Here is a 144,179-nt window from a genome sequence, read left to right on the forward strand (position 1 = left end):
AAGTGAAAATGACATTATAACTGTAAATGAATATAGTATACCTGAACATTTAAGGGAGCATTACGATGCTGTATTTAATGTCGAAGGAATAATTAAACCCATGCCCGCTGCTGAAATGAGTAAAGGTAAATTAGAAAAATGCTTAAAACGTCTAAAGAAAGGTAAAGCAGCTGGCCCAGATGGACTAAAGCCAGACTACTACAAAGCAATGATGATGAGTGATATATGCAAGAATACACTAGTGAACTGCTACAAAGAGGAACTAGCCAGCAAAGAAAAACCCAAAAGCTGGAAAGAATCCAGAACAAAAATGTTAAAAAAGAAAAACAAGCCAACAGCAAAGGAATTGAGACCTATAGCTCTCACAAATGTATCATATAAAATATACATGGCTTTTATCAAGGATGAAATAGAAGGGCATCTAAAAAGTAATAATGCCATAGAGGATAGTCAAGCGGGATTTACAGAAGGAGGAAGGATTGAGGATAATATTTTCATCTTACAATACATGGTCGAAGAAACTTTCAAAAATAAGAAAAAACTCATAGTGGCCTCTTTAGATTTCAAAAAAGCTTTCGATTCCATAAAAAGGGAAGCACTGATAGAAACATTAAAGCAATATAAAGTACATACTAGTATAATTAACTCTATAGCTGAAGTATATATGGGAGACTCGACTACGTTAGACATAGGGGAAAGAGTAGAACAAAAATTGAGCGTAAGTAGTGGAATAAAGCAAGGCTGTACTGCCTCTACAACATTATTCAAATTAATTACTTATCAGATAATAAAACAAGTAGAAAAGGAAGGTAATGGTTTTAAAAATGATATTATAAAGCTAGTAGTATTATTTTTTGCTGATGATGTCCTAGTGCTTGCTGAGAATATAGAGGATGCTGAATTAAACATAAGGAAAGTGATAGATATAGGAAAGCAGTGTGGTTTAGACATAAACAGAGACAAAAGTAGCGTACTTATATATAATATGAAGGAGAAACCAGATAATATAGAGGGAATAAGAGTAGTAAGCAATATTAAATACCTAGGTATCAAGGTAGATGATAGTAGGAATATGTTCAAAACACAGAAAAGTGAAATGATAGTTAAGGCGCAAAAGCTAGCTAATCTTACATATTCGATCATAGAAAAAAGTTGTAATAAGATACTGATAGGGAAAACATACTGGAAAAGTGTAGCACTACCTTCTATATTATATGGAACAAATGTGATTAACTTAACGGAAACGGAAATAGAAAAGTTGCAGAGAATAGAGAATGGAGTGTATAGAAGGATGTTAGGGGGTGTAAAGAATACAGCAATTGTAGCCTTGAGAGGGGATGTAGGAGCATCTGCTATGAAAACAAGGGTAATGGATGGTAAGCTGAGGTACCTTAATAGCATTTTTAAGGGAGAAAATGACCTACTAACAGCAATAGTCAATGATATGGAAGAAAAAGAGAGGAAGTGGTGGATGCATGTGAAGAAGTATGCTGAAGAATGTGGGATGGCGATGAGAGAAGTCAAGAGATGTACGAAAGAGGACATAAAGAAGAGAACAAGAGAATGGGACACAAGCAAATGGAAGAGTGAAATGGAGTGTAAGGAGAGTTTAATTTTGTATAAAAACTGGAAAAGTGAAATCAAGGAGGAGGAAGTGTATGACAATACATTTTCGTCAATTTTATTATTTAGAGCAAGGACAAACTCATTGGGCTTGAATATAAGAAACAGACACCAAGATGGAAATATAAACTGTGTATTCTGTGATGTAGAAGAAAATGCTAACCACTTTATATTATATTGTCCACAGTTTAGTGATATAAGAATAAAAGCAATCGAGCTTCAACAACCATACGAAGAAGATAGTGCACAAACAGTTGGAAAATTCCTTTTTTGTGAAGAGAATATTGAAAATAAGAAAAGTATACTACAACAAATGTGGATGAAAAGAGAAAAACTAGTGAAAATAAGGAACACACAAAACTAAAAGAGACAGAGGCGCCGTTGTAAAGGCTATGCCTCACCCTAGAACCTGAACCTGAACCAGGAACCTAGAGTGACCGCAAACTTATTTTGGGGAGTAAACATTAATCACCACGAAGACCGAAGACGTTCATAGTTACAAAAGAAAGCTCAATTATAATACTGTGTAAGCATAGATGCTTTAAACCTATCTATTATTTAATATATTATGTAATAGTGACCAAAAAGTTATTTTGCCGAGTGAACACATCATTAGGAACGAGGAAACCGCTTATTGCATCACGTTACCCTATGGTAAGCTTTCCAAGCCAAAGGAATATATTCATTTGATTATATTTTTTGCATCACGGTAATTGCCATGATTAGAATATCCTGACTGATGAAAATACCCGTATTACATTTATGTTAGATGATGTCATCATGATGACACGCCATACTGTAGGTCTCTGGGGGTGGGTAGCTAGTAAGGGCTGCAATATGGGTATTATTGTCCTGTATTACAAGGTAATGTAACCTAGGGAAAAAACTGTTATTCTATAGAATAAGGTCCGTTCTCTTCGAAAATGACACTCGTTCCTGTCGGAAATGAATAGTTTCAGAAATATATATATATATCTATATCCAACATTACCTTTTTGGATGTATAATAAACCGAAGAAAATATATGCTAATGTAAAACTTTATCGTAATATGTACCGTAATAATAGCTTTCGGGGAATTAAATAGTCTGTAGTTGAATGGTAGTTTAATTAGTAATTATATGATACCTCATTTCTCGCCAAATACACGAACCATTAATTTTTTGGTTTCATTGTAGTGAATTACATGGCAATGTAACCTAGGAAAAAAACTACTGTTTCTTATAGAAAAAATGACGCTCTCTTAAAAAATGACACTCGTTCCCGTCGCAAATTAATAGTTTCAGAAATATATATACATCTATATCCTCCAATAATGGGGGACCCCCAGTGGGAACTCGGGGTTTTGGGTGGGGAAAACATACTGGGGAAACGATATATAAACGTAAAACAAGCATTTTCTTCTCTATACATTACCTTCTTGAAATTATAATAACCGGAGGAAAATACAAAACAGTATATCTGGATAAACTTTGGAGGCACCGTTACAAAGATTGTGTCATGAAAAAATACAGTAACCAGTGCTGCCAGTGTCCGATGTAGATCAAATGTTATTTTGTGACCTGTCATACTACTAGGCTAGGTTAGGTGGGTTTGTTAGGTTCTGTGCCCTTTTTGTACTTTTTATATTTTAAGTAAAACTTATATGGAGAAATTATTTAAAATACATATGGATATATCTATCATTACTATCTTTAGTAATGTCAGCGTGCCGTTGGTAACTCTGTGTACCATACGTCGACATTGGTAACACTGTGTATTATTGGTAACGTTTCTAATGTTATCGTTCGTTCGTAAGAGAAGTGACACCGTGCAACTCATAGTTATCCGAATTGGTTGATCTGTTTGTTTCCGATTGAAATGAACATCAAATTCGGTTAATTCACGTTATTTACTATAGGAAAACAATTATATATCGTTTCCCCAGTATGTTTTCCCCACCCAAAACCCCGAGTTCCCACTGGGGGTCCCCCATTATCGTAGGATATAGATGTATATATATTTCTGAAACTATTCATTTGCGACGGAAACGATTGTCATTTTTGAAGAGAGCGTCATTTTTTCTATAAGAAACAGTAGTTTTTTTCCTAGGTTACATTGCCATGTAATTCACTACAAAAATACCAATTTTTCTAATCAGATTTTACAGTCAACATCTGCCGGTATAACTTGCTGCAGCAACTTGTTTCCAATATGATTTACTTTGTAAACCAATTATCCATTTCTTAACTAACCAGCGCTAATGACTTTTAAGTGAAACTGTATGTTTACTGTATACCATTAAGGTGATATGTCATAGCATAACCACACACCCCAACCTAACCTATTACACAGTATTTTAAAAGTTTTATTCCAACTATGACCAAGTTGTGGAATGATCTTCCTAATCGGGTAGTTGAATCGGTAGAACTTCTAAAGTTCAAACTTGCAGCAAATGTGTTTATGTTGATCAGGCTGACATAAACCTTTTTATAGTTTATATATGAAATATATTTTTTTGATGTTGCTATTTTTAAAATGTTTTATTTAATTGTTCATTATTAATCCTATCGTTTATTTATTTCCTTATTCACCTTCCTCACTGGGCTATATTTCCCTGTTAGAGCCCTTGGACTTATAGCATCTTGCTGTTACAACTAGGGTTGTAGCTTAGGTAGTAATAATAATAATAATAAGAGGGGCTGGGACTCCATTCTATCCTTTTATTTTGCCTCCAATCCCACTTCCTTTCATCCTATTGAAAAGGACTATTTTCCATGGGTTAATATTTATTTGTTCCTAAACGTAATATAAATTATAGGAGTGGGACGTTAGCAAAGTGGAAACGGCCGTTAGACTTTCAAGAAGGTAAACATATATGGTGGTCTGTAAGCCCCTCCCACACAATAGGTAGAGCACCGCTCACTTTGACATCATCTGTAGCTGTGTACACATGTACTTGCTGTGTTTCTGTCTTAGCTGTTTAGTTTTCTTTTTCTCTTTTCAGAGTGATTGTTAACTGCCTCAATGCCCACCCCTAAGCCAGGGTTACTGTTACATGAAAAAGCTAGAGTTGGACCCCATCAATTTTATAGTTTTTGCAGGGGGCCTTTTATAGTTCAGACTGGCAGTTTTCCTGGTTTTCAATTCTGTCACAAAGTGATACATAATAAAAGTTGTTCATCGTACCATGGAATCTCTAAGATAGACTTACAGTACCTGCTTTATTATTCCCAATTTAGTAATTATTTATGAGACATGATATTCGGGTCCCATTCCTCCAAGCACTTACCCTTGCCATCTGGTTGAAGACTTCTATCTATTCTTTTTGCCTGTATTTATATTTATTCTTATCCCTGTCTGTTTGCTGCCATAGAGAAATTTCTGAAAAACCCCAAGTTTTGCTACAGTATCTATTAAATATGGTACAGTAAATATTTACTGCTTGCCATTCAGGGATACTTCAATGTTTGATGAGTAAGTATATGGTAATCCTGATCAGTCTATGTTAGTAATGTTGCAGGGGCAAAGTCTCCCCCAATGAGGAAGGAAACTACATCCTAGGTTAGGTTAGGGGGAACTTGTGGGTTTTTGGGTTACTAATGAGTAACAATTTACCATAACTACAATACTTTATGACAACTTGCCACTCACATTCCTGAGTACAATACTTTAAAAAGAACATCTTAACGGTTGGTGTTATTGAATCTGGTACTATGAATAGGTTAGCACTGTATGTAAAATATATTTGTTCCGTAACCAAAGTACAAACCACGCTATTTACATTAGGTTTACCTTTCGGCGTAGCTGAAATGGCGAGCCATAAGAATTTAACGAGGATGTATTACCCCCGGGGAGTGGTAGCTAGCTACCCCTCCCCCCCTCACACACCGGTGAACTGCTTCACTTCACTTTTGGCTCGGCCAATAGACAGACGTTTCTGTCTTTGTCCTCGCTTGGCAGCCATTGTTTGTTTTGTCTTTACTTAATCACTTACTTTTCTTTTACTCAATATATATGTAAAATTTTTTTCGTGTTTATGTATATATTTGAGTATAGAAATCATTAAGTTTCCTTTTCATAGTTTGTGCTTGTGTGTGTAGTGTACGATATCTCCGTGGAGCCCTCGGCAGTTAGGCCACCATGGTGTAATTTCATGGGTCGCGATCGAGTTTGACTACGGTCTTTCTCTCTCTCTCTCTTTGAGGTCGTTCACCCTTTTACTACGTTACTTTTACTACGTCTGAGTAGCTTCCTTCCCGTGTGGGTGGGGTTGCTACGCCATACATTTTGTCTCAATTAGTTTATGAATCTAATTGTATTTGTTGATTTTTCAGCTTTGTAGAACGATTCCTTTCGGGGTTTTCGTTCTTTCTTTAGTGTTCATTTTTAAATTACATAGTTATAATTGTTATAATTCTGTGTTGGTTACAGCTCTCCTTCCGTGAGTGTAAGTGGTTGTGAGGGCACGTGCCTGTTGTTTAATTCTTGTGTTCCTTTCCCTCGGGATTCCTTTTCGGAGCCTTCCCGGGGGAATGAATGTTAACTAATGATTTTTGTTTTTATTTTTCACAGTTACCGATCTAGTTCATTTCTGTAATGTGACAACGGCGTGAGCTGTCTTGTTGAGGCCTGGGGATTCAGCTGTTGCTGCCTCCCCTATAGATCTTCGTCAGGGGCGTGTCTCCTTCTCCTGGAAGTACTCCCGTGACGATTGACAGCTCTCCAGTTCATTTTAGAAGACTCAGGAGGCTCGCCTCCTTGGGTGGGTAACTTTTCTTCCGAGGGAAGTTTTCCTGTCCAGGCTTGAGTTTTTCTCCTTTGGGGGGTTCTTCTCTTGCCTTTTTTTCATGCGACTATGCTCTTGGTGCTGAGCGGTCGCACCTGCAGTTACGCTCAAGGGGGCTGGGCAACTGCAGGAGCCCCTCTTCGGAGGATTGCTCTTTTTAGGTCACTGGCTGACCCGTTTCTTCTACGAAGTGTTTCTCTTTCTTTCGTGAGAGAGTACACTCATAGAGACTCCTCTTCGGAGGACTCTTTTGCTGTTGGCTGCCTTCGCCGTAAGGCTCACCGTCCGCTACGTCGTAAGGGCCTCCCATCTCCCTATAAGGCGCCTTTTTGAATCTCCGTATGCAGCCTGCAGCTCCTTCCTCTTTAGATCTCTCCGGGGATCGATCTCCAACGCCTTCTTGACCTTCCGCCCCTAGTGCAGATGGAAAGCAGTCTGACCTCGTCTTCCGACGGACAACGGTCCCTTCGGAGCAAAGGGTTGCCTCCCAACGGTCCCTTCGGAGCAAAGGGTTGCCTCCCACGGGGGTGCCTCCCTTGCGTGTCAGGGTTCCCCTGCGCGCCCTTCTGCAGTGTTCTCTCCTGCTCAGTGTTAGCACACAGGCGCTCTCCGGCTCATCAGCGTTTTCCTGATCGCTAGCGCTCTCCTGTTCGCCAGCGCTCTCCTGTTCGTCAGCGCTCTCCTGATTATCGTCGCTGCTGTTCCTGTTGGTTCCTGATACGCGCCCTGTGCGCCCACGTTCGCCCGCGCAATCTAGAACTTCGGTTCAGATCTTGGACAAGGACTCTTCTTCTACGCACAGGATTCCACGCGTTGCCTTCTGCTCGCCAGCGACCACAGACGCGTCAACGTTCGCCTGCTCGTCAGCGATCTCCTGCGCGTCAACGATCGCCATCGATCTGCCACGCGTGTCAGGTCCCCTGGACACCATCAGTAGCGATCTAGCGCTCGCCTGCTGTGGACGATCTCCGGTAGCTGAGTCTTGCCTTAGATCTTCCTCCTCCTCGCCAGCGCTCACCTTTACTTCTGTCCTTCTGTGTGCCAGTTTTCTTCAAGCGCCAGCGCACATCTGCGCGCCCTTTCCTGCCACGCACCAATGGGCGCTAACGGTTTTTCCTGACCGTCCAGAATCGCCTGATTGACAGCTCGCTTCAGCGCTCACCTTCCTGATGCACCTGCGCGCCTTCTGTTTAGTGCGATGCGCGCTAACCATCCCTAGTCTCTTATGTGTTAGCGATCGCCTACGCGCCCGCGCGTTTCTTCGCCTGCGCGCTAGCGTTTTGTTAACGCACCACCGCTCGCCAACGCGCCATCGCTTGCCGACGCGCCATCGTATGCCAACGCACCTTCACTCGCCTACGGGCCATCGCTCGCCAAGACGCGCCATCGCTCGTCAATGCGCCATCGGTCTCCCGACCGCCTGCGACCACACGCCCATGTGCCCGCGCGACCGCACGCCCGCGTGACCGCACGCCCACGTGCCCGCGCGACCGCACGCCCACGTGCCCGCGCGACCGCACGCCCACACGCCCACGTGCCCGTGCGACTGCACCCCCACGTGCCCGCGCACATGCGCTCCAATGTTCGCCCGCGCGCGAACCAACGGTATTCCATCGCGTGGACGGACGGTGTTCCATCGCGCGAACCAACCGTGTTCCGTCGCGCGAACCGACGGTGTTCCATCGCGCGAACCGACGGTGTTCCATCGTGCGAACGGCGGCTCGATTCCTGCAGTATCCATTGCTCGCCTACGGGTCATCGCTCGCCTGTGAACTTTCGGATTCCGACCACCAGCTCTCGCCCTTCCTACCACGCTCGCCCTCTTTCTGCGCTCCCTCGCGCACTTTCGTCTGCGCTCTTGCGTGCCCGCTCATGGGCGCTTCCACGTTCGGCCACGCGCAAACCATTGATTTACCATCGCGCGAGCGCCAGGGCGATTGCGACCGCGATTCCCGTCGGGGTTTCGCAACATGGCCAGCCTGGCGAGTCTTCTGGAGCGTATTTCCAGAACACGGTCTTCACCCCGTAAACGCAGAGCATGGCACATGCAAGAGCAGGAAGAATCTTCAGGGAGGTCTGAGCAACATTCTTCTTTCCAGAACCTGAGTTAGCCCTTCCTCGTCATTCCCTGGAAGGGTCTTGCCAGGGAGCTTTCCGTTCAAGATTTCTCCGTCGGGCAAGGGGTGACTGGTTTAGCCCTTCCTCTTCTCCATCTCGTGGAAGGGGCTTACCAGGTCCTTTCCCTCCTCGGTTGTGACCTGAGGTTTTGTACAAGGAAGCTCCAGGAAGATCATGGGTACTTTCCTCCTCTCGGGCTCAAGCACCTTGGCGTTTCGTCACCAAGTTTCGAACTTGCGGGCAAGCTCGATGTTGGACCATCTAGAGCAGTGACCGAGGGCTTCCTCTCGGGTGTCTCATCCGTGGATGTCGACAAGCTCAGACACTCTTCCATCCTTGGGAAGAGCTTGTTTGTGCCCAAGGACAGAGACATGGACAGCGGTTGTGCGGAGGAAGTCGACTTCCGTTTTCACTCCTCCAAGGCGCTTTCTTCCAGACCCTGCAGGCCTCCAGCGCCTCTTTTTTCAGCCTCGTCGGCCTAAGTTATCGGACCGGCTACGGCAGCTAAGACAAGGTGTCCAATAGCAGTCCCCTCCTGTCAGGGACAGGTAGTATGGGAGGCTCTCCCGGGGGGGCATAATCCTAGAGGGAGCGGCAGAGTTCACAAACTCTAGGATTGGCAACCCCCCCTTGCAGGTCTCACGCTGGGAGGATGCCTAAGGTTACTCATCCGGATAACAGCTTCCCGATGCCGATTCCTGCACGATCTCCGTGATCAGCCAAGGATATCGCGCCTCGCTCTTACCATATCTCCGTCTCTGTCAGCGAATTCAGTGTCACTGAACCTCTATGCCATGGGGTCGGTAAGAGTTTTGCCCGTTAGGGCAGAATGATCCGTGCTTTAGGAGAAGGTCCTCCATAGGGTCGTCGACGGCTTCACCCCCCCGGCTTCTTCAGTTGATCCTTTCTTGTAGGAAAGCATCTGAGACGGGAATTCCGTCGTCGACCTCTCAGCTCTGATCAAGTTTGTCGAACAAACTTCGTCCAGCGTGGAACAGCAGAATCGATCAGACTGGTAACGAGGCGGCATGACTCCTTAGGCCCTGGATCGGAAGGACGGGTACTTCCAGTTTCCATTCCATCCATCTTCCAGGAAGCTCTTGGAATTCAGCTTGGACCTAAGATGCGGTGTGGCGATCCCGCCGTGGCATCGCAGGTTTTTCCCCAGAGAACTCTGCTTTCCTCATGGCCGCTCAGGAGCAGGCTTCCGCCTCCTTCGCCTCCTGGAGGTCTGGTCAACTCCGGTAGGCTCGGGTTCGACCTTCTTCAACGCCGGGACAAGCTTCCGGGTCCTTACCATGAGTGAGTGGTAGCTAGCTACCCCTCCCCCCTCACACACCGGTGAACTGCTTCACTTCACTTTTAGCTCGGACAATGAACAGACGTCTCTGTCCCGTCCTCGCATGGCAGTCATTAATGTTTTGTCTCACTTAATTACTTACTTTTCTTATACTTAATATATATGCAAATATTCTTATGTTTATGTATATATTTGAGTATAGAAATACAGTAAGTTTCCTTTTCAGTGTTTGTGCTGTGTGTGTGTAGGAAGTCCACTCTTTGTACGACAACTTCTCCGTGTGGTCCTAGGCCCCCCACGGTGACATTTCATGGGTCGCGATATCTCCCTTGGTCCTTCGGTCTCCCTTCGGCAGGTGCCGTGGGGAATCGTCATCGCTGGACTTTAGTTATTATCTGTTCCCGCTGTTCCTCCTTCTCTACGGGGAACTTGGTCTCTCAGCGTAGGGAACATGGGAGTTTAGTTGACTACTGTCTCTCTCTCTCCTTGAGGTCGTTCACCCTTTTATTTCTACTACGTATTATGGTAGCTTCCTTCCCGTTGCGGGATGAATTGCTACTCCGTTTATTTTGTCCCAATTATTTTTAATCAAATCTACAGTGATACCTCGGTACTCGACCATAATCCGTTCGAGATCCGTGTTCGACCTCCGATTTGTTCGAGTACCGAATTTTTTTTCCCCATAAGAAATAATGGTATATATTCTATTCCGTTCCCAAGCACTCGAACAGGCCCAAAATATTAATAAAACGTGTACCTAAACAACAATAATTATCTAAATGTGTATGAAATTGGTCAGAAAATCCTATAAAACAATTTTAAACCATTTACTGTACTAAAATAAAACAATTTTAAACCATTTTCTGTACTGTAGTGAACATACCTTTGAGCAGCGGTTCGATGGCATACAGGGATGGATGTGGAGAGGATGGAAGGGGGAGGTTACTGCCTAGTAACACGATGAATACCTGTTCTATTACGAAACTTTTCAAACCAACCCCTGCTCGCTTTAAATGTAAATGAATCACTTTCACTGGTACTCGGACTTTTCTTCACTAATTCTTCATAGATATGCAACGCTTTTTCACAAATGAACGCTTCACTAACACTTTCCCCGGCCAACTGTTTTTCTTTAATAAATATTAAAAGCAACTTTTCCATCTCCTCAATCACTTGTGGCCTTTGCTTAGTTACCGCCGTAACTCCCGTTGCAACATTCGCCTTCTTAATCATTTCTTTATGCTTTAAAAACGTAGAAATGGTCGACTTCGCCATTCCGTATTCTACCGCTAAATCGGACACTCGTACACCATTCTCATATTTCGCTATAATTTCCTTCTTCAACTCGATCGTTGTTCGCACTGTTTTCCTCTTCTCCTTCCCCTTAACACTCATTACTTTCTTGGGACTCATTATGAAAGCTAAAAAAGCAATTAAAAGCACTGAAAATCACTAAATCACAACGAATGCTGATCGCGCGTTGTCTGAGTGACGCTCTCGAGAGAACTGATGCTTCCCGAACAAGCGAGAGTGGCCGAGATGGCGCGATCATCACAAAGCCCATGCGGTCGTCACGTGTTCGGCTGGTCGAGTACCGAATTTTTGGTCTAGCACCGCAGCAAAAATTTCTCGAAAATTTTGGTCGAACTCCGAATTGTTCGAGTATAGAGTCGTTCGACTACCGAGGTATCACTGTAATTGTATTTGTTAACTTTTCAGCTTCTGTGTAGAACGCTTCCCTACGGGGTTCATTCGTTCTTACTATTAGTGAACATTCTTAGATGAATTACATAATTATAATGGTTATAATTCTGTTTTGTTACAGTTCTCCGCCTTCCCCCCCTTCCTGTGAGTGTCAGTGGGGGAGGAGGGTGCATTCCTGGTGCGTAATTCTTATGTTCTTTTCCCTCAGGGGTTCCTCTTCGGAGTTCCCCCGGGAGAATTAATGTTAACTAATTGTTTTATTTTCACAGTTATCTATCTAGTGTTTCGTTTGCCTATTGTGCCAACGAAGCAGAGCTGTCCTGTTGGGGCCTGGGGAGTCTGCTGTTGCCGCCTCCTCTACGACTTCATCATGGGCGTGTTCCCTTCTCCTAGAAGTTCTCCCGTCACAACTGTCAGCTCCTTAGTTCATTTAGAATGCTCAGGAGGTTCGCCTCCATGGGTGGGTAACTTCCCTTCCAAGGGAGGTTCCCTTCCCAGGTATGAGTTTTTTTTCCCCTTCGGGTCCTCGGGCGGTTATGCTCTTGGTGCTGAGCGACTGCTTTTGTAACCATGCTCAAGGGGCTGAGCGGTTGCAAGGTCGGACCATGATGTTCGTGCGATTATGCTCTTGGTGCTGAGCGGTCGCACTTGCAGCTACGCTCAAGGGGCTGAGCAGCTGCAGGAGCTCCTCTTCGGAGGTTGCTCTTTATGGTCAGCTTGCTGATCCAACGGCCCTAGGGGTGCCTTCACCTGCTGTTGTTGCTGAAGGCTCAGTTTCTCCCTCCGAACATCCTTCGAGGGGGCAGCTGAGTCCAACGGTCTCTCCTGCGAGTGTCTCTCCCCCTCGGGGGGGGGGTTCACTAACAGAGACTCCTCTTCGGAGGACTGATGATGGTGCTCCTGTCCGTGGTCGTCTTCATCTTCAGCCGCAGAGGATCCTCCTCGATGAGAACAGACCGTTGCAGCTGCCTCGCTACTCCTGTCGGCAGTTCGTTCGCGATCTCCGACACCTGCCAGATCTTCTTGTCTTCCTTCTCCGTTCCTGGATGCAGAAGCGCTGTGGGCGCCACTCCTCCCCGTTTTCGAAACGGGCACCGGTCCTTTCGGGGCAAAGGGCTTATCTCACGGTGTGAGTAAGTCCCTTATGTGCCAGGTTTTACCTGTGCAACCTCGTTCTCCTGCGCGCTCGCGCGCAATAGTTCACAAATGCTCTCCTGCTGTGGACCAGACTTCTGCTGAATCAACACTCCAGCGACCTCCTGTAGCTGAGCCTCGCCGTAGATCTCCTGATCGCCAACTCTTCTGAGACCTTCTGTGCGGCTACGCGCCATGTGTGCCTACGGTCTCCTGAACGCCCACGATCGCCTGCTCGCCAGCGCACATCTGATCGCCCTCTTCTGATGTGCGCAATGCGCACCAACGTTCGCCCTCGCGCCCACGATCTCCGGATCTGGGTGCAGGCAGGGAGATTATTTCTTCACTGAACTCCACGTTCATCTGCCCGCCAGCGCGCATCTGCGCCCCCCTTTCCTGATGTGCGCAATATGCGCCAACGTTCGCCCACGCGCCCACGATCTTCGGATCTGGGCGCAGGCAAGGAATTTTTTCCTTCGCCTCCTCGCCGACGATCTCTCTGGTTCTGCACCCTCGCCGATATCTTCTGGCCACGCAACTACGATCCTATGATCTCCTGGTTCCTGCCTCATCACGCGCAGTTCAAGAAGTTCCTACTCTAGCGCACAGACGCTCACAGGGTCTTCTGGACTCGCAGCACCCTTCTGAAGTTTCGCGCCAAACGCGCCAACGTTCGGTTCCAGTTCCAGCGCCCCAACGCGCCCACGTTCGGTTCCAGTTCCAGCGCCCCAACGCGCCAGCACGCTTCCACTTCACACCGTGCCGCCCAGAAGACACCTCACAGGCACCCCTGGGCTCTCCTTACGTGCCAGCGATCTCCTATGCGCCCGCGCGATTCTTCGCCTGCGCGCAAGCGTTTTCAACGCGCCAACGCTTCAATTGTCATAGGTTTCCTACGCGCCCACGCGTTAACTCTCCTGTACGCAATCGGTCGATACGTGCCACCGCTCGCCAATGTGCCATCGCTTGCCAACTCGCCATCGCTTGCCAACGCGCCTTCGCTTGCCAACGCGCCTTCGCTCGCTAAGACGCGCCTTCGCCTGCCTACGAGCCATCGCTCGCTAAGACGCGCCATCGCTCGCTAAGACGCGCCATCGCTCGCCAAGATGCGCCATCGCTCGCTTACGCGCCATCGCTCGCTTACGCGCCATCAGTCTCCCGGCCGCCTGCGCTCGGCCTTACGACCGAGCGCATGCGCACCTATGTTCGCCCGCACCCGAACCAACGGTTTTCCATCGCGCGAGCGCCAGCGCGTGAGCGCCAGCGCAATTCCCGCCAGTGAGCCTTCGCTCGCCAACGCGCCATCACTCGCCTACGCACCATCGCTCGCCTACGCACCATCGCTCGCCTACGCACCATCGCTCGCCTACTCACCATCGCTCGCTTACGCACCATCGCTAGCCTACGCACCATCGGTCTCCCGACTGCCAGCGCTCGGCGTTACAACCGTGCTTGCCCTCGCGCACTTTCGACTGCGCGCTCTCGCGCCTGCGCGTCGCCCACGCGTGAACCAACGTTTTATCATTGTGCGAGCGCCAGGGCGATTCCCGTCGGGTTTTCGCAACACAGGCAACCTGGCGAGTCTTCTGGAGCGCGTACTTCCAGATCACGATCTTCACCCCGTAAACGCAGAGCATGGCACGTGCAAGAGCAGGAAGAATCTTCAGAGAGGTCTGGGCAACATTCTTCTCCTTCTTTTCAGAACCTGGTTTAGTCCTTCCTCTCCACCTTTCCGTGGAAGGGACTTACCAGGGAGTTTTTCTCTCGAGAAATTCTCTGCCCGGCAGGTGACTTTCGCGTTTTCGGAGATCTTAACCCAGGAGATAGCCGCAAAGTGTGCCATGCGGGCCACTTCATGGCTGGTCGTCTGGCTTGGATCTCTGGGCATCCTGTTGCGATCTGAGAATTTGTCCAAGGAGAGCTCCAGGAAGGCCATGGAAACTTTCCTCCTCTCGAGCACGAACACCATCGCTTCCCGGCTCACCAAGTTTCGAACTTGTGGGCAAATTCGATGTTGAAGCATTGAGATGCAGTGACCGAGAGGTTCTTCTCGGAAGTCCCAACCATGGATGTCGGCAAGCTCAGTCACTCTTCCACCCTTGGACAGACCTTGGTTTGAGCCCAAGGACGGGGAACGGACAGCTGAGAGGTGGAGAAAGTCGAATCACGATTCGCTCCTCCAAGGCGCTCACATCCAGACCCTACAAGCCTCCATCGCCTCAACAACAACAGCCTCGTCAGCCTAGGACATCGAAACCGGCCCTGGCAGCTAAGACAAGGTGTCTAAACAGCAGCCCCCTCTTATCAGAGACAAGAAGGGCGGGAAGTACTCCTGGGGAGGCAATAATCCTGAGGGAGCGGCCGAGGCCGCAAACGCTAGGATTGGCAACCCCCCTAAGGTTGCGCGTTCAGGTGGCAACAACTCTGGGCCGATTCCTGCACGATCTCCGTGATCAGCCAAGGATATCGCGTCCCGTTCTTTACATCTCTACCTCCATTGACAGCGAATCCAGCGTCGCTGAGCTCCTATGCCATGGGTTCGGCAAAGGGGCTAGCCCTTCGGGCAGGAATCGATACCATGCTCTAGAAGTATGCTCTTCAAAGGGTTATCGACGGCCCCCCCCCCCGGCTTCTTCATTCAACTCTTTCTCGTAAGAAAGCGTCGAAAGGCTGGAAACCTGTCTCGACCTCTCAGCCCTGATCAAGTTTGTCAAACAAACTTCGTTCAGCGTGGAACAGCAGAGTCAATCTGGCTTGCAGTGAGACCACAAGACTTCATGTGCACACTGGTCCGTCTTCCAGGAAGTACTTGAAATTCAGCCTAGACAACAAGTTATACCAGTTCAAGGTGCTGTGTTTCGATCTCTCTACAGCACCGCAGGTGTCCACCAGAATCTTCACCCTGTTATCTTCATGGCCACACAGGAGCGGCATCCGTCTCCTTCGCTTTCTGGATGACTGACTAACCCAGGCAGTCTCGGAATCGACCCTTCTTCGACACCGAGAGGAGCTTCTGGGACTTTGCCAAGATCTAGGGATCATGGTAATTCTAGAAAAGTCTGCTCTGCTTCCATCTCAACAACTGGTATATCTAGGCATGATATTAGGCTCCAATCTCCAAGCCTTCCCATCAGATGACAGGATAGCAAGGCTGAAGAGAGTCGCAGAACCTTTCCTCAGACGAGGAGAGCTTCCAGCCCAACCTTGGTTACGCCTCCTAGGTCACCTTTCCTCCTTGGCCAGGCTAGTTCCAACGGCCGCCTCAGGATGAGATCCCTGCTTCGGTGGCCTAAGTCCCGGTGGAATCAAGACAACGATTCCCCGGACATTCTGGTCCCTTTCGGGACCTGCGGAACGAATGGACCTGCAGTGGTAGTTGACCTACGGGAACCTTTGCAAGGGAATGGATCTTCTCGTCCTTCCCCCGCATTTGATCCTGTTCTCGGACTCGTCAAAACAAGGGGGGTGGGGCGCACGTTCTGAATCAGGCCTATGGTTGGAACCAGAAGGGTTCTTCCACTTCAATCTGCTAGGAATGAAGGCCGTATTCTGGCCCTTCAACACTTCCAACAGACCCTGGCGAGTCACTCCGTGAACGACAACTTTCTCATCTTGTAGTAGAGATACTGAGATGAACCGAAGCCCACTCAATACCCTCGGTTCGCTTCATTCTGGACGAAGGAATGTGCTCTCCGTCAGTCTGAGCAGGGCCTCACAGATAGAGAGTACCGAGTGGTCTTCGGCCCTTGGTAGCCAACAAGTCCTGACCTTGTGGACCTGTTTGCGACAGCCTTGAATTTTGAAGCTGCCGCTGTACTACTCCCAGTCCCAGACCCCAAGGCACTCTGGCAAGATGCCTTCCTACACGGTGGGACAACATCGACGTCTACGTCTTCCCACCATTCTGTCTGTTGAGAAGGGGGCTCAACAAGACCAGACTATCGGTCAACCTGTCGATGACTCTTGATAGCTCTGCTGCGGCGTCATGCAGAGTGGTTTCCGGATCTTCTGCATCTCCTGACGGAACTCCTGAGAGAGCTGCCCCATGACACGAGCTACTCAAACAACCACACTGCAACATCTTCCACAAGCCGTAGCATCGCTTCGGCTTCACGCCTGGAGACCATCCAGCATCTCCTCACACAGAGAGGCGTTTCGCAGCAAGTTGCGGAGCGGATGTCTCGACACCTGCGAAAGTCATCCGCAGGGGTCTGCCAGGCGAAGTGAAGAGTCTTCTGTGGTTGGTGTCGTGGGAGCGGTACCTCTCCCCTTGATGCCACTATTCCAGCATAGCGGAGTTATTGTACATCGGCGTGAGGAAATGCACCTTTCTCTCTCGGTGGTGGAAGCCTATTGCTCAGCCTTAAGCCTGGCCTTCAGGCTGAAAGGAATAGACATTTCCTCCTCGCTGGATCTTTCTTCGCTCATACGAAACTACAAACTTACCTGCCCCCAGTCGGAAGTGAGACCTCCTTCATGGAACATGGTTCGGGCTCTTAGGGCTCTTAAGAGATCGCCTTGCGAACCATTACGCCAGGCTTCTGATCGTCACCGGTCTTGGAAGGCGGTGCTCCTGCTCGCTCTGGCCTCGGCCAAGCGTGTCAGTGAACTTCATGGTCTCTCGTACGACGTCGCCCATTCAAGAGGATAGGTGGAGGTAACGTTCAGGTTTGTCCGTGAGTTGGTTACTAGACTCAAAATCTGGGAATCCCGGACCTTCGGTCGACTCCTTCTGGATTTCGAGTCTCCGTTCTGTAACAGATGACCCAGACCTTCTCCTACTATGCCCAGTAAGGAGTCGGAGGGGTTACCTTAAAGAACAGCTGCAGTTCGTCCTCACGTGCAAACTCTGTTTGGGAGCACAGGGAGGACGGAGAGGAGGGTCATCAAGAATGCCTTTTCAGCCTGGACTCAAAGGGTCATCCATCACGCCCTGAATCCAGATCCTCCTCCGTCACGTCGCCTTAGAGCACACGATGTCAGAGGCATGGCAGCGTCCCTGGCCTTCAAGAGAAACTACTCTGTGACGCAGGTGCTACAAGCTGGAGTCTGGAAGCGTCTAACGACCTTCACAGCCCACTACCTGCAGGACGTGACCCACAGGAGCCTCGATACGTTTTCTATCGGCCCTGTGGTGGCTACACAACAGCTGGTCTAACCTCAGGCTCCTTAATGGACAGGTAGCAGAAGGTTGAGGGCATTGTTATCCGGTTTTAGACTGCATGAATGAAAGAAGTATGTCTGGCCCTTACTTCTTTCTTCATCCTCCCCTCTCTTGGGGAAAGCAGCATCCTGGGTTCTCTGCATAGCTGACCTCAAACCTCTGCAGGTAAATCATGCTTCCTTGTGTTCCTAGTAACTGTATTAAGTTAATACTGTCGCGTCCCCCATACCCTGACCAGGTGGTATTGGGAACGTCCTAGCCTAGAATTCCAGCTAAAGGACTTCAGGTCGACTTCCTAGGACAAGTCACACTTCTTGGAGTGCTGTTCACTCGGATTCTGAGTCCCCGGGTAAGCCAAAGCCAGTAAGGCTGGGGACTTTCCACCCTTCCTAAGGGTAAGTCACCCTATGTAAATAGCGTGGTTTGTATTTCGGTTACGGAACAAATGACAAATTCGGAGATAATTTGTATTTTTCCTAACCATACAAACCTTAGCTATTTACACATATTTGCCAGCCAGCCCTGTCCCCCAAGGCAAGTCATACCTCTAAGTGAAGTGAAGCAGTTCACCGGTGTGTGAGGGGGGGAGGGGTAGCTAGCTACCACTCCCCTACCCCCTTGCTAACTAGTGCGGGGGTAATACACCCTCGTTAAATTCTAATGGCTCGTCATTTCAGCTACGCCGAAAGTAAACCCTATGTAAATAGCTAAGGTTTGTATGGTTAGGAAAAATACAAATTATCTCCGAATTTGTCATTTTCACAGTTAACTATGCAGTTACTTCGTTTGACTAAAGTGTGCCAACGTAGCAGAGCTGTCCTGTTTGTGCCTGGGGAGTCTTCTGTCGCTGCCGTCTCTCTAGGACATCGTCATGGGCGTTCCCTTCTCTTAGAAGTTCTCCCGTGACAACTGTCAGCTCTTCAGTTCGTCTTTGAACGCTAGGAGGTTTGCCTCCAGGGGTAGGTAACTTCCCTTCCGAGGGGGAGGTTCCCTTCCCAGGTGTGAGTTTTTCCCCCTGCAGAGGGGGAACTTTTCATACCTTATATTTCCTGGATGGGGTTTCTTGGTCCTCGGGGGGTTATGCTCCTTATAGGTCAGCTTGCTGATCCTTCGGCTCTAAGGGGCGCCATCACCAGTGCCTTCAAGTCTCTTCTACGAAGTGTTCACCTCTCTCGTTCGCGAGAGAGGCCACTCATAGAGCCTCCTCTTCGGAGGATTGTTCCTGTTTGGTCCAGCTTGCTGTTCGGGATCTCTCCGCAGAATTGTTCGCCATCTCCTAGACCTGCTGACCTACCGTCTCCGTTCATGGCTGCTGACGCTGTGGGCGCCCACGCACCCCGTTGTCCAACGGGCACCGATCCCTTTGGGGCAAAAGGGGCTTTCTCACATTGTGCGCCAACGTTCTCCTGTGCGCAATTGCGCGCAAGCGCTCGCCTGCTGTTCCTGCTGTTCCTGAGACTGCCTTTCAGAGACATCCTGTTCAGCCTGCGAGTATCTACTAGTCTCTTCTACAAAGGGCACCTCTTCCGTTCGCGGGAGAGGTCTCTCATGGAGACACTTCCTCGGAGTATCAAGCAGATCTTCCAGTGTTGATCGTCCTGCCAGCTGACCTACCGAGTTCCTGATCGTCCTGTCAGCGGACCTTTCGTCCTAGCGCGCACGCGCATGCTCGCAAACGATCTTCATATGCGCGCTAGCGCCGACGATTTTCTTCACGCGCTAGCGCCGACGATTTTCTTCACGCGCTAGCGCTGATGATCTTCTTACATGCGCAAGCGCCGACGATCTTCTTTCGCGCGCAAGTGCCAACGATCTTCTTACGCGCGCTAGTGCCGACGAACTTCCCACGCGCGCAAGCGCCGACGATCTTCTTTCATGTGCTGGCGCTGACGATCTTCTTACGCGCGCAAGCGCCGACGAACTTCTTACGCGTGCAAGCACTGACGATCTTCGAGCGCCGATCGCGCGCAAGCGCTGACGATATTCTTACGCACGCAAGCGCCGACGAACTTCTCACGCGCGCAAGCGCCGATGATCTTCGAGCGCGCAAACGCTGGTGATCTTCTTACTCGCGCAAGCTCCGACGATCTTCGAGCGCCGACGAACTTCTTACGCGCGCAAAGTGCCGACGATCTTTCACGCGCAAGTGCTGACGATGTTCCCACGCGCGTAAGCTCCGACGATCGTCCTCGTGCAGGCACCGATGGTTTCCCGCGCCGACGATCTTCTTACGCGAGCAAGCGACGACGATTTTCAAACGCCGACAATCTTCTTACGCGCGCAAGCGCTGACGATCTTCTTGCGTGTGCAAGCGCTGTCAATCTTCAAGCGCCAACAATCTCGTTCGCGCGCGCTTCTGGTCTGCACGGGCTCTTCATTCTGTTCCTGCACATTAATCTGTTTCCTGCGCGCCCTATGAAGTCTCGCCCACGCGGGCGCGCGAGCGTTTCAACGGTGGCTCGCGCGTGACCCTGGGGTTATTTTCCATCGCGAGAGTGCCAGCGCGCTCCCTAGCACAGTCGCCTATATCTTCCCCCGCGCGAGGCTGCCACATCGCCATTGCCACATTCCCCCCCCTCCCAAGCAGAGAACAGCGCGCTTGCCAGGGGAGAGGAAGGTTCCAGAAAGGTCCAGGGACATGCCGTCCTTATCTTTTTACAGGCGACTTCCCCCTCCAGAGGGAGTGTTTGACAGCGCAACCGTCGGCCAGCAGCCTGGTTTTGGGCTCTAATCAGAGCAGTAGCACAGGCTTTCAAGCTGTCCTCTCTGAATGGAGCCACAAATCCCGTGCGTGCGGGCGCGCGAGCGTTTCAACGGTGGCTCGTGCGCGACCCCGGGGTTATTTCCCATCGCGCGAGCACTAGCGCGCTCCCTAGCGCAGTCGCCAATATCTTCCCCCGCGCGAGGCTGCCGGACAATGCGAGGTAGGGGCGCCATTGCCACATTTCCCCCCCCCCAGCACAGAACAGCACGCTTGCTGGGGGGGGAGGGGTGGAAGGTTCCAGAAAGGTCCAGGGACATGCCGTCCTTATCTTTTTACAGGCGACTTCCCCTTCCGGAGGGAGTGTCTGACAGCGCAACTGCGGCCGGCAGCCTGGTTTTGGGCTCTAATCAGAGCAGTAGCACAGGCTTTCAAGCTGTCCTCTTTGAATGGAGCCACAAATCCTTGACTGCAACCACTCCCCCGAAGAGGAAAAGAGGAGTTTCGACAAGGTAACTTCTCCGAGAACGTAGCTGTCTCCTCGTAAGTCTTCGAGGCAGGAATCCCCCTTCAGACTTTTCTCCCTCACCTTCGGACGAAGTTTCCTCGCCCTCAGGAGAGTCACGGGAGATGAGACGTTCCCCAATCACATAGGTGGAGAAGAGCCTGCCTCCGTGGTGATGGGAGTCCTGTATCCCTCCTGAGAGGGAGTCAAGGACTCCAAGGAAATACTGGGAGTCCTCTAGCACCAAAACTTCAGGCTCAGACATTCTTTCTGGGAACGAACCTGTTTGAGCCTAAGTAGGTGTAGCAGGCGGCGGAGAGGTGTAGGAAGTCACTGAGACTCCCTCCTATACAGTATTTGGCTTTGATATTCAAGCCCTATAAACCAGCGCCTCAGCAACCACGTCCTTCCAAATCAAAGGAAGCTAAGACAGTGGGGTCTAAGCCCTTTCCAGTCAAGGACTAGAAAGGCAAGAAGTCACCCAGGGGAGGGAAGAATCTTAGAAGGAGCCCATATTCGCAAGAACTTTCTTTACTCATACGAAGTTATGAACTTACCTGCCCCCAGTCGGAAGTGAGACCTCCTCCATGGAACGTGGTTCGAGTTCTCAGGTCTCTTAAGAGACCTCCCTTCGAACCTTTACCTCAGGCTCCTGATCCCCACCTGACTTGGAAGACGGTGTTCCTGCTCGCTCTGGCCTCGGCCAAGCGAGTCAGCGAACTTTATGGTCTCTCGTATGACATCGCCCATTCAAGGGGATGGGGGGAGGTAACGTTCAGATTCATCTCTGAGTTAGTAGCTAAGACTCAGAATCCAGGGATGCCGGACCCTCGGTTCGACTCCTTCCGGGTTTCGAGTCTCCGTTCTGTAACAGATGACCCAGACCATCTCCTACTGTGCCCAGTAAGGAGTCTGAGGCTCTATCTTAAGAGAACAGCTGCAATTCGTCCTCGAGTGCAATCATTGTTTGTGAGCACAGGAAGGACGAAGAGGAGGGTCACCAAGAATACAATCTCAGCTTGGATTCGCAGGGTTATCCACCATTCCCTGAATCCTGACCCTCCTCCGTCACGTCGCCCTAGGGCACATGATGTCAGGGGCATTGCTACGTCTCTGGCATTCAAGAGAAATTACTCTGTGACGCAGGTTCTTCAAGCTGGGGTCTGGAAGCGTCAAACGACCTTCACAGCCCACTACCTGCAAGATGTGACCCACAGGAGGCTCGATATGTTCTCTATCGGCCCTGTGGTGGCTGCACAACAGCTGGTTCAAACCTCAGGCTCCTTAATGGACAAGTAGCAGAAGGTTGAGGGCATTGTTACCCGGTTTTAGTATGCATGAATGAAAAGGTATGACTGGCCCTTATTCTTTTCTTCATTCTCCCCTCTCTTGGGGAAAGCATCCTGGGTTCTCTGCACAGCTGACCTCGAACCACTGCAGGTAAACCATGTTTCCTTGTGTTCCTAATATTAAGTTAATACTGTCACGTCCCCATACCCTGACGAGGTGGTATTGGGATCGTCCTAACCTAGATTTCCATCTAAAGGACTCCAGGTCAACTTCCTAGGACGAGTCACACTTCACTCCTCCACGCACTAGCTTACGTAGGCCGCGGTCCTTGCAGAACAAGGCACTTGCGAGGTGCAGGGACTCCTTATCTTAGGTGCTAACACACTCAGATACTGAGTCCCCGGGTAAAAGCCAAAGCCAGTAAGGCTGGGACTTACCGTCTAAGGGTTAAGTCGCCCTAATTAAATAGCGTGGTTTGTATTTCGGTTACGGAACAAATGACAAATTCGTAGATAATTTGTATTTATCCTAACCATACAAACCTTAGCTATTTAATCAAACTTGCTCGCCAGCCCTGTCCCCCGTGAAGTCCTACCTCTAAGCAAAGTGAGATACTCACCGGTGTGTAAGGGGGGTAAGGGTAGCTAGCTACCCCTCCCATACCCCCTCGCTAACTAGCGAGGGGGTAGTTAACCCTTGTTGAAAATCTAATGGCTCGTCATTTCAGCTACGCCGAAAGTAATACCCTAATTAAATAGCTAAGTTTTGTATGGTTAGGAAAAATACAAATTATCTATGAATTTGTCCTTTCTTATAATTGCATACCTTTGTACCATTATGAAATATTGTATTTTTTGCATTTAGTTTTTATAGTTTATTTTTTATTTTGTGTTATGCTCTCAGGATAACTGGAGCTGTAGTTGCAACTGATTTCATTGTAATAGCATGTCACAGAAGATAGCTATTTGAAATCTTTTGAGAGAATTAAACATTTACGGTATATTAACTGGTTCATTTCAGGAATATTGATTGAAGATCCTTCTATTGTTATATACTCTACTCCAATGGGGAACAAAGGCTCATATTTAGTCTCTGATGTGGCTGGTTCACCATTAGATATTCCTGAAGGTGAGTTTTTATTTGCCCATTATCTTTTATATGCTGGAATGCTTCTAGTCTGTGCACAGTTTAGTTAATGGGAATCTTTATCTTACTGCTTAATTCAAATTTTGGTTATATGTAGTGCAGTGATAGTTCATTGATTTGCTCTTCTTTATTACTTGGTTTTGACACCCTGAGACAGTATTGCCAGTGCAAATAACTTTGTTTTGCCAAGGGTAGGTGATTCCAATAGACCCCAGCAAGGACATTTGTTGTCGACTTTTAACATAATATAAAGAACTGATATTCGCAAAATCTTTTTGTTCCTACACACATACAAACCCTTTGCTATTTATCATGGATATATTGTTCTGGCATAGCTGGAAACTAGTTGTAAAGTTTTTACACGAGGTGTAACAAGCTGCTACAAATAAGCGCGTGATAAACTGGCCACCCCGCTCACACCCTCACCTAGTGTATTACACCAGTTTTGTTTTTGGCTGGATGGATCCAAAATAAAATTAGTTGTAAACAAAAGTACTTTCGGGGAAGGGTTCGATAGGTGACAGAAGTCTGAAAGAGATTCTTTTCCCTTGTGGTTTTCCCCGAAGGTAAAGAACTCTCGACTTCTTTCTCTGGTGCCTTGTTTCTTCCCGCGGACTCTGCTCGTACTGTCTTCTTCGGAGGCCAAGTAAGCAAGAATGTTGATGGCTCGTACTGTCTTCTTCGGAGGACGAATAAGCAAAAGTGTTGATTGCTTGACCCTATGAATAACACAAAGTTTTGGAGGGCTCGATGGCTTCCCATAGTGAAGCAGCAGCACCAATGACTGCAGACTCAGAAGGATAAACTTCGTTTTTCCATCCTGCCTCTGTATAGGCTTGGCCTCGGCCTTCCCCTCGATCCTCTGGAGAAGCATTCCCTCTAGAAGGTCTCATGCCCCATGCAGAGATGCCCTCTGCAACACCTCACCTTCAGAGGCATTGCTGACAGGTTCTCCTCGGAGTCCCTGCCATGTCCATGATCCCTAGGTGGTGAGCAGGCCGGCTGAGCTTGCTCAGCTATCTGGGTATGTTCACCAGGAGGGCCCCTGCCTCAGCCTTCCCCCCCCCCCCCAAAAGCTTCTGGATGGGTGTTCCCTCCAGAAGGTCTTGTGCCCTCCTCAACTTCTCACATAAAAGAGTTGGAGAGAGGTTCACCTCAGAGGCCTCGCCAGGCTGCAGCACTCTGAGGCTACTCAGCAAGAGGAACTTTGTTCTACCAACCTCTTGAGAAGATCGCCTTACCTGCCAAATTGAGAGGGCTCTGTCACTTGAGTGGGCTTCCCCCTCAATTGCTTCGTAGGCAGGTACCTGATTCATCAGTACTGGAACAAACTTTTCCAATGTCAGTATGCACCCCCTTACTATTAAAGATATATCCTAAATAAAGCACCTCATCTGTATAAAGGGAACATTTATTGTTATTAACTTTGATACCAGAATCCTGAAGAGTATTTGATACTCTCCTCAAGGTAACAGTATGCTCATCAACATTAGGAGACAAAATAAGTAGATCATCCTGGTAAATAATCACATAATGTCATTCAGTAACTGTAACATAAATGACTGGAATATACTGGGACTAGTCCAAAGTCAAATGGGAGGTAATTGTATCGATACAACCCTTCACAAGTGTTAATTGTTGTATATTTTATAGTCTCCGTCTAACGGTAACTCTAAAAATGCATGTGCCAAATAAATTTTAGAGAAAACTGTTGCAGAGCCAACTTATGCAATGACCTCGTTAATAGAGGGTAATGGAGTCTGCACTGGATTGAGGAATTTATTCGCTGTTACTGAAAAACCCCCAGACATTTGGATGTGATTCTGATCCTTCATAACATTAACTGTGGGTGAAGCCCAATCACTGGAATATACCTTAGATATCTTACCACTAGCAGTTAACCTGTCAAGCTCCTCTTTTATCTTAATTTATAAACGCGATGGAACAGGTAAAGCTCTTGCAAAAATTGGCCTGGCATATAAAGAGATAGTATGTTTGATGTCAGACAGAAATTCATAACCTGAATATATTTTGAATTCAGACAAAATTCTATTCCTGATGTCATCATATTTACTCACATTTACATTATTTAGCTTATCAGAATGTTGTGTAACATCAGGTAACACAAGTTTAATATTCATCTTTTGACATAAATCCCTACCTAACAGATTAACATACTTGGAATTTATAATTAAAATTTGTGTTTTAACATTTTGTGACCATAAGTCACATTTACATAAGTTTCTCCACATAAATTTATAGCATTTGCACTGTATCCACGAACGCGATGTTTTGTTGGAGAAATAACAACACAGGCTCTGGCTACATCACTTTAACATATTGTAGAAACTTGACTTCCACTATCAGTTTCAAAATTGACTTTCTGATTGTTAATAAAGCAGCTCAACATACTGTATATAGTGATTCAGACATAGGCACAGTTGAGTTTATCCTACAAAAGAATTTATCCTTTTTCCTTGAGACCATTCACAGCTGTCTTCTACATCACTAATATCCGTCTGGTCACAGTGCGCCATCCCCTTATGCTGCATTGCCACACCACCCTGGGTCGTAGCTGCATCGCTTGGAGCTGCTTCAGAAACTGCATGCGATGACTTTGCAGTGGATTAGCAACACCTAGCAAGGTGACCAGTTTTCTAGCAATTAATACATTTCAATTTCATGGCAAAACAATCATTAGTAAAATGTTTTGCTTGGTGACTACACCTTATGCAAACATATGAAGTAGGAACCTTTTTAATACCTTTAGGCCTATGGTCATTAACTTCATAGCTTGTGTGATGACTGCATTCTGGCTTTATATCCTGAGCATCAGCAGAAAATGATGACAGTAGTTTCACTTTCTCAACACACTCATTAGATGACTTGTTTTCCAAGTCTTGTAACAAACCACCCAGAATGCTTGCAGACCTTAAGCCACTCACAAAATCATCTCTCAGAGATCTATCCCAACAATAATCTTTATACAGTGAACCCTCGTTTATCGCGGTAGATAGGTTCCAGACGCGGCCGCGATAGGTGAAAATCCGCGAAGTAGTGACACCATATTTACCTATTTATTCAACATGTATATTCAGACTTTTAAAACCTTCCCTTGTACGTAGTACTGTTAACAAACTACCCTTTAATGTACAGGACACTTAATGCATGTACTACAGTACCCTAAACTAAAACAGGCACAAATATTAAAGGCGATTTTATATCATGCATTTCTTAAACATGCTAAAAAGCATGATAAAAAATGGCAACCAATGTATTGTTTACATTTATCTCTGATCATAATGAAGAAACAAACTGGAGGTAGAGCTTTGCTTATTACCCAGACATATTTCCCATACTTTTCCCTTAGAACTACATCACATCTTCCTACTTTAGATATATATATATATATATATATATATATATATATATATATATATATATATATATATATATATATATATATATATATATATATATATATATATATATATATACATATATATATATATATGTGTGTATATATATATATATATATATATATATATATATATATATATATATATATATATATGTATATATATATATATATATATATATATATATATATATATATATATATATATATATATATATATATATATATATATATATATATGTGTGTGTGTGTGTATGTGTGTGTGTGTGTGTGTGTATATATTTTTCAATATTTAACTTAGCCGGTGATTATAATAGCTGCAACTCTGTTGCTCGACAGAAAACTCTACGGAAAAATTCGCCAGCGATCGCTACACAGGTAGGGGGTGTACTCAACAGCGCCATCTGTCGTTCAGATACCCAGTACTCATTGTAAACAAAGAACTCAATTTTCTCTCTGTCGGGCTACCGGCAAGACCTACTAATTCGCTGTTGCTAACTGGATTTGTTTTCACAACTATTTGGTGAAGTACACTATTCTAGTTTTAAGCTTTCGCTATGCAGGTGTTTTATCTTCATCTTAAAACTTGAACTCGTTTTGGATAGATTTAATTATGGTGACAAAGAGAGTATGGACTTTCTTTCACTTTTAAATGGCCGACCCTTCCCTTAGACGGAATTGTGTTTAGGCTTTTAGTAATTATCTTATCACGTTATAGATTTTCCTCTATATATTTTATATCTCTCCGCCTTTATTAGGCCTCTTCGATTAACTTTCCATTTTTTATAAACATATAAAAATATATTTTAATGCTTTGTTTATATAGACCTTTCCTGAGAGTAGGCGGTCCTAACTTGGAAACCGAAGTTAATCAACGTTGAGCCCTTTATATCGTCTTTAGCTTTTAAAGAGCTAAGGATTTAAAACTTTTTAAATGTAATATTTTATGAAAGAATTTCTTTGATAGTCTTCGTACTATTTTCAAAGATGAACTAACGTTTAGTTTTTTATGCTACGCAGTTGTTGACGTTCAGGACGTTCAACATGCGCTCTATCGCTACGATAGAGAGAGAGTGTATCACGGTTTCACTTTGCAGTAAGAGTAAATCGATTCTGACGTTTTGTTCATTCTTTCTTAGCTTAAATGTTTTAAATTCTATTTTAAAGGAACTTTTTATTTGAAAAACCTTTCAGTTTTTTCCTTTAGTCAAATAACATGTTTTTTTGACGATATATAATTGGGCTCTTCTCTTAGGTGCGAAATCAAGAGAGAAAGAGAGAGAGAGATAGAGACGGAGGGAGAGAGAGGAGAGAAAACGTTCCGTTCAAGCGGGTAACGATGTTCTCGTGTTACTCTCGTCCCTAGTCGCTGTACGGGGAGGAAGGATAAAACGTTTTTAGGTTTTTATTCTCGTCCCCAGGCTATGTGCGGTGAGAGATTGAAAACGTAGTTATATGAACTAGTGTTTAGTCTCTTTCCCAGCCACTGATTTTTCTTTTTATCTTGAAATATGTTTTCTGTTATTTGCTGGTATTATGAGCTTGCATTATACGACTAATTTCGCAATTACTAACTTTATGAAGGGTAGAATTGCGTGTTTCAGGTAGAAATAAGTGCAAAACAGAAAATCGAAGTGATAAAGTGATATGCGCAAAGTGTTACAGTGTTGCGTCCGAGGCGCAAACTTGACTTCCACAGTGTTGCGTCCGAGGGTTCGTCTGTTCGTGCCTGTCGTTCACCTAGTCCGGGACCTCTTGCAAGCTCCCAAGCCCAGGGGAGAAGTAATGTCAAACGACTTATGGGTTCGAGAGGCCTTGACCAACGAACAGACGTTTTCCCTCTATGGTATCGGGTGTATCTTACCAAGATCTCCCCTACCATAAGACGAGAGAAACGTTGTTTCTCCTCGCCATCCGTAGGCTTTTCGCATAAGAAACCTGTCACAAGGTTTCGAAGCCCTTAAGCGAAAGTCAGTCCTTTCAGGACAGGTCCAGCATCCTGGTTACAGCCATTAGGACAGCTCTGACCCTATGCAGTCATCGGATAACTGCTCGCCGCCTAACAAAAGCGTAACACAGACTCCGAGAGTCTTTTTTTGTAGGCAAAGTGTTGCGGTCACAGACGTTACCCTCGTCTATTACCACAACCATTTCCGTTGATCCTTAATGGGTTGTATGGCAAAACATGCAGTATATGCTTGCCTCCCTTATGGAAGACTATTCTGCCGATTAGTCCGTTGAGTCTAGCCGTTTATCTCATCGATATCCTGGCTTTCAGCCAACCTAACGTTCCTTTGTGCTTACTGTTGACGTTGGCGTAGCTTAGTCACGTCAGTCAGGTTGTTTAGAACCACACTCGATGTGGTCTCGTGTGGTTTTTCAGCCGCATTTGGACGTTAGGCCACTGGCTGATGCTCCTGTTGACGTTCAAGACGTTCACTAACATTCGGAGTTGACTTGTTTTGACGCTGTGCGTCAACCTCCGCATTCTAGAGTTGTTTTGATTGCTCAGTCTAGGCAGTCAAAGCAGTCTCGAGTGGACGCTGTGCGTCCTCACGCACCTGTTGTGGTTGACAGTTCAGTTGTTGACAGTTCACAGACTGTCAAGCAGTTACATGACGTTGCGTTCTGGTCCGCTACTAATGCACCAGTGAGAGACTCAGCTTTTATCGGACAAGGTTCCTGTAGATGAGGAAGTTGCTGTTCTCCCTCCTACTGATATTCCCTTGAGGACTCTGTCAGATGGAGAGGAGCCTAAAGCTGCTTAGCCTCCTATGGACTTTAATTAAATCATGATGATTTTTTTTAAGGATCTTCGTCCGGATCTTTTTGTAACTGCTGCTCCTCGTTCGCCTAAACGTCAGAGCTTACACTAGGCCTAGCTACTTCGAAGCCGTTGTTTTTAAGCTAGTGCTCTCTCGCTCTCCTAGAGAGCGTTACGTTGGCTAGGCGACTGGTTTTTCACCAGGAGGAGTTTGGGGGATACAGCCTTTGCTTTCCCTTCTTTTAAACTGGTTTATAGAGCGAGAGTCTGATATGACACGAGAGAAGTTCTCGGCTTGGGAGTTCATGCCTCTGCCTAGATAGACTTCTCAATTCTGGTAGACTCTCCCTGGCGCCTAGCCACGAGACGCTCCAAGTTGTTTAAAGGTCAACTTCACAGCTGTTGTCGAGCCTTTGAAGTTTTGCTGTACTTTATGTCACGCATAACAAGGCTGTCAGGGATGGTAAACGGTTCCGCCTCAGTCGCTAACCCCGTCTGTTGCCACACATGCTCCCGTAGACCCTAAATGGGCTTTGCTGCAAGACATGCAGTCCAAGCTTGCGTCCTTGATAGAGGACTTAAATGCGGAGAAGAACCTTCTGGCCAACAACCTTCCAACCGGTCGGTTGTGCGCCCTGTTGACGCTGAGGTAACCTACTCGCGTCTGCCAGTTGAGGTGGTTCCTCCACCGATGCGACCCAGTGTGGGTTGCCAGCCGCACGTTGACGTTAAGCGACGCTCGGAGGTGGTTGTTGACGTTCAGGACGTTAAACAACCAGCAGAGGTGACTTGTTTTGACGCAGTGCGTCAACCTCAGCAACCCGGTAGGGTGTTGACTGCACAACCCAGACGGTCTAGACAGTCTCGGGTTGACGCTGTGCTTCCTCGCGCACCCATGGTTGTTGACAGTTCACAGACTGTGCAGCAGTTCCATGATATTGCGTCCGGCTCCGTCACGCATCCACCAGTGCGACCGGATTCAGTGAGCCAGACGTTGCCCACTCCGTTGCCGTTTCCTCATCAGTTTCGGATGAGGAACCCTCTGATGAGGACGTTGCTGAACAACAAGACGATCAGCCCCCAGCCCTGCTATCCATCCAGAAGATGCTGAAGAAGGAACGCTGCTCAGTCAGGCTGTGGATGAGTCTGGTAGGGACGCTGTCATCCGTGGATCAATTTGTGTCTCTAGGAAGACTACACCTCCGTCCTCTTCAATACCATCTAGCTTTTCACTGGAAAAAGGACAAGACGCTAGAAGCGGTTTCGATCCCGGTTTCCGAAAAGATAAAGTCTTGTCTGACTTGGTGAAAGGACAATATCAACCTAAGAGAGGGTCTTCCCCTGGCTGTTCAGACTCCCAACCACGTTCTCTTCTCGGACGCATCGGACGTAGGCTGGGGTGCGACATTAGACGGTCGGGAATGCTCGGGAATATGGAACTCGAGTCAAAGGACAATGCATTTCAACTGCAAGGAGCTACTGGCAGTACGTCTGGCCTGGAAAAGCTTCAGGTCTCTCCTTCAAGGCAAAGTGGTGGAGGTGAACTCGGACAACACCACGGCTTTGGCGTACATCTCCAAGCAAGGAGGGACCTACTCTCTGACGTTGTACGAGATCGCAAGGGACCTCCTCACCTGGTCAAAAGGTCTAAACATATCACTAGTAACGAGGTTCATCCAAGGCAACTTGAATGTCATGGCAGATTGTCTCAGTCGGAAGGGACAAATAATTCCAACAGAATGGACCCTCCACAAGGATGTATGCAAGAGACTTTGGGCCACCTGGGGCCAGCCAACCATAGATCTCTTCGCAACCTCGATGACCAAGAGGCTCCCAATATTTTGCTCACCAATCCCGGACCCAGCAGCAGTTCATATAGATGCCTTTCTCCTAGATTGGTCACATCTAGATCTATATGCATTCCCTCCGTTCAAGATTGTCAACAAGGTACTGCAGAAGTTTGCCTCTCACGAAGGGACAAGGTTGACGCTAGTTGCTTCCCTCTGGCCCGCGAGAGAATGGTTCACCGAGGTACTTCGATGGCTAGTAGACGTTCCCAGAACACTTCCCCTAAGGGTGGACCTTCTACGTCAGCCACACGTAAAGAAGGTACACCAAGGCCTCCACGCTCTTCGTCTGACTACCTTCAGACTATCGAAAGACTCTCGAGAGCTAGAGGCTTTTCGAAGGAGGCAGCCAGAGCGATTGCTAGAGCAAGGAGAACATCCACCCTTAGAGTCTACCAATCGAAGTGGGAAATCTTCCGAAACTGGTGCAAGTCAGTATCCGTATCCTCGACCAGTACCTCTGTAACTCAAATAGCTGACTTCCTCTTATATCTGAGGAAAGAACGATCTCTTTCAGCTCCCACTATCAAGGGTTACAGAAGCATGTTGGCATCAGTCTTCCGTCACAGAGGCTTAGATCTTTCCAACAATAAAGATCTACAGGACCTCCTTAAGTCTTTTGAGACCACGAAGGAGCGTCGTTTGGTTACGACTGGTTGGAATTTAGACGTGGTACTAAGATTCCTTATGTCAGACAGGTTCGAGCGGCTACAATCAGCCTCCCTGAAAGATCTCACCTTAAAGACTCTTTTCCTGGTATGCTTAGCCACAGCTAAAAGAGTCAGTGAGATTCATGCCTTCAGCAAGAACATCGGATTCTCATCTGAAACGGCTACATGTTCTCTACAACTTGGTTTTCTAGCCAAAAACGAGCTGCCTTCTCGACCTTGGCCAAAATCGTTCGATATTCCAAGCTTATCATATGGTTGGAAATGAACTAGAAAGAGTCTTATGCCTTGTAAGAGCTCTTAAGTTCTATTTAAAACGAACTAAACCTTTACGAGGCCCGTCTGAAGCTTTATGGTGTTCAGTTAAGAAACCATCTTTGCCTATGTCAAAGAATGCTTTATCCTATTTTATCAGACTGTTAATACGAGAAGCTCATTCCCATCTGAATGAGGAAGACCAAGCTTTGCTGAAGGTAAGGACACACGAAGTTAGAGCCGTCGCAACTTCCGTGGCCTTTAAACAAAATAGATCTCTGCGAAGTATAATCGACGCAACCTATTGGAAAAGCAAGTCACTGTTCGCGTCTTTTTATCTTAAGGATGTCCAGTCTCTTTACGAGAACTGCTACACTCTGGGACCATTCGTAGCAGCGAGTGCAGTAGTGGGTGAGGGCTCAACCACTACAATTCTCTAATTCCATAACCTTTTTAATCTTTCTCTTGAAATGTTTTTATTGTTATTTTGGGTTGTCCGGAAGGCTAAGAAGCCTTTCGCATCCTAGTTGATTTGGCGGGTGGTCAAAGTCATTTCTTGAGAAGCGCCTAGATTAGAGGTTTTGATGAGGTCCTGTTGTATGGGTTGCAACCCTTGATACTTCAGCTCCTAGGGGTCGCTCAGCATCCTAAGAGGATCGCGAGGCTCCGTAAGGAAGACGTACTTAAAAAGGCAGAGTAATTGTTCAAGTCGACTTCCTTACCAGGTACCTATTTATTTTGTTTAGTTATTTTGATAACTTCTAAAATGAAATAAAAATTCTTAGCTCATATGATGTAAACATATTTTGCTGGTCTCTACCCACCCCCCTGGGTGTGAATCAGCTATTATAATCACCGGCTAAGTTAAATATTGAAAAATGTTATTTTGATAATAAAATAAATTTTTGAATATACTTACCCGGTGATTATAAATTAAAGGACCCTCCCTTCCTCCCCAATAGAGACACAGTGGACCGAGGAGAAAATTGAGTTCTTTGTTTACAATGAGTACTGGGTATCTGAACGACAGATGGCGCTGTTGAGTACACCCCCTACCTGTGTAGCGATCGCTGGCGAATTTTTCCGTAGAGTTTTCTGTCGAGCAACAGAGTTGCAGCTATTATAATCACCGGGTAAGTATATTCAAAAATTTATTTTATTATCAAAATAACATATTTATATGTATACACATATACATACCTACATATATACATACATACATATATACATAAATATATATATATATATATATATATATATATATATATATATATATATATATATATATATATATATATATATATATATATATATATATATATATATATATATTACTGTATATATATGGGTTATGGAAAAAATCCGCGAAGTGGTGAATCCGCGATGGTCGAACCGCGAAGTAGCAAGGGTTCACTGTAATTGCAATTTGAACACGACATTTAATGCTCAGGCAAGGTTTTCAATAGATTCATCAGCAAGTTGTTTACTATTCAGGAATTGTATTGTTGCACCTATCACACTTTTTAACCCCCTACTGAGCAATTAGCTATTCTTTTATATTTTTGTACGTAGCGTCAGACAGTTTCACTGGTTTAAGTCTCCGTTGGACATCAGTAACGACATTTACAGGATGAGATTTTACCAAAATACTAACCTTCTTAGTACTGCCACCTCCAGCTTGCTGCAGTAAATCAGCAGTTGTTCCGTAACTGAAATACAAACCACGCTATTTACATGGGGTAATTACTTCGGCGTAGCTGAACGACGAGCCATAAAAGTTTTAACGAGGGTTTTCTACCCCCGCCGCTAGTTAGCGGGGGTTAGGGAGGGGTAGCTAGCTACCCCTCCCCCCTCACACACACACCGGAGAATACTCCACTTTACTTTTGGCTCGGATGGCAATCCGAAGTCTCCGCTCCCATCCTTACTTGACGGCCATTATTGTTTTGTCTTTTTAACTTGCCTTTTCTTATACTTAGTATATTTAAACATTATTGATGTTTATATATATTTTTGTGTATAGAAAATAGTAAGTTTCCTTTGCTTTCGGTGTTGTGCGGTGTGTGTTGTGTACTTCTACGAGATTGATCGCCGGCTTGCCAGGCCACCTCGATCTTTTCTTGATCACGGCCTTTCACTCCTAGGCCACCATGGTTGCCTTCGTGGAGCCCAGCCCTTCTCTTGAGGTCGTTCACCTCTTACTCCGTACTACGCCTATGTAGATTCTCAGGACTGAGTCGCTATTCCGTTTTATTTGTCTCAATTATTTTTTATGAATATAATTGTGTTTTAACTTTTCAGCTCAGGGCTCACGTACCTTCGGGGGTCGGTGATCCTTGGAACATTCAAAGTCAGTTGCATAATTATAATGTTATAATTCTGTTTTGTTAACTTTCATCCCCGCCCCACCTCCCTCACCTGGGCATGCCGGGTGGGGGAGGGGGGCGCATACCTTCTTTCGTTCTTATGTTCTTTGCCTCGGGGGGTTCTCTTCGGAGTTTCACCCGGGGGAATTTCTGTTAAATAATTATTCTTTTTTATTTTCCAGTTTACGATGCTGTTTCTTCGTGCCTGTTGTATGTGCCTTCGAAACAGAGCTGTCCTGTTTATCCTGTAGAGTCGGCTTCGCCGCCGTCTCTCAAGGCAATCGTCAGGGGCGTTTCCTTCTCTTAGAAGTTCCCCCGTGACTACTGCCAGCTCTTCATTGCATCCTAGAACGATAAGGAGGTTCGCCTCCAGGGTAGTTAGTTAACTTCCCTTTTTTACTTTTCCCTGGTCCTTAGGTGGTTATGCTCTTGGGGCTGAGCGGCCGACTTGTGACTTGCTCAAGTGGCTGAGCGGTTGCAAGGCTAGACCATGGTACTGTACTAGCGACTATGCTCTCAGGGCTGAGCGGTCGCTTCTGTAGCTACGCTCAAGGGGCTGAGCAGCTGCAGGATCAGTCTGGCCCTCTCTCGTTCGCGAGGGAGGCCGCACTAAGGGCTCCTCCTCGGAGGATTGCTCCTTTTGTCTCTTCTACGAAGTGTCCCCTCCCGTTCGCGTGAGAGGACACTCACAGAGACTCCTCTTCGGAGGATTGTTCCTGTTTACGTCAGCTGATCTCATTGCCTTTTGGGGCTCCATCACCAGTCTCTTCTACGAAGTGCTCACCTCTCTCGTTCGCGAGAGAGGCCACTCATAGAGACTCCTCTTCGGAGGATTGTTCCTGTTGTCAACAGCTTGCTGTTCAGTCACTAGCGCTTCGGTGTTTAGTGACAGTGAAACTTCGGTTTCTCTTTTTCCCTGATCCTTTGGGGTCTCGGAGCTTTAGTTACGCAGTTCCCTCGGGCTCTCGTAACTTTAGTCACTTCTTCACTTCGGTGATTATTGACGGAGAAACTTCGGTTTCTCGTTGCATTGACCCTTCGTGGTCTTGCAACTAATCCCCTCGGGGCTTCGCTACTCAGGCTACGTTAGACCCTTGGTCTCTCGTCCCTCAGTGTACCTGTTGCCTGCTGTATCCGTTCCTGACTGCAGACGCGCCTTGGGTGCCCACGCCCCCGTTATTTAACGGTCTCCTCCCTTCGGGGCAGGAGAGACTTTCTCACACTTTGAGTAAGTCCCTTAAGTGCCAGGTATCCCCAGCGCGCCAACGTTCCCTTACGCGCCAGCGCTCGACTGCTGTTCCTGAGACTGCCTTCAGAGACACCCTGTTCCAGTATTCAGTTAGGCTGCTACCAACGTTCCCTGCGCATTTGCGCACATCGTTGGGGTTCCTGAGATAGCGCACAGGCACTCACCAGCGGTTCAGCCTATGGTGTCTCTAAGTCTCTTCTACGAAGGACACCTCTCCCGTTCACGGGAAAGGTACCTCACAGAGACCACTCCTCGGAGTATTTAGCAGTCCCTCAGTTGATCGTCGGCACTGAAGTAGACCTCCTGGTCCTCTTTAGGGGATGCCCTCCCTTTTAGGGACACATCCCAGTTCCTGATCTATGAGTTAGCCGATCCTTCAACCAAGCGCGCGTACGCGCTCTCCGACGATCTTCTGTTGCACAGGGGCCTACGATCTTCACTCGCGCATAAGCGCGCGGGATAGTTTCCCGCGCGAGATCTCGCGATCGTCGAGGATCGTTAGCCGATGATCTTCTGTTACGTGCTAAAGCGTAAGCGCTGAAGATCGCCCGCGCGTGGGATGGTTTCCCGCGCGCGATCTTTAAGGCCCTTCCGCTCGCGATCGTCGAAGATCGATAGCCCGGCGATGGTCGTTAGCCGGCGATCTTCGGATCCAGCGCTAGGCGCCCAAGCGCTGACGGTCTTCTTAGTGCACGTAAGCGCCGAAGATCGGTCTGGGCACGGGATGGTTTCCCGCTCGCGACAAACGAGGCCATCCGTGCGCGGTTCTCCGCACGCGATCGTTGACGGCCGTTAGCCGGCGATCTTCAGATCCGGCGCTAAGCGAGCAAGCTCCGAAGATCTTCATAGTACGCATAAGCTCCAATGATCGTTCTGTGCGCGGGATGATTTCCCGCGCACGACAACGAGGCCGTCCGCGCGCGGTTCTCCGCACGCGATCGTCGACGGCTGTTAGCCGCCGATCTTCGGATTAGGCGCTAGGCCCGCAAGCGCCGACGATCTTCACAGTACGCGCAAGCGCCGAAGATCGTTCCGTGCGCGGGATGGTTTCCAGTGCGCGAACATTGAGGCTCACGCAATCATCGCACGGTTTCCCGCTCGCGATCGTCGTAGATCGTCCGCACGCGGGTACCGAGGTTTTCCCGCTTGCGATCGCCGACTATCTTCTCTCGCGCACGAGCGCCGACAATCTTCGCACAAGCGTGAGCGTCGAAGATCGTCCGTGCTCGCACGAATCGCCGACGATCGTCTTACATAGTTGGAGATCATACGCACGCGGGCACCAATGGTTTCCCGCTCACTGTCTCCTACGATCTTCTCTTGCGCTAGCGCCGACGATCTTCGTACTCGCGTAAGCGCCGAAGATCGTCAGCGTTATTTCTTCCGCGCGTGGGATGGTATCCCACACGCAATCGCCGACGGCGCTAGCACCGGCGATCTTTTGTCGCCTAGATCATTCGCGCGTGGGATGGTTTCCCTCGCTATCGCCCACGATCTTTCTCGCGCAAGGGCCAGCGATCTTCATACGCGCGGAAGCGCCGGGATCGTTCACGCGGGCGCCGATACGCCCACGCGGGTACGCGTGCATGCGGGCGCGGTTATACTGCTACGCATGTTTTATTCACGCGCTACCCAGATCTGTGCGTTTCGCGCGATCGTCAGCATGATCGCCGCACCCTGATTACATCAAGGCTTATGGTGGTCAGGCCACCTCCGCGTTTCCCTCCCCCGCAGCGCAGAGCAGCGTCCTCTCCGGAGGGGGGGAGGTTTCCGGACAAGTCAAAGGTCTCTTCTCCCTTCATTGCAGATTCTCTACGGGGGAACCCTCATGTGTCATCTCCCCCAGAGGATCGAACGATCCTCTTCCCTCCAGAGGGACTCCCTGTCAGCGCGAGGGTTGGTCGGCATCCCTGGTGGGATGCCGTCGTCAGAGTGCTCATGTAGGCTATGAGCCTGTGCGTTCTGACTGGGGTCACTAATCAGTAGCAGCTTCCTCTCCCCCTGATGGGGGTGAGAGGAATCCCTGGCATGGTATCTCCCCCAAGGACTATCCTGTCCCTTCGCGAGTCCTTACGCAGGCGATGAGCCCTCCTCAGACTTCATCTCCCCTCCCCTGTGGATGAGCATTACCCATCCCCAGGAGGGTCGGAAGACCCGGTCCTCTCCCCCTTCACTCCATAGGGAGAATCCCTGCCTCTTCCTGAGAGTCCTATCGTGCGACGGGGGCGAAAGCCTTACATCCTTCATCGCTGGGGTCCTGTTTCCCTCCTAGGAGGGATCCTAAGGCCCAGTCTTCCATAAGGATCCGACAGGATCCAGTTGGACCCTTGGGGCATGTCTACGAGTCTCCCCAGGAAGAGCCTCCAGGGATGGGAGACCTCGCTGCCAGTCCATCAGGAGGAGGAGCTCCAGGGGTCGGAACTTGCGTTTTGGCAGGTTCTGGCCCTCAGGAGAAACCTCAAGGGGATCCCAGATTCAGAGATTCCTCTTCGGTAAGGGGAGGATACGGTCTGGGACCGAGTCTACTCACCTAAGGACTCCCTTACGCCAGTGCAGCTTGCCCTGGTCTCAGAGAATGGAGAGCGCCAGAGACTAGGCCGAGGGCCAGCTCTCCGAGCTTGTCTCCTTCAACAGTCCCGGTTGGTATCGAGCCCCTCCCTCCTCCCTGGGTAGGGATCGGTGAGGGGACGGGCCCTCCAGGCGGAAGTCCAGTCCATGTCGGAGATACGTTCCCTCCAAGAGGTGGCCAACGGGTTCCGAGGCCTCCTTAATCATCTCCTTCCCTTCTCGACTCTGTACAGAGTTGTCAAACAGTCTCCATTCAGCATAGCGACAGCAGACGCGGTCAGTTTTGCGGTGAGATCACAAGACTTCATGTGTACACTGGTCCGGTAGGACTCGTACTTCCGGTCCCAGTTCACCCATCTTCAAGGAAGTACTTTGGAGTTTGCCTGGAAGGCGGATATACCAGTTCAAGGGCTGTGCTTCGGCCTCTCCACAGCACCTCAACAGTTCACCGATACTTCCACTCTGATCTCTTCACGGGCTCTCAGGATCAGCATCCGTCCACTCCTTTTCCTGGGTGACTGGCCGATCCTAGCAGACTCGAAGGCATCTCTTCTTCGTCATCGGGACAAGCTCCTCGGACTTTGCCAAGTTCTAAAGATCATGGTGGTCCCCGAGGAGTCCTCCCCACAGCCCTCTCAAAGTCTGGTATACCTAGCCCGGTCTTAGGCTCCTATCTCCCGAAGCCTTCCCTTCAGGCAACAGGGTACCAAGGCAGAGGAAGGTCGCGAGACCTTTCCCCACACGAGAAGACCCTCCAACCCAAGGTTGTTACGTCTCTCCTCCCTGGCCCGTCTGGTTTCCACAGTCGCCTCAGGATGAGTTCTCTCCAGTGGCGACTCGGGGCGCGGGGAGTCGGGGGCACGTCTCCCTAGACGCCGAGACCCCTAGGGGACAACCGGTACAGACGGACCCATAGGGGTGGGAAGGAGACGAGGATCTACAATAGGGAGTGGTCCTTCTCGTCCTACCCCCAAACTTAATGCTGTTTTCAGATGCGTCAAAGAAAGGGGGGGGGGGGGCACGTTCTGATCCACGGGTCCTCAGGCTGGTGGTCAGAACGAGGAAGAACCTTCTCTAGACCTACTAGAGATGGAAACCGTGTTTCTGGCACTTCAGTAGCTCCACCTAGCCTGGCGGACTACTCTGTGGTTATGAGGATCAACAACACCACAGTGATGGTTTTCTGGCCCAGACAAGGAGGTACTTTTCAGTACAACCATCCCATCCTGCGGTAGAGATACCAGGATGGTCCGAGTCCCCCTCAGTCTCCTTAGCAGCTCGCTTGATTCCAGGCAAAGGAATGGGCTCGCCGACAATCTGAGCAGTGTGACACGGACATCACATTCCGAGTGGTCTTAGGATCCTCAAGTAGCCTACAAGTCCTGACTCGGTGGGGCTCCCTCTGTGAACTGGTTCGCTACAGCACTGAGCTGCAAGCTCCCGCTGTACTGCTCCCCGGTCACGGATCCCAAGGCCCTCTGGTAGGATGCCTTCCAGCAACGGTGGGGCACCATCGATGTGTTTGCCTCCGTAGCTTGCTCCAACTTCCCGCCGGGAGTCTATCCAGCATCTCCTCAAAGAGAGAGGATTTTCGCAACAAGTGGCGAAAAGGAGGCCTGGACACCTGCGCAAGTCTTCCGCAGTAGTCTCCCAGGCGAAAGAGCGAGTTTCTGTGGCCGGTGTCGGGGAGAGGGCATCCCTCCACATGATGCCGTTTCCAGCAATAGCGGAGCCTCTAGTGGGATTGCGGGATAAATGTGCCTTTCAGTTTCGACTGTGAAAGGGTATCCCTCAGCCTTAAGTCTTGCCTCCAGGCTCTAGGGACAAACATTTCTCCCTCGCTGGAACTCTTCCTTCTCATACGAAGCCTTGTCCTCTCCTGCCCTCAGTTGAAGGTGAGACCTCCTCCTTGGGACGTGGTTCGAGCCCTCAAATCTCTAAAGAGACCCCTGACGAACCACTACGTAAGTCCCCAGATCGCCACCTTTCTGGGTAGACAGTGTTCCTGCTAGCCTATCTTCAGCCAAGCGAGTCACATGGTCTCTCATACGACTTCGCCCATTCAGGGGGTTAGGGGGAGGCAACATTCAGGTTCGTCCCTGAGGTTTGTTGCCGAGACTCAGAATCCGGGAGTGCTGGACCCGCTGTTCGACTCCTTCCAGGGTTCGAGTCTCCGTCATGTAGCAGATGACCCAGACCATCTCCTACCTTGCCGGTAGGGAGTCTGAGGTGGCGTCTTCAGAGAACGGCTGCAGTTCGTCTCCAGGCTCAAGCCTCGTTCGTGGATCCTGGGTAACGAAGAGAAGGGTCTCCAGGAGTACCATCTCGGCCCGGATTCGCAGGGTGTTACACCCGGCCTTGAATCCTGACCCTTCCCCGTCGCATCGCCCTTGCGCCCATGATGTCAGGGGCGTAGCTATGTCCCGGCCCTACATGGAGCATCATTCAGTGACGCAGGTGCTACAAGCGGGGATGTTGAAGCATCAGACTTTCTTCTCAGCCCCTTACCTGCAAGACATGACCCACAGGAGGCTTGATACGTTTCTATCGGCCCTGTGGTGGCTTCACAACAGCTGATCTAAACCTCAGGCTCCTTGATGGACAAGTAGCAGAAGGTTGAGGGCATTGTTACCTGGTGTTAGTCTGCATGAATGAAAAGATCTGTCTGGCCCTCATTCTTTTCTTCATCCTCTCCTCCCACGGAGAAAGCAGCATCCTGGGTTCTCTGCACAGCGGACCTTAAACCACTGCAGGTAGACCATGCTTCCTTGTGTTCCTAGTTTTAGGTGTAATACTGTTGCGTCCCCATACCCTGACGAGGTGGTATTGGGAGAGTCCTAGCCTGGATTTCCTTCTGAGGGACTCCAGGCCAACTGTCTGGGACAAGTCACTTTTCACCTTTGCATACACCTTACGTAGGCCGCAGCAGTTTCACAACTGCCAGCGAGGAGCAGGGATTCCCTATTGTCCGAGTACTTGATCGCTCGTATATGGAATCCCCAGGCAAGCCAAAGCCAGTATGGCCGGGACTTACCACCCTTCCTAAGGGTTAAGTCACCCTATGTAAATATGTTATTTTTATTAATAAAATAAATTTTTGAATATACTTACCCGATAATCATGTAGCTGTCAACTCCGTTGCCCGACAGAATTCTATGGAGGGATACGCCAGCTATCACAATACTAGAAGGGGGTGTATTTACCAGCGCCACCTGTGGCCAGGTACTCAAGTACTTCTTGTTGACACCTCCTCAATTATTCCTCGGTCCACTGGTTCTCTATGGGGAGGAAGGGAGGGTCGATTAAATCATGATTATCGGGTAAGTATATTCAAAAATTTATTTTATTAATAAAAATAACATTTTTCAATATTAAACTTACCCGATAATCATGTAGCTGATTCACACCCAGGGGGGTGGGTGAAAACCAGTGTACAAGATTAAAGGATAGCTAAGTATCCCATATTTCATATAATCAGTTATCCACAATAACAATGAAATAATAAGTACCTGGTAAGGAAGTCGACTTGAACCGTTACTCTGCCTTTAATAAGATCGTCTTCCTTACTGAGCGCAGCGTTCCTCTTGGGAGGCTGAATCAACTCAAAGGTGCTAAAGTATACAGGGCTGCAACCCATACTAAAGGACCTCATCACAACCTTTAACCTTGGCGCTTCTCAAGAAAGAATTGACCACCCGCCAAATCAACAAGGATGTGGAAGGCTTCTTAGCCGACCGTACAACCCATAAAAAGTATTCAAGAGAAAGGTTAAAAAGTTATGGGATTATGGGAATGTAGTGGCTGAGCCCTCGCCTACTACTGCATTCGTTGCTACGAATAGACCCAGGGTGTAGCAGTACTCGTAAAGAGACTGGACATCTTGAGATAGAATGATGCGAACACTGACTTGTTTCTCCAATAGGTTGCATCCATAACACTCTGCAGAGAACGGTTCTGTTTGAAGGCCACTGAAGTAGCCACAGCTCTCACTTCATGTGTCCTTACCTTCAGCAAAGCAAGGTCTTCTTCCTTCAGATGAGAATTTGCTTCTCTAATCAGAAGCCTGATGTAGTAAGAAACTGAGTTCTTAGACATTGGTAGAGAAGGCTTCTTGATAGCACACCATAAGGCTTCTGATTGTCCTCGTAATGGTTTTGACCTTTAGATAGTACTTAAGAGCTCTAACTGGGCAAAGTACTCTCTCCAGTTCGTTCCCCACCATGTTGGACAGGCTTGGGATCTCGAACGACTTAGGCCAAGGACGGGAAGGAAGCTCGTTTTTAGCCAAAAAACCGAGCTGTAAGGAACATGTAGCCGTTTCAGATGTGAAACCTATGTTCCTGCTGAAGGCGTGGATCTCACTTACTCTTTTACCTGTTGCTAAGCACACGAGGAAAAGAGTTTTTTAATGTGAGGTCCTTAAAAGAGGCTGATTGGAGCGGTTCAAATCCTGATGACATTAGGAACCTTAGGACCACGTCTAGATTCCAGCCTGGAGTGGACAACCGACGTTCCTTTGAGGTCTCAAAAGACCTAAGGAGGTCCTGTAGATCTTTGTTGGAGGAAAGATCCAAGCCTCTGTGGCGGAAAACCGCTGCCAACAAACTTCTGTAACCCTTGATCGTAGGAGCTGATAGGGAGCTTACGTTCCTTAGATTGTAACAGGAAGTCAGCAATCTGGGTTACATTGGTACTGGTTGAGGAAAACTGCATTGGCCTTGCACCAGCTTCGGAAGACTTCCCATAAAGACTGATAGACTCTGAGAGTGGATGTCGTCCTTGCTCTGGCAATCGCTCTGGCTGCCTCCTTCGAAAAGCCTCTAGCTCTTGAGAGTCTTTCGATAGTCTGAAGGCAGTCAGACGAAGAGCGTGGAGGTTGGGAGTACCTTCCTTACGTGAGGTTGACGCAGAAGGTCCACTCTAGGAGGAAGAGTCCTGGGAACGTCGACCAGCCATTGCAGTACCTCAGTGAACCATTCTCTCGCGGGCCAGAGGGGAGCAACCAACGTCAGCCGTGTCCCTTTGTGAGAGGCGAACTTCTGAAGTACCCTGTTAACAATCTTGAACGGCGGGAATGCATACAGGTTGAGATGGGACCAATCCAGCAGAAAGGCATCCACGCGAACTGCTGCTGGGTCTGGAATCGGAGAACAATACAAGAGGAGCCTCTTGGTCATCGAGGTAGCGAATAGATCTATGGTTGGCTGATCCCACAGGGCCCAAAGTCTGCTGCAAACATTCTTGTGAAGGGTCCACTCTGTGGGGAAGACCTGACCCTTCCGGCTGAGGCGATCTGCCATGACATTCATATCGCCCTGAATGAGCTTCGTTACCAGCGTGAGCTTTCGATCTTTTGACCAAATGAGGAGGTCCCTTGCGATCTCGAACAACTTCCTCGAATGAGTCCCTCCCTGCTTGGAGATGTAAGCCAAGGCTGTGGTGTAGTCGGAGTTCACCTCCACCACCTTGTTAAGCTGGAGGGACTTGAAGTTTATCAAGGCCAAATGAACTGCCAACAACTCCTTGCAATAGATGTGAAGTGTCCTTTGCTCCTGATTCCATGTTCCCGAGCATTCCTGTCCGTCCAGTGTCGCACCCCAGCCCGTGTCCGATGTGTCCGAGAAGAGACGGTGGTCGGAGGACTGAACAGCCAATGGTAGACCTTCCTTGAGAAGAATGCTGTTCTTCCACCACGTTAGAGTAGACCTCATCTCTTCGGAAACAGGAACTGAGCCCGTCTCTAGCGTCATGTCCTTTATCCAGTGAGCAGCTAGATGATACTGAAGGGGGCGGAGGTGGAGTCTCCCTAACTCGATGAACAGGGCCAGCGATGAAAGTGTCCCTGTTAGACTCATCCACTGCCTGACTAAGCATCGGTTCCTTCTCAGCATGCTCTGGATGCATTCTAGGGCTTGGAAGATCCTTGGGGCCGACGGACAAGTCCGAAAAGCTCGACTCTGAAGATCCATACCCAAGGAGACAATGGTCTGGGATGGAACGAGCTGAGACTCCTCAAAATTGACCAGGAGGCCCAGTTCCTTGGTCAGATCCATATTCCATTTGAAAATCTCCAGACAGCGACGACTTGAGGGAGCTCTTAAAAGCCAGTCGTCTGACGGAGCCGGACACAAGATCATGATACTGCTGCACAGTCTGTAAACTGTCAATCATGGGCAAGCGAGGAAGTACAGTGACAACCCGAATCTGTCTAGACTGTCTGGGTCGTACAGACAACTCCTTAACGGGTTGCTGAGGTTGCCCACTGCGTCACAACAAGTCCCTTCTGTTGGTTGTTGAACGTCTTCCCCGTGACACATTGACTCCGTAAACAAAAAATCCTCTAACAAGGACTAAGCTTGGACTGCATGTCATGCAACACAGCTCAAGGTCTATGGGAGCAGGTGTGGTAACAGACGGGATTAGCGGCTGAAGTGTAACCATTACCTTCCCTGTAAGCATGTTATGCTTAAATAAAAGTCCAAAAGAGGTTATGCAGCTAAAGGCTCCCTCCAAATGACAGAGTCCTCAAGGGAATATCAGAAGGAGGGAGAAAAGAACTTTCTCATCTACAGGGACCTTATCCTAGAAAAGCTAAGTTCTCTGAGTGAGGGTTCACTGGTGCAAAGCAGCAGACTAGAAGGCAACGTTATGAAACTGCTTGACAGTCTAGTGAGTTGGCAACAACCCAAGATGTGTTGAGAAGCATGCGGTAAGGTATGCAGAGCATGATGTATGCAGAGTATGCTGTATGCAGAGCATGCTGAATGCAGAGCATGCTGTATGCAGAGCATGTTGTATGCAGAGCATGCTGAATGCAGAGCATGCTGAATGCTGAGCATGTAGGAAGTAGAGCCTGCTGTAAGCAGAGCCTGCTGAAAGGAAAGCAGAGCGTGTGCATGGCGTTTAACATTTCTCAGAAATTCCATGACCAGTGCTAGAGTGCTTTATGCATGCTTGCATGGGGTTTAAACCATGGTATGCTGAACAGCAGAGTCAGAACGAGCTGGAACAACAACAGAGGTTTCCTCAACTTGAGGGAAAACCTGAGGTTCAGACTGCATAGGCTGAACAACAGACGGAGCAGAAGGCAGGTGCAAGGGTGAAGGAGGTTGACTCCTAGCAAGAGTTGCACCCAAGGATTGCACCAGCTGAGCGGAGGACGGAGGCGGAGTAGTCCGTTCCTGTTCCTGTGGTATGAGTGGAGCGTGAAGAGACCGAGGCTGTGCAGAACAAGGTAAAGTTCCCGCAAGCAGAGATGTCTGAGGAGCAGGATCAGGGTGCACGGGTAGAGCTCGGTGCAGCAGCTGAGGAGACTGACTCACAGGTGGAAGAGGTTGTTGTACCTCAACCGAGAGTTGCACCGCCGGTGGAGCAGCCAGGGGAGGAGGAGGAGGAGTGGAGTAATCCTCCTGATCCCAAACCGAAGGTTGCCTTAAAGAAGGCTGATGCTGAACAACACTGGGAACAGTGAACACAGAAAGTGGTTCAACATCGTACGCCTGGCAGATGGAGCTGCGACTGGGTGCAGCGAGTGCAGGCGGGTGCAGCACAGGCTGAACGGGTGCAGGAGGTTGGTGCACCACCGGTGCAGGCGGGTGCAGCACAGGCTGAACGGGTGCAGGAGGTAGGTGCACCACCGGTGCAGGCGGGAGCAGCACAGGCTGAACGGGTGCAGGAGGTTGGTGCACCACAGGTGCAGGAGGAGCAACACTCTCAGCACGACACTCACGCATCAGGTCCGAAAGCTGTGCTTGCATGGACTGTAGTAGAGTCCACAACATCGTACGCCTGGCAGATGGTACTGTGATCAGGCGGAGCGAGTGTAGGAGGAGGGAGTGTAGGCGGAGGCGGAGGAGCAACACTCTCAGCCCGACACTCACTCATCAAGTCCGAAAGCTGTGCTTGCATGGACTGTAGTAGAGTTCACAACATCGTACGCCTGGCAGATGGTGCTGCGACCAGGCGGAGCAGGTGCAGGCTGGGCGAGCACAGGCGGAGCAGGTGCAGGCTGGGCGAGCACAGGTGCAGCGAGAACAGGTGGAGGGAGTGCAGGCGGTGCAACACTCTCAGCCCGACACTCACGCATCAAGACCGAAAGTTGAGACTGTATGGACTGCAGTAGAGTTAACTTGGGGTCGGCAGACACTAAGTTCTGCTGAGGTAAAGCCTTAACAGCAGAGATCTGTTGTGGCAGAACCTTACTCCTCTTAGTCGGAGTGTAATCAACTGATGACTTAGGAGAGTCAGAGCTAACCCAATGACTGCATTCGGGTTGTGAACTTCAACTTCGTACGTCTGGCATAGGTCTGGACTTAACGTTTAAGAAGTCTTGAGACCTGAGACCAGCGTTACTCTGCCTTTATTTTCTCCCCTAATCTCTTCTGCAGACGAGCAAAATAAGGGCTCAATCGTCTGCGGGTGGGAGTGACGGTTTCGTTAAGACCCGCCCACAACCACCGAGAATACTTCTGTGCGCCGATCAAGGCCTGCTGAACCCTTATGCCCTTCGACATTGCTTCTCCCCTGGGCTTGGGAGCTTGCAAGAGGTCCCGGACTGGGAGGACGACTGGCGCGCACAAAAGTACCCTCACGCACTAATCACTTATCACTTTGATTTCTGTTTGCACTTATTTCACTGAACTCGAAACTTTAAGTGGTTTGTACCTGAAATACGCAATTCTATCCTTTCAAAGTTAGTAATTGCGAAAACAGAATTACAATATAACAGAAAAAACTAATGAAAGATAAATCAGTGGTTGGAAAGAGACTAAACACTAGATCACTCTAGAAACGTTTACCTTCTTCCCCTAAAGAGACTAGGGAGAAGAGCAAAAATCGATAATGACGTTACTCGTACGCCTGGCAGGCTTGAATGAAACGTTTATCCTCTTTCTCCCTCCGTCTCTATCTCTCTCTCTCTCTCTCTCTCTCTCTCTTGAATTAGAACCTGAGAGAAGAGCCCAATCATATATATCGTTAAAACATATTATTGTTAAAGGAAAAAACTGAAAAGTTCCTTTATTAGGATCAAAACCATTAAGTTAAGAAAGAATGAACAAAACGCTAGACACGGTTACTCTTACTGCAACGTGAAACCGTGAACATTCTTTCTCTATCGTAACGATAGAGTGCAAGTTGAACGTTCTGAACGTCAACAACTGCAGAGACAAAACAAAACGTTAGTTCAGCTTTGAAAACAGTACGAGACTGTCAAAGAAAATCTTTCAAACTCTGTGGCGGAAATAGCATAATATGTTAACAGGTAAAACCGAAATGACGGGCTCAAAGTTTATTAACTTCGGTAAAAGACCGCCTACTATAGGAAGGTCGAATATAAACAAATATAAAAATTAATTTTAATGAGTTTATAATAAAAGGAAGTTAATCGAAGAGGCCTATAAGAGGCGGAGAGATATAAAATAAATCTATAACTTTTGTTAAGCAAAATTAAGAAAGAGAGTCTATACTCTCTTAGACACCAACACTTCCGTCTAAGGGAAGGGTCGGCCATTGAAAGGTGAACGAGAGTTCATACTCTCTCGTCACCAAAATTAATCAAATTAATTTCAAAAGCTAACTAAGCTAATATAGAAGTTTTCCAGTAAAGCGACAGCCGAAATCAAAGAGAAATACTTCACCAAAGTCGTGAAAATACTCCAAGAACATAAGCGTATCCCAGAACGTCTTGCCGGAAGCACGACAGAGGAATAATTGAGGAGGTGTCAACAAGAAGTACTTGAGTACCTGGCCACAGGTGGCGCTGGTAAATACACCCCCTTCTAGTATTGTGATAGCTGGCGTATCCCTCCATAGAATTCTGTCGGGCAACGGAGTTGACAGCTACATGATTATCGGGTAAGTTTAATATTGAAAAAGCGTGGTTTGTATTTCATTTATGGAACAAATGACAAATTCGTAGATAATTTGTATTTTTCCTAACTATACAAACCTTAGCTATTTACAGTTATGTGGCCGCCAGCCCTGTCCCCCGAGATAAGTCCTACCTCTAAGTAAAGTGGAGTATTCTCCGGTGTGTGTGAGGGGGGAGGGGTAGCTAGCTACCCCTCCCTACCCCCCGCTAACTAGCGGCGGGGTAGGAAACCCTCGTTAAAACTTTATGGCTCGTCGTTCAGCTACGCCGAAGTAATTACCCCATGTAAATAGCTAAGGTTTGTATAGTTAGGAAAAATACAAATTATTTATGAATTTGTCATATTGAACTGTCAACCTTTCAAGAAACTCCACTACAGTTTCTAAGCTAGGATTGAATGCTGGACTCTGTATAGCCATGGTTCATCAAACTTAATTATTTCAGTTATCCTCTGTAAGGATGAATGCAGGGTTTCATTTTGTTTGGTATTCGTTAAAAAGGATTATGAAAATGCGAATGCTTGAAAAGAGATGTAATCTCTAGATCACTGGGGCAGACACTGATTTAAAATTCAACGGCCCAACGGCCATAGGAATGACGTAATGAAGACGTCACTACGACTACAGAAAATGGAGTTGATTACAAGTTAAGCTAAACTAAAGTAATATACAACACCCAGCAAGTCTTCAACTGTGACGAAATTGGGCTTTTTTTTTGGACAAAAATGCCTTTGTACTTTTCCTAACCATACAAATCTAGGACCTTTAAGCTACACGACATGCTTCAACCACCCTGCTAGCACCTAGACCAAAGGTCTGAGTAAGGGTTGTCCTACGTGTTGGGTGTGCTGAGCTTACCTGCCACCCATTGACCAATTATGTTTGCCTTGTTAAAAGTCTAACGACTGTTTCAGCTTCTCTGATGTTATATTCTTATTAAAAGTCTCAGGTTTGTAGGATAGGAAAAATACAAATTACTTTGAAATTTGTGATATTTGTGTCAGTGTATCATTATTCTTTAATTTTTATCATAGGGTATAAAACATTGTTTGGGGACTGACTCAAGTTGTAAAAGGTAGTTTCAACTAGGCTTTGTGGTCAGGCTATTTGAGAAGGTTATCATGTGCCCTTGTCATTGAGGTCCATTATTGTTTTATGTTACTAATAGAATAACCTTTAATGTTTGTGCATTATCTTTTAGTAGTGAAATTGGTTGCTCAGGTACTTTAGTTCCCAATTTATATCTTGTCCTCTTTGTAATTTTTCAACTTGAAAAATTGTTACTTTTATGATGTCCTGTAATCTTTATTTTGTTGGCTATTGTTACATCTATTGTTTTGTTGAATCTCTAGCTCCAAACCATCTCGGTAACACTTGTCTGTTCCTTTGATTTCGATGAGAAGTATTTTGCCCTAAAAAATAAGACCTCTTAAACTCAAGCCTGTGTAGCAGATTGAAAGGAATGACTAAAACTATGTGAAATTATAATTAATAAATATTTGAAATATTTTGAAGCCATCCCTTGCAGTGTATATGCCATTCTTTAGATCACAGTATGCTCTTACTTGTACAAAAGCTCCTGTGATTAATGATTAATAGATTGAATAAGTGTATGTAAGTTGATTGAGAAAGAAATTAATAAATTGAATAGCTATATGTAAGTTGATTGAGAAAGAATTTATAATCACCGTACTGTTCTTTTTCTTTTGGTTTGGTGACTTATTTCTCTTGTGTTGCAGGAAATGGAATTTGCTTTTTTGGAAGACCTTTACCCCGTGAGGTCTTGTGGCACATCCTCTCACATGTACCTGCAAGAGATTTGATAATATCTTGTTCGAGAGTGTGCATATATTGGAATGATTTACTATCAGAAACTCATTTTTGGCTTCACAAGTAAGTTGTCGTGACATTTCCTTTTTTATATATGTGAAAATAGTGAAGATGTGAATTTATTTTGCAGTAATTATATTGTATGTTAATTGTTCAAGTCAGTTTCAAGGTGCAGTATTTTTGTCGCCCCGTAACTCTCTCCACCAATATATGGATAAATAAATGCATAACACTCTTATCTATAATTAATACTAATAATGCTATACCTACGTTCATTGCTCGTATTGATTTTTTCTTATGCGGATACATACCTTAGTCCTTTAATACTCCTAGTATAACTTCACTTTGGGCGGGAATGGCAGTTGAATCGTAAACTTGGTAGTTCGCTATCGACAGGAAGTGCATGGGAAAGACCAGGCTATCCGCCATTGAGTGAGCCCAGCACATATGAATTCAGCCACTGCCTTCGCAGACGAACTGTTGCTTCCTCTTTCAAATACTAACTATTGATCCTTTCTCTTATTCTCTGCAAAATGTGTGGATTTTGCTATTATGTAGATAACCTGGAAATTGAGATTGTGGTCTGGAAAGAGTGACAAGTACTGTACAATAATCCCTCTCCATATTGCAGTCTTTACCAAACCTTTTAGAAATTGTTGCAGGTCCTGGGGAGGTATCTATGCCTTCCCAAGCTTCTAAGGCTCCCTCTGACCCCAGGCTTTGCTGCGTTAAAGGAAGCAGGGTCACTCCTGTTAGCAGAGCTCCATCTATCTCCCTTTGGGAGCTAGCTACATCGGCTCCAACTTGCAAACACCCTCAGGGTCGCCTACGCACCAGCACACCACAGCGCACTTGCACTCCCGTGCGCGCTAACGATCTCCTGCTCGCCAGTGCTCTCCTGCACTTATGCGCACACGCGCCCACGATCTCCTACGCGCCAGCGCCCACCTACTCGCCAGCATTCTCCTGCGCGCAACTTCTTTCCTACGCGCCAATTCTTTCCTACGCGCCAATGTTCTCCTGCGCAACAGCGCTCTCCCGTGCGCTAGCTCTCTCCTGCGGGCCAACATATGCGCCCCACATCAGCTGCGCGCCAACGCTCTCATTTGCGCCAACCAACGCGCCAGCAAAAACCTGCGCGCCACCACTCTCCTACGCACAAGTTCGTAGGTGAGGCGACAGCCATATTGCCGCCCTCGCCTGCGCGCCATCGTTTGCCTGACCATGTGCGCTCACCTGCACACCATCTTTCTCCTGCGCCCATACACAGATATACGTGCACGCGCCCCCTTTCTCTCCTACGGACGCGCACCAACACTCCCGCGTGCTCATCATGATTCTCCTGTGCGTGCGCCAACATTCTCCCGTGCGAGAGCAAGAATATTCCCCTTTGTGCGAGCACTGTTATTCTTCCTCGTGTGAGTAGCCCTGGTTCAATGCCTTAATCAGAGCTGTAACCCAAAGCCTGTCCTGTCTGATTGCTTTCCACAGCACCACAAGTCTTCACCAGAGTGTCTACCCTAGTGTCATCTTGTGCACACGGTATTGGCATCCGTTTCCTCCGTTATCTGGACGACTGGCTAATCCTAGCATACTCGGTGTTAACCCTTCTTCAACACCGAGACAAACTTCTGAGTCTTTGCCAGGATCTGGGGATCATGGTAAATCTTGAGAAGTCCTCTCTGCTTCCCACTCAAAGACTGGTATACTTAGGCATGATTGTAGACACCATTCTCCACAAAGCCTTCCCATCAGATGACAGGATATCAAGGCTGAGAAAGGTTGCAAGACCTTTTCTCAGACGAGAAGAACTTCCAGCCCAATCGTGGCTATGTCTCCTCGGTCACCTTTCATCGCTGGCCCGTTTAGTTTCCAATGGTCTTCTCAGGATGAAATCCCTCCAGTGGTGACTCAAGTCCCGATGGAATCAAGCACACGACTCCCGGACATCCAGATCCCCATGGGACCTGCGGAACTGACAGACCTCCAGTGGTGGGTGATAGACGAGAATCTACGTAAGGGAGTGGACCTTCTCGTCCTCCCCCTGAATTTGATGCCGTTTTCAGACGCTTCAAAAAAAGGGTGGGGGCCCCACGTGCTGCACCACATGACCTCAGGCCTCTGGTCAGAGTCAGAAAAGTACCTCCATATAAATCTCCCATAGATGAAGGCCGTCTTTCAACAGTTCTAACTGTTCCTGGGAATTCACTCTGTGGTGGTGATGAGCGACAACACCATAGAAGTGGCCCACATCAACAAACAAGGAGGTACATTCTCGCAGCAACTATCCCATCTAGCAGTAGAGATACTGAGATGGGCCGAAATCCACTCGATACCACTATCGGCATGCTTCATTCCGGGCAAAAGGAATGTGCTCGCCGTCAACCTGAGCAGAGCATCTCAGATATTGAGTACTGAGTGGTCTTGGGATCATCTAGTAGCCAACAAAGTCCTGACTTCGTGGGGATCTCCGACTGTGGACCTCTTTGCAACGGCCCTGAACTTCAGGCTCCTGCTGTACTGTTCCCCAGTCCCAGACCCCAAGGCTCTCTGGCAAGATGCTTTCCAACAACGGTGGGACAACGTTTACGCCTTTCCCCTGTTCTGTCTGATGAGGAGGGTACTCAACAAGACCAGAACATAAGTCAATCTTTCAATGACCCTCATAGCTCCACTATGGCATCACGCAGAATGGTTCCCAGACCTTCTGCAACTTCAACGCAGCCTCCAAGAGAGCTCCCTCCATGACACAATCTACTCAAACGACCACATGCCAACATCTTCCACAAAGCTGTAGCTTCGCTACGACTTCATGCCTGGAGACTATCCAGCATCTCCTCTCTGAGAGAGGATTTTCATAACAAGTTGCGATCAGGATGTCTGGACACCTGCGAAAATTATCAGCAGCAGTCTACTAGGCAAATTGGAAAGTCTTCTGTGGTTGGTGTCGTGGAAGGGGTATCTCTCCACTCGATGCCACTATTCCAGCAATAGTGGAGTTCCTCGTGTATTTGCGTGAAGAAATGGGCCTATCAGTCTTGGCAGTGAAAGGCTATCGCTCAGCCTTAAGCCTCGCCTTCAGACTGAAAGGAATGGACATTTCTTCATTGCTAGAACTTTCTCTATTCATACAGAGTTATGAACTTACCTGCCCCCAGTCAGAAGTGAGACCTGACCTCCTCCATGGAACGTGGTTCGAGTTCTCAGGTCTCTTAAAAAACCTCCCTATGAACCATTACGCCAGGCAACAGATCGCCACCTGACTTGGAAGACGGTGTTCCTGCTAGCTTTGGCCTCGGCCAAGCGAGTCGGCGAACTTCATGGTCTCTCATATGACATCGCCCATTCAAGGGGGTGGGAAAAGGTAACGTTCCGCTTCGTCCCTGAGTAGCGGATCCTCGATTCGACTCCTTCTAAATTTCTAGTCTCCGTACTGTAACAGATGACCCAGACCATCTCTTACTATGCCCAGTAAGGAGTTTGAGGCTGTACCTCAAGAGAACAGCCGCAGCCCGTCCTCGTGTGCCTGCACTATTCGTCAGCACAGGAAGGACCAAGAGGAGGGTCACCAAGAACACCATGTCAGCGTGGATTCCCAGGGTCATTGACCTTGCACTGAATCCAGACCCTCTTCAGTCACGTCGCCCCAGAGCACAGGATGTCAGGGGCATAGCTACGTCAATGGCCTTCAAAAGAAACTACTCAGTGACGCAGGTTCTTCAAGCTGGGGTGTGGAAACGTCAAAACACGTTCACATCCCACTACCTGCAAGATGTGACCCACAGGAGACTCTATACGTTTTCTATTGGTCCTGTAGTAGCTGCACAACAGCTCATTTAAAACCTCAAGCTCCTTATTGGACAAGTAGCAGAAGGTTGAGGGCATTGTTACCCGGTTTTAGTCTGCAGGAATGAAAAGGTTTGACTGCCCCTTATTCTTTTCTTCATTCTCCCCTCTCTTGGGGAAAGCAGCATCCTAGGTTCTCTGCATAGCTGACCTCAAACCACTGTAGGTAAACCATGCTTCCTTGTGTACCTAGTATTAAGATTAATACTGTTGCGTCCCCATACCCTGACGAGGTAGCATGGCAAAGTCCTAGTGCACAGTTTTTCCATCTAAAGAACTCGGAATAACTTTCTAGGACGAGTCACATTTCTACATACCTTCACACACAGCTTGCGTAGGTCGCGAACCTTGCATAGCAAGGTCTTAGCGAGGCGCAGGGACTCCTTATTCCTTGAGTGCTAATACACTCAGATAAGGAGCCCCTGGGTAAAGCCAAAAAGCCAGATTGGCTGGGACGTCCTCCCTTCCTAATGGGTGAGTTACCCCTATTGAATAGCGTGGTTTGTATTCCAGTTACGGAACAAATGACAAATTCATAGATAATTTGTATTTTTCCTAACCATACAAACCTTAGCTATTTAACCAAACTTGCCCACCAGCACTATCCCCATTGAAGTCCTACCTCCAAGCAAAGTGAGCTCAATCACAGGTGTGTGAGGGGGAGCGGTAGCAAGCTACCCTCCCTACCCCCTGTTAACTAGCGGTGTGGGTAGTTAACCGTCGTTAAAAATTAATGGCTCATCATTTCAGCTACGCCGAAAGTAATACCCCTATTAAATAGCTGTGGCTGGTATAGTTAGGAAAAATACAAATTATCTACGAATTTGTCATTTTTCAATATTTAACTTAGCCGGTGATTATAATAGCTGCAACTCTGTTGCTCGACAGAAAACTCTAAGGTAAAACTCGCCAGCGATCGCTACACAGGTTGCGGGTGTGCCCAACAGCGCCATCTGTCGTCCAGATACCCAGTACTCAATGTAAACAAAGACTCAATTTTCTCTCTGTCGTGCTATCGACAAGACGTACTTACTCGCTGTTGCTAAACTGGAGTTTTTTCACAACTAATTGGTGAAGTACATTATTCTAGTTTTGAGCTTTCGCTGTGCAGGGTTTCTCTTCACGCAAATCCTTGAATTCTTTTTGATAACGGATTCTTTGTTGATGACTTTTTGATAGTTTTTTGAATTCCCCTTTGACCAATTCAAAATGGCTGACCCTTCACAAGTCCCAAAATTTAGGAAGTGCAATGCTAGGGACTGTTCAAGGCGTCTTCCGAAGGCTTCTATCGACCCTCACACTGTTTGTTCCAATTGTCGGGATAAAACCTGTCAATTGGAAGATCGGTGTGAGGAGTGCGTTGGGCTTTCGGAATTCGATTTTATCGAATTCCAAAAGTATACACGTAGGCTAGAGAGAGATAGAGTTAGGAGAAGTTCCTCTCGTTCTATTGATTTTTCCTCTCCTCATGCCCCACAACCTATTCCTTCCCCTGTAGTGGTTGCTCCTAATCCCCCTCCTGGCACTCAGGAACCTTCGATGGCTGATATGATGCGTGCCATCCAAGCTCTGGGTGAGAGAGTTGAGTCCTTTGCTAGTGACCGTAATCAGCTCATGGCGGATGTGAAGGAGCTGAAGTGCAAAAGTGCAGTGGGAAGTGTTAAAGTGAGTGATAGTGTTGTGGATAGTGTTGCGCTTGAGGGTTCGTCTGTTCGTGCCTGTCGTCCTCCTAGTCCGGGACCTCTTGCAAGCTCCCAAGTCCAGGGGAGAAGCAATGTCGTACGACAAATGGGTTCGAGAGGCTTTAATCAGCGAACAGACGTTCCCTCCGTGGTATCGGGCGTATCTACCCAAGATCGCCCCTGCCTAACTAAGACGAGAGAGCCCATTTATACCTCGTCTTCGGAAGGTGTTTCTCGCAAGAAACCCTGGACCAAGGTCTCACGACCGTTAAAGCGCAAGTCGGTCCCTTCCGCACAAGTCCAACGGCCCAGTTGTAGCCACTGGGTCAGTTCGGACTCGCTGCAGTCATCCGATAACTGCTCACCTCCTAAGAGAGGCAAAGCGGTACCGCTTCAGACAGTTACACCGTCTGTTGCCTCACCTGCTCCTGTAGACCCTAAGTGGTCTCTACTGCAAGACATGCAGTCTAAACTAACGTCTCTTATGCAGGACTTTCGTGCGGAGAAGGTTGCTGCCGCACCAGCTAGTGCAGCTCCTTGCCTACAACCGCCCACACGATCGGTTGTGCGTCCTGTGGACGCTGAAGTAACCTTCTCACGCACACCAGTTGAGAGAGTTCCGCCACCCATGCGTTCCAGTGTGATCTGCCAGCCGCATGTTGACGTTCAGCGACGCACGGAGGTCTCCTTTGACGTTCGTGAGGTTCAACAACCGTCAGAGTTGTTTTGTTTTGACGCGGTGCGTCAACCTCCGCAACCCAGTGTGGTTGCCACTGCGCACCCACATCAGTCCAGACAGTCTGGAGTAGACGCTGTGCGTCCCCACGCTGCTATGGTTGTTGCCAGCTCACAGACTGGGCAGCAGTTCCATGACGTTGCGTCCGGCTCAGTCACGCATGCACCCGTGCGACCGGACTCAGCTAACCAGCCGTTACCCACTCCGTTGCCGTTCCCTCATCAGTTATCGGATGAGGGACTTTCTGATGATGATGTTGCTGCACACGTAGATGAACCGCATTCAGAACTGGACGAGCCTAAGTTTATGCAACCCTCTTTGGACTTTAGGAAAGTTTTGGCCCTTTTCAAAGAGATGTTTCCGGACCAGTTTGTTTCTGTGGCTCCGCGTTCTCCTCCGTCAGAGTTTGTGTTAGGCATGCCGTCAACCACTCCTGCCTTTACTAGACTCGTCCTCGCACGCTCGTCCAAGAGAGCTTTGCGGGTGTTAGGAGAATGGCGGCAGTCCAAGAAGAGTTTAGGGAAGACAGCTTTTACGTTTCCCCCTGCTAGACTCTCTTCTAGATCGAGCGTCTGGTATGCCACGGGAGAAGTTCTCGGCTTGGGAGTTCCTGCCTCTGCCCAGGGCGACTTCTCAAGTCTTGTAGACTCTCCCCGCCGCCTTGCCATGAGATGCTCAAAGATATGTTGGTCATCTTCGGACCTGGACCACCTTTTGAAAGGTATCTTTAGAGCCTTCGAAGTTTTTAACTTCTTAGACTGGTGTCTAGGAGCTCTAAGCAGAAAGATCTCTCCAACAGAGAAGGAGACTTCCTTGCTCATTATGTCCTGCATGGACAAGGCCTTACGTGATGGGTCTAATGAGCTTGCTGCATCATTTGTGTCCGGAGTCCTTAAGAAGCGTGAAAACCTATGCTCATTCCTTTCAGCTGGAGTTACACCATGCCAGAGATCCGAACTTCTGTTTGCTCCTCTTTCCAAGTGCCTTTTTCCAGAACACCTGATTAAGGAAATTGCCGCTTCTTTGATACAGAAGGACACTCACGATCTTGTTGCGTCCTCAGCTCGCAAAGCCACCCCTTTGCCTACCTTGTCAGCTAGACCAAGGATGGACACTCCAGCGTCCCGTTTTATTCCGCCCTTTCGTGGCAGAGCCTCCAGCAGAGGAGGTGCTCGTGCCGAAGGGAAACGAGGAAAGAAGAAAGGAACCAAGTCCTTTAAGGGCAGAGTCTGACTGCCAGCTTCTTCAGACAGCAGTGGGAGCCAGACTCAAGAACTTCTGGCAGACCTGGGAAAAGAGAGGCGCAGATGCACAATCTGTGAAGTTGCTCAGAGAGGGGTACAAGATCCCGTTTGTACGGAAACCCCCTCTAGCAACGTCTCCCTTCGATCTCTCTCCCAGGTACAGAGAGGAAGACAAGAGACGAGCCTTGAAACAGGAAGTGTCTCTTTTACTAGAGAAGGGAGCGGTGGTCATAGTCTCGGACCATCAAACCCCGGGATTCTACAACCGCCTCTTCTTGGTGTCAAAGAAGACAGGAGGGTGGAGGCCGGTGCTAGACGTCAGTGCTCTGAATGTCTTTGTCACAAAGCAGACGTTCTCCATGGAGACCACAAAGTCGGTTCTAGCAGCGGTCAGAAGGGAAGACTGGATGGTCTCTTTAGACCTAAGGGACGCCTACTTCCACGTCCCCATCCACCCGGACTCCCAACCTTTTCTGAGATTCGTTTTCGAAAAGGTTGTCTACCAGTTTCAAGCCCTGTGCTTTGGCCTAAGCACAGCTCCTCTTGTGTTTACGAGGCTGATGAGGAATGTAGCCAAATTCCTTCATTTAGCGGACATCCGAGCCTCCCTCTATTTGGACGACTGGCTTCTCAGAGCTTCTTCCAGTCGTCGCTGTCTGAAGGATCTAAAGTGGACTCTAGATCTGACCAAGGAATTGGGTCTCCTTGTCAATATGGAAAAGTCACAAGTGGTCCCATCCCAAACTATTGTGTATTTAGGGATGGAGATTCACAGTCTAGCTTTTCGGGCTTTTCCGTCGGCCCCCAGAACAAGCCAAGCCCAGTTATGCATCCAGAACATGCTGAAGAAGGAACGATGTTCAGTCAGGAAGTGGATGAGTCTGATAGGGACGCTATCATCCCTGGAACAGTTTGTATCATTAGGAAGACTACACCTCCGTCCTCTTCAATATCACTTAGCATTTCACTGGAAAAAGGACAAGACGCTAGAAGCGGTCTCGATCCCCATTTCCGAGAAGATGAAGTCTTGCCTGACGTGGTGGAAGGACAGTATCAGCCTCAGAGAGGGTCTGCCCCTGGCTGTTCAGACTCCCAACCACGTTCTCTTCTCGGACGCATCGGACGTAGGCTGGGGCGCGACATTAGACGGTCGGGAATGTTCGGGAATATGGAACTCGAGTCAAAGGACAATGCATATCAACTGCAAGGAGCTACTGGCAGTGCATCTGGCCTTGAAAAGCTTCAGGTCTCTCCTTCAAGGCAAAGTGGTGGAGGTGAACTCGGACAACACCACGGCTTTGGCGTACATCTCCAAGCAAGGAGGGACCCACTCACTGACGTTGTACGAGATCGCAAGGGACCTGCTCATCTGATCAAAAGGTCAAAACATATCGCTAGTAACGAGGTTCATCCAAGGCAACTTGAATGTCATGGCAGATTGTCTCAGTCGGAAGGGGCAAGTAATTCCAACAGAATGGACCCTCCACAAGGATGTATGCAAGAGACTTTGGGCCACTTGGGGCCAACCAACCATAGATCTTTTTGCAACCTCGATGACCAAGAGGCTCTCAATATATTGCTCACCAATCCCGGACCCAGCAGCAGTTCATATAGATGCCTTTCTCCTAGATTGGTCACATCTAGATCTATACGCATTCCCACCGTTCAAAATTGTCAACAAGGTACTGCAGAAGTTCGCCTCTCATGAAGGGACAAGGTTGACGCTAGTTGCTCCCCTCTGGCCCGCGAGAGAATGGTTCACCGAGGTACTTCGATGGCTAGTAGACGTTCCCAGAACTCTTCCTCTAAGGGTGGACCTTCTACGTCAGCCACACGTAAAGAAGGTACACCAAAACCTCCACGCTCTTCGTCTGACTGCCTTCAGACTATCGAAAGACTCTCGAGAGCTAGAGGCTTTTCGAAGGAGGCAGCCAGGGCGATTGCTAGAGCAAGGAGAACATCCACCCTCTAAAGAGTCTACCAATTGAAGTGGGAAGTCTTCCGAAACTGGTGCAAGTCAGTATCTGTATCCTCGACCAGTACCTCTGTAACTCAAATAGCTGACTTCCTCTTATACCTGAGGAAAGAGCGATCACTTTCAGCTCCCACTATCAAGGGTTACAGAAGCATGTTGGCATCAGTCTTCCGTCACAGAGGCTTAGATCTTTCCAACAATAAAGATCTACAGGACCTCCTTAAGTCTTTTGAGACCACGAAGGAGCGTCGTTTGGTTACGACTGGTTGGAATTTAGACGTGGTACTAAGATTCCTCATGTCAGACAGGTTCGAGCCGCTACAATCAGCCTCCCTGAAAGATCTCACCTTAAAGACTCTTTTCCTGGTATGCTTAGCCACAGCTAAAAGAGTCAGTGAGATTCATGCCTTCAGCAAGAACATCGGATTTTCGTCAGAAACGGCTACATGTTCACTACAACTTGGTTTTCTAGCCAAAAACGAGCAGCCTTCTCGACCTTGGCCGAAATCGTTCGATATTCCCAGCTTATCGAATATGATAGGCAATGAACTAGAAAGAGTCTTATGCCCTGTGAGAGCTCTTAAGTTCTATTTAAAACGAACTAAACCTTTACGAGGCCTTTCTGAAGCTTTATGGTGTTCAGTTAAGAAACCATCTTTTGCCTATGTCAAAGAATGCTTTATCCTATTTTATCAGACTGTTAATACGAGAAGCTCATTCCCATCTGAGTGAGGAAGACCAAGCATTGCTGAAGGTAAGGACACACGAAGTTAGAGCTGTCGCTACTTCCGTGGCCTTTAAACAAAATAGATCTCTGCGAAGTATAATGGACGCAACCTATTGGAGAAGCAAGTCAGTGTTCGCGTCTTTTTATCTTAAGGATGTCCAGTCTCTTTACAAGGACTGCTACACACTGGGACCATTCGTAGCAGCGAGTGCAGTAGTGGGTGAGGGCTCAACCACTACAATACCCTAATTCCATAACCTTTTAATCTTTCTCTTGAAATGTTTTTATTGTTGTTTTTGGGTTGTCCGGAAGGCTAAGAAGCCTTTCGCATCCTGGTTTATTTTGCGGGTGGTCAAAGTCATTTCTTGAGAGCGCCTAGATTAGGGGTTTTGATGAGGTCCTGTTGTATGGGTTGCAACCCTTGATACTTCAGATCCTAGGGGTCGATCAGCATCCTAAGAGGATCGCGAGGCTCCGTAAGGAAGACGTACTTAAAAAGGCAGAGTAATTGTTCAAGTCGACTTCCTTACCAGGTACCTATTTATTTTGTTTTTGTTATTTTGATAACTTCTAAAATGAAATAAAAACTCTTAGCTCATAATAATGTAAACATATATTGCTGGTCTCTACCCACCCCCTGGGTGTGAATCAGCTATTATAATCACCGGCTAAGTTAAATAATGAAAAATGTTATTTTGATAATAAAATAAATTTTTGAATATACTTACCCGGTGATTATAAATTAAAGGACCCTCCCTTCCTCCCCAATAGAGACGCAGTGGAACGATGAGAAAATTGAGTCTTTGTTTACATTGAGTACTGGGTATCTGGACGACAGATGGCGCTGTTGGGCACACCCGCAACCTGTGTAGCGATCGCTGGCGAGTTTTACCTTAGAGTTTTCTGTCGAGCAACAGAGTTGCAGCTATTATAATCACCGGGTAAGTATATTCAAAAATTTATTTTATTATCAAAAATAACATATTTTGGGTTTACCCCTTCAAACTCAACCCAAGGCACCAAGGCACTGTAAGCAGAAGAGGCAGGTTACACCTCCTCTGTGGGATGCATTTCCCCCCAGGACCCACAGAAGATTGAGATCTCTGAGGGAAGTCTCCTTCACAGACTCATACAGGCTGTCTCTGATTGAGTTTGATGAGAGGGCTCCTTTCTTAGAAGCCTTACAATCATAGTCCATCCCAGTTCAGGCCCTTGCAAAGTCTCTTGAGACCTAGGGGCAGAATGAGGATTCCAGCATACTTTCCTCCTTCCCTGGTAAGGCTTGAGAGAGGAAGGAAGCGAACATGCTTCTGAAAAACTAGGCTACCAAGCTTTTGAAAGATCCCAGTCTTCAGAAACAGAATCAATGGGGTTTAGCCTCCCTGGCAACTTGCAAGGCAAGAGCCGAACCTCCTAGGCCTCGTTTCCTTGTGGTTCATACTGAACTTGACAATGACCCATCTCAAAATCGACTGGGTTTGTGTTTAGAGATGTCGGACCTTTCCGAATCAGACGATTCTGTAGGCGAACTACCAGCTCTAGTCAGCCCTAAGGCTCCTGACACACAGGAAGATGAGTCGTAGTCAATTTTTTTTGCAAGTACTATGGTACATTATTATTATTACTTATTATTACTTACTAAGCTACAACCCTAGTTGGAAAAGCAGTATGCTATAAGCCCAGGGGCTCCAACAGGGAAAATAGCTCAGTGCAGAAAGGAAAAAAGGAAAATAAAATATTCTAAGAAGCGTAACAACAATAAATATCTCCTATATAAACTATAAAAACTTTAACAAAACAAGAGGAAGAGAAATAAGATAGGAGAGTGTGCTCGAGTGTACCCTCAAGCAAGAGAACTCTAACCCAAGACAGTGAAAGGCCATGGTACAGAGGCTATGGCACTACCCAAGACTAGAGAACAGTGGTTTGATTTTGGAGTGTCCTTCTCCTAGAAGAGCTGCTTACCATAGCTAAAGAGTCTCTTCTACCCTTACCAAGAGGAAAGTGGCACTGAACAATTACAGTGCAGTAACCCCTTGGGTGATGAAGAATTGTTTGGTAATCTGTGTTGTCAGGTGTATGAGGATAGAGGAGAATATGTAAAGAATATGCCAGACTATTCAGTGTGTATGTAGGCAAAGGGAAAATGAACCGTAACCAGAGAGGAGGATCCAATGTAGTACTGTCTGGCCAGTCAAAAGACCCCATAACTCTCTAGCAGTAGTATCTCAACGGGTGGCTGGTGCCCTGGCCAACCTACTACCTAACATGAAGCAAGTTAATGGCCTTGGTGAGGTAAGCAGCCATAGATGTACTGTGCCATGCCCCTAGAACTTCCGTGGTCTAAGCGTACTGCTAGTTGTATTTCAAAAGTTGACTCGCAAATTTCTGTGAGGAAGGACTCCCTTAATGCTTGGCAGTCTACAAAGCTTCTTCCTCCGCCATTCGTGAGGCAGAAAAAGTACTACAGTAAAATATACTGAATGACTTCCCTTCTTTGATCTTAGACTCACCATTGTCGACTCTTGCTCCAGGGCTTGAGTTTGGAGAAGCTGGTGGCTTAATCAGTGGTGTTCACCACTACTAATGACAGGCTATGCTTCAGGCCTCCCCAATGGATACTGGTCAGAAGTGGTGGGGTTTTAGGCCACCACTGAAGACCTCGCAACCCTTGAAAAGCTTAAGGTGTTCAAGAACATTGTCCTTACTGGTGCAAGGGTGATGAGTTCTAAACACACAATGCTACTAACCACGGGGTCAACTTGGTCCTTAGGAGACGTGATGTTGTCGTCTCCAAGTTTCAGAAGCAGGAGCTGAGGAGGGAGATTAATGTATACATCTCTGGAACTCCTCGATCAAGGTCTTGTCCTTGTCCCTTCTCGAGGACGTCGAGACAGTGACTGAAAAGAGGAGCCAAGACTTCTTTCTTCACAGGGCTGTTACATCCTGGCCTGCCTCATTGGCACCTGCTGGGCCTAAGGCTTCTCTCTCAGTGAGCCAAGGCTATAAGGCCATCAAGGATGGCCAAAAGCAATTCAACCCTAAAAAGGGGTAATCCCTAGAAGCCTTCCTTTCAGGGCAAGAAAGCCAGAGGATAAGGGGTGAGACCTGGCGGATGTGGTTGATGTCCTTTCTAGGGATGTAATCCTCCCCACAGTACCACTGGTGGGGGAATCCCTGAGACTCAGGTGGCAGAGGTCCCATTCACCAACTCTCTTGGTCCCTTAATATTGTTGTCCTTCTCAAAGGGATTGGCGAAGGATATAGCCCTTCAGGCAAAAGTCCAGACCATGTTAGAGAAGGGTGGACTCCAAGAGGTCCTCGACAGGTCTCGAGGCTTTCACAGTTAACTCTTTCTTGTAGAGAAGGTGTCTAGAGACCAGTCTTCAACCTCTCAGCTCTGAATGAGTTTGTCTAACAGACTCCGTTCAAGTTCAAGCTGGAGACCGCAGTCATGGTCAGACAGACAGTAGGACCAAAGGACTTCATGTTCTCAATGAATCTAAAGAATGCCTACTTCTAGATCCCTGTCTATCCACCCCTCAAGAAATACCTCCATTTTGTAATGCACAAGGTTTAGTGTGCTGTGCTTCCATCTGTTAACAGCCCCTCAAGTGTTCATTTTGGTCTCAGCCCGGGCCCATGCTGACAACATTCATCTCTTTTGTTATCTGGACAACTGGCTGATCGTGGCAGACTCAGTGGAGACCCTTTTCCTCCCTTGAGACAAACTTCTCCGATTTTGCCTCGATTTGGGGATCGTAGTAAACAGAGAGAAGTCACACTTAGAGCCCAGTCAGGACATGTTATGCCTGGGAATGCAAATATATACAGTACTGTTTAAGGAAAAGTCTTCCTATCACAGGACAGAATTGCAAGATTCAGAGAAGTGGTGCAACCATTCTTTCAGCGAGACTCGTGTGGCAGTGACTGTTAGGTCACCTAGCCTCGTTAGAGCGGCTGGTGCCAAACACTTGTCTTCATATGCGCTTACTTCAGTGGTAACTGAAGACCTATTGTTCTTAGGGCAGAGACCCTCCTGGAATTTTCATTCTGTTGGGACAGAGTAGAAGAAAGACCTGAGTTTGTGGAGTCTCATCTCCAACTTTCTCAGGAGCATAGACTTTCTTTCTCCTCCCTCGTATATGATGCTCTTCACTGATGCATCAAAAGATGGGGGTGGGGGCTCACCTGATACAGCTTATGGCCTCCGGACTGTGGTCTGAGTCAGATCGGCTTTGCCTTATAAATTTCCTCGAGTTGAAGGTAACATTCCTTTCTCTTCAACATTTCTAACAGCTTTTGTCAGGTTCCTTGACAACATGACTGTAATAAACAAACTAGAAAGTACCATTTCATGGCAACTTTGCCAACTATCCATAGAAATCCTGTGGTGGACAGAGGACAAAGCCATCTCCTTGTCAGCCTGGTTCATACCAGACGAAGAAAAAATTGGGGCAGACAATCTGAGGCGGAAGACTTGGATAGTTGGATCCTATTTTTCTTTGAATCCTTGAATAGTGAACAAAGTAATGACTGTGTGGGGTTTGCCAGTTTTAGACCTTTTTGTAACATACTTCAACTGAAAGCTACCTGTATACAGTATTGCTTGCCACTACTTTGCCCACAGACGGCATTCCAGGATGCCTTCCAACACCCGGGGTAAAACCTGAACATTTACGCATTCCACCCATTTTGTCTCTGGAGGAATGTCCTCAAAGGGTCAGATCAGCAACCAACCTATCATTGACTTTGATAGATTTGCTATGGCCACAGGTAGAATGGTACTTGGACTATCTACTGGTGCTGGCAGAAGTTCTGAGGGGGTTACTTCCCCGTCCCAACCTGTTGCATCAACTGCACATCCAGGTCTTTCACAGATCAGTTGGATCCCTACGACTTCACGCCTGGAGGTTATCCAGCATCTCCACTTTCAGAGAGGGTTTTCACAACTAGTGATGAAATATGTCTGGATACTTTAGGTCATTATCCTCAGTCTACCAGGCTAAGTGGGAAATCTTTTGCCATTGGTGTCATGGAAGGGGTGTTTTTCCTATCGGAGCCCCTATCCCTTTAAATGCATAATTTTTACTCTACCTCCGGGAGGAAAACCTGTTTTGTGTCGGCAGTAAAAGGCTATTACTCAGCCTTGAGTCTGGTCTTCAGACTGAAAGGAGTTGATGTAGCCTCTTCGTCGGAATTATTTATGCTCATGCAGCGCTTTTAGCAAACTTACCCCCAGGCAGAAATTGACCACCTCTTTGTCCCAACGTTCCCTGAAAGGATTCTCTTAGATCCATTGAGTCGAGCCTCTGATCGAAACTTTACTCTCAATACGGTCTTTTTACCCATCCTGGCCTCTGCTAAGAGAGTCAGCGAGTTGCATGGTCTTTCCCACAACATCTCCCATTCAAGGGGATGGGGGCAGGTTTCATTCAACTTCATCCCTGAGTTCGTTATGAAGACTGAAAATCCGGTGGTCTCTGGCCCCAAATTTATTTCCTTTCAGATTTTGAGTTTTCTGGTAGTAACCGATGATCCTGAACGGCTGCTTTTGTGTCCTGAGAGAGCGCTAAAGCTCTATCTCAAACTTACACGAGGAGCTCACCCCTATTTGAAATATCTGTTTATCAGTATGAGCAGGGTGAAAAAGAAAATCACCAAGAACACGATCTCTTTTTGGATTAGGATGGTCATTGACCAGGCCATTAATTCTTCCCCTTCTTAGTAAGGAGGGTACAACTCAGAGCTCACGATGTCAGGGGCGTAAGCACATCCCTGGCATTCAGAAAGAACCTTTCTGTGACGCAGGTACTGCAGGCAGGTGTAGGGAGTTGCCAAACCACCTTCACAGTCCGCTACCTATGAGATGTAACACAGGTAGGTCCTTAGATACGTTTTCTCTAGGTCTTGTGGTGGCTGCCTAGTAAGTGGTATAGTGTTGGTCCCTTACAGTACTATTAGCAGTTGGTCAAGGACTGGGGTTACAATTTTAGTCTGGGATGAATAGAAAGAATGACTGGCCTCTTCTTATCTTCATCTTCCCCTCTCTTGGGTTACAGCATCTGTTTTCCCTGTCAGCTGGATCTCGATTAACTGCAGTTAAGCCCCATGTAGCTGTTTAGCTAGTGTACCTTATGATATTTATGGTTATGTCCCCATTCTCCTTACGAAGGGGCGATGGGGTCTGGGTAAACCACATTGTGTATATTTGCAAACCTATTATTTTGCTTAGACAGTGTAAAATTGGTGTTTTTACTCTCACTTCCCACTTTTGCATGGGGCGTTGACCCACTGGCAGTGTCATGTCACTTGTTAACGAGGTATTAGGATACTCATCTCACACATTTCCATGCTTAGCTGCAGTGATCCCAGATATTGAAGTTCTTACAGACAGTTGGAAAGAGGACATCCACCCACCATAGGGTGAGTCTCATATGTAAAGAACAATGATTTTTATTCGTGTTGGAATAAATGACCAATTTGAAAGTAATTTGTATTTTTTCTAACTTTACAAGCCTGAGTCCTTTACACAAATATTACCCGCCATCACCAACCCCCGGAAGTCCCGTCTACAATCATTGTGGGGTTGTAGAGAGCGAGGGAGGGGGCCCTGTGTACCCTCACTACCCACTGGTAACAACTGGATTGGTTTTTGACACCTATTTGAAAGCTTTTATAGCCCTGATACAGTTTGCTCTGTTATCTTCTCCTGTGTAAAGAACTTTGCTTTGTACAGTATACAAACCTGAAGTTCTTTACACATACTTGGCCTGCTATCACCTAATCCCGAAGAAGTCCCATCGGCATTATCAAAAGTGACTTTGTATTGATTAAGCGGGGGTGCGGTGCTTCCCCCTGCCAGTACTGGTAACAATCGGTAAGGTTGTTGACACCTCATTAAAAGTTTTTATGGCCATAACACCAGCTCATGCTGTTAGCATCCATTTAAAGAATTTCAGGTTTGTATAGTTATGAAAAATAAAAATTGCTTCCAAATTTGTCATATTACTTTGAGAAATTTGTTATTTTACCAAAGTAATTTCTCAATTTTCTGTATAGTTCAACTTTTTCTTAATATTTTTAATAAGAAGCTATTAAAATCCAAAATCTTAAGCCCAGAGTTTGTTATTTATTAAACTGTGTTGATGTTCACCCCATGGATTTTACTTTTTAAATTTTAACCCTCTATTTAATTTAATTCAACTAACCTTTCACCCTATTTTATTCTTAACAATACCCTGCACATGGACTGTACACCACTTCCATGGAGATGACTTACCTTTGATGCTTTTCTTGTTCATAACTAATTCTTTTAAGTTACGCTGTAATTTAACTCTTTAACTTGCACCAAAATCTACAATGTTTAATCTTACATATGCTTCATATATGCTTATGAACCAGCATCTACTTTTCCTTCATTAATGAATTTTTCATTTATTAAGAAACAGGAATATTTCAAGAGTAGAGGAATATATTTAAGATTTTTTTAATTACCGTCTATTGATTTTTATTGAACAGTATTTTTCATTTGTTCCGTAACCGAAATACTGTACAAACCACGCTATTTACATAGGGTTTACTTTCGGCTTAGCTGAAATTGACGAGCCATTAGATTTTAACGAGGGTTTACTACCCCCGCGCTAGTTAGCAGGGGTAGGGGAGGGGTAGCTTGCTACCCCTCCCCCCTCACACACCGGTGAAATGTCTCACTTCACTTTTGGCTCGGACGAGGTACAGACGTGCCTGTCTTCGTCCTCGCTTGGCAGCCATTATATGTTTTGTCTTTACTTAATCACTTACTTTTCTTATACTCTATACATATGTAGACATATTTTTGTTTATGTATATATTTGAGTATAGAAATCAGTAAGTTTCCTTTTCAGAGTTCGTGCTTGTGTGTGTAGTGTACGATATCTCCGTGGAGCCCGCGACAGTTAGGCCACCACGGTGTATTTTCATGGGTTGCGATCGAGTTTGACTACGGTCTCTCTCTCTCTCTCTCTCTCTCTCTCTCTCTCTCTCTCTCTCTCTCTCTTTTGAGGTCGTTCACCCTTTACTACGTTTTACCTTTACTACGTCCTGGGTAGCTTCCTTCCCGTGTTGGGTGGGGTTGCTACGCCGTACATTTTATCTCATTTAGTTTATGAATCTAATTGTATTTGTTAACTTTTCAGCTTTTTGTAGAACGCTTCCTTTCGGGGTTTTCGTTCTTTCTTTAGTGAACATTCATTTTTGAGTTACATAATTATAATTGTTATAATTCTGTGTTTGTTACAGCTCTCCTTCCGTGAGTGTAAGTGGAGTTAAGGGCACGTGCCTGTTTTGTAATTCTTGTGTTCTTTTCCCTCGGGATTCCTCTTCGGAGTCTTCCCGGGGGAATGAATGTTAACTAATTACTTTTTTATTTTTTCACAGTTAACGATCTAGTTTCGTTTGTATAATGTGACAACGAAGCGAGCTGTTTTGTTGGGGTCTGGGGAGTCTGCTGTTGCTGCCTCCCCTATAGAACTTCGTCAGGGGCGTGTCTCCTTCTCCTGGAAGTGCTCCCGTGACGAGTGACAGCTCTTCAGTTCATCTTGGAACTCTCAGGAGGCTCGCCTCCTTGGGTGGGTAACTTCCCTTCCGAGGGAAGGTTCCCTGTCCAGGCTTGAGTTTTCCCTTCAGGGGGAACTCCTCTTACCTTATTTTTGTTCCTGGTCCTCCGGCGGTTCAAGGGGCTGAGCGGTTGCTAACTCGGACCGTGGAATTCGTGCGACTATGCTCTTGGTGGTGAGCGGTCGCACCTGCAGCTACGCTCAAGGGGCTGAGCAACTGCAGGACCCCCTCTTCAGAGGATTGCTCTTTTTAGGTCACTTGCTGACCCGTTTCTTCTACGAAGTGTTCCTCTTTCGTTCGCGAGGGAGGACACTCATAGAGACTCCTCTTCGGAGGACTCTTCTGCTGTTGTTGCTTAAGGCTCAGTCCCCTTCGGGGGGCATCTGAGCCCTACGGTCTCTCCTGCGAGTGCTTCTTCCCCGGGGGGGAGTTCACCACAGAGACTCCTCTTCGGAGGACTCCGTCTGCTGTTGTTGCTGTTGTTGCTGAAGGCTCAGTCCCCCTCGGGGGGCAGCTGAGACCTACGGTCTCTCCTGCGAGTGCTTCTCCCCCGGGGGGGAGTTCACCACAGAGACTCCTCTTCGGAGGACTCCGTCTGCTGTTGTTGCTGAAGGCTCAGTCCCCTTTGGGGGGCAGTTGAGCCCTACAGTCTCTCCTGCGAATGCTTCTCCCCCGGGGGGGGGAGTTCACCACAGAGACTCCTCTTCCGAGGACTCCTCCTGCTGTTGTTGCTGTTGTTGTTGAGGGCTCAGTTCCCTTCGGGGACAGCTGATGCCAACGGTCTCTCCTGCCAGTGACTCTTCCCCTCGGGGGATTTCACGATCAGAGACTCCTCTTCGGAGGTCGTTGGGTGTGCACCTGTCCGAGGTCGTCTTCATCTTTATTCGACGTTCTCTGCAGAGGACCCTCCTCGACGAGTATCGACCGTTGCAGCTGCTCTACTCCTGCCAGACCTTCTAGTCTTCATCTCCATTCCTGGACGCAGATGCGCAGTGGGCACCAACACACCTCGTTTACAACGGGCACCGGTCCCAATCGGGGCTAAGGGGCTTATTCCACAGTGTGGGTAAGTCCCTTAAGTGCCAGGGTTTTCCTGCGCGCGGGCGCTCTAGCGCTCGCCTGCTGTGGACCACGATCTCCGTTAGTTGAGTCTCGCCGTAGAACTTCTTCCTGCGCGCCAGCGCTCACCTGTGCTTCTCTCCTTCTGTGCGCCAGCTCTCTTCAGTTCGCCAGCGCACATCTGCACGCCCTTTCCTGCCACGCACCATGAGCGCCTACGATTTCCTGAACGCCCACGATCGCCTGCTTGCCAGTGCGCATCGGCGCTCCCCTTTCTGATGCACCTGCGCGCCTTCTGATTAGCGTGATGCGCGCTAAGGTTCGCCCTCACGCCCACGATCTACCAGATCTGGGCGCTGGCAAGAAGATTTCCTTCGCCTTCTCGCCGACGATCTTCTCTAGTCTCTTACGCGTCAGCGATCTCCTACGCGCCCGCACGATTCTTCGTCTGCGTGCAAGCGTTTTTAACGCGCCACCGCTCCCCAACGCGCCACCGCTCGTCAACGCGCCATCGCTTGCCAACGCGCCTTCACTCGCCTACGGGCCATCACTCGCCAAGACGCGCCATCGGTCTCCCGGCCGCCTGCGCTCGCCCTGTCGTCTGTGCGCCCGCACGCCCACGTGCATGCGCGCCCCGCGCACATAAGCACCCATGTTCGCCCGTGCGCGAACCAATGGTTTTCCATCGCGCGAGCGCCAGCGCCAGCGCGATTCCCGCCAGTGAGCCATCACTCGCCAACGCGCCGTTGCTCGCCTACGCGCTATCGCTCGCCTGAGCACCATCGGATTTCGACCGCCAGAGCTCGCCCTTCCAACTGCGTTCGCCCCCACCTGCGCTCCCTCTCGCAATTTCGTCAGCGCGCCCACGCGCCTGCGTGCCCACGCGCCTGCGTGCCCACGCGCCTGCGTGCCCACGCGCCTGCGTGCCCGCACACGGGCACACCCAAGTTCGCCCACGTGCGAACTATCGATTTACCATCGTGCGAGCGCCAGGTCAATTTCAACCGCGATTCCCGTCGGGGTTTCGCAACACGGGCAACCTGGCGAGTCTTCTGGAGCGCGTTCTTCCAGAACACGATCTTCACCCCGTAAACGCAGAGCATGGCACGTGCAAGAGCAGGAAAAATCTTCAGGGAGGTCTGAGCAACATTCTTCTTCTTCTTTTCAGAGCCTGGTTTAGCCCTTCCTCCCCACCATTCCATGGAAGGGTCTTGCCAGGGAGTTTTCTTTTGAGAATTCTCTGCCCGGGCAGGGGGTGACTGGTTTGGCCCTTCCTCTTCACCATTTCGTGGAAGGGGCTTACCAGGCCTTTCCCTCTCCGATTGCGATCCGAGGATTTGTACAAGGAAGCTCCAGGAAGATCATGGGAACTTTCCTTCTCTCGAGCTCAAGCACCTTTGCGTTCCGTCGCCAAGTTTCGAACTTGCGGGCAAACTCGATGTTGAAGCATCTAGAAGCAGTGACCGAGAGCTTCCTCTCAGGAGTCCTATCCGTGGATGTCGTCAAGCTCAGACACTCTTCCATCCTTGGGAAGAGCTTGTTTGAGCCCAAGGACGGAGAAATGGACAGCTTGTGTGCGGAGGAAGTCGAATCTTGTTATACTCCTCCAAAAGGCGCTTACTTCCAGACCCTGCAAGCCTCCGACGCCTCTTCATACAGCCTCGTCAGCCTAGGTTATCGGAACCGGCTCCGGCAGCTAAGACAAGGTGTACAATAGCAGCCCCTCCTGTCAGGGACAGGTAGGACGGGAAGTCCTCCCGGGAGGCAATAATCCTAGAGGGAGCGGCCGAGTTCGCAAACTCTAGGATTGGCAACCCCCTTGCAGGTCTCCCGCTGGGGGGATGCCTAAGGTTACTCTTCCAGATAACAGCTTCCCGATGCCGATTCCTGCATGATCTCCGTGATCAGCCAAGGATATCGCGCCTCGCTCTTAACATCTCTCCTCCACTGACAGCGAATCCAGTATCGCTGAGTTCTATGCCATGGGATCGGCAAGAGGTTTGCCCGTCGGGCAGAAGGAGCCATGCTTTAGAAGAATGTCCTCCATATGGTCGTCGATGGCTTCCCCCCCCCCCCCCCCGTCTTCTTCAGTCAATCCTTTCTTGTAAGGAAAGCATCTGAGACAGGAGTTCCGTCATCGACCACTCAACTCTGATCAAGTTTGTCAAACAAACTTCGTCCAGCGTGGAACAGCAGAGGCGATCAGACTGGTAGCGAGACCACAAGACTCCATATGCCCCGGATCGGAAGGACGGGTACTTCCAGGTCCCATTCCATCCGTCTTCCAGGAAGCACTTGGAATTCAGCCTAGACTACAGATGTACCTGTTTAAGATGCTGTGTTGCGATCCCGCCGCAGCATCGCAGGTTTTCACCAGAGAACCTGCTATCCTCATGGCCACTCAGGAGCAGGCTTCCACCTCCTTCGCTTTTTGGAGGTCTGGCTAACTCGGTAGTCTCGGATTCGACCTTCTTCGACACCGAGACAAGCTTCCGGGACTTTACCAAGATCGAGGGATCATGGTAATTTGCAAGGAGCCTTCTCTGCTTCTACCTCAATATCTGGGATATCTAGCCATGATATTGACTCCTTCTCCAAGCCTTCCCTTCAGTTGACTGTGGCAAGGCTGAGGAGAGTCGCAGAACCTTTCCTCAGACAGGGAGAGCTTTCAGCCCTATCTTGGGACGTTTCCTGGGTCTCCTTTTCTCCTTGACCCGTCTTAAGTCCCGAACGGTCGCCTCAGGATAAGTTCCCTGTTAGGCGGCCCAAGTTCCGGTGGAATCAAAGCAACGCTTAACCGGACTTTCTGGCCCTTATGGGACCAGCGGAACGATTAGACCTGCAATGGGGGTTGACCTATGGAAACCTCTTGCATGGGAGTGGATCTTCTTGTCATTCCCCCACATTTGATGCTGTTCTCGGACTCGTCAAAGAAAAGGGGGGGAGGGGGGGCATGTTCTGGTTCAGGCCTATGGTCAGGACCTGAAGGGTACCTCCACATCATTCAGCTAGGCTTAGAAGCCGTAGTCTGGCCCCTCAACAGATCTAACAGATCCTGCCGAGTCGCTCCGTGCGCGACAACTCCATGGTACTGGCGTATTCCAACTAGCAGGGAGGTACATTTTCATACTTTCGCATCTTGCAGTAGAGATACTGAGATGATTCGAAGTCCACTCAATACCACTATCGGCTCGCTCATTCCGGGCAGAGGAATGTTCTCTCCGACAATCTGAGCAGAGTCTCACAGATAGAGAGTACCTGGGGGTCTTTGGCCTCTAGTAACCAGCAAAGTCGTGGCCTGGGGGACCTGATCACGACAGCCTGGAACTTCAAGCTGCCGCTGTACTACCCCCCAGTCTCAGACCCCAAGACTCTTTGGCAAGATGCTTTCCGGTGACAGTGGGACAGCATCGACGCCTACGTCTTCCCACCATTTTTGTCTGTTGAGAAGGGGTCTCAACCAGACCAGATTGTCGGTCAACCTATCGATGACCCTGTTAGCTCCGCTGCGACTTCACGCAGAACGGTTTCCGGACCTTCTGCATCCCCTGGCGGAACTCCCTGGAGAGCTTCTTCCACGACACAGGCTACTCAAACAACCACACTGCAACATCTATCACAAGCCGTAGCATTGCTTCGGCTTCATGCCTGGAGACTATACGCCACCTCCTCACAAAGAGGCACCCCGCAACAGTCGCGGAGCGGAGGTCGCGTCACCTGCGATAGTCATCCGCAGGGGTCTACCAGTCGAAGTGGAGAGTCTTCTCTGGTTGGTGTCGTGGGAGAGGTACCTCTCCCCTTGATGCCTCTACTCCAGCAATAACGGAGTTATTTTTTATCGGCGGGAGGAAACTCGTTTTCCGCTCTCGGCAGTGAAGCCTATCGCTCAGCCTTACCCTGGCCTTCAGGCTGAAAGGAATAGACTTTTTCTCCCCGCTGGATCTTTCTTCGCTCATGTGAAGCTACGAACGTATCTGCCCCCAGTCGGAGTGAGACCTTCTCCATGGAGCATGGTTCGGGCTCTTAAGACCCTTAAGAGATCTTCTTGCGAACCATTACGTCAGGCCTCTAATCGTCACCCGTCTTGGAAGACGGTGCTCCTGCTCGCTCTGGCCTCAGCCAAGTGTGTAAGCAATCTTCATGGTCTCGTACGACTCCGCCCTTTCAAGAGGATAGGGGAGGTAACATTCAGGTTCGTTCCTGAGTTGATTTCTAGACTCAGAATCTTGGAGTCCCGGACCTTCAGTTCGACTCCTTCAAGATTTCGAGTCTCCGTTCTGTAACAGATGACCCAGACCTTCTCCTACTTGCCAGTAAGGAACTGAGGGGTTATTTTTAAGAACAGCTGCAGTTTGTCCTCACGTGCAAGCCCAGTTTGGGAGCACAGGAAGGACGCAGGGGAGGGTCACCAGGTATGCCTTTTCAGCCCGGATTCAAGGGCATTCATCTCGACCTGAATCCAGACCCTCCCCCGTCACGTCGCCCGACAGCCCACGATGTCGGATACATCGAAACATCCCTGGCCTTCAAGAGGGACTACTCTGTGACGCAGGTGCTACAAGCTGGAGTCTGGAAGCGTCTAGCGACCTTCGCAGCCCACTTCCTGCAGGACGTGACCCACAGGGGTATCGATACGTTTCTATCGCCCTGTGGTGGCTACACAACAGCTGGTCTAACCTCAGGCTCCTTTTTGGACAGGTAGGAGAAGGTTGAGGGCATTGTTACCAGGTTTTAGACTGCATGAACAGAAGAAGTGTGTCTGGCCCTTACTTCTCTCTTCATCCTCCCCTCCCCTTGGGAAAGCAACATCCTGTTCTCTGCATAGCTGACCTCAAACCTCTGCAGGTAAACCATGCTTCCTTGTGTTCCAAGTATTGAGATAATACTGTCGCGTCCCCCATACCCTGACGAGGTGGTATTGGGAACGTCCTAACCCAGAGTTCCGTCTAAGAACTCTAGGTCAACTGCCTAGGATGAGTCACACTTTCTTCCTTCACACACAAGCTTATGTAGGCCACACGTTTCCTCGCGGAGCAAGGAACTTGTGAGGTGCAGGGACTCCTTTTCTCGAGTGAGACTCACTCGGATTCTGAGTCCCTGGGTAAGCCAAAGCCAGTATGGCTGGGGACTTTCCACCCATCCTAAGGGGTAAGTCACCCTATGTAAATAGCGTGGTTTGTATTTCGGTTACGGAACAAATGACAAATTCGGAGATAATTTGTATTTTTCCTAACCATACAAACCTTAGCTATTTACACATATTTGCCTGCCAGCCCTGTCCCCCAAGTCAAGTCCTACCTCTAAGTGAAGTGAGACATTTCACCGGTGTGTGAGGGGGGAGGGGTAGCAAGCTACCCCTTCCCTACCCCTGCTAACTAGCGCGGGGGTAGTAAACCCTCGTTAAAATCTAATGGCTCGTCAATTTCAGCTACGCCGAAAGTAAACCCTATGTAAATAGCTAAGGTTTGTATGGTTAGGAAAAATACAAATTATCTCCGAATTTGTCATATTTTTAGTGTGATTATATTCCAATATGAATTAGATTACAGGTTGATGGAATTGAGATACCTGGAACTACACGCATAGAATTTATACGAGAGACTGACCCTTCAAAGGCGCTTATTATTTTAAGAATGTTATGCAGTGGTCATTTGCCTATTGGTAAAAATCTGCTCAAGAACCCATCTGGGGCTGGTAAGTATTGTACCAATATATGCAGGTGTATTTAAAACAATTGATAAATCAGATATGTGTGTGATTTTATGATAATCTGCCTGCAACTTCTTCTCTACCCTCTTGTTCTGCTTGCACCTATCCTTAATATCATTGACTTCTTCTTTCCCACCGTTATCCCTACATTATTGATATTAGTTTTATTACTGGCTAAGCTACAACCCTAGTTTGAAAAGCAGGATGCCATAAACCCAGGGACCACAATAGGGAAAATAGCCCAGTGACGAAAGGAAACAAAGCAAAATTAAATATTTTAACAACAGTAACAACATTAAATTGTATTTGTTCCGTAACCGAAATACAAACCACTCTATTTACATAGGGTATTACTTTCGGCGTAGCTGAAATGATGAGCCATTAGATTTTTAACGAGGGTTAACTACCCTCTCGCTAGTTAGCGAGGGGGTAGGGGAGGAGTAGCTAGCTACCCCTCCCCCCTCACACACCGGTGAACTGATTCACTTCACTTTTGGCTCGGGTGATGATCAGACGTGTCTGTCTCACCCTCGCATTTTTGACAGCCTTAATCTTTTTTGCTTTTTCTTTCAGTTGTGTGTACGGAAGTTGACCTCTACTCCTATCCTGCGCAAGTGCCCTGGACTACCTGACCACCCTTGTGGGACGTTCATGTCGGCGCTCGAGACGGACCCTCACACCTTGTGTCCGTACTGCAGAGGTCAACGGTGTGATCGGAATAAAACTTGTAGTGAGTGTAGGGAGTGGTCTACCTCCCAGTGGGAGAGGTTTTCCCGGCGGAGGAAGAAGTCTAGGCGTGACCTTTCTCCTTCAAGGGCTTCCTTGAAGAAGGAAGGTTCCAAAGACACTTCTTCCGCTGCCTGAACCTCCTCCGAAGCTCCCACTCGATCGGTCTCTCGTTAGAGGCCGTCGAGTGGTAGCGTAGGCCATGCTTTTGTTGACCAACCTCGGGGTTCGAGAGAGGGAGTTACCTCCCAGAGCGAGGCAGCTCCTCCTCCTCCTCCGGGGGAGGATTTGGATAACAATGTGTATAACGATGATTTGTTTCAGCTTTGGGCTTCCTTTGGGCTTAAGGGCTCGCCCTCCAGGGAAGCCCTGTTTGACCTGATCCAGCTGGGTGCAGCTGTCAAACAGTCGCCGGTAATAGCAGAGGTAGATCCTCTGTCTATTGTCGACGTTGTTGTGGCAGAGGCTTCCGACGGGTAGAGTCAAACTCCTGCAGTTGCTGATGTTGCTGAAGGCTCATTTCCTCCCTCCGAACATCCTTCGAGGGGGCAGCTGAGTCCAACGGTCTCTCCTGCGAGTGTTTCTCCCCCTCAGGGGAGTTCACTAACAGAGACTCCTCTAAGGAGGACCGATGATGGTGTTCCTGTCTGAGGTCGTCTTCGCCGTAAGGCTCGCCCGGCTCTTCGCCGTAGAGGTCTTCCTTCTCCTTACAAGGGAGTTAGGAGGCGCCTCTTCGGTTCTTCACCCTCGACGTCCACCGCAGAGGATCCTCTTCGACGTGAGCAGACCGTTGCAGCCGCATCCCTAGACCTCTCAGCAGATCATTCGCAATTTCCTACGCCTGCCAGACCTGGGAGTCTTCCTTCTCCGTTCCTGGACGCAGATGTGCAGTGGGCGCCAACGCATCCTGTTATCCAACGGGCACCGGTCCCTTCGGGGCAAAGCGACTTATCTCACAATGTGAGTACGTCCACTAAGTGCCAGGTTTTACCTGCGCGCCAATGTTCTCCTGCGCGCTCGCGCTGTTGCTGAGCACCTGCCCTCTTCGGAGTCAACGCGCCAGCGCTCTCCTGCAGCTGAGACATCTCGCCATCGTTCTCCTGCTCGCCAGCGCTCACCTGCGCGCCAGCGCTCTTCTGTTCTTCAGCGATCTCCTGTGCGCCAGCGCTCTCCTGCTCGCCAGCGCACATCTGCGCGCCCTGTTCCTGATGCGCGCCATGCACGCCCACATTCTCCTGCACGCCCACGATCGCCTACTCGTCAGCGCACATCTGCGTGCCCTGTTCCTGATGCGCGCCCACGATCTTTGGATCTGGCCACAGGCAAGGAGACCCCTCCTTTGCCTCCTCGCCTGCGATCTCCTGCGCACCCTCAAAACGCGCCCACGCGTCAGCCATCGCCTACACGCCATCGCACACACTCACCTGTGTGCTCTTCCAGGATGGGACGAGTTTCTACACCAGACCGCGCGCCTGCGATCACCTGCGCCCCAACGATTTCCTGCGCGTTAGCGATCTCCTGCGCGCCCACGCGATCCTTCACCTGCGGGCCCACGCGATCCTTCACCTGCGGGCCCACGCGATCCTTCACCCGCGCGCAAGCGCTCTCCAACGTGCCAGCGCACCTACACTTTGGATCGCCGAAGGTCTCCTACGCGTCCACGCTCTATCGCCCCTGAACGCGGACAGTCACCTTCTCGCCCTACGCGCCATCGCTCGCCAACGCGCCATCGCTCGCCACGCGCCATCGCTCGCGCCATCGCTCACCAACGCGCCATCGCTCGCCTACGCGCCATCATTCTCCCGACCGACAGCGCTCGCCATTGAAAATGCGCGCACCCTCACCTGCGCGCCCACGCGCACTTTCACTTACGCGCCCACGCGCTCACCGCCAACGCGCCCACTCGCCTGCGCGTCCACGCGTCCACTCGCCCGCGTACCCACACGCCCACTCACCCGCGCGCCCTCGCACACCCTCGCCCAAGCGCCCACGCGCACCCGTGCTTCCATCTCCGCGCGCACGTGCGCCAACATTCTCCTGCGTGCGACTGCGCGTTTTCCATCGCGCGATCGCCAGTGCAATTTCGATCGCGATTCCTGCCAGGTGAGACTTCAGGAGCGCGGACTTCCAGGTCATCATCGTCATGATCCCTTCCTCGCAAGCGCAGATCATTGCACTTGCAGGAGGTGCAAGATTCTTCAGAGAGGTCTAGGCAACACTCTTCTTCTTCTTTTCAGGCAGGCCCTGTGGTGTCTACTCCTAAGGATCACCCAATCCCTTTCCCTCCAGCGGGAGCCACTGACACTGCCTCCGTCAGCCGTCAGCCTTGGTATGGGTTCCTGATCAGAGCCGTCGTTGAGGCTGTTAAGCCTGCCCTCGCTGATCTAGGACTCAAACCAACGTCATCGTCTCCGCTGAAGAGAAAGAGAGGAGTAGACTTCGTGGTGACTTCTCCTAGGGTCAAACTGGTTCCTAAGAAGTCCGTCGGGAAGGCCCCTTCCCCCTCTCGGTCGTTCTCTCCTTCGCCTGTGGACGAAGCCTTTCTGTCCTCAGGAGATTCAAGCGAGGTGAGACCTTCTCCCACGGCATCAATGGGAGGAACCCCATCTCGTGTAGGAAAATCGTCCCGTGTAGGGGTGGAGAGGAGCCCTCAGACTTCTTTGCTGGAGTCCTGTATCCCTCCTAGAAGGGAGCCCAAGGACTCGAAGACTGTCCCTAAGTCTTCATCCCGGATTCGACCAGAGCCAGCAAGACCCCAGGAGAAGAACGTCCACGTGTCCCCTCAAGTAGAGCAGTTGGGGACAGGAGACTTTGCTGCCAGCCCATCAGGAGGAGAGCAGCATGAGTCGGGGCATGCCTTCTGGCAGGTCCTGAATCTGATGAGGCAACTCAACAGGTTTAAGGACCCGGAGAACGCCCCCCGCGAAGGCAAGGATACGGTCCTGGACCGAGTCTACGCCACTCAAAAACCCTCGAAGGCCAGTGCGGCTCTGCCCTGGTCTCAGGGGGTGAAGACCGGCAGAGACAAGGTTGAGGGCCAGCTTTCCGAACTCGCCTCCTCCGGGCGTTCCTCTGCCGGTAACAAGCTCCTCCCACCTCCTCGTGTACAGCAGAGGAGGTACTTTGAGATCATGGGGGAGCCTTGTTTAGCTCTTCCTCTCCACCACTCTGTGGAAGAGCTTACCAGGGGAACCTCTCTTGAGAGGCTCTCCTCCCGGCAGGTGACAGTCTCGGCTACGGAGATCCTGAGTCAGGAGAAGGTCGCCAAGTGTGCCATGCAGGCCACTTCGTGGCTGGATATCTGGCTTGGGTCTCTAGGCATCCTGTTGCGATCCGAGGACTTGTCCAAGGAGAGCACCAGGAAGGCCATGGAGACCTTCCTCCTCTCAGGCACGCGCACCATCGAGTTTTTGGCTCACCAAGTTTCGAACTTGTGGGCAAACTCGATCTTGAAGCGTCGTGATGCGGTGGTCGAGAGGTTCCACTCGAAGGTCCCAGCCGTGGATGTCTGCAAGCTCAGACACACTTCCATCAGTGGACAGAGTCTGTTTGAGCCCAAGGATGTGGAACGGACAGCAGAGAGGTGGAGGAAATTGAATCACGATTCTCTCCTCCAAAGGGCTCTTACATCTAGACCCTACAAGCCTCCAGCACCTCAACAACAGCAGCCTCGTCAGTGTAAGACTATGAAATCGTCACCGGCAGCAAAGGCGAAGGTGTCTAAACAGCAGCCCTTTCCTGTCAAAGACAAGAATGGCGGAAAATCCTCCAGGGGAGGCAAGAATCCTAGAGGGAGCGGCCGTGGCCGCAAACGCTAGGATTGGCAATCCCCCTGCATGTCCACCAGTGGGGGGATGCCTGCAACGTTGCGCATTCAGGTGGCAGCAACTCGGGGCCGATTCCTGGACGATCTCCATGATCAGCCAAGGTTATCGCATCCCGTTCATAACATCTCTACCTCCCCTGACAGCGAATCCAGTGTCGTTGAGCTCCTATGCCATGGGATCGGCAAAGGGGCTAGCCCTTCGGGCAGAAGTCGAGACCATGCTCAAGAAGGATGCTCTCCAGGAAGTCGTCGACGGCTCCCCAGGCTTCTTCAGTCGACTCTTTCTTGTAAAGAAGGCGTCTGGAGGCTGGAGACCCGTCATCGACCTCTCAGCCCTGAACAAGTTTGTCAAGCAAACTTCGTTCAGCATGGAGACAGCAGGCACGGTCAGACTCGCGGTGAGACCGTGAGACTTCTTGTGCACACTGGATCTGAAGGACGCGTACATCCAGATCCCAATCCATTCGTCTTCCAGGGAGTACTTGAGATTCAGCCTAGACAACAAGATCTACCAGTTCAAGGTGCTGTGTTTCGGTCTCTCCACAGCACCACAGGTGTTCACCAGAGTGTTCATCCTGATATCTTCGTGGGCACACAGGATCGGCATCCGTCTCCTCCATTATCTGGACGACTGGCTGATCCTAGCAGACTCGGACTCGACCCTTCTTCGACACCGAAACAAGCTTCTGGGACTTTGCCAAGATCTAGGGATCATGGAAAATCTTGAGAAGTCTTCTCTGCTTCCATCTCAACGAATGGTATATCTAGGCATGATATTAGACACCTATCTCCACAAAGCCTTTTCATCAGACGACAGGATAGCAAGGCTGAGGAGGGTCGCAGATCCTTTCCTCAGACGAGAAGAGCTTCCAGCCCAATCTTGGTTACGTATCCTAGGTCACCTTTCCTCCCTGGCCCGTCTAGTTCCAAACGGCCGCCTGAGGATGAGATCCCTGCAATGGCGGCTCAAGTCTCGGTGGAATCAGGGCAACGATCTTCTCGTCCTCCCCCCGGATTTGATGCTGTTCTCGGACGCATCAAAAGAAGGGTGGGAGGCCCACGTTCTGAACCAAAGGACCTCAGGCCTGTGGTCAGAATCAGAAAAGTACCTCCATATCAATCTGCTAGAGATGAAGGCCATATATCGGGCACTTCAACAGTTCCAACAAACCCTGGCGGGTCACTCCGTGGTGGTGATGAGCGACAACACCACAGTAGTGGCTTATATCAACAAGCAGGGAGGTACCTTTTCACAACAGCTATCCCATCTTGCAGTAGAGATACTGAGATGATCCGAAGTCCACTCGATCTTACTATCAGCTCGCTTCATTCCAGGCAATAGGAATGTGCTCGCGGACAGTCTGAGCAGAGCGTCTCATATAGTGAGTACCGAGTGGTCTTTGGATACTCTAGTAGCCAACAAAGTCCTGACTTTGTGGGGTTCCCCGACAGTGGATCTGTTCGCGACAGCCTTGAACTTCAAGCTCCCGCTGTACTGCTCCCCAGTCCCGTACCCTAAGGCACTCTGGCAAGATGCCTTCCAACAACGGTGGGACAACATCGACGTCTACGCCTTCCCACTGTTCTGTCTGATGAGAAGGGTGCTCAACAAGACCAGACTATCGGTCAATCTGTCAATGACCTTAATAGCTCCGCTATGGCATCGTGCAGAGTGGTTCCCGGACCTTCTGCAGCTCCTGACGGATCTCCCGAGAGAACTCCCTCCATGACAATAGCTACTCAAACAACCACACTGCAACATCTTCCACAAAGCCGTAGCATCGCTTCGGCTTCACGCCTGGAGACTATCCAGCATCTCTTCACAGAGAGAGGCTTTTCGCAACAAGTTGCGGAGCGGATGTCTCGACACCTGCGAAAGTCATCCGCAGGGGTCTACCAGGCGAAGTGGAGAGTCTTCTGTGGTTGGTGTCGTGGAAGGGGTATCTCTCCCCTCGATGCCACTATTCCAGCAATAGTGGAGTTTCTTGTATACTTGCGGGAAGAAATACGCCTTTCAGTCTCGGCGGTGAAAGGCTATCGCTCAGCCTTAATCCTGGCCTTCAGGCTGAAGGGAATGGACATTTCCTCCTCGCTGGAACTTTCCTTGATCATACGAAGCTACGAACTTACCTGCCCTCAGTCGGAAGTGAGACCTCCTCCATGGAACGTGATTCGGGTTCTCAGGGCTCTTAAGAGACCTCCGTTCGAACCACTACGCCAGGCTTCTGATCGTCACCTGACTTGGAAGACGGTGTTCCTGCTCGCTCTGGGTTCTGCCAAGCGTGTCAGTGAACTTCATGGTCTCTCGTACGATGTCGCCCATTCAAGGGAATGGGGGGAGGTAACGTTCAGGTTCGTCCCTGAGTTTGTAGCTGAGACTCAAAATTCTGGAGTTCCGGACCCACGGTTCAACTCCGTCAGGATTTCGAGTCTCCGTTCTGTAACAGATGACCCAGACCATCTGCTACCATGCCCAGTAAGGAGTCTGAGGCGTTATCTTAAAAGCCCTGTTTGTGAGCACAGAAATTATGAAGAGGAGGGTCACCAAGAATAGCATCTCAGCCTGGATTCGAAGGGTCATGCATCATGCCCTGAATCCAGACCCTCCTCCGTCACGTCGCCCTAGAGCACACTATGTCAGGGGCATCGCTACATCCCTGGCCTTCAAGAGAAACTTCTCTGTGACGCAGGTGCTACAAGCTGGGGTCTGGAAGCGTCAAACGACCTTCACAGCCCACTACCTGCAGGACGTGACCCACAGGAGCCTCGGTACATTTTCTTTCGGCCCTGTGGTGGCTGCACAACAGCTGGTCTAACCTCAGGCTCCTTAATGGACAGGTAGCAGAAGGTTGAGGGCATTGTTACCCGGTTTTAGTCTGCATAAATGAAAAGGTATGTCTGGCCCTTACTCTTTTCTTCATCCTCCCCTCTCTTGGGGAAAGTAGCATCCTGGGTTCTCTGCATAGCTGACCTCAAACCACTGCAGGTAAACCATGCTTCCTTGTGTTCCTAGTATTAGCATAATACTGTCGCGTCCCCCATACCCTGACGAGGTGGTATTGGGAGAGTCCTAGCCTAGAATTCCATCTAAAATACTCCAGGTCAAGTTCCTAGGACGAGTCACGCCTATTCCTTCACACACAAGCTTATGTAGGCCCCACGTTCCTTGCGTAGCAAAGAATTTGCGAGGTGCAGGGATTCCTTTCCTCGAGTGCTACTCACTCGGGTTCTGAGTCCCCGGGCAAAGCCGAAGCCAGTAAGGCTGGGACTTTCCACCCTACCTAAGGGTTAAGTCACCCTAATTAAATAGCGTGGTTTGTATTTCGGTTACGGAACAAATGACAAATTCGTAGATAATTTGTATTTTTCCTAACCATACAAATCTTAGCTATTTAATCAAACTTACCCGCCAGCCCTGTCCCCCGTGAAGTCCTACCTCTAAGCTAAGTGAATCAGTTCACCGATGTGTGAGGGGGGAGGGGTAGCTAGCTACCCCTCCCCTACCTCCTCGCTAACTAGCGAGAGGGTAGTTAACCCTCGTTAAAAATTTAATGGCTCGTCATTTCAGCTACGCCGAAAGTAATACCCTATGTAAATAGCTAAGGTTTGTATGGTTAGGAAAAATACAAATTATCTCCGAATTTGTCATATTTCCTAAATAATCTTTAAAAACTTTAACCAAACAAGAGGGAGATAAATTAGATAGAATAGTGTGCCTGATTGTATCCTCAAGAAAGAGAACTCTAACCCAAGACAGTGGAAGACCTTGGTACAGAGGCTATGACACTACCCAAGTCTAATGAACATTGGTTTGATTTTGGAGTGTCCATCTTCTAGAAGAGCTGCTTACCATAGCTAAAAAGTCTCTTCTACCCTTACCAAGAAGAAAGTAGCCTAGCTACTGAGCAATTATAGTGCAATAGGTAATCCCTTGGGTGAAGAAGAATTGTTTGGTAATCTGTATTTTCAGGTGTATGAGGACAGAGGAGAATTTGTAAAGAATATGCCAGACTATTCGGTGTATGTATAGGCAGAGGGAAAGAACCATAACCAGAGAGAAGGATCCAATGTAGTACTGTCTGGCCTCTAAAAGAACTCCATAACTCTTTAGCGGTAGTATTTCAACGGGCGGCTGGTGCCCTGGCCAACCTACTACCTACCAAAAGGGATAGGTTGCCTGATATGCTCTCTCCAATGCTTTCTATCAAAGGTATCCTCTTCCACCAAACCTCTTCTCTCTATATCATCTTTCACCTTATCTCGCCATCTAATTTTATGCCTCCCCTCAATCTTCTCCCTGTGACAGTTTCCTTCCAAGCCCTCCTCACTCCCTTCCCACCATCCATCCTCAACACGTGCTCACACCATCTCAGTCGTGACACTCTTATCATCTCTGTAATGTTTTCTATACCTGCCCTTCTTATTTCACCATTTTCTTTTTTTTTCAAGCAGTGATATTCCCATAATCCTTGTCATTATTCTCATCTCTGTTCTTTCAAGCTTTGCTTCCTCTTTACATCTTAGAGCCCATCCTGAATACATTTTGTGCACAAATGCAAATCTTACTTTTACTCTTTGATCATCTGATTTTGTAGTGAATAATTCAGCGAAGTAATTTTGAAGTAATTATCAAATAGGTATTTGACTGTGATTTTTACTAATATATGTTGGGACGTTACATTAAAAATTTCCCTTTAATCATCAAATTTCTGGTCGGTACACTTTTTCCTGTCGGCTATTGCCTAGGATGATTTAATATTCTGTTGCATCATCAGTATTGTTATAATTTCTATGAACCTCCCCTGACATTCATATTGTTTCCTTCTCGAAGCAGTTTAAATGTCTATGTTTTTATCTTGTTGTTTAAGATTTTTTCATAATTCTGGCCACCATTTACATTAAGATTTTTCCAGAGTGTACCATCCTGTATGTAACACTAGGTATGCAGTTAATTCTAAGTCTTGCCTTCTCCAGCATAAGGTTCAACACTGCATAGTATTCTAGAAGTCATATTCCAGCTGAGACCAGATTGTGGAATGATCTTCCTAATTAGGCATTTGAATCGGTGGAACTTCAGAAGTTAAATTTGCAGCAAATGTTTTTGTTAAGTCTAATCTTCATAGTTTATATATGACAGATCTATTTTAATGTTTTTACTGATTTTAAGATATTTTATATATTTTTTTTTTTTTTATTATTTTTCATATAATTGATTTATTTTCGTTTTTCCTTTCCTCACTGTGCTAATTTTCCCTGTTGGTGGTTGGATTTATAGCATCCTGCTTTTCCAACTAGGGTTGTAGCTTAGCAAGTAATAATACTGCCCTTCTCTCAGGGAGTTCTTGAGTGAGACAAAAACCACCTGCAAAGGCAGTAATTTCCCCACCTTACCTCTCGCTCAAAGCACTTCTGCCATCCTAGTTACATTTGACGACTCATGCAAGGGCCTAGACCTTGGTTTGCTGTGGCCTGGCCTGGGTATAGCTGATGCCCCGTCAAAAGAGATGCTCCTTGAGGTTCTAGCAGCTGGTAGATCCTGGAAGTCTTCTCGCCCTGCTAATGCTTCCACCTTGCTTGCAAAGGAGAGCTGTGATGTGCTGCCCCTGGATGTGTTCTTGCCTGCTACGGCAGGTGATCCTCCCTCAGCAACTGTTGCAGAGAATCCAACTATAGCCCGGAAGTCCTCAACTTCGGTGATGGAGAAACGTCACTCGCCTTCTCTGCTTTGTCTGTTCTTGTTCCTTCTATCTTACCCGGCTGAGGAGAAGCTTCCTGGTGCCAGGAAGAAGAAGAGGAGTTCACTTAGGCACAGGACGACCATCTAGCAGGAATTTTTCGAGATGCTTCCTGGTACCTCTCTACCATATGCTGATAGACACAGCAGCAGCGAAAGTCTTTCCATCAGACGATTGCATCAATAGACTCAGAAAGGTTCTTCGCTGGAGAAGCTTGTGTCTCACAGGCAACTCTACTAGAGATTGCTTCAATGGTGTCTGAAGCAACACTGGTCAGCAGCCACTAACTGCCCACAACTTTTAGTTCCGGTGGAACAAGAAGTAAGAGACAATCTACTATAGTGGCTGAATGACGAGAACTTCACCAGGTGAGTTCCACTCGACTCTCCACCTATAGAGATACTCTAATTAACTGCTGTTCACAGATACTTCTAAAGAGGAATGAGGTGCATGCCTGAGGAACCAGACTGCTTATGAAGAAAAGAGGATCTTGCACATCACCCTATTGGAAATACAATCAGCACTCTTGGCACTGCAAACATTTTAACATAGTTTGATAGGGCATTCAATCACATTGATGAATGACAGCACAACTGTAGTTGCTTGTGTCAGCTAGCAAGGAGAAACATTGTATTAGTTTTTCTATAAGCTAGCGATGCCAGCACATACTTGGGTATTTGATAATCCGGTAGAACTGCCTGTGAGGTACATTTCAGGTAAGAGGAACATACTAGCAGACTCCCTCAGCCATCAGGACCAGATAGTAGGAGCTGAGTGGTCCCTATGTCCATGCCTGCCGGAAAGGCTTCTTGTATGTTGGGGGTTCCCAGATATCAACTTGTCTGTCAAGAAGCTTCCAGTGTTCTGTACTCCAGTCCTAAATCTATCATCAGCAGCGATGGACAATGCTTCCAACTTCCCTGGAACAGCCTTGACACCTACGCTTTTCCTCGCATTTACATGTTATGTTATTTTATCAACAGATTGTTGATGACCCTGAACACCAGGCTCCCCCTAGTGGCACCCAATTGGCCATAAGCCAAATGGTTTTCAGAACTGCTTACCGTATACTTCTTGTCAAGGTACCCGTAGAACTTCCCCAATGGTCCAACCTCCTCTTGTAAGCCCCACTTGCAGAGGTACCACAACTTGTGGCTTCCGTGTCACTTCACAGCTGAAAACTATCGTTTATCTCACCCAGGTGAAAGGCTTTTGTGAAGCACTGCTTAGGTGGTGTTTTCATATCTATGCAGAACTTCAGCAGCAGGTTAACCAAGGAAAGTGGGCCATCTTCTGCAGTTGGTGTCGTAAATGGGATTCTCTGGTCAGAGCCTCTCAATTAATTGCGTATTTCCTCATCTACCTTTGCCGGGAGAAGCTCCTCTCAAACTCAGGGGCGAAAGGCTATTAGTCAACTTAAGCAAAGTCTTCAGATTGTAGGGCTTAGAACTTTCCTCTTCATGTGAAATGTCCATTTGTCGAGGAGTTTCAAGCAGTCTTGTCCTTGCCAAGAATTCAAATCCCTAGTTTGGGACCTCACAAGAGTTCTCAGCTTTCTTAAGCATTCGCAGTATGAACCCTTAAGGAGAGTGGTGGATAGGTATCTCACACTCAAGACTGTCTTCCTTCTTCCCTTAGGGCTAATTCATGAGTCATTCCAATGGAGGTAAGAAGGTCTCAATATCCTTCCCCAAAACCCCTCTCTCCACGATCCAAAGTTCGAGTCCTCCATATTATATCTCTAGGTTGTTGTGTGTTAACCTACTCTCTATCCTTTGAGGGCAATACTGTGTTACCTCAAGAGAAACCAGCACTTCAGACCAGAGTTCCAGAGGTTGTTCCTCAGCATTGATTGGGTGAAGAAGCCAATCTCCAAGAACACCTTCTATTTCTGGCTTTGTGAGATCATCAAACATGCATATACCACTTCTTGGGAACTACCCTCAAGTGGGCTATCAACAGCCCAAGCCCACCAAGTCATGAGTGTCGTTTCCAGCCTAATCTTCAAGAAAAATCTGTCAGAAGGCAGGAGTTTGGAAGCACCAGACAACCTTCACCTACCCATGTCCCTAGATACCTTTACTCTGGGACCTTGATTAGCTGGTCAACAGGCTGTACAGGTATAGTAAGCTTAAATTCCTTCAAGGGACAAGAAGTATATCATCTTGCATATTTGTTGTGACATATGTCCAAGAATTAAAGGTATGAATGGCTTGCCTCTTTCATTTATTCTCCTCTCTTGGGGTTTACCAATCCTTTCGTTATGGAGCTGGACTGGACGATTGATGCAGGCAAGCTACTCAGCAGAGTCCATTTTCTTTACAATAGGATTTGTATTACAGTATCTCTCCCATTTATCTGACTGAGGGGAGGATGGATTGAATGTATTCATACCCGTTTCTCATAAACCACCCAGCTTGGTTATATGGACTTCTGCCCTCCTAAGGATGAGTCTACTATTAAAGGGTGAAGGATTGTATTATGAATAGGAACAAACCGCAAATTTTTTAATCAGTTTGTATTTTTCCTAGCCATACAAACCTGAGACCTTCAAGTTACACTGCATGGCTCAACAACCCTGCAAGTCTGGTCAAAGGTTAAAGTTAAAGTAGCGCTACTTGTCTGGTGGGTGAGGCCTACCCATCACCTAGCAGCCAGCTGTATTTACCTCATTAAGAAGCTTAGCAGCCATTCCAGCTTTGCTGAAATCATACTCCTATTATAGGTCTCAGGTTTGTATGGTTAAGAAAATACAAATTGGTAAAATATTTGTGATGTGTCTTTATCTACAGTAATAATGTGCTGTCCATTTTTATATACCTTACTATATTTTTGTTTTCACTAGTAACCTTCTAGATCAAGATTAAGTTGGCAACTGTATTTTTTCATTTATATTACCTAACATATACACCTAAGTTAAGTAAATTATTTTATGAGATAGTGCTTTATTCATGAAGCAATCTTGAACAAAGTTTTTGCTCTAAAAGTTAGATATAAATACATTAATTAGAAAATATAATAGGATCAGACCATACAGGTACAATTTCAGTCACACAAGGCTAATTTTGATGACTTACAGTATAAATAAATGAAAGGTACATTTGATATAGGAAGAATATAAATTGAAAAGTTGTAGTAACCAATTAAAAATGTCAAGAGTGGATATTTGCAATCTTTGGGTCGGGTTTGAGTAATAATCATGATTCAATAGTTTTCATTAGTGAATGAAACCTATCTGTGTTTGTGGCAGAGGAAATGGTATTCAAGTGCTTCATGGAACTGTCAACTTCCTTGTCTCAGCTCAAATAGAGAGGGGCAGATGGTGCTGTCATGTCTTTCTGATTATCTGTATTATTATCCTATATATGTTTGGACTTTTTGGCATTTAATGAAATAGCACAATGACTTGTCCTTTGCCTCTGTTCTTGAGTGACCTTTAACCCATTAAATAAGTTTAGAGAGAAACCCATACTACAATGGATGATCATAGACATTCCAACTCCAGCATCCAGAGACAAATAAAATGTACAATACTGCCCACAGTGCCCAGTATGCGGCACTTATTATTTACTAATCTCCTTACATTGATGTAATTTTGACCGACACTTTCAAGAAATTGAAATCCTTTATGATAGTTGAGGTGTAAGCAAACAGAATAGCACTAACTGAGCATTAGGTCTTGTGAATTTTCATGGATAGCAGTCATAACTAATTAGCATACTTTATTTACAGATGGTCTCTCTCACTGGACTGTTGTACACGGAGGTGATGGCCTCATAATTGAATCTCCTCCTTGTGGGACTGTTCCCATTCCAGAGGAAGCACACCTGTCAACGCAACATTGTTTTGTCTCATCTTATGGCTTGTGTAGGAGACAGCAAGTCATTGATTTAAAACATTTAAAAATCACTCCAATGGTGCTAAGGAAGCTAAAGCCAAAATTTATCATATCAGAATGGTTTGTAAATTTTTCTTTTGTTTTTGTGTAGGATTGTTAGGATTTAATGAAATATCATCGTAAAGAAAGTAAATTTTACAGTAGTTTAAAAGTTTGGCATTTCAGGTTCTGGAAACTGATTGAGGTGAACAACATGTACAGTAAACTTTCCCTAGTTGGAGCAAAGGATCTTCAATCCAACATGTAGAAAATTTACTAAGATTTGGTCTACATACACACATGCATTTGGCTTCAATTTATACTTAACACTGAGTTACAATTCAGATGAAGTACATGGCTATAATTCACTTGACCAAATAATAATAAGCTTTTGATATATGAAAAAGTATCTAACTTACAGACACCAAAACATAGGAATGAATAAAACACTGAAATAATTAATATATTTTATGGCTGATATAATTAGCCTGGCTTAGCTATTCATGGGAACTTTCCCATTAAATATCAGTGAATATTGCTAATAAAAAACACTAGGAGTAGTGTAGTAGATTTTTGCTATATATTTCTGTTAGCAGGTTTTTTCAATTATCATAGATATTTTGAGTAAGTTGTGATATATGCAATGCCTTTTTTATTTTTATTCTTTTTCTATGAAAAGAGATGTGCATATTATCTAGTGGTCAATAGGGATAAAGTAAAATCAGCTAACAAAAATCAGTGAAAAAAACTTCTGTCATTATTGATTATTATAATGTACTTGGAATTGATAATAAAAAAAACAGGTAGGCCTATTAAAATAATGATGGGCAATTAATAATGTAAGTACTCATTTTAATACAGACTTACGAAGCATTTTCAAAAACGAAAGATGAAAACAAGTATACAGTACATGTGTAAGAGTGGCAAAATGAAGAGTGGTAGAAAGGGCATTAATGGATTATGTGTTGATAACTAAAAGAATGTTTGGAAGATTGAAAGGCGTGCACGTGTTTAGGGGTATGGCTAACGGTATGTCTGATCATTTTTTGGTGGAAGGAAAATTAGTTGTAGCAAAAGAGTGGGGGAATAGAGTAGGTGGATGTAAAAGGGAGCTAGTGAGGGTTGAAGAGCTAATAAAACATGGCGTTAAAAGTAAATATCAAGAAAGGCTGAAAATGGTATATGACAAAGTGAAAGTAAAAGAAACTGGTAATTTAGAGGAGGAGTGGAAGTTGGTAAAAGAAAATTTTGTAGGGATTGCAAGTGATGTGTGTGGCAAGAAGTTTGTTGGAGGCAGCATGAGGAAGGGCAGTGAAAGGTGGAAAAGGTGGAATGAAGGAGTGAAGGTAAAAGTGAAAATGAATAAGAGGGCTTTTGAAGAATGGCTGCAGAGTAATAGTGTAGAGAAGTATGAAAGATATAGAGAGAAAAATGTGGAAGTAAAGCGCAAGGTAAGTGAGGCAAAGAGGGCAGCTGACCTGAGGTCGGGTCAGGGATTGGGTCATTCATATGAAGAGAATAAGAAGAAGTTTTGGAAAGAAGTGAAGAGAGTAAGGAAGGCTGATTCAAGAATTGAAGAGACAGTGAAAGATGGAAATGGAAGGTTGTTGAAAGGAGAGGAGGCAAGGAAAAGGTGGGTGGAATATTTTGAAAGTTTACTGAATGTTGAGGACAATAGGGAGGCAGATATGATTGCTGTTACAGGTGTTGAGGTGCGCTGATGGGAGATGAGAATGAGAGAGATTACAAGAGAGGAAGTGAGGAGAGCACTAGATGAGACGAGAGTAGGAAAAGCATCTGGTATGGATGGTGTGAGAGCTGAGATGGCATATTAGTAGAGAGGAAGTAAATGAATAAAGAGTTGGAACTATTTTTTGCCGGGTAAAGGATTAAGGTCTTTATGAGTGCTTGTCTTCCCCCCTCTAAGTAGTCAAAACTTTTCTCAGTTTTCAGCATGCACCCTAAAAAGCAATGGTAGTGATACCCATGAGCCTCTGTGTTTGCTTAATCTTACTATTATTGTGTAAAAGTTACAAACTAAGAGTCAACTTGTTTGATCAATCATTCATATCTGTCTTTTCAGTGTGTAAATCTTTCAACTTGTCTTCAAAATGCAGAATGAGTTATCACCATTGGGGTGAAGTCCACTAGGAAACTTTTCTCATTGGATTTTGCTTCCTTTTGTTATTCTTGTTCCTTTTGCTCTTTACACCATAGTACAAAGAGTATTTCAAAACATACTGCAGGTGGTTGCCTATAAACCGGTGATTTATGTCTTACTCTTCCTGTAGTAATTAAGGGAGTTACATGACCATATGAATTATTGATCTATTAATAAAACTAATTATCCTGCTCTCCTTTGCTATATATTGTAAATATCACATAACTTGATTTAAAGAATTATTTTTGAAGATTTTATGCTCTAGTAAGGAAAAAGAGAGATAATGGTATTATATAATAGGTAGAGGCTACATTTTCATATTTCTAGTCTCTAAGAAGGTATATTGTATACAGTACTGTAAAGTTTAAAGCAGTTTGACATTTAGGTCAAAACTGATGAAAAGAAAAATGCAGAAAGCCATGTTTGGAATTCTAAATAACACTGAAGAACTACTAGGACAGTCTAATGTGCTCTGCAAATAAAATTGTAGTTAGTGTCTCCCCTACATGTATAATGTGGCGTGAGAACCTGTGTTAGAAGCAGCTAATAATGTACACTGTAAAGAACCACAAGTACTGTCTGCAATGTGTTGTACATTGCCTAAGGTAATTGATGTCTCTTTTACAGGGAAAGTTTGTGCAGGGAAGCTATATTAAAAGCAGCTAATAATGTCTTTTATATCTCAACTTAGAATTATTATTTAATCATAAATTCCTTATTTGAAACCAATTGTCATTACATTATATGTATATGAGATATGACCTTTAGAGTTAATTTTGCAGTAACTTTAAAACCTTTAGAAAATGTGTTATTACTGCATCTGTTTATTCCTGAATCAAAGATTGTCCTGTGAGAATTCATAATTATTTTTTTTTTTTTTTAATAGGGTAAGTGCACGTTGGGACTGCAGGTCAGAAAGCAAATTGTTGGTTGAATTTGTCGGCAGAAAAAACACCGAAGCTGTCAAGCTGGAATGGTCTTCAGATGATGAAAATGTAGTCCAGAACGAATGGTATGAGGTAAGTAGAGAAATTAACATACAATGCATTATCAATCTATAGCTCCTAATAGTGTAATAATCTCTCTCATATGTGCACTTCCCCAACTGCACTCCCCCATAACTACATACATTTAAATGAAAACAATTACTGTACTCATTTGTATCTGTACAGATTGGAGAAAGTGAGCTTAATGGGGATTAACGATAAGACATTGGATAGGAATGGGAACCAAAATAATATCTCTGCTCAGCAAGATAAAGTAGCAAATGAAGCATCATGCATTTTCTTAACAGCTCACTGAGAATTTTGCATGCTAATTGGCTTTCGTTCCGACTCTTAATACAAACCCTCGTCCCTTGGTAGGGTTAGATTCTGGCAAAAGCTGGAACCGGCTAACGAAGAACTTTCGATGTGTTGGTAGCTAGTAGTGGCCACTGATTTTGGCCTTGTAGCTGCACATGTGTGTTCTCGATGCTCTTCAACAGCCTGAAGTTCTTCACTTAATTCTTTTTCACTGCAATATGAATGTGAAACAACAAAGCAGTAAGAAGACGTGTCCAGGACAGTCGGAACAACACTGCACTACATTTATGAGCAAAGTTAAGGTTGATCCTCACCGTTTATGTCTGTTGTTTAGAGAGCACCACTGCATTTTGAACTCACCTTGAGATGTGTGCATCTCAGAGTAGGAGGAATAAGAGATCTAAGGGCAGTCAGTCTTCCTAAGGTTCTTCCTCGAGATCAGGAAAGTTGTCAAGATCCCAACTTGCGACCTCCGAATTTTTCGGGCTATAGCACAGTTGAGCTTGAGAGTTTGGTGCATAGGTCATCAAAACGTGTCCTTTAGTCCTACAAGAGACTGTGATGAGTGTTGTTTTGATAACAAGTCTGTCAACAGTGTGTTATGCTAAAGCGCTCCACCAGCAAAGGCATTAACCAGTAACGAGCATCCAACCTGTTGAAAATGCGCCAGTTCAGCACTTGTGAGAGCCCAGAAGAGACAATTTACCCAGAAGTGTGCAAATCTGACACTCCAGTGTAAGGAATTGAAACTCGTTGCTGCTAAGCAGAGCATGCAATACACAGCCTCACGCTCCTTTAACATGTGTTCAGTTTCGTCTTCTCCCACAGGAGCAGACACCCCCACGCTGGACATTACGTGCTAGGAAGAAAAGGCATCTTGAGGTCACCCCTGGAAGTTCCCTCCAGACGACCATCCAGTTTCTTTTCCTCCTTTTCTAAGGGTTTTACATGATTGTAGATGCACATACACACACACACACAAGTGCTTCTTGTTTTTCCTCTGCAAAGTGCTGAGGGAGATTCACACCCAACAAACCAAAGGTTACTGATTTAAATGCATTCAAAGTTTAGGGAGCAATACAGACTATTGACCTTGTTTTTCGTTTAGGTAAGACGCCCAAGCCCTAACGAGTGGTACCAAGACTGTGTCTGGATCCCAAGTTCCCAGGTGAGAAGGCAACCCCTCTCCAATTATTTTCCTCCTTCCCTTTCTCTCTTTTCCAAAGGGAAGAAAGTCAAGGAAAAGAATAATGTCGCTTCCATGCAGAAAATTTACGGGTATCACTTGCAAGAGACTCCTTGGAGATTCCACCGAAGAAGTCAAGACTTACTTCCCCAGAACCCGTTAACTCGCTAGGGCCTGTCAAGGTGAGGCCCTTGGAATCTACTTCTATTAAACATGAAGAAGAGTTATATTCCTGAGGGCTTTGGCCCTCATCAGGAAACTCAATAAATGGGGAAGTGCTCTGAAAGCCTCTTCTCTGGAAGGCAGATCTCCATTGATTCCTTTTTTAGGCAGCAAGACCTCAAGCTACCTTGCTCATGACAAATGGAAAAGACTAATCTGAAGTTGGAGGCACAAGTTTTAGGTACCAAAGACTCCCTGCAGGCAGCTTTATCATCTAACTTAATAAATTTTTTTTTCTTTAACTGAGGATGTATTTTGTGACAGATTGAGCCCATCCTTCTCCTCTCCCTTAAAATTTCAGCAGAGAGGCTCTCACAGCAGCCATCAGTTTTCTCGGCTTTTGAGGCCATCAACAGAGAGGCAGGGGAGTGTCAGCTTTGCGGGCGTCCTATTGAATCAACCACTGGTTGGGAATGTTTTTGTATTATGTAGTATTTGAGAATCTTGTAGACTCTAAGATATCCAAGCAATATGAGGAGCTTGCCCTTTTGGGAGCAAATATGATGAAGTTTTTAGTACACCAGTGTGCCTACCTGCGGAGCAACTGGGTATTGAAACGTCGAGACGCAGTGGTCAACATGTTCATCGGATGTATAGCCTTAAGGGACTCTATGTCTTTGAGGAATACAGTATTGTAACCCACAAATACAGAGTGCCTCCCTCTTTCCATCTGAAGAGGTGGAGGCAGTAATAGAGAAGTGGGAGAGGTGAGTCAAGCATAATCATTCAGGAGAGCTTCCACTTTCAAGCAGCCTCCTACAATGACCGCTGAATATGAGAACTCGCCTTCAAGATCGCCGCCGACAAAAGTGAGATAGAGTGACAACTACTCTCCCCCATTACAGGATATTGAATGAGCAGGTTCAGCCCTTACACAGCAGACAAGCTGCGCTCTCCATCCCTAAAAGCCATGATGTGAGAAAAATTACTTCTTCACTATCATTTTTATGCAAATATATACTTTTAGTGCTTCCAAAGCTTTATGGGTTGGTTTGGGCATAGGCTATAAGACATTACCTGAAACAAATCCAAGCAGTGCAAGATGCATTTGTGATACTCGGCTTGTTCAGGACTCATGCAAAGGGAAATTGGATAGAGGAAGGGGCACTTCATCCAGGCCTTTTAACAGAAGTGTAATGACAAGCATCCAGGTTTTCTCCTGTATTTTATGTGTGAAATCCGGCTTAAGACAAATATCGATTTGTGACCCATTGTAAGAATGGATCTCGTTTGAACTCAAGGACCTCCTGTAATAAAAACTGACATATAGCATGTTGAAATGACGTAAACAGGTATTATTGTACCAGTTACATATCCACGAGGATTGCTTGAGTCATGTCCCTCATTCCTATAGTGGACCAGGGAGACTGGCATATTCCACGGAAAAAAAAGAACCAACCAGTTCAATTTTAGGAGGACTTTATACCCAGCAATAGGTAAGTCTCACTATTTTAGATGATGAAAGGCTTGTATACGCATAGGAACATATAACAAGTTTTTAAAGCAATTTCTATTTTTCTTAGTTACACAAACCTTAGTATGTATGAAAAATCTTGACAGGAGAGTGGGCCGTTATAGCACTACTGAAGACAAACCCTATTTCAAAGGGCAGGTTAGTATAGCTAGTAAAAATAGAAATTGCTCGTACTGTAATTTGTTATCGTTCCTATACATAATGCAAACGTTTGACCTTTGATAAGAGTATCACTTCAGTGAAGCTGAAGACATTCGTGTAAACCTTTGATAAGGTAAGGTAGTAGTAGTAGTAGCAGTAGCTGGCAGGTAGCGGGTAGCATAACCTTCACTTTGAGATAAGCTACCGGAGAGTACAGATGTACTTCTTGGTGTTTGTCTCCACGATTATGATCGTCTCCATGATCCCGATCCCCTACACAATTACTTATCCCTACAAGCTTATGATAGTCACCTACTAATCTTCACTCACGTTATATTCCAGAGTACTTTTGGTGTCCAAAGACTCCATCACTGCTTAAGCAATCTTAATTTGACCAGTTCCTACATGATCGGTCTTTTCCTCTTGCCCGGCCAATTGATGAGAACACCCAGGACAGATTTCTCCCTGAGTACACGTGGGAGGAACGTATCTTTGTTCCTACGCAGATACAAAACTTCTGACTCATTTATATGTGATTTACTCCTAAGTTGTTTAACTACGACCAGAAAAGAAAAAGTGCCTAACTGGCAACCGTATATAGTTAACAGTCATCTCTACCCACTGTAGGCAGCATGATCTAGCTTCGCCTCTCCTTCTGGTTGCTGTCCTATTAGTTCTCCCAAACTACGATCCTGACTCCACACTGGATTATTTAGTGCCCTATCTTTTTTCAGTGCTTTCTCTCTTTCAGTGTACATTGTGAATATGAGTGGTGCTTCAGGTAGTATAGTATGCGATCTTGTCCCGACCTTGAAGGACGCCCATGTAGAACCTTCATGAGCTGGGTTGAGGCAGATCCTCGCCCTTTTTGCCCGAACTGCCGTGGCAAACAGTGTTTCTTTGATTCCCCATGGGATTTTTTTATTAGGGAATGGCTGCCGCTCAGTGAAAAAAGTATTGTGCACGCCGCAAGAAGGCTATGAGAAGTAAATCTCCTGCTTCTTCCTCTCACGAGGGCAAGAAATGAAAGCCTCTTCCTGTGATGCATGAGCTATCTCACTCTTATTCTTCTTTACTGGAGTTTCCTGTAACTCCGGTATCTGAAGATGATGGTCATAGTAGTGACAAGCTTCAGATTAGTGAAACGTGTTGATGCCCATTGAGCATAGTGAATAAGATTTTATTTCTGATATTGATCCTTTGGTTTCAGCCCTAGTACAGCCTGAACATGATCCTCTACAGGTATCTTTAGTTCCAAATTATATTGATCTAAATAGATTGCCGTCTCCTCCGGTAAGCATCCTCATGGGCAAATATACTTTTATTTCAGAGTTTCAGAACCAAGGAGATTTCTTGCATTTGAAGGATTCTCTAAAGTGTTGAAAATATCTCCTCGCTCACAGCTGAAAACACCTTGTGGTGAAGGACAACATTTTCTCTTGCTGTACAAAGGTTGCCCTCTTGGAAGGTGCATATTATTCCCTGGCTTGTTTACTTAACCCATTTACCCCAATGAACGCACTGGTACGTTTCACAAAACTCATCCCTTTATCCCCATGGACGTACCGTTACGTCCTTGCAAAAAACTGCTATTTACATTTTTTTTGCATATTTTTGATAATTTTATGAGAAACTTCAGGCATTTTACAAAATAATGAGACCAACCTGACCTCTCTATGATGAAAATTAAGGCTGTTAGTGCAATTTAAAAAATATATATATTGCAAAACGTGCTTGAAAAAGAAAATGCTTGGTGGATTAAGGGTTGGAAAGTTCCAAATAGCATTGGGGGTAAAAGGGTTAACATGTCCGGTTTGCTTCATACACCTAGAGGCCCATATCATTCTTCTCCACAGAAAGATCTGCCTGAACTTGGTGCCGGTCCCAAGCCCGGGTAAATGGAGCAGAGACATGGGCAATAAAAAAGACAGAAGAAACTAGATGTGGCAGAGATGAGAATGTTGAGATGGATGTGTGGGGTGACAAGAAGAGATAAGATACGGAATTAGGTAATTATGGGTACCACAAGAGTCAGAGAACTATCAGATAAGATCCAAGAAAGTAGACTGAGGTGGTATGGTCATGTCACGAGAAGAGATGAACAGTATATTGGGAGGAGAGTGATGGAAATGGAGGTAAAAGAACGAGAAGGAGAAGGAGACCAAAGCGAAGGTGGATAGACTGTATCAAGGATGACCTTCGATCAAAGGGATTAACCGGTGATGAAGTGTGGGACAGAGGTAGATGGAGAACTCTGGCCAGAAACATTGACCCCACATAGAAGTGGGAAAAGATGCAGACAAAGAAGATGATGATGATGATTTTAAAATCATTAACAACATTAAAACAGATACTGTACTTCATATATAAACTATAAAAGAATTTATGTCAGACTGTTCAGCATAAAAACATTAGCTGCAAGTTTGGACTTTTGAAGTTCTACTGATTTAACTATCCAATTAGGAAGATCATTACACAACTTGTTCACAGCTGGAATAAAACTTCTAAAGTACTGGGTAATATTGAACCTCCTGTTGGAGATGGCCTGACTATTAGAAGTAACTCCATGCCTAGTATTACGAACAAGATGGAACTGTTCGGGAAGATCTGAATGTAAAGGATGATCTAAATTATGAAAAATCTTATGCAACATGCATAATGAACTAATTAAACGACAGTGCTAAAGATTAATAAGTAGATCAGGAATAAGAAATTTTATACACCATAAGTTCCTGTCCAACAAATTAAGATGAGAATCAGCAGCTGAAGACCAGACAGGAGAATAGCACTCGAAACAAGGTAGAATGAAAAAATTAAAACACTTCTTCAGAATAGATCGATCACCGAAAAACTTGAAAGACTTTCTCAATAAGCCAATTTTTTGTGCAATGGAAGAAGACACAGACCTAATGTGTTTCTCAAAAGTAAATTTTCTGTCCAGAATCACACTTAAACTTTTAAAAGTCATACAGCGTTAAAGAAACATTATCAATGCTGAGATCCGGATGTTTAGGAGCCACTGTCCTTGGCCCACTTACAATTTGAGTTTTGTTAGGGTTCAACTTCATACCCCATAATTTGCACCTTGCTCAAATTTTAGCTAGATCTCTATTAAGGGATCCAGCAACCCCAGATCTACATTCAGGAGATGTAATTGATGCAAGGAGAGTAGCATCATCAGCATATGCAACAAGCATGTTTTCTTGGCCAAACCACATGCCATGTATTTATAGTATGAGGAACACCATAGATTATATTTGTATACACTATGGTGCTCATCAACAGCAACTCTTTGCGATCTATTACTTAGAAATTCAATGATAATGCTAAGAAACGACCCACCCACTCCCACCTGTTTGAGTTTGAAAACAAGGGTCTCATGATTAACACGGTCAAAAGTAGCACTAAAATCAATTATACAACTTACTGACCATAATCAAGGGATTTTTGTACAGCATTGGAGGCTGTAAGAAGGGCATCACATGCTCCAAGGCTTTTACAAAATCCAAATTGAAAACTAGGGAACAGATGATTACCTTCAGCAAACCTATTAAGACGTTTTGCCAAAAGACGTTCAAAAGCTTTTGATAATATGGAAGTACAGTAATGGAAATTGGGCGGTAATCAGCAGGACTTGAGCTACCAGTAAATCTGTAAGATCTTCTATTTCTAGGTCTGCAGATACTATAATTAATCCATTTTTACCTAAACCTTAAGCTGTTGAGATAACTAAGCTGGACTTTTCAAATAGACAGAAGAATTAAAATATAATGTTAGTAGAGCCCTTCATCCCCTTTCCTCTGGTGGCACCACCTACAACAATGAGGGATGAACCTCAATAAGGAAACGGGTCCCTGACTCTACACCCTATTATTCAGCTTCCAGGAGCAAGCGTTCTATGTAGAGTTCACCATGTAGATCTTATTCCTCACAGGTATGAAACTCCGACAGAGAGTCCCTTACTCCTCAATCTCAGTCCTACAAGGACAGTGAATTATATTCTAGGAGTGAGCAAGTAGCAGCATAACTGAAGCAGAAGCCTACACCTTCTACTTTGTCCATGATTGTGATTGACAACTCATCTGATCTATCTTTGAGGCTAAAACCAGCACCGTTAATGTTACCCTTCTTGAAATTCCGTACTTTGGATCAAGGATGTCTCATTTTCTCACGCTTGTGAGTCATGCAACGACTAGATGGTCTTGGTGACCCACTGTGTGTCCAAGTTACTAGCAGGGGTTGCGCTATCAAAGCAATTTTTCCTCAGATCCACAGCTCAAAACACAGGCTTGATGTGTCTATGTGAAATCAGGCTAGGGACACACTCAATTTGTTTAACAACCAGGTCTCAGCTATTGAAAACAATTTACAATCCAGCAAATTGTCCATGTTACCTCCCTTTGCACTATCTCGCCAAAGGAAATTTTATGTTGACTCGAGGTGCATCCTTGCCCTCTGCCTATCGACCCTGATGTTACAACTCTCGTTCCAGGTGTACCTAGCAACAAGCTAGCTAACCTCCCCTCCCCCTTTGTGGCATCTGAGATGCAAAATATGAAGATAGCTGCCACCTCAGCTGTTCAGGCCTGCTCCTGATTAGACCACTTGTCAGGAGCAGTGTCTCAATTTGATATTTCACCAAACATGAAAGATCCTAATGAAGTAAAAGAATTCAAAGACTTGTCCAGCTTTGAGGCTAAGGCCTTAGAGTTCTTGTTGCACTAGACATTTTCTCTGTGAGGAAACTGTATCTTGAAATGCAATGACACAGTTTTGGCTAGGTGCTCTAAACAGTTCTCGCCCAGAGATGTGCTCTCTCTGCGCAACTCAAATGTTGTGGACCACCTCACTCTTTTTCCTCCCTCAGAAGTAGCTGCAGCAATAGAGAAGTCAGAGAAGGCTAACCAGTCTTCCTTTACAAGAAGAGCAATGGTTCCAAGGATGCCTGCTCCCCAATAACTCAAAAACCTTCCTCCTTCAAGCAGGGGCAGCAGCACTGACTCCTTTCACCTGCAGACAACAATCAGTCTCCAAGGAGACAGGATCAGACCCCTAATTTTCATTGGAGAGGTCACTTCTCTGGATGAAGGGGCAGAGGCCGCCGTAGCCTCCACTAAGGAGAGCAGATCCCCGACGTACCACCAGGGATGTCTGCAAAGTCATTGGGACAGGTGTCAGTTCTTGGGACGGACCCCTGGAGAGTGGAAGTTCTGTCTTCAAGTTGTCGTGTCCCATTCACGGACTGTTATCTTCCCTTGACTCGGCCTCCGACAATGCCATCATACTATTCAAGAGGAACCCGAAAGACCTTCCAAATGTGGAAATGTCTCTGATTATGGTCTTAGACAGATTCCCAGGTTTCTTCTGCAACCTATTCTTGGTAGAGAAGCTTTCAGGGGCTTGAGACCTGTCATAGATCTCTCCCACTTGAACTAGTTTGTACTCCAAATGAGGCTCAAGATGGAGATCCCAGGCACTGTTCTTCAGGCCATTAGAAAGAATGACTTTTTCTTAGCCATAGGCCTGAAAGATGCTTATCCCCATTTATTCCAGATCCAGAAAGTATCTCAGATTCCCTTTCAGAGATAAGAACTGCCCCTTCAAGGTACTGTTTTTAGGCCAGTCCATAGCACCGCAAGTCTTTACTAGAGTCTCGGGGAACCTCAGATCTCTACTGCTATATCACAGAGATCCCCTCCTCGACTTCTGCAAAGAGCTGGAATCCAGCTGAAGACCAGACAGGAGAACAATACTCGAAACAAGGTAGAATGAAAAAATTCAAACACTTCTTCAGAATAGATTGATCACTGAAAATCTTAAAAGACTTTCTTAATAAGCCAATTTTTTGGGCAATTGGAGAAGGCACAGACCTAATGTGTTGCTCAAAAGTAAATTTGCTGTAGAGAATCACACCCAAAGTTCTAAGAGAGTCACAGATTTAAAGAAACATTATCACTGCTGAGATTCGCTTGTTGAGGAGCCACTGTCCTTGACCTACTTACCATCATACTTTGAGTTTTATTAGGATTCAACTTCATACCCCATAATTTGCACCATGCAATAATTTTATGTAGATCTCTACTAAGGGATTCAGCAACCCCAGATCTACATTCAGGAGATGGAATTGATGCAAAGAGAGTAGCATCATCAGCATATGCAACAAGATTTTTTTCTAGGGCAAACTACATTTCATATGTATATAGTATGAAAAGTAATAGGCCAAATATATTACCCTGAAGAACACCAGATATCACATTCGTATACTCACTATGGTGCCCATCAACAACAACTCTTTACAATCTATCGCTTAAAAATTCAATAATAATGCTAAGAAACGACCCACCCACTCCCAACTGTTCGAGTTTGAAAACAAGGGCCTCATGATTAACACGGTCGAAGGCTGCATTAAAATCAAAGCCAATCATACGTACTTCCTGACTACAATCAAGGGATTTCTGTACAGCATTACCTTTCACTTTATGGTTGGAGGTTATTCAACATCTCTGAAAGAAATGCTTTTCAAGATCAACTGTGAAGTAGCTTTCAGGATACCTCCGGAAGTCTTCTGCAGTGGTCAGTCAGGCAAAATGGTTAACTTTTTTGGGTTGGTGTTGTAAGAGAAATATTGTATTGGTCCACTCAAAGCCACTACAGTATTCCCCTAATTTCAAATTTTCTTGTATTCCTGCAGAAAGAGATGTTTCTCTCAATTACAGCAGTTAAAGGCTATTGTTCAACCTTGAGCCAAATCTTCAAGCTGAAGTGAATTGTTTTCTTTTCCTCGTGGGAACTTTCAGCTCTTTTCATGGGTTTCGAATAGACCTGCCCACCTCGGGGATTTAAATCCCTAACTTGGAGTGTGATAAAGGTCTTATGATCTCTTAAGATGGCACCTTGCAAGTCCGTAAGTAATGCCTCGAACTGAGATCTGGCCTTAAAGGCATTCTTCCTCTTATCTCTGGCTTCAGCAAAAGGATTGAGAGAACTGCATGGCTTGTCTTACTTATTATTAGGTCGTAGATTGGCCAGGGCGCCACCTGTTGAGATACTACCAAGAGAGAGTTATTAGGTCCTTTGACTGGCCAGACAGTACTACAGTACATTGAATCCCTCTCTCTCTGGTTATGGCTCATTTTTTCTTTACTTACACACTATGAATAGTCTGCCGAATAGTTTCCCTATTTCTTTCCACATTCTCCTGTGTCCTCACACTTGACAACACTGAGATTACCAGACAATTCTTCTTCATTCAATTGTTTAGTGGATACTTTTCTCTTGGTAAGGTTGATAAGGGTAAAAGAGACTCCTTAGCTCTTGTAGGAGATGAACATTCCAAAATAAAACCATTGGTTCTCTAGTCTTGGGTAGTGCCATAGCCTCTGTACCATGGTCTTCTACTATCTTGAGGTAGAGTTCTCATGCTTGAGGTTATACTTTGGCACACTATTCTATCTTATTTCTCTTCCTCATGTTTTATGTGTTTTTAAATTTATAAAAGATATATTTTAATGTTGCTACTACGTTTATATGTAAAAGATCTATTTTAATGCTGTTTCTGTTCTTGAAATGTTTTGATTCAATTGTTCATTACTTCTTTTTAAATATTTAACTTAGCCGGTGAATATATAATAGCTGCAACTCTGCGGCTCGACAGACAACATACTTAAAAAAAACTCGCGAGCGATCGCTATGCAGTTTGCGGGTGTGCCCACCAGCGCCAACTGTCGGCCAGATACCACTCTCGTATGTAAACAAAACCTTCAATTCTTCTCTGTCAACGTTGATGACAAGACGTACTTTTACTCGCTGTAGAACCTGGAGTTTTCCCATCATATTTGGTGAAGTACTTTAATTTGGTTTGAGCTTTCGCAGTACAGGTGTTTTTCTTCAAAATAAACCCTTGATCTCTTTTTTGAATCGGATTATTTGTTGATGACTTAGATCGTTTTTTGGATTTTTCCTTTGACTAATTCAAAATGGCTGACCCTTCTCAAGTTCCTAAGTTTCGAAAGTGTAATGCTAAGGACTGTAATAGGCGTCTTCCAAAGGCTTCTCTCGACCCTCACACTGTTTGTTCCAATTGTCGGGGTAAAACCTGTCAATTGGGAGATCGGTGTGAGGAATGCGTGGGCCTTTCGGAATTCAATTGGATCGAATTTGATAAATATACACGCAGACTAGAGAGAGATAGGGTAAGGAAAAGTTCTTCTAGGTCCGTAGATTTTTCCTCTCCACATGCCCCTGAACCTAATCCTTCCCCTGTAGTGGTTGTTCCTAACCCCCCTCCTAGCACTCAGGAACCGTCTATGCAAGACATGATGCGTGCTATTCATGCCTTGGGGGAGAGAGTTGAGGCTTTAGCAAGTGACCGTAATCAACTCATGGCGGACGTGAAGGAACTCAAGTGCCAAAGTGCCACGGCGGAAAGTGGGAAAGTGCCTAGTGTTACGCAAAGTGTGTGAACAGTGTTGCGACCGAGGGTTCGTCTGTTCGTGCCTGTCGTTCACCTAGTCCGGGACCTCTTGCAAGCTCCCAAGCCCAGGGGAGAAGCAATGTCGTACGACTTATGGGTTCGAGAGGCCTTGATCAGCGAACAGACGTTCCCTCTTTGGTATCAGGCGTATCTCGTCAAGATCGCCCCTACCATAAGACGAAAGAGCCCATTTTTACCTCGTCGTCCGAAGGCGTTTCACGTAAGAAACCATGGAGCAAAGTCTCTAGACCTTTAAAACGCAAGTCGGTCCCTTCAGGACAAGTCCAACGTCCCGGATGTAGCCACTGGGACAGTTCGGACCCGTTGCCGTCATCTGATGACTGCTCGCCGCCTAAGAGAGGCAAAGTTGTGCCGTCTCAGTCGCTAACCCCGTCTGTTACCGCACCCACTTCCGTAGACCCTAAATGGGTGTTACTGCAAGACATGCAGTCTAAGCTTGCGTCTCTTATGGAGGACTACAACGCAGAGAAGGTTTCCGTTGAACCTACTGGCCGTCAGCCATCCAAGCGTTCTGTTGTGCGTCCTGTTGACGTTGATGTAGCTTTCTCGCGTCAACCAGTTGGGGTTGTACCTCCCCCGATGCGATCCCGTGTGGATTTCCAGCCGCACGTTGACGTTAGGCAACTCACTGATGCAACTGGTGACGTTCAGGACGTTCACCAACCATCAAAGTTGACTTGTTTTGACGCGGTGCGTCAACCTCCGCAACCCAGTATGGTGTTGACTGCACAACCCAGACGGTCTAAACAGTCTCGGGTGGACGCTGTGCGTCCTCGCGCACCTGTTGTTGTTGACAGTTCCCAGACTGTTCAGCAGTTTCAGGACGCTGCGTCCTGCTCCGTCACGTATGCACCAGTGCGGCCGGACGCTGCGAGTCAAACGTTGCCTACCCCTTTGCCGTTTTCTCATCAGTTATCAGATGAGGAACTGTCAGATGAGGACGTTGCTGAACCACAGCCTGAGGATCAGCCTTCAGATTTAGATGAGCCTAAAGCAGTTCCACCATCTATGGACTTTAGAAAAGTCATGCTTGTTTTTAAGGAGTTGTTCCCTGAACACTTTATCTCTGTGGCTCCTCGTTCGCCGCCGTCTGAGTTTGTTTTAGGCGTTCCTGCTGCCATGCCAGCCTTTACGAAACTCGTTCTCTCTCGCTCATCCAAGAGAGCTTTACGTCTGTTAGGCGATTGGTTGGAAACCAAGAGGAGATTAGGGAAGACGGCCTTTGCCTTCCCCCCATCTAAACTCTCGTCTAGATCGAGCGTCTTGTATGCCACGGGAGAAGTTCTCGGCTTGGGAGTTCCTGCCTCTGCCCAGGGCGACTTCTCAAGTCTTGTAGACTCTCCCCGCCGCCTTGCCATGAGACGCTCGAAGATTAGTTGGTCATCCTCGGACCTGGACCACCTTCTTAAAGGCATCTTTAGGGCGTTTGAAGTTTTTAACTTCCTGGACTGGTGTTTGGGAGCCCTGAGTAGGAAAATCTCATCTGCCGATAGGGATGTTTCCTTACTCATTATGTCCTGCATGGACAAGGCCGTCCGCGATGGATCCAACGAGCTTGCCGCTTCATTCACGTCCGGAGTCCTAAAGAAACGAGAGTCTCTGTGCTCTTTTCTTTCAGCAGGAGTGACGCCATGTCAAAGATCTGAGCTACTCTTTGCGCCCTTGTCTAAGTGCTTGTTTCCTGAAGTCTTAGTTAAGGAAATTGCCTTGTCTTTAGTGCAGAAGGACACCCACGATTTAGTTGCGTCCTCGGCTCGCAAAGCTAACCCCTTTGCCTGCCTTGTCTGCTAGACCTAGGATAGACACTCCAGCGTCCAGGTTTATTCCGCCCTTTCGTGGCAGAGCCCCCAGCAGGGGAGGTGCTCGTGCCGAAGGGAAGAGAGGAAAGAGGAAAGGATCCAAGTCCTCGCGGGGCAGAGTCTGACTGCCCGCAACTTCAGACAGCAGTAGGTGCCAGACTCAAGAACTTCTGGCAAGCCTGGGAGAAGAGAGGCGCAGATCAACAATCTGTGAGGTTGCTCAGAGAGGGGTACAAAATCCCTTTTGTACGCAGACCTCCTCTAGCGACGTCCCCCATCGATCTCTCTCCCAGGTACCGAGAGGAAGCAAAGAGACAAGCCCTGAAACTGGAAGTGTCTCTTTTACTAGAGAAGGGAGCGGTGGTCAAAGTCTCGGACCTTCAATCACCGAGGTTTTACAACCGTCTCTTCCTAGTATCAAAGAAGACAGGAGGTTGGAGACCGGTGCTAGACGTCAGTGCTCTGAATGTCTTTGTCACAAAGACGAAGTTCACCATGGAGACCACAAAGTCAGTCTTAGCAGCAGTCAGAAAGGGAGACTGGATGGTCTCTCTCGACCTAAGGGACGCTTACTTCCACATCCCCATTCACGCAGATTCCCAACCTTTTCTGAGATTCGTCTTCGACGACGTGGTGTACCAGTTTCGGGCCCTGTGCTTTTGCCTAAGCACGGCTCCTCTCGTGTTTACGAGGCTTATGAGGAATGTGGCAAAATTCCTCCATTTATCGGACATCCGAGCCTCCCTTTATTTGGACGACTGGCTTCTCAGAGCCTCTTCCAGTCATCGCTGTCTGAAGGATCTCAATTGGACTCTAGATCTGACCAAGGAATTGGGACTCCTAGTCAACTTGGAAAAGTCCCAACTGATCCCATCCCAAACTATTCTGTATTTAGGGATGGAGATTCACAGTCCAGTTTTTCGGGCTTTTCCGTCGGCCCCCAGAATAGATCAAGCCCTGCTCGTCATCCAGAAGATGTTGAAGAAAGAACGTTGCTCAGTCAGGAATTGGATGAGTCTGGTAGGAACGCTATCATCCCTGGAGCAATTTGTCTCGCTAGGAAGGCTACACCTCCGACCTCTACAATTCCATCTAGCTTTTCACTGGAAAAAGGACAAGACGCTAGAGGCGGTCTCGATCCCGATTTCCGAAAAGATAAAGACTTGTCTGACTTGGTGGAAAGACAATATCAGTCTACGAGAGGGTCTTCCCCTAGCAGTTCAGAAACCCAACCACGTTCTCTTCTCAGACGCATCGGACTTGGGCTGGGGCGCGACGCTGGACGGTCGGGAATGCTCAGGTCTGTGGAACTCGAGTCAGAGGAGCATGCATATCAACAGCAAGGAGCTTTTGGCGGTTCACCTAGCCTTGATAAGCTTCGAGAATCTCCTTCGAGGCAAGGTGGTGGAGGTCAACTCGGACAACACCACGGCCTTGGCGTACATTTCCAAACAGGGAGGTACCCACTCACTGACTCTGTACGAGATCGCAAGGGACCTGCTCATCTGGTCAAAAGATCGAGGCATCTCCCTAGTAACGAGGTTCATCCAGGGCGACTTGAACGTCCTAGCAGATTGTCTCAGTCGGAAAGGTCAAGTAATTCCAACCGAATGGACCCTCCACAAGGATGTGTGCAAGAGACTTTGGGCGACTTGGGGTCAACCCACCATAGATCTCTTTGCAACCTCGCTGACCAAGAGGCTTCCAATCTATTGCTCTCCAGTCCCAGACCCAGCAGCAATACATATAGATGCCTTTCTCCTAGATTGGTCACACCTAGATCTTTACGCATTCCCACCATTCAAGATTGTCAACAAGGTACTGCAGAAATTCGCCTCTCACGAAGGGACAAGGTTGACGTTAGTTGCTCCCCTCTGGCCCGCGAGAGAATGGTTCACCGAGGTACTTCGATGGCTGGTAGACTTTCCCAGAAGTCTTCCTCTAAGAGTAGACCTTTTACGTCAGCCACACGTAAAGAAGGTACACCAAAGCCTCCACGCTCTTCGTCTGACTGCCTTCAGACTATCGAAAGACTCTCGAGAGCTAGAGGCTTTTCGAAGGAGGCAGCCAGTGCGATTGCTAGAGCGAGGAGAGCTTCTACCATTAGAGTTTACCAATCGAAGTGGGAAGTCTTCCGAGACTGGTGCATGTCAGTTTCCGTATCCTCGTCCAGTACCTCTGTAGCCCAAATAGCTGATTTTCTCTTATACCTGAGAAAAGTTCGCTCCCTTTCAGCTCCTACGATCAAGGGCTACAGAAGCATGTTGGCCTCGGTCTTCCGGCATAGAGGCTTAGATCTTTCCAACAATAAAGATCTGCAAGACCTCCTTAAGTCTTTTGAGACCTCTAAGGAACGTCGTTTGGCTACACCTGGGTGGAATTTAGACGTGGTCCTAAGATTCCTCATGTCAGACAGGTTTGAGCCTTTACATTCAGCCTCCCTGAAAGATCTCACTCTTAAGACTCTTTTCCTGGTATGCTTAGCCTCGGCTAAAAGAGTCAGTGAGCTTCATGCCTTCAGCAAGAACATCGGGTTTTCGTCAGAAAAAGCTACTTGTTCTCTGCAGCTTGGTTTCCTAGCCAAGAATGAGCTGCCTTCTCGTCCTTGGCCTAAATCTTTCGATATTCCTAGCTTATCGGAGATCGTAGGCAATGAACTAGAAAGAGTATTATGCCCTGTTAGAGCTCTTAAGTTCTACTCAGCTCGTACTAAACCTTTACGAGGCAAATCTGAAGCGTTATGGTGTTCGGTTAAGAAACCATCCTTACCTATGTCAAAGAATGCTTTGTCATATTTTATCAGATTGTTAATACGAGAAGCTCATTCACACTTGAGTGAGGAAGACCGATCTTTGCTTAAGGTTAAGACGCACGAGGTTAGAGCTGTAGCAACTTCCGTGGCCTTTAAGCAAAATAGATCTCTGCAAAGTATCATGGACGCAACCTATTGGAGAAGCAAGTAAGTGTTCGCGTCATTTTACTTGAAAGATGTCCAGACTCTTTACGAGAACTGCTACATACTGGGACCATTCGTAGCAGCGAGTGCAGTAGTGGGTGAGGGCTCAACCACTACAATTCCCTAATTCCATATCCTTTTAATCTGTCTCTTGAAATGTTTTTTAATGTTTTTATGGGTTGTTCGGTAGGCTAAGAAGCCTTTCGCATCCTGGTTGATTTGGCGGGTGGTCAAAGTCATTTCTTGAGAGCGCCCAGATTAGGGGTTTGATGAGGTCCTGTTGTATGGGTTGCAGCCCTTGATACTTCAGCTCCTGGGAGTCTGTCAGCATCCTAAGAGGATCGCTGGGCTCCGTAAGGAAGACAGACTTACAAGGCAGAGTAATCGTCTAAGTCGACTTCCTTACCAGGTACCTATTTATTTTGGTTTTGTTATATTGATAACTGTCAAAATGAAAAAACTCTTAGCTTATACGATGTAAACATATTTAACTCTGGTCTCTACCCACCTCCTTGGGTGTGAATCAGCTATTATATATTCACCGGCTAAGTTAAATATTTAAAAATGATATTTTAATTATAAAATAAATTTTTGAATATACTTACCCGGTGAATATATAAATTAAACTACCCTCCCTTCCTCCCCAATAGAGACGCAGTGGGACGAGAAGAATTGAAGGTTTTGTTTACATCCGAGAGTGGTATCTGGCCAACAGTTGGCGCTGGTGGGCACACCCGCAACCTGCATAGCGATCGCTCGCGAGTTTTTTTTAAGTATGTTGTCTGTCGAGCCGCAGAGTTGCAGCTATTATATATTCACCGGGTAAGTATATTCAAAAATTTATTTTATAATTAAAATATCATTTTGTAGTTTATTACCTTAGCCAATTTCGTTGCGGCGAAGGTTATGTTTTGATAGGTGTGTATATATTTTTTTGTATGTCTTTGTTTGTGATTTGCATAACTCAAAAACTATTTGACTGAATGTGGGATTATTGGTCATGATCCAGGAACAATTTGATTAGATTTTGAGGGTAAGGGGGTCAAAGGTCAAGGTAATGGAAAGGTCAGAAATGTCTTTAGCTTTATCATGGTCAATTTTTATCCAAATTGCATGAAACTAATATTAAAATGTGCATAATTCAGTTGCTTGTCTTGTGCTTCGAGAGGGATTGGGTCAAAGGTGAAGGTCAAAAATGTCTTTTTGCTATACTGTATAGTGGTAAATTTTTATCCAATTTATATGACTCTAGTGCCAAAATATGCATAATTCTTCTGCTATACAACATGATCAAGGTCATGGTCATGAAAAAGTAAAGTCTTTTTTCTATATCATGGGTAAATCTCATGAAATTTGGTGGCATGATTGGCCATAATACAAGGACAATATTATTATATTCTTGGAGTAATTGGGTCAATGGTCAAGATTAAGGTCACAATAAAGTAAAAAATGTCTTTTGCTATATTGAGGTTGGTTTTTATCCGATTTGCATGAAGCTAATGCCAAAATGTGCATAATTCAATTGCATATCTTGTTTGTGGCGTTGGCGAAGGTATGCACTCGACCGAGTGCCCATTCCAATGTATTTCCTTTTTCCCTTTCTTCACTGGGCTTTTTTTCCATGCTGGAGCCCTTGCTTTTGCAACTAGGGTTGTAGCTTAGCTAGGAAAATTAATAATAATATTATCACACTCCAATGGGTGGAAAATGCTATCCTATTCCTACATTCCAGAGTTTGTGGTTAAGACTCTGGACCAGGCCATTAACCCTTTTACCCCCAAAGGACGTACTGGTACGTTTCACAAAACTCATCCCTTTACCCACATGGACGTACTGGTACGTCCTTGCAAAAAAATGCTATAGACATCTTTTTTTTTATATTTTTTATATTTTTTTTTTTTTTAAATCAGGCATTTTCCAAGAGAATGAGACCAACCTTACCTCTCTATGACAAAAATTAAGGCTGTTAGAGCAATTTAAAAAAAATATACAACATACTGCAAAATGTGCTGGGGAAAAAATAACCCCATGGGGGTTAAGGGTTGGAAATTTCCAAAGAGCCTGGGGGTAAAAGGGTTAACAATACCAGCTACAACTCTTACCTTCTCAAATATTAAAGATGTAACTGATGATTAGGATAATTAGTTACTTTGTCCTGTAAGAGTTGTCTAGAGATGCCTTAAAAGAACTGCTCCTTGCCAACCGAAGAACTCCAATCTGTTCTTGTGCACAGGACGCACCGAAAAGATCTCGAGGAACACAATCTCCTTTTGGTTGTGTGAAGTTATCCTCAGAGCCTATATGTTCTTAGAGGAAGCGTAGTATGTTTCCTAGCCATACAAACATGAGACCTTCAAGTTACACTACTTGCTTCAAGCACCCCGCAAGTCCTAGGCAAAGGTCAGAGTGAAGGTTAGGGAGGGGCCCTACCCACCACCCACCAGCTACTATTCCTACCTTGTTAAAAGTTAACATGGCCGTCTCCAGCTTCGCTGAAATTATACTCTCATTAAAGGTATTAGGTTTATATAGTTAAGAAAAATGCAATTTGATTAGATAACGGGTGATTCTTTATTATTTTTTCAGGTGAAACGAACTGTAACTGACTACCCAGCTGATCTGTATAAGATAGTATATACCAATGTTAGCAAGGATCTCCAATTTTGGGCTGGTCACTATGGTGCGAAAACTGCTGGTTCTTCGATAAAATTAGTGTTGTGAGTGTATTAAAATTTTTCTTGGATATATTGTGAATGTGTGGAAAGCAGACATTGATATATCTTATGGCTAAGGGATTGATCCATGACCTTTTTTTTTTCACTCGGGTCGTATGGTTTTGCTCTTATGCGAAAATATGTGTTAAATCAATATTTCTCTTTGATTTCATTAAGTCATAAGTCGTTCTAGCTCTCTCTTAAGAATCTTTAGACCATTATGCTTTAATGAATTACCATATTTTAAAGGAAATAATATTTTAGTTATAAATTATAGTATATTATATTTTAAGTATTGATTTGAAAATTATGAAAATTATCTAATTAAATTGTTATTTCGGTTGCCTAGCTACAGAGCTGGTATATGATATTGTGAATAGAAATTATGAATTAAAATTGCCCTTTCAGCACTGTTGGACATGTTCTACGTTCAGATATTTTTACCTTCTGCGCCCTTGTTCGTATTTCATTTCAAAAGTTATTACCAGTTGTTTTCTCTTTTTTATAAATTAGCAAAATTTTACAAAACATGAGCCATTATACTGTATATGTATTAAACTTATGCAGCTATACGATGAAAAAATACATAGTCTCATCTTTCAATAGTTTGTGGGTCAGGATTAGTTAAGAAAAATTACCCCATAAAGCTCCTGGCGCTTATGGGACAAATGTTTTGGTGACGGGTTGGTGTTCAAAGGGTTAAGAATAATGCATGATTCTGTTTTTCACCGAGAGTGTACAGTATAGAGTAAATTTGAATTTTGGTATATTTTGTCAATGAGATGGTTAGATTTGATTGAGTGAATGTAAATCGATGACATAAAAGTGAGTTTGGAGACGTATGAATGAGATAGATATATATAATCTTGAAGCTAAGCAACTTTGAAAAGTAGGTCCTAGCTTTTTTTATTTCTTATTATTTTATTTTACATAGGTTTCATTATTTATATGAATCTTCCCTTATGTTCATATTGTTTTTTTCTCCGGAAGCCCTGTTTAATCGACACATCTGTAAAATTTTTAAAATTTTGAAATTTTCCCATTTTCTTTTCCTTCAACAAATACATGTTCTTAACAAAGGAATAGAGCCATATAGCAGTAAGTGGTAGGAAGCTTAGGTTACAGCATTAGTAAGTGTAGTTTTCAGTTGTCTCTGTCGACCATGGGAGATCGGCCTAGAGCTGAAGGCACTCTCAGATTATTTACATACCGCGTTTCAAGATGTCTTTCGCTGCTTTACTTAACAGTTATTGCAGAGAATGTGCACAGGAATTATTTTCGGGAGATCACGATCCGCATAATCTTTGTGTATTGTGCCGGGCAATTTTGTTATTTTAAATCATTGTGAAAAATGCGTCTCAGTCTCGGTGCCACTCAGGAAAATTTTTTTTCAATTGTTGCCAATCAAGCTAACAGTTCTAGTGCAAAAGGAACTTGACAGTTCAGGGGGGAGCCAGGGAAAACTAGGCTAGTTGATTATAGCAGGATGACAATAATAATGACATGCCTTCACCGATAGATAAGACCCAAGTTCAGCCAACTTTCGCCAGTCATGAGTTTGACAAACTCTTGACGTTACATGCTCACTTTGTTAAACTTCAAAATTCCAGTGATTCTTCTCTTAGTCTTTATAGTTCTTGGCATTCTCAAGCCTTTGCCAAATCCTACCCAACCCCTAATAGTCATTCTAATTAATAGTTTTTCATTCAGTACCACAGATTTGAAAGCCTCACAAAAGGCCAGAAAATCTTACCATGCTTTAGTTCCTTCTGCTTCTGAACCTTTCCAATACAAAAATTCTAATCAGTCTATAAGACTAAAGTAGATTGTGAGGCAGAATACTGAATGCGTTGTCTTGATCCTAAATCCTGTTATTCATTAAAGTAAGCTCTATCATCCGTCACATATTACCAATCTTATACAGTACGTATTACCTATGTACATGGCGTGGAATATTCCCTTAGAATTATAAGAGGTGTATGAAGTTTCAACTACAGTACAGTACTGTACTGTAATTTTGATTGTTTTCATCTTTCAGATGACAATGTTCACCATTCTCTTGCAAGCTCACACAGTAGCTCATCTCATATAAAGTTAACTGGGTGCTAATAAATCCTAATCTAGTACAAGTCTACGCATTCCTGCTGCTACGCCCTTTTCAAAGGGTAAACAAACTGAGTCCATAATCAGCTGATGTTCACTTAGATTCTCCGGCAGGACTGGAAAATAAAGAGGAAACTCAGTCAGACAAGGAAAGGGAGAAAATATTGCTTTTTCTATCGTTGCATAACCTTATTGCTTATCTTAAACCTAGTAATGGTTTAAGGTAAGTTTGAAAGTATCATATGCTACCAAATTAGCTATATCAATGGCAGTTTACATGCTTCAACTTATCAATTTCTCAGCCTCAGAAAAAGACTGGAGATTCGGGTTCATTTTTAGTGCTTACACCGTCTCTAACATAGAGGCATGCTAATTTATATAAGACTACCAGTTACTTGACCTCATCTTGGATGGTGATTTAGTAAACAGTCTTGATTCAATTGTTGTGCCTCATAAAAGATTACAAGCTCAGCCTCTAGTTTATCATAGGTTTACTTTAGGGTGGTAATTTCTTACACTCGAGCTTTTAATACATTTTTGTGTCGGATTGTGAAAAAGAATTACTGTATTTGAATTTAGTTAAGAATTATATTTGATAATAATAAAAGGTTGATTTTCTAATGAAATTCATGGATATCCCTTTGCCATTACATCCCTCGGGAGATGCTGTTACATAGACATCTACAGTACTGTATATCCCTCGTGAAATACGGTTATGTATGATTGGAATTTCGGCCATTATCCTCAGCTTGCACGCAACGCTGACATTCCAGTTGTAATTGGGATCAGTGTTAGGACTTAGCACTCTTGAAATCTTGCGATAAAATAACATGTTTTTAATGTACATTCTGATGCAATTTTTTTTATCAAAAGTATTGAGACAGCTGTCTTAACTTTACAGTACAGCATATATCTTTCAATTCCTTTATTTTTGTGGTGAATAAGACCAATTACTTCTTTTGGGTAGCTCAGAAATCAACTTAGTTCTAAATTCAGAGTAATATTTTAGGCCTAAACTATCTAAATTCTCAAGTGGTAACTTGTGGGGTCATTATAGCATTCAGTGATGGATACCATTGTTGCAGGATGTAAAAAAGGGAAACCCCACACCCTTGAATTGATCTTAATAACAAATACAGTAATCCCACAACACTAACTTTCCCTCTACTTTACCAGCAACTGAACTATTAGACAGAAGGGATATTTAAACTAAACATTGTCCTAAAAACTATATTTCTTAATACTAAAACTGAAATCAACAACTTTCAAAATTATCAAAAACACGAACAACTCTTAAAACTATAACGTACAAATATGTGATATCAACATAACCTAAGAAAATACTGAATAGAATATGGATGTATGTGTGTGTGAAAACAGACACCATCATTCACACAAGGCTGAGCAGTTTAATATTGCGCACTGCCACAGCTCCATGGAGAAAAATAAACTTCAATCAGCTCGACGGAGCACTTACTCCCTTTTTGGATTATTCAGAGAATTATTGTGCTCCAGGCCAGTTTATTGTCGTTATCATCATTATAATCAATCAAGAATAGGTAAATTTCTTTGTCAGGCTGGGTCCTCAGCAGTTGCATCAAAATCGTCCAAGGTCAGTCTATTCCAAATAGCCACAGCTCCTTGGAAAAAAGTAAACCTCATCCAGCTTGACAAAGCATCTAATCCCTTTTTGGATTATTCAGATAAATATTGTGTTCTGGGGTAGTTTGTTGTCGTCATCATCATTATAATAAGTCGAGAATAAGTAAATTCCTTTGTCAGGCTGGGTCCTCAGCAGTCACATCAAAATTGTCTAAGGTCAGTCTATTCCAAATTTTTATAAAAGCAGAGTCATCATACAGAAGCAGGAGGTCAATACTGTAGTTCACTGGCAATAATTAGATGGAAAAAAAGGACTTCCAAAGGAGGAATTGCAACCTGAAAATAGAAATAGGAAAAACACATATGAACACTCCTAGCTAACTAAATTATCACACTTTCATCAAAAAGTAAATAATAAACTGATTTCATTATTCACAATCACACCAAACAAGGGTACTCAATACTTACTGATTAATAAATGAATGCACTTCCAATCTGATATTTAAATCCAAGTATTCAAATAACAATCCTTCTCTGCTGTCTTTTATATAAAAAAAGCAATCACTTGAGACTTTCACTAGCATCCTAACCTATATACTGTAACAAAAAATATTCCCAGTAAACAGTATATCTATAGTTATTCCAACAGTCTTACTCGCTACTAAGTCATTACACAAACTACCTCGTTCACTTGCTAGCTCTCTCTCTCTTGCGCTCTGAAGAACTTAGCAAACTAAAACAAAATAGCTCTTAAAAAAATAAACATAAAAAAATTGATCCTCCACATCATTTTGTTGACTTTAGCATCAGCTACATCTATTAGTGAATTACTGTACGATCATTGTCGATCAAGGTCATCATATATTATCGCGCCAAAGTCAAATCCAGAGTAGAGTGTTGTTGTTATCTTTAGTGGGCACCCTTGTTGGATGTTCCATTGTTTGTGGTGTTGCCCCACATGGCCATTCAGTATTTGTGGAAAATCCCCATTTGTGGTGGTTATCTCCAGTTTTGCCCACTTTTACCCTTGCTCTGTTTAAGGTTACCCAGTCCATCCTGGCGAGGGATGATCCACTAAGCAGAACTTCGTTTGGGCTGGGCAACGCCTCATTGGATGTCCATCGGTCACTTTCCCGCCACTTCTCTAGCCTGTGAGCAGCTGCCCAGATTGGTTCTAGTCCATTCACTATTGTGAAACTTTTGTAGGCTTTCAGTCTTTGCCTTGCTTCCTGATGATTGTTGAGTGGATGCCTAAGGTCATTATTTTGTTTATTCTTTATAAGGTAGACTTTAGGGAATACAGTATTATGTTTTTTTTTTTATTTTACTTTCCCTAAAGGCACTTTTTAAGACTAAGAGTCTGCCTCAATTTTTTCACAAAAAAAGACAATTTTATAGAGAATAGTTTTTTCTCCAGGAAGAACAGTACAGTTGTATTTGGACAAACAAAAGGTAATAGAGGTAGTGTCCCTAATGGGTTCTGTGGGCAGAGGATCCCTAAACCATGTTAGTAACCCTTAATCTCATTGCATTACTGTACTTGTACTAAAAATTGTCCCTCTCTTTTAGTTGTGCCCCACCTCCAACAGAGTGTGAGATTCAGCAATATGAATGTCACGGGAGATTTATAGGAATAATTAGAGTTTTGATAATAAAATTTCTTATTTATGTACTTGCCTGATGTTCATATTCATGTCTACTCTCCTCCCCAATGACTCATAGAATCAAGAGAGGGGATAATATTTACTTTGAAACTGGAAAACTATACTTGCTAACCCACTAACCTGGGCTACCTATAACTTACCACTAGAGGGCTCTGTTCCTTTGTTAAGAGCGTGTATTTGTTGAATCGGACGAAAGTGGGAAAATGTTTAAACTGGGCTTCTGGAGAAAATTCGGTATATAAACATCAGGTCATTATAGAAATAAGAAATATTATTATTGAAATTCTAATTTTGTTGTCATAAGAGCAGCAACTGAGACCAATGATTGTGTGCTCAAAGGGTTAAGAATGGTGCATGATTCTGTTCTTCACTATGAGAGTATAGTATGGAGTAAATTCTAATGTTGGGGTAAGACAGTATTCTGTGCATGTGAGGATTAGATTTGGTCGACTGAATGTAAATTCTATGACATTAAGGTAAATTTGGAGATATTAGGAAGGAAAATAATTCTAAAATATCTGTAAAATCAGTTTAAACAGATTTTGAAAGATATAAATGATCTGAAAGCTAAGCAACTTTGATTAGTAAATATCTTAGCTTTTTGGCGATTTTCATTAGTTTTCTCAACAGTACAGTACTCTCATTTTGTTGTTATAAGAGCAGTAGCTAAGAACAATGGTTTGGAAGTCATATTAAATGGATAGAATATTCACAGCACGAAGATGTCAGAGGAACTAATTCATATAGCCCTATGAAAGAAAAAGATGAACTAAACATTTATGAAGATGATAAATGTAAGAAAGGGTAAGTCCATACTGGCAACTGTTGCTGAGATGGGTTAGAAAAAAAATAGTCACTGTGGGCAGTGGATCCTAATAACAAAATCATTATAACATTAAGTAAGTGTAAGATTCTTTACGTATGTATAAATACCTTAAAATACATACATACATACATATACCAAGACACTTCCCCCAATTTTGGGGGGTAGCCGACATCAAACAAATGAAAAAAAGGGGACCTTTCCTCTACGTTCCTCCCAGCCTGATAAGGGACTCAACCGAATTTGGCTGGTACTGCTTGGGTGCCACAGCCCACCCTCCCCCGTTATCCACCACAAATGAAGCTTCATAACGCTTCATAACCTTAAAGTAGAAAGAAAGAATAAAATGAACAAATATTGAGTCAGCATTTAGTGAGCTGTTAAGACAAGTTAAATGTGGTGATATGGAAGGGGATGTGGGGAGAGATTGTTGAGCAAGGGAAAATTCATCTTCATTGTCCAAGACAGATAATGCTATGCTGGTTGTGTATATACAAATGTGATTATATGTGTAATAGTTTGTTATATTCAGTCATATCTTTTAGGAAGGTTTTGTACTATGTAGTGTTAGTAATCAAAGTAAGCCACAAGTTCCATATTTTTTAGTGTTGAGACTTAAACTGTATGACATGCAATGCATGTGCAGTAAGCTAGTAGATTCATTACATAAATATCTTTACCTCAAAAACACATCCTCAATGAAATTGAATATCCTAGTTTTACAAATGATAGATACAAAATTTTGAAAATGCCTACTATTAATGGAAAGAAAACAGTAGTAGTCCTTGTTAATTTGTATATCACAACCTTATTTGTAAAGTGTATGCCTTGCAGTGCAGGAGTTATAATTGTTTATGTACAGTACTTTATCTAATGCTGTAACTGTACTGCTCAGTAATTTATAAGATAAGCTTGTGAATGTAATACTGTACAGTCCTGTATAGTTATGTAATGATAAAGAAAGTACTGTAGAGGGTTTTATAGATTACTGCATCTAACCTTAATACTATACAGGACTGTAAATACAAGATTATTAAAAGAAGTAAAAGACAATTATGATGAATATTCTGTACAGGTGATCCTCGGGTTACGACAGCGTTCCGTCCCTACTGCGTGATGTAAGTCAAATTTTAACTTGTGTCAGAACACACCTAATTATTATTATTAATATTACTTGCTAAGCTACAACCCATCTGTTGTGCTTTTGGAAAGTGGTTCAAGATCCTTTTCCTATCTTGCCCTTGACTTCATATTATTCATTCTTTTTTTTTCAGAATATGGTGACTTGTAAGCTCCTTACTGTATTTTCCTTGAGTTATAATTTGGCTCTGCATGTTAATTTTTGTTTTTGGTAAAGGATGTATTCCATAGCCTTTGGAATTCAAAATCTCTTCCAGTGAAGTTTCCTTCACATTTTCTACTGAAAAAATATTAATCCTCATTCCCTTTGGAGCCCATACTGGAATTTCATTGATGAGATCTGTACAACTCAAATTTTTAGCATAAACTGTCCCTCGCTACTGAATATCCCTAATATCTTCAAGAAGTTCACATCTATCAGTGGGGTCTTGAACTTCCAGGCAGTGACTGCAGCTACGGTTGATGTATCAGAAAGACACTTGTCTGCATCTGCTCTTGGTATTAGTAAGGAGGTTACTTGGGTAGTGAAAGTAGATATCTGTTAAACATCTTACTGATTTGCTAATGATGGCATCAGTTAGGTGCTGTAACTGCCTTCCTCATTATCAGTCTTAGCATCCAATACTATAGGATTGTTTTCACCATCTTTTGGGCACCCTCTATCCAGCAATGTTTTGAAAATTTTAAATTTCACAGGATAAAGGCAATATTTGATTCCATTCTTTCTGAATTCCAAGTACAGTATAGTATATATTCCAATTGCACGAAAAATTGGCCACCCCACCTGAAAGAGTCGAGGACATCGTGGTTCCTATTAGGAACAGCATATCCCCCTACTTTCCCCCTGTGGGAGATACCTACTAAGTTGTTAGACAAGGTGGCATTTTTACGGGGCAGAAACCTGGACGGTAAAAGCTTTGTTCAGGGTATCTATGGACTGTCGAAGGCGACAGTCCTCCGACTCCAATTCTAAGGATCCCATCATGGCATTTGAAGGGATCCCATAAAGACCTCCTCTTACAGACTGAAGTCCTCAAGATCCTGGAGAAAAAGGCCATTAAAGAAGTTTTCGACAGGTCCCCTGGTTTCTTCAGCAACATCTTCCTGGTAGAGAAACTGACAGGTTGGAGACCTGTCATAGACCTTTACTACATGAACCAGTTCATCATTCAAGCTCAGTTCATGATGGAAACACCCAGCGCAATCATCCAGGCAATTTGATAGAACAACTTTGTGTTGTCCATCAACCTACAGACTCTTACTTACAGATCCTAGTCCATCCAAGTTCAAGGAAGTACCTGCATTTCATCTTCCCAGTAAGAATATTCCAGTTTTGGGTGCTTAGCTTTGCCCTGTTAACTGCTCCACAGGTCTTCACCCATCTTTTCACTCTGGTCTCCATGGGAATCACACTACTGCTTTACCTAGACAACCAATGGCTGTTATTGGTGGAGTCAATAGCCCTGATTATATGCCACTGGAAGGTTCTTCTCATTTTGTTGTAGTCTTGGAGTCCAGATAAATTTGGAAAAGTTGGGTCTTGATCCCCAGCACCATCTGCAGTATCTTGGCTTGGGCATAGACTTGGCTGAAGCCAGATTATTTCCATCAAGAGACAGGATTGTGCAATTCCAAAAGATCACAGCACCATTCTTTGAAGAGGTCTAAGCCCCTCTTTGGCAGAGGCTCCTTGGATATCTGGCCTCTCTGGAAAAATTTGGGTGGGCCTTTCAAAAGAATGCATCTCCAATCCATTCAGTAGGCACTAAAGTCATAGTTGTCTCAGTCCTTCAACCCTCTGTACTCTTACCAAAGAGTCCCTTGAGATGTCACACTAGATCTCGCTTGGTGGGTCAAGGAGGAGAACCTGCTGTCGGATCATAACAAGAGGTCCATCCTCCGGATTTACTTCTGTTCTCAGATGCATCTTGTCAATGATAGGGAGCCCACCTGTAAACAGAACAAGTGTCAGGGATCTGGACACAGGAAGACAAGTCATTCCACATAAACATTCTAGAACTGAAAGCTATGTATCTAGCGATGCTCTACTTCACGGGCACCAGCAAGGGTCACTTAGCAGTGTTGATGAGCAACAACACAACTGTAGGAAAATATGTCAACAAGCGCTTCCTTTGCCAATATGCAGTGGGAATGCAGTATTGGGCACAAGTGAACACTGTTCGCCTTACAGCCTATTTCATCCCGGAGAAAAGAAATATGATAGCAGACAATCTGAGGCGACTCAGGATGTTAGTTGGTTCAGAATGATCTTTAAATTCTCAAGTGACGAGGGAACTCCAGTCTTTGTTCATTTCACCAATCGTAGATATGTTTACCCTCACCTGAACCACAAATTTACAATGTATTGTTCTGTAGTTCCAGACTCAGCTACTGTGATTGAAGATGCATTCCAACACCCCTGGGACCGGATGAACATTTACCCATTTCCCCCATTCTGCTTAATCTGTCAGGTCCTGAAAAGATTCTAATGTTACAAGACCTCAGAGTAACACTAGTAGTGCCAAAGTGACCCCATGTGGAGTGGTATTCGGACCTTCTAGATCTGCTCATAAAAGTTCTAAGAAAGCTACCAGTTTGGCCAAATATTCTTCATCAACCACACAAGAAAGTTCCATGCAGCAGTTCAGTGCCTATCTCTTCACAGTTGGGGGTTAACCTGCATCTCCTCTGAAAGAGGGACTTTTCTAGGCCGACTGTGAAGGAATTTTCAGTATGTTTTCCGTAGCGTTCTACCAGGCAAAGTGGTCCCTCTTCTTTAGTTGGTGTCGTGGACGAAACACTGCTCCATTCAAGGCTCTTATTCTGCTGCTTGCAGACCTATTACTCTTCCTATGGTTGGAGAAATTTCTCTCAGTCACTGTGATGAAAGGCTATCACTCAGCCTTGAGCCAGGTTTTAAGACTGAAGGAAATTGACCTCTCCCCCTCGTGGGAGCTCTCGGCTTTGATTAGTTTTGAGCAATCTTGTCCAGCTCAGGAAATCAAACCTCCTACCTGGAGTGTGATTAAGGTCCTAAAGTCCCTAAAGATTACACCATTTGAACCTCTTTATAAGGCTACAGATAGAGAACTCACACTGAAATCAGTTTTCCTCTTCACCCTAGCCTCATCAAACTGAGTGAACTCCATGGTCTCTCATATCTTGTTTCATATCCCAAGGGGTTGAAAGATCTGTCATTCTCGTTCATTCCTGATTTTATCTGTGTCTTAATGATTATCGGTTTGACTCTTCCATTTCCTCAATTAGGGAGGTAACTGAGGATGAGGACAGTTTGCTACTATTGTATGTCCTGGTAGAAGGGTCCATCTTTACTTAAAGATGACTAGTCCTTGTCGTCTGAGTATTCCCAACTTATTTGTGAGTACCGAACGAAGGAAAAAGGGAGTAACCAAAACCACAATTTCTTTTTGGTTGCATGAGACAGTCATTTGATTTTTTTTACACCACAGATTTTCCATTAAAAAAATATAACCTCCCCCAAGGGATGGGGATTAGGGGGTATATTGTATAGCAATACATAAGATTCTTTCTTACCATAAACTGAGCAAGCCTTTGTAAATGGGGGAAAAAATCTAACTTCATGAACTACTTCAAACTTTGGCCGACTTTTTTTCTTACGCATAAGGAAAAAGTGATCCGGAAATTGTGTGTGCAGTCATACCTCTCTTCACGAAAGACTCTGCATACGAAATTTTCAAGTTGCGAAACGAGATGCGAATATTTTTGTGACTCCCTTTACAAAAAAGTTTCATTTTAAGAAAAGAGATTTGCCAGCCAGGTCGAGAATAAAATTGTCACCCATCACAAAGAGTTGAAGAAAATGGGTTCAGACAACAGAAAATGTTGCTGTAGTCTATAATAGGGGTAGCTATAATAGTAAAGTACATATGGAACTGTATATTTAGTATATGTGCACTATTGTACTGTATGTATTGTATTATTTTCCATTTATTATTACATTATGTTGTAATAAGTACTTAATTTACAGGTATTAACTGTTAGTTTAGGTATAAATGTATTTGGCTGTACAGTTTTTCATTCTGGTTATACTGTAGCTTTATTATGAGATTTAATGTGGTGTTTTGTAGGGTTTGGAATGAATTAGGCAATTTGCATGTGAAATGTGACTCACAACAAGAAAAAACTCACTTTACTAAAGCCTCTCCAGAACAAATTAATTTCATGTAGTGAGGCATTACTGTTTAAGAAATGCTTTGTAATATTCATATGATATTAATTGCAAAAATGGATTCTAACAGTTTATCACCACAAAATGAGGATTACTGTAATTAGGAAAAAGGGTATGAAACAAGGGATTTTTTTTTCTTCACCCATCAACCCTTATAATTTCTCCTTCCCCATTTTACTATACAGTACAGTACTGGAGTCAACCATCTTAGGCTAATGCTGTTTAGTAAAGTCATAGTCTGGGGCATGAAACACTCTTCATGACTGGGAATCATATGAAACAATGGAAAAATAATAGTAATACAACTCCTAACCTTATGAGAGATATGCCTTAAATATGAAATGTCATAAGACAAGACTGTCGTAACCGGAGGACCTAGTGTACACAGGAATATTGTTAATCTGATAAGTAGAGCACATTATAATTCATAATTGAAAGAAAATTGTTGCTAAGATTGCCCAAGGTATTTTTGGAGGGTCATCAGCTATAGACTTTTAATATAGAAAATAGAATACATTATTGCATGTTTGTTGAATCATTCATAATTTTATTGTATAAGGAAATCAACATTTATTCAGATTGGAATTTTAATACAAACTCAATGTTTTGGGTTTTCAGGCTAATTTTTAATCCAAACTGATCCGACCAAAGGCCTGTTGCAGGTTTACAGTAATTATCAAAGGGGATAGTCATTAGTGTCTGAAATTTTAATATTAGTTAGTTGTGATTAAAACACAGACTAGACTAAATACTATATTGGAAAACTTCTTTTTAAAAAGATCTGTGGTTTACCAAACATTATATTGCCTGCCATTTAATGATATTACATGCAAATATTGATCAAACCTAAATATGCATAATTTCAGTTTTTGTAAAACTGAGCATGGTAGGATTGTTTCCTTTTGAACATAAATTTACTATTAGTTTAATAAAGAGGCCAGACTGCCTGGCATTGTGCATTCAGTGTTCAGCCCCATCTGAACTTGTATCTGTTAAATGATAATTTATATAAGGTCCAATATATTTAGCCAAAATATAATTTTAAATAAAATTTATTTTAATACTCACCTGATTTTCATATTGCTTCTAGCCAAAGCTGTGTCTGTGTTTACCCTAAAATAAAATTTTTCTCTTCTCTTCCCCTGTAAAATGTCTTCCCCTCTGGAAACCATCATCCAATCTGGGAGTTGATGGCAACTAACTACACTAGTTGATGAAACGATCATTTACATCTTGCTTTTCAGTTGTCATAGTTGCAAGCCCGATCATTGATCACTTGATATCACTGATTAGTGGGGAGGAAGGTGATGTTGTATATGTACATCAAGAGAGTGTAAAAATAATAAATAGCCAAGATAATGAAAGAAGAAAAAAATAGAACTGCTATGCAAAAGTTAGCCTAGTGTTCCCAGTCTTCTCTGGATTACCCTGAACGAAATGCAAACAATGCAACTAGGTAAAGCTGTTACAGTATTTAACTTTACGTTCTGTTTACTAGTCAAAGCAGTCAACTAATAGCGGTTGTAACTTCAAAGGAGAGGGAATGTGAGGGAACAACAATCCTCTATTCACATAAACTCAACACTGCTGCTGCTGGCTGGTATATGTCTATGTTACACATAGTCAGGAAAATATTTGCATCACAAAGGCATATTAAGGACGCCATATTAGACACCAGCGATGAGGTGAACTGAAAAGTCAAGGGTAAATGTTCATGTCATTAACAGGGTAGATGCCATCAACTGCCAGAAAGTGTGGTGATTCCCAGGGGGAGAGGCATTTTAACAAGGGGAGGGAATGGGACATTTTTATTGTGGGTTAGACCTTGACACAGCTTCGAGTAGAAGCAAAGTGAACATCACTACTGTTTCTCAGACCTAAAACCATTTTGGCGAGATTAACTACAGTATATATTGATAACAATAAGATATATACATATTGTCAGGTTTTGAACCATTTTGTAATTGTGATATTGTACTGTATATGCAGTAGTAAAGTAATGTATACACTTTAGCATCTTTTTTTGTTTTTAAAATTCAAAGTTAGGACAAAAATTTTATTGGCTTTAATAAATATATAAGTATTATAAGGCTTTAACAATGTAGCTTATATTCTTATTTTAGATTATAAAATATGTGATAATATTTTTATTCATATAATATAATTTGTAATGTATGAGGTGTATTTTTATCCTTGAATAAAGGTAAATCATTAATTGTTCCGTAACAGATATACAAACCACGCTATTTAATTAGGGTAATACTTTCGGCGTAGCTGAAATGACGAGCCATTAGATTCTTAACGAGGGTTAACTACCCCCTCGCTAGTTAGGGAGGGGTAGCTAGCTATCCCTCCCCCCCCTCTCACACACTGGTGAGTATCTCACTTTGCTTTTGGCTCGGGTGATAAACAGATGTGTCTGCTCCCACCCTCGCTTATTGACAGCCTTAATCTTTTTTGCTTTTTCTTTCAGTGTGTTTTTGGAAGTTGGCCTCTCTTTATTATGCGGAAGTGCCCCGGATTACCAGACCCCCCTTGTGGGGCATAAATGTCGGCGATCGAGACGGACCCTCACACCTTGTGTCCGTTCTGCAGGGGCCAACGGTGTGACAAGGATAAAGTTTGTAGTGAGTGTAGGGAGTGGTCTACCTCCCAGTGGGAGAGGTTTCCTCGGCGCCGGAAGAAGTTCAGGCGGGATATTTCTCCTTAAAGGGTTTCCTTGAAGAGAGAAAATTCCAAGGACTCTTCTTCCGTAGCCCCAACCTCCTCTGAAGCTCCCGCTCGATCGGTCTCTTCCGAGAGGCCGTCGAGTGGTAGCGTAGGCCGTTCTTTTGTTGACCGACCTCGGGGTTCGGGAGAGGGCGTTGCCTCCCATAGCGAGGCAGCTCCCCCTCCTCCTCTTGGGGAGGATATTTCTAATGTTGCTAATAATGATTTATTGCAGCTTTGGGCTTCCTTGGGGCTTAAGGGCTCGCCCTCCAAGGAAGACCTGCTTGACATAATCAGTTTGGGGGCTGCTGTCAAACAGTCACCGGCGATAGCAGAGGTTGATCCTCTGTCTTTCGTCGACGTTGTTGTGGCAGGGGCCTCCGACGAGTTAGGTCAAACCCCTGCCATGGTTCCTGACGCAGCTGAAGGCTTAGTTTCTCCTTCCGAACATCCTTCGAGGGAGGAGCCAAGTACAACGGTCTCTCCTGCAAGTAATTCTCCCCCTCCGGGGAGTTCACTGACAGAGACTCCTTTCCGGAGGACTGACGATGGTCTGCCTGCCGCCCCCAGAGGACGTATCCGACGTAAGGCTCATCCGCCTCTTCGCCGCAGAGGCCCTCCTTCTCCTGACAAGGGAGTTAGGAGGCGCCTCTTCGGCTCTTCGCCCTCACAGTCCCCCGCAGAGGATCCTCCACGCCATGCTTCGACCGTTGCTGCTGCGTCCCTGGACCTCTCTGCTGACCGTTCTCCTTCGCCTGCCAGACCTCCGGACCTGCCATCTCCGTTTTTGGCTGCTGACGCGCTGTGGGTGCCAACACATCCCGTTATCCAACGGGCACCGGTCCCTTCGGGGCACAAGGGGCTTTCTCACAATGTGAGTAAGTCCCTTAAGTGCCAGGTTTCCCTTGCTCGCCAATGTTCTCCTGCGCGCTCGCGCTCAGCTGCGATGAAGTCTTCGCTTCATGGACCTTCATCTTCGGAGACAACGCCCCAGAGACCTCCTGCTGAGTCTGCTCACCATCGCTCTCCTGCTCGCCAGCGCTCTCCTGCTTGCCAGCGTTCTCCTGCTCGCCAGCGTTCACCTGTGCACCAGCACTCTCCTGCTCGCCACCGCTCTCCTGTTCGCCAGCGATCTTCACCTCGCCAGCGCACAACTACGCGCTCTCATCCTGATGCGCGCCATGCGTGCCCACGATCTCCTGCGCGCCCACAATCGCCTGCTCGCCAGCGCTCTCCACCTGCTCGCCAACGCTCGCCAGCGCTCTCCACCTGCTCGCTAACGCTCGCCTGCACGCCATCATTCACCTACGCGCCCACGATCTCTGGATCTGGGCGCAGGAGGGAAGACTCCTGTCCATCAGCATTTGCCTACACGCCATCGGACCTCGCCTGCACGCCAGCCATCGCCTACGCGCCATCGATTACCTACGAGCGATCGCGTGCAGACACTATTGCCTGCTGTGCGCCCTCCTGCGCGCCCACGCGCTAGGGGCATCTCCCCTACATGTGGGCGCTCACCTAGAGCTCGCCGAGATCCTATGCGCCCACGCACACGCAAACAGTCACCTCTCCAGAATGCACAACTGCGAGCCGTCGATCTCCTGAGCGCCCGCGTGCTTAATCGCCTACGCGCCAACGCGTCCACTCGCCTTCACTGAGATCGCCCGCACGCACCCTCACCTGTATGCAGTCGCTCGCCTGCACGCCATCGCTCGCCTGCGCGCCATCGCTCGCCTGCGCGCCATCGCTCGCCTGCGCGCCATCACTCGCCAACGCGTCCACTCGCCTTCATTGAGATCGCCTGCGTGCCTGCGCGCACCCTCACCTGTACGCAGTCGCTCGCCTGCGCGCCATCTCTCGGCAACGCGTTATCGCTCGCTTGTGCGCCAACGCTCGCCTGCGCTGCGCGCCCTCGCCTTCATCCTCGCGCGCCCGCGTGCGCAATCATTCGCCCGAGAGCGAACCTAACGAGGTCCTATCGCGTGAGCGCCAGCGCGTTTCCTAACGTGAGCCACCGCGCGAGCTACCGCACAAGTCCACAGGAACGAGAGCAGCCAGGTCGTCTTCACGTCCCCCCCCCCACAAGTGCAGACCAGCGTGCCCACAGGAGCGAGGGAATGCATCAGGTAGGTCCAGGAACCAACCTTCCTCTTCTTCCCTTTCTTTCCAGGCAGGTCCAGCAGTTGTATCCACTTCAAAGGATCGCCCGATTCCCTTCCCTTCAAAGGGCGTCTCTGACAGTGCTGCTGTCAGTAAGCAGCCATGGTTTGGATCCCTCATCAGAGCTGTCGTGCAGGCTGTTAAGCCAGCCTTCGCTGAGATGGGTCTTAAATCAATGGCGGCTCCGACCCCCACTGAAGAGGAAGAGAGGAGTGGAAGTCAAGGTGACTTCTCCCAGGGTCAAGCTGGCTCCTCGGACATCCTTGAGGAAGGCTCCCTCTCCCCCCCAGACGTTTTCTCCCTCTCCTGTGGACGAGAATTTCCCGTCCTCAGGGGAGTCTTCCGGGGTGAGGCGCCCTCCCATCGCACCAATGGGAGAAACCCCACCTCGAGCTGGAGAATCGTCCCAGGTTGGAGCAGTGAAGAGCCCTCGGACGTCGTTGTTGGAGTCCTGTATTCATCCCAGGAGGGAGTCTAAGGATTCCAAGACAGTCCCCAAGTCATCCTCGAGGATTCGGCCAGAACCATCAAGACCTGCGGAGAACGTCCACGTGTCCCCCCAAGAAGAGCCTTTGGGGACGGAGACTTCGCTGCCAGTTCTCCAGGAGGGGAGCCACAGGAGTCAGAACATGCCTTTTGGCAGGTGCTGACCCTGATGAGGCATCTCAATAGGATTCCCGATCCTGAGATACTTCCTCGTGAGGGCAAGGACATGGTCCTGGACCGAGTCTTTGGCATTCAGAAACCCGCTAAGGCCAGTGCAGCACTGCCCTGGTCCCAAGGGGTGAAGAGTGCCAGGGATAAGGTTGGGGGCCAGCTCTCCGAGCTCGCCTCCTCCAGCCGTTCCACTGCTGGCAACAAACTCCTCCCTCCTCCTCGAATCCAACAAAGGAGGTACTTCGAGATCACGGAGGAGGCTTGTCTAGCTCTTCCACTACACCACTCTGTGGAGGAGCTTACCAAGGGAGTCCCTCTTGAGAGACTCTAGCCGGCAAGTGACTTTCTCGGCAACAGAGATCCTAAGCCAAGAGAAGGTTGCGAAGTGTGCCATGCAGGCCACTTCGTGGCTGGACCTCTGGCTGGGATCTCTTGGCATCCTGCTGCGATCCAAAGACTTGTCTAAGGAGAGCACCAGGAAGGCCCTGGAGACCTTCCTCCTCACGGGCACCCGCACCATTGAGTTTCTGGCCCATCAAGTCTCGAACTTGTGGGCCAACTCTCTTGAAACGACGTGATGCGGTGGCAGAGAGGTTCCACTCGAAGGTCCCAGCAGTCGAGGTCAGCAGGCTCAGACATTCATCCCTTCCAGGGAAAAATCTGTTTGAGCCTAAAGACGTGGAACGGGCAGCCGAGAGGTGGAGGAAGACCAACCAGGACTCCCTCCTTCATCGGGCTCTTACATCTAAGCCCTATAAACCTCCGGCACCTCAACAACCTCGCCCGTCCAAGACGACGAAAGCGGCCGTGGCAGCAAAGGCAACGGTGTCCAAACAGCAGCCCTTTCCTGTCAAAGACAAGAAAGGCAAAAAGTCCTCCAGGGGAGGCAAAAATCCTAGAGGGAGTGACCGAGGCCGCAAACGCTAGGATTGGCAGTCCCCGTGCATGTCCACCAGTGGGGGGATGTCTGCAAAGTTGCGCAGATAGGTGGCAGCAGCTCGGGGCCGATTCCTGGACGATTTCCGTAATCAGTCAGGGATATCGCGTCCCGTTCATAACATCTCTACCTCCCCTGACAGCTAATCCAGTGTCGTTGAGCTCCTTTGCCATAGGATCGGCAAGGGGCCAAGCCCTACGGGCAGAAGTCCAGACCTTGTTAAAGAAGGGCGCTCTCCAGGATGTCGTCGACGGTTCCCCAGGCTTCTTTAGTCGACTTTCTTGTAAAGAAGGCGTCTGGAGGCTGGAGACCAGTCATCGACCTCTCAGCCCTGAACAGGTTTGTCAAACAAACCCCATTCAGCATGGAGACGGCGGACACGGTCAGACTTGTGGTGAGACCACAAGACTTCATGTGTACATTGGACCTGAAGGACACGTACTTCCAGATCCCAGTCCATCCGTCTTCAAGGAAGTACTTAAGATTCAGCCTAGACAACAAGATCTACCAGTTCAAGGTGCTGTGCTTCGGTCTCTCCACAGCACCTCAAGTTTTCACCAGGGTGTTCACACTAATTTCTTTGTGGGCACACAGGATCGGCATCTGTCTCCTCCGCTATCTGGACGACTGGCTGATCCTGGCAGACTAGGAGTCGACCCTTCTTCGACACCGAGACAAGCTTCTGGGACTTTGCCAAGATCTAGGGATGATGGTAAATCTCGAGAAATCTTCTCTGCTTCCATCTCAACGACTGGTATATCTAGGCATGATCTTGGACACCAATCTCCACAAAGTTTTCCCATCAGACGACAGGATAGCAAGGCTGAGGAGGGTCGCAGATCCTTTCCTCATACGAGAAGAACTCCAGCCCAATCATGGTTACGTCTCCTCGGTCACCTTTCTTCTCTGGCCCGTCTACAGCGAACCCTTGCTACTTCGCGGTTCGACCATCGTGGATTCACCACTTCGCAGGTTTTTTTCATAACCCATATATATATACATATCGCGGATTTTCCGGAAATTTCAAAAATACCGCGATATCTGAAGACCCCAAATACGATATTTCGTTACCTGTAATTCCATTAATACTGTAATTAGTAATATCTGCTCTTACTGATTGTTCATTGCATTACATATGACATATAAATCAGCACAGAAAGAAATAAAACACGAAAAGAGAATGTGATCATACGATAATTCAGTACTGTATACAGTACGTAGTAAAATTAAATCGAACATGAAACGCAAATCAGATGCAGTCATACCATATTAGAATGGTGTAAGGCTGCTGATGGCTACTACTGTACTACAAATGTAATGGATGTGCTTCTTTTCCATGAATCTTTTGTATGTATACGTACGTAGTACTGCATCCAATAATATTCTTTGTTGCAAAAAATCACATTTCGAATAAGAGTACGAGAGAGAGAGAGAGAGAGAGAGAGAGAGAGAGAGAGAGAGATAGAGAGAGAGAGAGACACACATCCTACAACAAAAGCGTAAAATAGCGTACGTAAAGCTGTTAAACCCTACTGTACAATGCCTCCCAAGCGTTCTGCTTCTACTAAGGCTGGTAGTGAGCCTAAACGCCACCGAAGGATGATGATGACTGCTGAGAAGGTGACGCTTCTCGATATGTTAAAAGACGGTAGAAGTTACACGGCCGCAGACCTCGAAGACCTGACGAAATCGGCCAGTGAAGAAGACAGTGAAACACAGGAAGAGATCCAAGAAAATGTCGAAGAAATGGGCTTAACATTAGAAAGGCTTGCCAAGCTCTGCAAGCTTGCGAAGGAGGTGAAAGAAATGTTGCAAGAGTGGGACGAGGATATGGTTCGTTCTATGCAATTCTGCAACAAGATCGATGAACACATGACTCCCTACAGGATGCTCTTGCGAAAAAAGAAGCAGCGGCAGCAACTTCCGATCACAATGCCCTCGGAAGAAATTGAAGAAGTGTCCCAGGAAGAAGTTGAAGAGGTGTCCCAGGAAAAGACACCTCCGTCTGAAGAGACGTAAAATACTATCATTGGCTGCACAGTAGAAGACATCATCAGCTTCATCATCATCATTTCTACTGTGCAGCAAATTCATCGCCATCATCATTCAAGTTTTTCTTGAACTTCTTTCGTGGTGAGTACAGTAATAATCTTTATTTTTTACTTTAATATTCTAACATTTTAATATTTGTGCCTGTTTTAGTTTAGTACTGTATGCATTAACCCTGGATAGGTACGGTGGGTCGTTTGCGACCCCGAGCGTAAAAAAAAAACAGGTTTTTCTCACGTGACTCACCCCTGTGACTGAATTTGTGGGTGATCGACCTGCAGGAGGTGTCTCCCCTACACGCTCTAGTAGTGTCCAGATGTGCATTGCTGTAGCTGTACTCCTTCCCCGATTTCTGAGACGCATCGGGGTCGTTCGCGTCCGAGTTTACCCTTCTGAGGTAGTTTGCATAATTATCAAAGTTATTACGTATTATGAAATTGTCGTAGAATGGTGCAACTTGTATAGGTTATCAGTTGTGGAAAGTCTTGGTGGATTGTTTGGCTACCATGTGCATGTTTTTTTTTTTAGTTAAAATGTCGTTCATCACCACGAGGACCATTTTACCGCGAGTGCCCCTTTTTCATTTTTTTTCATTTTTTTGCCAAGTCATTTTTCCGTAAGATATTGCCAAATAGTGTCGTAAAACTTTTGCTTGTTTAGTGTTGGAAAGTGTGTCTAGATGATCTGGCTACCCATGCATGACTTTGTTTTTGTCAGATACGACGTAGTTATTGGTATATTGGGTATTTAACTGCGGTTACCAATTTCTGTTTTTTTTTCAATATTTGTAAAAATTACTACGTAGTAAGGAATTGCCGTATATTATTCATTTTTTTTTCATGTTTATGTGTTAGAAAGTGTGCCTTGATGGTTGGGCTAACACGTGCATGTCTTTTTTTTTATCTGAGATGTCGTATATTAGAATGTCGGGCATTTAACCGCGAGTGTCCCTTTTTAAGTTTTTTTAATTTTTTTGCCAAGTCATTTTTCCGTAAGATATTGCGAAATAGTGTCGTAAAACTTTTGCTTTTTTAATGTTGGAAAGTGTGTCTAGATGATCTGGCTACCCATGCGTGATTTTGTTTTTGTCAGATACGACGTAGTTATTGGTATATTGGGTATTTAACTGCGGTTGCCAATTTCTGTTTTTTTTCAATATTTGTAAAAATTTACTACGTAGTAAGGAATTGCCGTATATTATTGATTTTTTTTCATGTTTATGTGTTAGAAAGTGTGCCTTGATGGTTGGGCTAACACGTGCATGTCTTTTTTTTTATCTGAGATGCCGTATATTAGAATGTTGGGCATTTTTCCGCGAGTGCTCCTTTTTATTTGTTTTGCATTTTTTTGCTTAGTCATGTTACCGTAAGGAATTGGCAAGTAGTGTCGCAAAACTTATATTTTTATAGTGTTGGAAAGTGTTTCTAGATGATCTGGCTACCCATGCCTATTTTTTTTTTAGCCAGATATGGCGTATATATAAGTATGTGTTCGATTTTCCTGTGATTGCCATTTTTTCGTTTTTTCCCATTTCTTTCAAAATTACTACGTACTAAGGAACTATCACAGAGTAATATTTCATTTATATGTTTATTTGTCGGAAAATATGCCTTGATGGTTTGCCTAGCACGTGGCTGAAATTTTTTTTTTCTGAAATGCCGTATATTAGAATGGCCATTTTTCCACGAGTGCCCCTTTTTATTTGTTTTGCATTTTTTTGCTTAGTCATGTTACCGTAAGGAATTGGCAAGTAGTGTCGCAAAACTTATATTTTTATAGTGTTGGAAAGTGTTTCTAGATGATCTGGCTACCCATGCCTATCTTTTTTTTAGCCAGATATGGCGTATATATAGGTATGTGTTCGATTTTCCGGTGATTGCCCTTTTTTCGTTTTTTCCCAATTCTTTCAAAATTACTACGTACTAAGGAACTATCACAGAGTAATGATTCCTCTAGATGTTTATTTGTCGGAAAATTTTGTTTACTTTTTTTTTGATTGAATATCATCAAATTTTTTTAGCTAAAATATTGTTTTACATTTTTTTTTTTCGATTTTATTTCCCTTCAAAAAAAATTTTTTGGGTCAGAATTTTAATTTTATAGTCGTAAAATAATCGACAATTATCCAGCAACCCACCATATAATTTTTATGCATATCCAATAATAATTAGATCAGTAAATAACACCTTGAAATTGACATACCCTTCCTACATTTCAAGTGGCAGATTAGGGAGTCTGAGTCAGTGTGGTTGGCGGCCATTTTGTGGACATATCCGAAGCGTAAGCTGCCCTATCTATATATATTCTTGTTCCCTATAGAATTTGTGATATTTTGGTATATTTTTACCTGCATAAATATCATATTATATATTAAATATATGTATTTTTTTACGAAATTTCCAAGTACTCAAAAAATTACCTTTAGATATGGCCCCTGATATAAATGTAATTTACAAAATAATGAAGATTTTTTTACATATTTCTATTTTAGGATAACATATGTTTATTCCCTAAAAAAATTAGCCACTTCCTATTTCATTTGGGTACCCAAAAAAATTCATGAAATTTGGACAATTTTTTTTGGCCAAAAAAAGTTACCCTTTTTTTCTCATTTCAGATCTTCACCTCCATGGGTCTGACTTCATCCAAAATACATCAAGATGTGTCCTAAACATTCAAGAATCAATTCCTAAAAGGATTTGTGTATATATGTATAAACTTTTTTTTTATGAATTTTTATGTCAGGTCTTTTTTTTTTTCTACTTAATTTTTTAAAATATTTATAATAAATAGTTTTTCTGCAGATGAGTAGTATTTATTTTTACAGTTGTTTTAAGCATTCATTGAAGTTTTTTTTGGCAAAAGAAAAAAGGAGGTTACTGCAAAAACTGATTTTTCAAGAATTTTTTTTGCCGTCGGGGTCGTTCGCGTCCGAGTATACCCTTAAAGGGGTGTCCGAGGACCGTACCTATCCAGGGTTAAGTTAAAGGGAAGGTTTTAAAAGTCTGAAGAGTATACATGTTGTACCCTATCATATTTTTTTTGTTTAAAATTTACATTTACGTACGTATAACAATCTCTCTCTCTCTCTCTCTCTCTCTCTCTCTCTCTCTCTCTCTCTCTCTCTCTCTCTCTCTCTCTCTCTCTCTCGTAAATTGTTTTCCTGCTTTGCTACGTACAGTATGTACTGTATGATTTTATATAGATACGGTAAATAATATTTGTAATAACATATTTTCTAAAAGGTTTTACTGTAAATATCATTATTTATCACTTTTATCATGCGCGTTAAAGGCCTTCTTTGTTTACTGAGCGTGGTTGTTTACTGAGCATACTTTATGACGCCGTCGTTTCAGGCGGCGTCATAAAGAAAAACATTTCATTTGGAAATCCTAAGAGAAATTAAGTAAAACATTGGTAATAACAAAATCAACATACTGTATAATCAATATAATCGATGCAAAAACTAACCTATACACAGATGCGTACAGTACACTAAATGCGTTTGTTTCTTCATTATGATCAGAGAAACGTAAACAAAACATTGGTTGCCATTTTTTATCGTGCTTTTTGGCATGTTTAGGAAACGCATGATATAAAATCGCCTTTAATATTTGTGCCTGTTTTAGTTTAGGGTACTGTAGTACATGCATTAAGTGTTCTGTACATTAAAGGGTAGTTTGTTAACAGTACTACGTACAAGGGAATAAATAAATAGGTAAATATGGTGTCAATACTTCGCAGATTTTCACCTATCGCGGTCAGGTCTGGAACCTATCTAACGCTATAAACGAGGGTTCACTGTAGTTCCAAATGGTCGCCTCAGGATGTTAAGTGTTCTGTACATTAAAGGGTAGTTTGTTAACAGTACTACGTACAAGGGAATAAATAAATAGGTAAATATGGTGTCAATACTTCGCGGATTTTCACCTATCGCGGTCAGGTCTGGAACCTATCTAACGCGATAAACGAGGGTTCACTGTAGTTCCAAATGGTCGCCTCAGGATGAGATCCCTGCAATGGCGACTCAAGTCCTGGTGGAATCAAGGTCACGATTCCCTGGACATCTTGGTCCCAATGCGTCCTGCGGAACGGACGGACCTTCAGTGGTGGTTGACAGAGGAAAACCTATGAAAAGGAGTGGATCTTCTCGTCCTCCCCCCAGATTTGATGCTGTTTTCGGACGCCTCAAAAAAAGGGTGGGGGGCCCACGTTCAGAACCACAGGACCTCAGGCCTATGGTCAGAATCAGAAAAGTGCCTCCACATAAATCTGCTAGAAATGAAGACCGTGTATCTGGCATTTCAGCAGTTCCAACAATACCTGGTGGGTCACTCTGTGGTGGTGATGAGCGACAACACCACGGTAGTGGCTCATATCAACAAGCAGGGAGGTACCTTTTCACAACAGCTATCCCATCTTGCAGTAGAGATACTGAGATGGACCAAAGTCCACTCGATTCCACTATCTGCTCGCTTCATTCCAGGCAAGAGGAATGTGCTCGCCGACAGTCTGAGTAGGGCTTCTCAGATAGTGAGTACCGAGTGGTCTTTGGATACTCTAGTAGCCAACAAAGTCCTGACTTTGCTGGGTTCCCCGATGGTGGATCTGTTCGCGACAGCCTTGAATTTCAAGCTCCCGCTGTACTGCTCCCCAGCCCGGACCCCAAGGCACTCTGGCAAGATGCCTTTCAACAACGGTGGGACAACATCGACGTCTACGCCTTTCCCCCCCGTTCTGTCTGATGAGAAGAGTACTCAACAAGACCAGAATATCGGTCAACCTTTTGATGACCTTAATAGCTCCGTTATGGCATCATGCAGAGTGGTTCCCGGACCTTCTGCAGCTCCTGACGGAACTCCTGAGAGAACTTCCTCCTCGACACGAGCTACTCAGACAACCACATGCCAACATCTTCCACAAAGCCGTAGCATTGCTTCGACTTCACGCCTGGAGACTATACAGCGTCTCCTGACAGAGAGAGGCTTTTCGCAACAAGTTGCGGAAAGGATGTCTCGACACCTGCGAAAGTCATCCGCAGGGGTCTACTAGGCAAAGTGGAGAGTCTTCTATGTTTGGTGTTGTGGAAGGGGTATCTCTCCTCTCGATGCCACTATTCCAGCAATAGCGGAGTTTCTCGTGTATTTTCGGGAAGAAATGCACCTTTCAGTCTCGGCAGTGAAAGGTTATCGCTCAGCCTTAAGTCTTGCCTTCAGGCTCAAAGGAATGGACATTTCCTCTTCGTTAGAACTTTCTTTACTCATACGAAGTTATGAACTTACCTGCCCCCAGTCGGAAGTGAGACCTCCTCCATGGAACATGGTTCGAGTCCTCAGGTCTCTTAAGAGACCTCCTTTCGAACCATTACGCCAGGCTTCTGATCGCCACCTGACTTGGAAGACGGTTTTTCTGCTTGCTCTGGTCTCGGCCAAGCGAATCAGTGAACTTCATGGTCTCTCGTATGACATCGCCCATTCAAGGGGATGGGGGGAGGAAACGTTCAGATTCGTCCCTGAGTTTGTAGCTAAGACTCAGAATCCAGGGGTGTCGGACCCTCGGTTCGACTCCTTCCGGATTTCGAGTCTCCGTTCTGTAACAGATGACCCAGACCATCTCCTACTGTGCCCAGTAAGGAGTCTGGGGCTCTATTTTAGAGAACAGCTGCAATTCATCCTCGAGTGCAAGCATTGTTTGTGAGCACAGGAAGGACGAAGAGGAGGGTCACTAAGAATACAATCTCAGCTTGGATTTGCAGGGTTATCCACCATACCCTGAATCCAGACCCTCCTCCGTCTCGTCGCCATAAGGCACATGATGTCAGGGGCATTGCTACGTCCCTGGTATTCAAGAGAAATTACTCTGTGATGCAGGTTCTACAAGCAGGGGTCTGGAAACGTCAAACAACCTTCACAGCCCACTACCTGCAAGACGTGACCCACAGGAGGCTCGATACGTTCTCTATCGGCCCTATGGTGGCTGCACAACAGCTGGTTTAAACCTCAGGCTCCTTAATGGACAAGTAGCAGAAGGTTGAGGGCATTGTTACCCGGTTTTAGTCTGCATGAATGAAAAGGTATGCCTGGCCCTTATTCTTTTCTTCATTCTCCCCTCTCTTGGAGAAAGCAGCATCCTGGGTTCTCTGCACAGCATACCTCAAACCACTGCAGGTAAACCATGTTTCCTTGTGTTCCTAGTATTAAGTTAATACTGTCACGTCCCCATACCCTGACGAGGTGGTATTGGGATCGTCCTAACCTAGATTTCCATCCAAAGGACTCCAGGTCAACTTCCTAGGACGAGTCACACTTCACTCCTCCACACACTAGCTTACGTAGGCCGCGGTCCTTGCAGAGCAAGACACTTGCGAGGTGCAGGGACTCCTTATCTTAGGTGCTAACACACTCAGATACTGAGACCCCGGCAAAAGCCAAAGCCAGTACGGCTGGGACTTACCACCCTACCTAAGGGTTAAGTCACCTTAATTAAATAGCGTGGTTTGTATTTCAGTTATGGAGCAAATGACAAATTCGTAGATAGTTTGTATTTTTCCTAACCATACAAACCTTAGCTATTTAATCAAACTTGTCCCCCAGGAAGTCCTACCTCTAAGCAAAGTGAGATACTTACCAGTGTGTGAGGGGGGGAGGGATAACTAGCTACCCCTCCCCTACCCCCTTGCTCTAGTTAACCCTCGTTAAAAATCTAATGGCTCGTCATTTCAGCTACGCCGAAAGTAATACCCTAATTAAATAGCTAAGGTTTGTATGGTTAGGAAAAATACAAATTATCTACAAATTTGTCATTTTAACAGTAATTAAGGTCAACTGACAATTAGCACATGTTAAGGTATTGAGGTGTAAATTTTTTTTTTACAAAATTACTGTTGCATTTATTAATTTTTGTATGTGTGAAAATAATACACTGAATCTTATTTTAAGGAAGAATATTTATTGATTTCTTAACCAAAATACATGAGATGTAGCTTGATAATGTGTTAATTGCAGAATCAATTTAGTTAGTTACTGTAAAATGAAATACAGTACAGTACTGTAAATACTATAATGTATAATGTAGGAGTTTTGACAAAGGTAAAAGGTTTTGGGGAGGTGCTGTGTGGTCTCCAAGGACTTTTCTGTTAGGAACTAGAACATGGAATCCAATACCTCCTGATTACCAAAGAGATATGGGTGCCCTGCTCTAGAGCCAGCGTATCAATGTGCGAAGCACGGACTGAGTGTGTGGGAGACCTGCAAGTTCAGGCCCAATTGAACTTGCCGTATAAGGTCTGTGTCTTCTTCAATTTCACAAAAAATAGGCTTATTGAGAAAGTCTTTCAAGATTTTCGGTGATCAATCTATTCTGAAGAAGTGTTTTAATTCTTTCATTCTACCTTGTTTTGAGTATTGTTCTCCTGTCTGGTGTTCAGCTGCTGATTCTCATCTTAATTTGTTGGACAGAAACTTACGGTCTATTAAATTTCTTAGTCCTGATCTAGATATTAGTCTCTGGCACCGTCGTTCAATTAGTTCATTATGCATGTTGCATAAGATTTTTCACAACTCTGACCATCCTTTACATTCAGATCTCCCTGGACAATTCTATCCTGTTCGTAATACTAGGCAGGCAGTTAATTCTAATAGCCAGGCCTTCTCCATCACGAGGCTCAATACTACGCAGTACTCTAGAAGTTTTATTCCAGCTGTGACCAAGTTGTGGAATGATCTTCCTAATCGGGTGGTTGAATCAGTAGAACTTCAAAAGTTCAAAGTTGGAGCAAATGCTTTTTTGTTGACCAGGCGGACATAGTCTTTTTATAGTTTATTTATGACATATTTGTTTTTGATGTTGTTGATAGTTTATTATATGACATGTCTGTTTTGACGTTGTTTCTTATTTTAGAATGATTTATTGTTAATTTGTTCTCTTCATTTATTTATTTCCTTATTTCCTTTCCTCACTGGGCTATTTTTCCCTGTTGGAGCCCCTGGGCTTATAGCATCTTGCTTTTCCAACTAGGGTTGTAGCTTGGATAGTAATAATAATAATAATAATAATAGGGCCTACGAAGCTGAACATCGTCTCTTACGAGTGACGTTATGCTTGGTGTGCTAGAAAAGAACCATTGTCCTAGTTATTTCCAATGTGCCTATGACACTACCAGGCCCCAAACTGCCATTTGTGATCAAGCTATATGAACTATGCTCCAATCGCCTGCACAAGAATAGGTAAGAGGGAGGATTTTTGGAGATCACTTAGAGCCTTCCCCAAAATACGTTTTTTCTTTGTCAAAACTCCTTTTTGGGGGTTAAAGTGCTGTCTCTCCAAGGATTAAGTATTGTACCAGAGTATCAATCAGTAGACTTGTGACCAATCCAGACCAATGGTCTGCAACCAAGCACAACCTACAACCCATGCCCATCTTCCAAGAGTAAGAAGAAAAACTAACAAGTCTGACTCTTACCTCGCAGGGATGACTAAAGACTGCTGCCTGCCTTTACCTCCCATTACTCTGCTTATCCAGGACGCAGCTGACGTACCCTTCCTCCCAGGCTGCCCCTGTATGGGTCACGAATGTGCCAAGTACCACTCATGAATGTTGTACCAATTGGCAGTGTTTGTTAAACACCCTATGACCAGACCAACACATAAAACTCTGGATCCTGAAACAGCATGTTAGCAAAGAAGGGATTTTTTTCTTTTCATCTGTTTTATGGATAGATACAGGATCAGCTTTCTTGATTAAGGATGTCATTAAAATACAAATGGTCCCTATAGAAAGGGGTTTGTTGGTCTGGGTACTGTATTTTGAAACAAACTACCTTCTAGGGACATGGATCTTTTTAAATAAATGTTTAAAGTCCGACACAGGTTAGAGGTTGCTCTTCCCTGACTCGAGAACCGAGATGTAGAGTGGGTCCTGTCTCTGAAGGGGCTTTTTGAATTTGGGTAAGAAAAAGAGTCTCAGAGTCAAAATTAAAAGATGACCTGAAGTTATATCACAAACGGAAAAAACAATCTGAAGATAGGTACTTAACCTAATGATGTGCTTGAAAGCACAGCAGACACTTATCTCGAAGTATTCAACCCGTATGGTGATAGGGTTAGAACGAAGGTTTCGGGCCTGGTTGTAACGTAGGTACTTTGGTGATAGCTTGAAAGATGGTACATGTGCAGTACAGTTCTTTTTTAGAATGCTACACATGAGGGCACTTGTAGCAGACAACATTCAGCTTCGGATGTGTTGCAGCAAGTTTAAGTGAGCCTGAACTTACAGGTCTCCCATATCCGGTGCTTACTGAGTGCGTGCTTCGCATGTTGATACACTGGCTCTAGAGCTGGCAAACAATGTTTCTTTGGAAATCGGGTTGTATTGGATTCCCTGTTCTAGCCTTTAACAGGAAAGTTTTTGTACACCACCACACAGAAATTGAAGCTGGTGTTTTTATACCTGAGAAAAATAACGATATTCATTATGGGATATTGCAATAAAAGAATAATTTTACCATACATCTGCGGGAAGTTTACGTCATTGTTATGATTATGTGGGTTAGCGATAATAAATTCACAGATCTGAGAGAATCAGTGGAAGTTTAGGAAGTCAGGCACTTAGTGGTTATTATTCTGATCATGTAACAAAAGAATTAGTTTTACACGCAGTATTGCAGCAATTTTCATGGACATACGACATTGCATTTTCAGTATTCAATAGTTCCATTCCTTGTTGGGATGAAGCCATAATTTTTGTAAGATTTTGCTGGTTTTCTCACATACTTAATATTTCCTCCTTAGTTAAAATTCCTGCATTCTCTTGATATTGCCCCAGTTCAGCCGGAATGCTTTTGCTATTTTTAAATAACTGTGATTGGTAATTGTACCGTCTTTTAACTCCTCCTAATTAATTCAGATGAACAGATAGCTTTTAATATTAAGATCATGTTGCAGTCTATTCATTAATAACAGCACCGGTTCCACATCGTCTAATGCTTCGATAACCTCTTTAATGTTCTGAATTGTAACTGTACTAAGCGTGATGTTGCAGTATGAATTTACGGTTTTTGCAGGTCTGCTACGCACCACTCTTCCTTCGTCCTACCGTCTTTTTTAATCACCTTTGGGCCCATTGTCATAATACTGTTAACGTAGCACAAAATGTCTTTATGATGAACAATGGCAATCATAACTCTAAAATGAACATGCAATCACATCTTTGCAAAAACACAATTCAACTGATGCACGTGAGAGATGATTCTTTTACTGGAGCTGGTAAAGTGAAAGAGTTAGGGTCTGAGCAAGGAGTGGATGTGAACTGATACAAAAACAAAATGAAGTTAAGATCCTGTGAATACTGCGTGGGTGGTTTATGGGTACGCATGCTAATCCCGCTAGTACTTATCCACAGTAAATGTGTGTACGGAGGAAAATTTTTGCTTGCAGACCAATACAATGCTCGTATACAGATTAGAATTTGTACGCGCTCGGATTATGAGACACTAATAGATCAAACTATTACTATATAAAGAAAGGGCTTTGCATAAATGAATATACAGTAAGGCTTATTTTATACTCAAGAAAGTTACTTCGAGAGATAAGTTATGTTGAGAGAAAAACCACATGGTATGTAACAAAAGTGTTTGCTAACTAAAGAAAAAAATTGTAAATGATGGCAATGGATGGTTTGAAGTACAGGTATCACAGTTTTTCTGTTGAACAAGGATTGTCTTGGTACAAGTTGCTGTTAAGCACAAATTCCATGGAAAATACATTAGGAGAGTACATAAAGAGCAAATTTTTGAAACTTTTTATAGTGCATAAGGATAATAGCCAAACCTCTTTTTAAGTTCATTGGTGCTTTGTACTTTACATAGGTGAATGGGGAGGGAAGATTTTGAATCAGCGTATAAAGCTTTAAATTGATTAGTCTCAAGTTATTCGTTAAAGTGTTAAAAAGTATGCGCTATCATAAACCTATTTTGTAGGTGGAATGTTTTTTTTTTTTTCAAGGGGTGGGAAGAATGGCTATGATTACTGAATGATCATCCTACAAGTACTGTATCAGGGGTAAAACTATTTTAATATGAATACTTATTAACATTCTAAGTTACTTTACACATTTACATGAAAGGCTTGTTACACAGCTGTCTTTAATCTTGCAACTACTCTGTTTTCCCCACTCTGTTTTCCCCCAAGTAAATTTCCCTGTAACCTTATGGTGTAATACTGGAGTCCTAGAATTTTAACATTTTACCACACTTATGCTCCTTCATTCTGCAGGGTCTTATGCTCACAAGACCAACTTCATTAAAATCAGACGACTGTTGACAAGGAATCTTTAATACTGATGTGTGGTTTTATCTAAAGGCTAACATACATTTAGGAATTTTTATGCTTTTTAAATAATACACTTGTTTATCCCTTAATAAAGATAGTTGTAATTAATCTCTTGCTCCTGTTTCCTTTGCTTCATATTTCATGCGAATCTTCAACTCTTTCCGGAAACTTGAAAACCGTATACTGTTTGCCTGCAATAGAAAGGGTATAAGAAGAAACTCTAGCAAAAAAAGACGCTATAAATGACTGAGGAATGGAGTGCGTATTCCTCAGATTTTTCATATTTAAATGTTAGAAGACAAACAAAGGGTAATTACAT

General features: G+C 45.5%; 2 protein-coding genes across 2 annotated transcripts in view; one reads left to right on the plus strand and one right to left on the minus strand.

Moving 5' to 3' along the window:
* The first annotated feature begins 2,068 nt into the window (after window positions 1–2,068).
* LOC137641623 (F-box only protein 27-like) lies at window positions 2,069–119,726 on the plus strand. The gene is made up of 7 exons (XM_068374354.1): window positions 2,069–2,277; window positions 23,327–23,434; window positions 50,197–50,350; window positions 75,697–75,848; window positions 89,883–90,108; window positions 93,075–93,207; window positions 112,351–119,726. The coding sequence occupies exons 2-7, from the start codon at window positions 23,371–23,373 to the stop codon at window positions 112,483–112,485; spliced, it is 864 nt and encodes a 287-aa protein (XP_068230455.1). The 5' UTR covers window positions 2,069–2,277; window positions 23,327–23,370; the 3' UTR covers window positions 112,486–119,726.
* Window positions 119,727–143,847: 24,121 nt separating this feature from the next.
* LOC137641621 (beta-1,4-glucuronyltransferase 1-like) overlaps window positions 143,848–144,179 on the minus strand; it is a 17,522-nt gene continuing 17,190 nt past the window's right edge. The window contains exon 5 of the mRNA XM_068374353.1: window positions 143,848–144,051. Coding sequence (XP_068230454.1) covers window positions 143,965–144,051 — 87 coding nt within the window. The 3' untranslated portion in view covers window positions 143,848–143,964. The remainder of the gene's footprint in view (window positions 144,052–144,179) is intronic.

Source organism: Palaemon carinicauda, chromosome 5 (assembly GCF_036898095.1).
Source record: "Palaemon carinicauda isolate YSFRI2023 chromosome 5, ASM3689809v2, whole genome shotgun sequence".
NCBI classification, from domain to species: Eukaryota; Metazoa; Arthropoda; class Malacostraca; order Decapoda; family Palaemonidae; genus Palaemon; species Palaemon carinicauda.

Excerpts from the sequence above, each read along its gene's own strand:
- LOC137641623 (XM_068374354.1), top strand. The coding sequence starts at position 23,371 with ATGGGGAACAAAGGCTCATATTTAGTCTCTGATGTGGCTGGTTCACCA. Across the intron at positions 23,435-50,196 it reads ACCATTAGATATTCCTGAAG|GAAATGGAATTTGCTTTTTT; the intron begins GTGAGTTTTTAT and ends CTTGTGTTGCAG. Across the intron at positions 93,208-112,350 it reads TCCAGAACGAATGGTATGAG|GTGAAACGAACTGTAACTGA; the intron begins GTAAGTAGAGAA and ends TTATTTTTTCAG.